The 144,179-nt window shown below is 40.8% G+C and overlaps 3 long non-coding RNA genes across 3 annotated transcripts; 2 read left to right on the top strand and 1 right to left on the bottom strand.

Moving 5' to 3' along the window:
- Positions 1-8,230: 8,230 nt before the first annotated feature.
- Positions 8,231-61,255, bottom strand: LOC311608109. The gene is made up of 5 exons (XR_014782836.1): positions 60,807-61,255; positions 43,207-43,253; positions 26,269-26,603; positions 25,587-25,643; positions 8,231-10,319 (listed from the first exon to the last, which is right to left on the bottom strand). It is a non-coding gene; the product is annotated as an uncharacterized lncRNA (long non-coding RNA).
- LOC311608108 lies at positions 60,594-75,116 on the top strand. Its single transcript, XR_014782835.1, has 3 exons — positions 60,594-60,634; positions 70,345-70,415; positions 74,939-75,116. It is a non-coding gene; the product is annotated as an uncharacterized lncRNA (long non-coding RNA).
- Positions 75,117-110,321: 35,205 nt separating this feature from the next.
- LOC311608110 lies at positions 110,322-112,922 on the top strand. Its single transcript, XR_014782837.1, has 2 exons — positions 110,322-110,456; positions 112,783-112,922. It is a non-coding gene; the product is annotated as an uncharacterized lncRNA (long non-coding RNA).
- Positions 112,923-144,179: the final 31,257 nt, after the last annotated feature.

Consider the following 144,179-nt stretch of genomic DNA (forward strand, 5'->3'; position numbering starts at 1 on the left):
AAGCCAACTGCATTGTTTCTTTATGGGGCTGGAGAGATGGCTCTGCAATTTAGAGTGCTGGATGCTCTTCCAGAGGACCTGGGTTCAACTTCCAGCACCCACATGGCAGCTCACATCTGTCTGTAACTCCAGTTTCAGGGGATCTGACACCCTCACACAGACATACAGGATGGCAAAGCACCAATGCACATAAAATATAATATAGTAAAAAAATATTAAAAGAATACATGTTGCAATCTGGAGTGGGGAAAAAAGGTAGATTGGTAGATGGTTTCTAGGAGAAGTCAGATTAAACAAATCTTTTTAAAAACAAGTTGGGACATCTAAAGCAAAAAATATATTTTGAACAAAAGTGATACGCCATTTTGGCTTGCCTGGGAATGTGGGTGACAGAGGAGACATGCAAGGCTAAAGCAGGAATGTGCCAGGAACACTGGAAGGGTTGTTCATCCTATTCTTATTAGAAATGCTTACTAGGAGAGTAAAAGAAGACATGGATACTGGGGGCCTAATGGATTCCAATAGGCTGGACATGCACATAAAAGACACAACCAGTCAACGAAACTGCAGATGCCAATCATTGGGGGGTGTGGGGAGTTACATGCCACAGAAGTTTGGAACATAGCCCCGAGTCAATGAAGAGCCAGGAATGGATCTTACTCACAGGAATGAAACATCCAGATCTCGGTTTGGAAAGATCAGCTGACTGTCTTGTGGAAGATAAGTCAAAAAGGTAAAGTAGGAGGGATGGGAATTGGATAGAGGACGGCATTATTAATTTCTGAAGAAAAATGAGTGGCAGGCAACACAACTGTATTAAAAGTATATTAAAGTATCATTATTATTCTTATATCTCTAATTTAATAGCTTAATGGACAGAGTTCTCATTCACCAAGAATCAAAATACCAAACCAAAGCCAGGCTGTGAGCTGAGAATTTGAGGGAAAGGAAGATGACAATACGTATTGGTAGATTATACTCAACAGAGTGGAAAGTGAATATTTTCAGTACAGTTCTTGTGCCCATGATTGAGCTTTAAAGATGAAAGCAAATATTCATAGTCATTAGTATAAAGTTTTATAATGACAATGATATTAACTGATATTTAAGTGAAGAACCCAAGGTTACAGCTAAGAGGTCTCTGTTGAGAAGGAAATTCTTCTAGCCCTACAACAGCCAAAGAACAGCAGGGAAGGGTTTCAAGAAAGAAATGATTAGTCGGTGTATCACTCATAAAATACCAACACCAAAAGCAACTTAAGGGGGAAAAGGTTGATTTCAGCTTACAGTTAATAGTCCATCATGAAGAGAAGTCAGTAGGAGCCAGAGCCCATGGAAAAATGCTATACTTACTGGCTTATTCTCTATGACTTGCTCAGTTTGCTTTCTTACACTAATACAGTACCACCCGGCCAGGAGAGACATATTGCACAGTGGTCCTTCCACATCATTCTCATTGGGATTCCAGGTGAGAGAAGTATGGGAAAATGGGAAAATAGAAGGATCCAGAGGGTCCTAGAAACCTACCAGAAGACCATCAAGGTTGGTGGATCTGGACCCAGGGGGTCTGCTCAAACTACTGTACCAACCAAGGACAATGCATACAGTAACCCTAGACCCCCTATTCAGATCTATCCAATAGACAGCACATTCTCTCCAGTTGTGTGGAGAGTGGGGACTGACTCTAACATGAACTCTGGTGCCCCCTATTTGACAACTTATCCTTGGTAGGGAGGCCTGGTGGCAGTCAGAAGAAGGGTAAGCAGGCTACCAAGATAAGACCTGATGGGCTGTGATCATATCTTAGGGGAGGAAGTCCCCTTCTATCACAGACCTAGGGGAGGGGAATAAGGTGAAAAAGGGAGGGAGGGGGGAAACCTGAAGATACCAGTGAGGGGATAACAACTGAGATGTAATCGGAATAAATCACTTAAATTTAAAAAAAAGAAAAAATATTTTTAAAAAAGAAAGAAATTACCTGGGGCTGCAGAGTTGGGTCAATGGTTAAGAGAATGTGTTGCTGTTGTAGACACCCTGCAATCAGTTCCCAGGACCCACTCAGTGAATCACAACCAGCCTTAATTCCAGTGTTAGAGATCTGATGCCCTCGTCTGACCTCCAAATGTACCATGCACACACATAACATTCATATAAGCAAAACAGTCATATGCATAAAATTTTAAACTCTTTATCAAAAGAAAAGAAAGGAAAGGAAAATGTCTTTCAGGCTGGCCTACAGGAAGTCTAATGGAAGTATTTTCTCAATTTGGATTTCTATGCCCAGATAACTCTAACTTGTATCAAGTTGAAAAACAATACTGGGTCCTCTGGGAAAATAGAGTAATAGGAAGAGATGGACTTGGGGTGTGGCTAATAGTTTCCTGAGCATATAGAGGATGATAAGCCCCACAGTCTGTCATCTCCAGGTTGCTGACCTTTGGAAGTCATGATATAATTCTAGTGTAAGAAAGACTAAAGACCTAAGAACCAAAAGGGGCTCCTGAGTAAATCCTGGTACAAAGACATGGGTCAACCAAGTTCCGTCAGCCAAAGTAAATTTCTGTCTTTTTTTTTTTTTTTTTTTTACCACACTGAGGAAGGCAATTCTCTTAAGTCAGTCTCCAAATCAGATGCTAATCTCATGCCTATGAACAAAAATCAATTTCCCCAAGTGATTTGGTCAGCTTAAGTTTCTTAGCAGTTGTACCGTACAACAAACTCCTTGGGATCCTCATCAAAAAACCAAATGGGAATCTATAAGAATCTACAATGTTTTCTAGAGATAGAAGAGGTTCCAGTGTCAAATGGTTTGTTTGTTAGTTTGTTTAACTCAACCTGAGCATCACAATTGTGCTTTGAGTAAACCTGTGCCCAGACAGCTCAAGTTAGAATGGGTTTAGGGTGTGCTGCAGTAACAAGCTATGTTTGTATTCATGTTACCTGTCCATGCTAGGTCAAGGGGAGTTCTGTTTATCTAAAACAGGCTCCTAGAGCAGCTGCCACTGTGAAGACCATAGAGTAAAAGCTACAGCAAGAGATACAATCATCCTGCAAGTTATAGCTATTGCCTTTGCTAGCAGATGTTTGGACAGAACTAGTATGATGATCCCACCTAGATTTTAAAAACAAACAGACAAAAACAAACAAACCAAAAACTCCAGGAAGTATAAGAGTTCAATTCTATCAGGAGCTCAAAAGATAAAGAGACAAATATTTGAGGAGCATTTTGCTAAAGGCTCACAAACAGAGACTGCAGTGATAAAAACTGTAGTTTCCTATAGGTGTGTGCGTAGGCATGTTTCCGTGAGAGAAGTACATATCTGGATGTATTCAGTTCTTGTGTTAAACTAGTAACACCATTACTGTAGGTGCAGACTGGAATAACCTCATTAACATGACACCTTAAAGGCATCACAGGCAGTCTCTCTCTCTCTCTCTCTCTCTCTCTCTCTCTCTCTCTCCCTCTCTCTCTCTCTCCCTCTCTCTCTCTCTCCCTCTCTCTCTCTCTCCCTCTCTCTCTCTCCCTCTCTCTCTCTCTCTCTCTCCCTCTCTCTCTCTCCCTCTCTCTCTCTCCCTCTCTCTCTCCCTCCCTCTCTCTCTCTCCCTCTCTCTCTCTCCCTCTCTCTCTCCCTCCCTCTCTCTCTCTCTCTCTCTCTCTCTCTCTCTGATGAATAATATCAGGCAACAAGCATCACTCCCTCCACTTCAATTCCTGGCCCATTTCCACCACTACTATTCTTTCCCAATTTACTGTGCTTTTTTTTTTTTTTTAAACCCACTGAGTTCACTTAATACTTCCCGTTTGAGCACGGGTATAGGAGCATCTACAGAACATGAGTAAGCTGCATGATCTGTATCCCTAAAGAAAACTGATTCACTCTCTCACAGCAGCCAGAAATTGACAGTAACTCCTCAGCTGGGGGGCAGTGGTGGGACTTCTCTATCCTTTTCCCCTCTCTGGACTGGGATTTTGTCTGGCTTGATCTTAAGTATGTCTTGTGCCTGCAGCCTCGGCCACTGTCAGTTCATAGGTACAACGGCCTGGTTTCATCCTAAAAACACTGCTTTACTGTGGTCATCTCTGGCTCTTACAGCCTTACTAACCTCTCTTCTGCGGGGTTCCCCCAGCCATAGGAGGAGGGGTATGATGTATGTCCCATCAATGGCTAAGTACTCTGAAATCTCTTATTCTCGGAGGAGGAGGGTTGGATTGTATTTTACATAAGGTTATCTGCACAGGCACACAAACAAGCATCACATACAGCGAGATGTCATGTCCTCTTAAATCTGTAGCAGAGAACAGCTGGGTGTTGTGCTGTTCAAGAGGTGTAGCTCTGTGGTTCACTAGCAATAAATGGAAGAGAGGAAGACAACTGCCCGTCCCACAAAGTGCGCCTGGCGAGAGCTCTCCCAGAAGAAATCCCTGTAGCTGACCTTAGTGGATTGGCTCCTTTCCAGGCATCTTCCTCCTTTTTTATGCAGCAAGGAAAAAAAAACAATGCTGTGTTTTGACCTTGATCTTACACTAAGGATGCCCTTAATTTTTTTTTCTCCCACACTTGTTTCTCAAAGCCAGGTTGAGTATTCTTGTGCTCAAACCAGGAATTAATTTGACCAATCTGGAATCCTTAGCTGCTTATAACTTATGAAATCAAATTATTAGCAGTGCGTCTGGAAGTTGTATTTGTGCACTCACACAAGGAGTTACAGGTAACCTTCATTTCCCCAGCTAGCTCCTCCCACTCCCTTTTGTTCACTCATTTCTGCTCTTCACTCACGATTGTTTTTGAAACTTCTGCATCAGTTGATCATTTGATAATTTTATGATAACACTTGTTTCTACTGGAAATATTTTCAGAGTCAACAATTGTGAAGTAACCATCCTCCTAAGGAAAAAGAAACCTCCACGTGAGAGCAAGGCTTCTGTTCTGTTTCCCCCTCCTAAGCCAGGACACTTCTGAGATTAGCTCACATTTCTAGACTCTGCTTCCCTCTTCGCTGAACTTGTAAACCAGATGGACTTTCCTACGGTGCACCTTGCTACTGAATCCTATAAGGACACAAATACTTCAGAGACGTACTGGATGAACTTTTTGGCGAGGTAGGACTCAGAGAGGTGAGAGTAATTCCAAACTAAAGTCAAATGGACAACGTTCACACCTGATGCCAAAATTTCAAACTTAGGCAAGCCTTTCATCTTGTGAATCAGGTCTTTATGGGGTATATGACACGTGTAGCTAAAGCCTGGGGTCCTCATGTGCTCAAGGCCTTGAAAAGGTCCCAAACGTGACTGTGTTCGCAAAGTTTAATCTTTTTCTTAAATAGATATTCTAAATTATATAAGCCTCAGGCCCTAAAATATTTCAATCTACCTTTGAATATAATATTAGTATAGATATAAACTCTTCTTTGGTAGTTTCAGCACAGACAAGGAAGAAATAGAGTTGGTTTTTCACTCTGAATAACTCCTGTCAAAAAAGAACAAGTGTTTTCACCCTGACCTTACACTAAAGATGCCCTTAATTATTTTCTCTCAGGCTTGCCATCTCCCAATGACAACATCCGGGAGCAAGGCAATCAAATCAACAAACTTAAGGTTTAAAAGAGTAAGATAACTTAAACAATTGGTTGTCATGGAAACCAGTACACCATAAAGTATTGCATGCACATGCACACAGAAAGAAATACATAATTTATACTGCTTTCAATGCAACTATTCAGTACATTTCTTCTTCCTAGGTCTCCACCCTTACCTATTCTTTAAGATTGGCCTTCAGGATTGGCTGAAGGGCAAGGAGCTTCCATGGATGCACACTAGCACGAGCAGAAAAAGGAAGGCTTTAAGGGAATCACTAGGACAAAGTTCCCACAGGGAGCTCAATGCTTGTACGTGTGGAGGACATCTTGGGACAGCCAGTTAGAACACTGAAAAACAGCTTCCCATGAGAGTCTATTGAGCACTATGGCCTCTCCTTCCAGAAAATAAAAATACACCTTGACATTTCATTGTATATGATTTCAGAATTTTCTTGGAAACCCGTGCTTGGCATTGGAATCTGATTACTCTCTAATTTTGTGGGGATCATAATGTATTATATAGCATGCTGTATTCCTCAGTCACAGTGGAGTGATACCTAATAGCCATTATATCAACTGTCACTTATTGTAGATGAAAGCCTTCCTTCCTTCCAAAGAAGTGCCGTACAAGCAACACTGACACTTAGGTAAAGCCTAGACTTTCAGTTGTATTTATCTAATATCTATTTTGTCTTTAGCCATAAGAGATTAGTTCTATAGCCTAAATATGTCAGGAAAAAAAAGTAATTCTGGGATGGGAAGTCTGAAGAATGCTCAAGTGCGTAGCCCAGGAAGACAAAGGAGGAAGAAGGATTGAAAACCCGGTCCGTCTCAACAAATCTCCTGACGTGTGTGAGCAGTGAAACGCATCATGGTGCTTTTATGGATTTTTGGCAAGGAGAAAAGAAACAATTAGTAGTTCTAGGAACAACACAAATTAAGTCTTTTGTCATGATGACAGAGGCCTCTCAGTGGCCTTTCACTGAGCACTGAGGGATCCATATGCTGGAATTAGCCAATGTTGTAACAGGAAACGTCTGAAAAGGTTTCTCCTTTGTCACTAGAATGTCACATCTGCCACCCTGGGAACTGCTTGGTTCTGATCCTTGTAGAGCCCAAGAGCTTGATGAAGTGATCCCCAAAATGTACCATTCCACTTCTTCCCTTGGTGCTTAAGAAAATGTAACAAAGACTGGGCGTGGGTGACCCTTCAAGCTTTGATTTTTCATAGGTAGCCTTTAATCTCAAAAAACTCATTCAGGACCTTCTACAGATTCCGTTATCTTCTAGACAGACTAAGACTAGAGAATGCTCAATTGTTGCACTCTGTGTTTGTGAGTCTGCCCTCTGCAGTTCATCTTGAGGGAGTGAAGATTCCTTTCATTATTAAAATGTGTTTTCCAGGAGGAAGATGTAATTATTCTTTGGGCTTATACACTCACATTTATCTTTGCATAAACAAGTACAAACACATATTAGTAGCTTCCGAAGAGAACATCCTTTCCTTCAAATACTCTCAGAGCCATCGAAAAAGAGAACATCAGAGGCAAAAATGATAAGTAAATGAAAAGTTATCAGCACTCTAAATGAAGGAGGGGAAATTTTCTTTGAAGAAAGGGTACTGAGACCATCCCCCCAAAAGCCTAAGAAATAATAAGAAACATTGTAGGGGGTGGAAAGAATCTAACGTGAAGTAAAAGCCCTTAGACAGAAATAAGCTTGACATGGTACAGTCAAGGTATGACTGAGAGCCACAGTCGGGACAATTCCTCAAATTGTGTGGGCACCTTCATGTGCCATGTGAGAGCATGGGGGCAGTGCTAGCATTTCACAGATAAAAGGCAGGAGTGCTAAATATCTAGTTCTATTCAAAAACACTCCCACGCCAAGAATGTCCCAGGCCAAAACACAAATATACCTTTTAAGTAACCCTGGCAACAAACAACGAATGAGAAATTGACAGAATGAGGGGTCAGGGAACACATTAGACAGGGTTCTGGGGCCACGGGGGGGGGGGGGGGGGAGTTTAGATCGTCATTAGGCACGTGGCAGGCAGCACTGAATGCCTTTTAAGCAAAGATACGTTTTTTTCTAAGTCTTAGGGACAGGGGAGCAGGATGCCTACGCGTGGCATTGTGACCCGTTTGGAGTCCTGATTCCTGGAGGGTCCCTTTCACACTCGCCTTAAGTTGGATTCACTGAAATTGCACTCTGCTTTCCAGCAATTATAACGGAAGCTCTGGAGAATTCCACCGCTTCCTTATTTTCTTCATATGCCATCACACCCCCGTCTCTGGGGCCAGGTCGATGCTCTTTGGAGAAAATCCCATGAGTCAGCACAATTCACAGCACTATCACCCAAGGGAAATGAGATCATAGACAGGTTTCCTCCACTTCCTCACTTTTAAGCTTTTGGTCCTAATTCTTAGTAACCAGCTGCTAGGTCTCAGCCAGTGAGTTTTATTCCAGGCGATCACGTCTGCCTGAATTGAGGGTGTACAAATGGTACAAATGGTAACTATTCAGAATCTTTTTTTAAATTTTATTTTATTAATTTATTCATATTACATCTCAATGGTTATCCCCTCCCTTGTATCCTCCCATTCCTCCCTCCCTCCCATTTTCCCCTTACTCCCCTCCCCTATGACTGTGACTGAGGGGGACCTCCTCCCCCTGTATATGCCCACAGGGTAGCAAATCTCTTCTTGATAACCTGCTCTCCTTCCTCTGAGTGCCACCAGGCCTTCCCATCCAGGGGATTTGGTCGAATATGAGGCACCAGAGTACGTGTGAAAGTCAGTCCCCACTCTCCATTCAATTGTGGAGAATGCCTGTCCATCGGCTAGATCTGGGTAGGGGTTTGAAGTTTACGGCCTGTATTGTCCTTGAGTGGTGCCATAGTTTGAGCGGGACCCCTGGGCCCAAGTCTGCCTATCATAATGTTCAGAATCTTAATTCTCCTTATCCTGGATCATATTTGGTTTCTGCCCATACTTTCAGCATTCTGCCCCTCAACTCTAAGCCCACTGCAGAAATTTCGTTACTTCCAGGCCGACTTTCCTAATGCCACACTGTGCTACCTGGCTACAACACCCACACCTCATTGTGGCCAGACAGGCTGGCATTCATGCTGTGCTCATCTGATGCGTCACCAGAAGGAAAACAGGCTGTTGTATCAAGAGCAGTGATTTGAGATTCAAACACATGTGTGAATTCTGATACAATAGTTTAACTGTGGAAATCGTTTTGAGTCTCTTAAACCAAGCCTTCATCCTGCGATGTAATCATGACTATATTGATAAGTATGACACTTTATGCTATGATTCATAACAGTAGCAATATTACAGTTCTGAAGTAGCAACAAAATAATTTTATGGCTGGGGGCGGCACCACAACATGAGTTGCTACAGTTAAAGGGTTGCAGCATTAAGAAGGTTGAGAACCACTTCTTTAAAGGGTCACAACCCTCACACACAGAACCACCGAGCATCTTTCCTCTCTGCTCCCAACCCTTTTGGCAGTGTACTATTTCTTAATAAATTGTTTTTCTTCTCCTATTTAATTCATCACTCCAGAGGCATAAGCACCCGGAAATCCTGATGCCTGCTCCTAGTCTCTGGAATCTGCCAATACCACACCTATCATCAAACGTGTCTATGATCTCACGACCCCAGTCCCCAAACCTCTGTTCCATGCTACTGCGCATGCCTGTGTGTGCATTCCGGGGTGGGTGGGGGGAGGGGAAGGAGAAGGGCTGTCATCAAAGGAATGGGCTGTAGGCCCGGATTCTGAATCAAGTCCAGTGACTGAATTAATCAAGGAACAAAAGACTGTGGAGCAGGAAAGGGTGGGTGCACAGAATGAAGTAGAGGGTCAGAAGCATTCTTGGAATGCTAAAAAGGTAGCGCAATGGGGGAGGGGAGGCCGACTGGGGAAGTGAGATGGGAGAAAATAGCAAGGAGTGGGAAGGTGGAACAAAGCCCGGCTTATCCTCAGTTATCCTGGCAGCGCTGGGCCTGGCCTACATGGCAAGATCTTTCTTCTTCACTTCCTCCATTTGCTTTGGCTACAGAGGTCTCCCCTAGTGGGTCACGGGAAATTTTTTGTGAATCGCCCTCCCAACCCTCTCGCTCCTGTGGTCTTAACTGGTGTGGAGGAAGGAAAAGACTCCCGATTAGTTCCACCCCACACCACAGCTGCTTTCCTTCATAGAGATTTACTCTTGACGTGTAATTGTTGTTGCTTTCAATTAGCCTCGGCTTTAACTAGGGCCGAAGGGGGGAGGAAAGAACTGAAGAGAAGATTGTTTGGGAGTGTCCCAACGGAGCGTGTGGTAACAGGTGGCCCAAAGAACTGCTGACTTGAAGCTACGGCACAGCTGTGCTGCAAAGGTTTGACTAAAGCTGACGCCTGACAGCTCGGACAAGGTCAAGGCGTAGTTCAGGTAGGCCCCGGGAGCAGCTGTCTACTTTTTAATTAGAGGAAGAAATGGGAGCAAATTTGGAAAACATGACACAATTACAGTGCAAAGGAATGATTTGCTTTCGCCCCATGCTCTATGTTACAAACAGTTTACAAAAGCACAGGCACTGAGTCTCCTGAGTTTCTAGAGGCTTTTGCTCCAGTGCGGTTGGCCAGGGCTTCGCTCGGTTTCCTGGGAATTCCGGAAAGGTCCAGATTCTGGTGTGGAATGTTTGTGGTGAGCTGAGATGCAGCATACCAAGCTCCAGGTGATGCCAACTCTACGGGGCCAGGAAGAAACAGAACAGCAAGACTGTCAGCCACGAGGCACTGCAGAACACAAGCACTGTAAAAACAATGTCAAGCTGTCAAGCGACAGAAATGGTCTATTAGTAGGGAGTGAAAGAAAACTACATGCTGATGAGATTTTAGAGGAAATTGAATGACTAAAGAAGTCATTAATATTAATGATTTTAAATTACTCTAGTGACCTCTTAGACTACTGATCATACACCATGGGCTTAAAAGTACCCATTACAATTATATCAGAAATGACTCCGTGTATGAATATTTCAATTTCTGAGACATTTAACTACAGAAAAAGGTTTTTTTTTTATTACTTCAAACAACGGGGAAGAAAAATAAGAGATCCTTTAAATTATTAAATCCTGCAATTTACTCGCAGAGTTGAAGAAAGGCTCTCCCTCCTTTTCCCTCAGTAAAATGTTTCATTCAGAGGCACTCTAAGTCAGGAGAAATTAAGTTTAAAAAAATCATGGGAATGCATTGCATAGAGAAAATGGGGAATAGAGGGAATGTGCAAGCCTGTCAGGTATGCCATTGCTGGTAGAAAAGGAACATTTGAGAATACTAAACCGCTGTGTTTTCAGTTCTCCCCTTCTAGAAAGGACAAAGTGGAAAGCCTTGGGAAGGAGGCTCTGTACATGGTGGAAGGCGGAACCTGGGAGCCTGGCCCTGGGAAGTCTGAGAGAGGAAGAAATGGATAATAGCAAACAGCGTGTTCTTCTTCAACCAACCTCCGCAAAGGCCTGTAAAAAAAATGGGACGCAAGCCCACCTGCATGCTCTGGCTCCATTTCTAACCGATAATTTTAAAATCTGTCATCATATGAGCCTTGGAGTGGCAGAATAGAAGGGACAGTGCTGTATCACTGTTATTTACAGGCAGGAGGCTCGAACCTTCCTGGGTACCCCTCAGCTTCTCAGAAGCATGGACGATGGGTAGATGCATCCTATGGCCCGATATTGCTGCTGTCAATGGAAATACCTATTGTAGGGGTGAAAGAGCAGACGCTAGAGACTCTGGCCAAGGCCAGAGTGGGCATAAAATCCATTATGAGTGGATTTGGGGGAGACTCATGGAGTCAAAGGCCAAGTAAGGCCTTCAGGTCTTCAGGAAGATCTTCTTGGTATGAGCAGACAGATCTCCATTTGACCTGAACAGACAGAAGAAGAAATTAGTGACTGAAGAAGAGAGGTTAGTACCAGGACCTGCCTCTGCCCTCTGAAGCCTCCACAAAATAAATTGATATTACCCTAAAGGCTTATATAAGTATGGCTCAGTCATTTCTAAACTGGAGTATTTTATTTCCCCTTTCAATAATAAGACAGTGATTCTCAAAAAAAAAAAAAAAAGAATCAAATATTTTAGAGAAAATGAGGCTTTAAGTTTCAGATTTTCAGATCTTAAATATAAATCTTTAATCCATGTTGAGTTGATTCATTTATATCGTAGTATAAATGTCTAATTTCATCTTTCTGTATATGAAAGTTCTTTATTTTGAAAAATACTATAATTTTTCTATTGTGTATTTATCAAAGATTAGTTGTATATACTGTGTGGATTTATTTCTCTCTATTCTGTTTGTCTTATCTGTTCTTAGGTTGTTTTAGTTACTATAGCTTTGTAATATATTTTTTAAGTCATATATTGTAATGGCTTCAGTTTTGTTCTTTCTTTAGTGAAGATTGTATTAGGATTTTTTCTTACAATTTTACCCAAGTAATTTTTTTTTTTATTTCTATGAAGAATGCTCTATCTGTTTCAATGGGAACTGTTTTGAATCTCTAGGTGTTTTGTGTAACGTAGTTAGGGAGAAATCTTCACAAGTGAAACACATCATGATAAAGGATTAGTACTTTCTAATTGTCAAAGGTATAGGTTATAAAAGCAAAAATAAAAGGGTGAAACTATAGCATTCATTTTATATAGCATATAAAAACCCAAGCAACAAAAGAAACAATCAGGAGACTGAAAAAAAACAAACAAACAAACAAAAACAGACTACAGAACTGAAAAAAATGCTTGCAAATCGAACATTGTATGTGGGATTAATACCCATAATACATAATATCTCAAACTACTTGATAAAAAAGAAATCAAACAACCTTATTAATAAGTGGCCAAAGACTTGAATGGACATTACTCAAAAGAAAACAAACAAACAAATAATTGGTCAAATTCAGGCTTTCTTCTGACCTCCGTGTGCTAAGTGCGATTGCATGTGTGCTGGATAGATTTTTGTCACCTTGACAAAAGCTAGAGTCATCAGGGAAAAGCCACCTCTAAACTGAGAAGACACCTCTATTAGACTGGCCTGTAGGCAAGCCTGAGGTACATTACCTTGATTTATGACTGATGTGAGAGATCCCAGCCCACTGTGAGCAATGACCCAACCTTGGGCAGGTAGCCTAGATTGTCTTTAAGAAGCAAGCTGGTAATCAACATTCCACCATGGTCCTGGCTTCAGTTCTGCTTCCAAGTTCCTGCTCTGCTTGGGGACCTGCCCTGTCTTCCCTTGACGATGGACTGTGACATGAAAGTACAAGCCAAATAAACCCTCTCTTCCCCAAGTTACTTTTGGTCACGGTGTTTACACTGCAACAGAGACCACATTAGGACAACACGCAGGCACCCACATTCAGACACATGAACATGAACATGCACGCACAAGGGTTTTTGTTTTTAATGCAAGTAAAGATGAGCATGTTGAGGTATCACTGTTGGTGTTGTAAATTAGTATATCCACTTTGAGACGTTTATAAGACTCCTAATTCTTTAAGAATGCCTTACAATGTATTTTGATCATATTCACCCTCCCCCATTCCTCCCAGATCTAGCCCCGTCTCCCTACTTCCCCCAACTTCATATCCTCTTTTTAAATTTTCATTTAACCACCCATCCATTTTAATTTGTGCTACCAGTATACTCCTGGGTGAGGCGCCTTCTGCTGGGGTATAATCAACTACCAGGAAACATATCCTTAGAGAAATCCGATTCTCCCTCTCCCAGAGCCATCACCTGTCCATAGCCCTGACGTGAAGGGTGAAAGTTCATGAAGTACCTCCCACTCGAAGCAACAATGTTCACTGGCTTGATCGTGTGAATGTCTCATTAAGTCACCACAACTGCTGTGAGTTCACAAGTGCAATGGACATGCCACATCCAGGTTTTGTTCCAAACCTTCCAGGCCCCTGGATCTTCCACACTTTTCTCCCTCTCTTATAAGATGGTCCTTGAGCCTTGGGTAAGGAGTGTGATATACACGTCCCAATCATGGCTGATTTTCATTCTCCGCGTATTGACCAGTATTGAGTTTCTGAAATCACCATATACCGCAATCGAGTTGACTTTCTATGGTCTGTCGTCACTCCTCCCAGCTCTGCCATGTGTGGGCTGATAGTGGCCCCTCTGTCAACTGTTATAAATGATCACCACCTTTCAATACGCAATTGAGCCTATGCGCCTGTGGTTTAAGATCACTGCAGGATGTGTACTTGTTTGGGAATCTATGTAGTTATGTTTCCTAGATGTATTCAAGGAAGAGCAAGAGTGGGAGATTTGAAGAGGGACGCTACAGCCATTTATCTTCTGTCTCTATATACATATGTGCCATTTTTCCATGTATATCCCTGCTGGTGCTATTTCTATAAAATGGTGTTTGTTTCTCTTAGTTTCTCTCTTAACCCGGCTATCACACACAAATGATTGAGACTCCTTTATATGTGTTTATAAGGCTTTACAACACAATCCTGAGCAATTTAAGTCTATTCTTAATCCTCTATGTTATCCTAACTCCATTGCTGCCAAAAATCCCCAAGCTACTTGCTTTTTAGTTCTTTCTTTGCTCCAGCTGAATCTTCTTCATCTCTGTTGCACTGCTTCCCCTGGCTCAATCTCCTACTTCCTCTTCTAACTCCTCCTCCCCTGGCTGCCAGGGAGTCCAGCCCTATCCTCTCCCTTGCTCATCAATTGGATGTAAGCTGCTTCATTGACATATCAGGGGGACAATTGGGGAACAGAGTTTATACAACATTTAGACAGGAAGTCCTCAGAACAAGGCTTGCAACCAGATTATGAGGGGGTGGGGGGAAAGCATGGTACTGAAATTGGCATTTGAATCGCACAATAACCTTCTGCCAACATCTTCCCTGTAAAACGGAACCACTGCTTGTATTGGGGGTTATTAAACAGATGAACAATACTGTGCATGAGTTGACATTCACAATGATGAAATACAAATCAGCACTCCCCACAGGCCTGGCTGAGACAAGCGTTTCAGCGTCTGCATCCCCATTCACCTTCTCTCCTCAGCCCAGTCCTGCTTCCTTAGCTCTGCCCTACAGATGTTTTGCTGCATGCTTGTCTACGCATGCTGTCTTGACTGGGCTCAGGGATGACCGTGACAGTGGCTATGGAAGATATGAGTGACTAAAATAAGGAAAGGAGACTCCTCCTCACAGTGTGAGTGGGTACCATCCAATCCATCCAAGTCTGAGGAGGACAACAACGCAGGGAGAAGTGCTGTCTTGTGTGTGTGTGTTCCTGAGCTAAGACATCCATCTTCTCCTGTCCAAAAACACCTATGCTCTTGAGTTAGAGTCCTTTGAAGTCAGACTGAGTTATACCACCCACTTTTCAGGTCCTCAGTTTGCCATAGACCATGGTCTGTGATGCCTTTCATAGTTACATGTGCCAATTCCTCTCATATAATATCCTGTTCATAAACCTGTGTGCCTCCTTTTGGTTCTGTTTTTCTAGGGAAGCCTGAATAATGCCTATTTTTGATCCTAAAAGTCTTTTCTCATAAACATCCTGATCCCTGGCTTGAAGTCACCTTCTGAAGGTTGCATTTGGTTAAAACCAGTCACCACATTGTCCACTCAGAACCACTCAGCTTGTTCTCACTGCTGACACTGTTGTCAACACAACACTTTGATGAAATGAACACTCACACCTGCTTGGCTACTATTTCTAGGCTGCTAATTCTTGCCATAGATGGTGTAATGGCCTTCTCCTGGTCCTTCCTGTCTAAAGGTTCTCTTTAACTTGCCAGCAAGGAGAAGTGCCACACGACAGCTTGAAGGTGCTTACCACACTACAGTGTTGGCTAACTGGACAGAGGATTTGCCTTCCTTTGATCTTCAGCAAGGATGTACAAGTGGCACAAAGTTCTGACGTCACTGGCTCCACCCCATATGAATAAACAATGTCAGTCAGGAAGTGTCAGTTCCACTACTGCTCAAGTCATTGTCACACTGTAAACAACCAGGATATTTAAGGAAATACGTTGATTATGCTTTGGAAACTGCAGAACAGGCAGTTCGTTCCCAGTTTGCAGAAAGGTGTTTTCCTTGAGTTGATTAATAAATTAACTAATTGGGAACTCAAAGTTTATTGTCCCAAGAAACAGTGTCATAAATGATGGCCCCCTTCACAAGTCTCCATGAAGCCCTGTAAAATCACAACATGATTAAAATGACACTGTCTGAGACAATGGATTTTATTTATGAGGAAATGTCCTGTACAGTGCATAAGAAAGAGCCTCCATGGGCCCAGGGTTGTGTGGCTTCCTCTCAGCTGTCTGCCACATTTGCTGCTGTCACTCATTTTCAAGATGCAAACACTCAAGCAATTCCTCTTGTCTCCCCTGCAGTGCTAGGACACAAATATAATGCAGATTTAGATACTAAATGGGAGGGGAAAAACCTTGAGGCTTCCAGGTTACAAGGGTTCCTTCCCCAGAATAACATTATACTTTTGTGATTTGAGAATGGACACATTTAAAAGAAAAGGGAAATCCCATAGGTGCATAGTGATTGTTGATATTCTAAAAGAAAAATGGTTGAAGAAGTCTCCCAGATTCTACTTTGTTAAACACATGCACAAAATGCTTCCCTGAAATCATATTTTCACAAGCACTTCTAATGAAAAGTATTTATATGGGTATCCTAATGCTGCTCCTTTCAAAAACGCAAGCCCTTTGTTATCATCATGCAGTCAAATGCAACCCTACTAGAATGGCTAGAAACTCCCTGAACCTTCAGAATCAGAGACTCAGCTTTGGAGCTAAGGCATGTATGTTGTAACACACACTTTATTTATTTTTATTTTTTATTTTTTTTAAAGATTTATTTATTTATTATTATGTATACAGAGCACTGCCTGCATGTACACCTGCAGGCCAGAGGAGGACATCAGATCACATTATAGATGGTTGTGAGCCACCATGTGGTTGCTGGGAATTGAACTCATGACCTCTGGAAGAGCAGTCAGTGCTCTTAACCGCTGAGCCATCTCTCCAGCCCCGTAACACACTTTATGTAAGTCTATGCACACTAAATAATTTTAAAATATGAGATGAAAACTAAGCTTAATTTTATTTTTTAAGAAAAGTTACTAGAAGCACTCTGCCTAATTGTTCTCTGTGTATAGCATAAAACAATACTTTTTCACTTTTTTTATTTAAGTAATTTATTCAAGTTACAGCTCAGTTCTTATCCCCTCACTTGTATCTTCCCATTCTTCTTTCCCTCCCTCTTTCTTCCTATTCCCCTCCCCTAGGCCTGTGACAAAAGGGAACCTCCTCCCCCACCATATGACCACAGCCTGTCAGGTCTCATCCTGGTAGCCTGCTTGCTCTTCCTGAGTGTCACCAGGTCTCCCCACCAAGGGGAAGTGGTCAAATAGAGGACACCAGAGTTCATGTCTGAGTCAGTCCCTGCTCTCCACACAGCTGTGGAAAATGTGCTGTCTATTGGCTAGATCTGGAAAGGGGTTCTAGGTTTACTGCATGCATTGTCCTTGGTTGGTACAGTAGTTTGGGCAGACCCACCTGGGTCCAGATCTGCATTACCTTTATAAAACACAGAGAAGTTCAACTTTTAAAAGTTAATTCTGTGTCTATGTCTGCAAGCTACTATCAAGTCTACTAAAGAAAATTAAAAGTGAGTAAACAGTAAGTAGAATGCAAATTCAAATTTTACTGCTTCCGGGGCAATATCGATGGTTCAGTGGGTGTTGTCCTTGTCAGGCTAACACCAGGCCTTGAGTTCACATCTCCAACAAGCCACACAAAGCCAGACTTAGAAGCACACACATCTGATATCCCAGAGCTCTCACAGGAAGATGGGAGGTAGGGAAGAGACAGGAGAATATCTGGAAGCTCATCATCCAGCTAGCCTGGAAAACACAGTGGAAAAAATAACAGGAGACTCTGTTTCCAATAATGCTGAAGGCATGGATTGACACCTGAGTTCATCCCCAGGCCTCCACTCATGCTCCATGGCATGTGTGTACCCGACACACACACACACACACACACACACACACACACACACACACACACGCACACACACACACACACAATTTACCAAATTTTGGTGCTAAAATAAAGGAAAAATAATAAGGCTATCACTAATACTACAGAAGTTATTTATACTTTTATGAAGAAATGTATAAATAAGGTAGCATGGCAAAGACAGAAGGAAGTTGGGTAAGGTTTTGAGATTGTAATATCGAAGTCAGCTCTGGCAAACAGGCATGCGTTTTAAAAATAGGAGCAATGTGGTGGGAGGGAATCATGCGAAATTGGGCAAGGCTTATCTTGAAAGAAGATTCCTAGAGGAAAAAAAACAAAGTGCTGTAAGCACAGGTGTTTCCTAAATAGGTTATGGCTATAGTGAAATAAGTTCTCACCTCTGGGAGCATGGAGATGCCAGGGTGCTTAGGACAATTAGGCCTTCCTTAAGATGCTATGTGCAATCCCTCCAGTGTGATTTGTAATATTGTTCCTATGTGTCCTGTGACACCACAGGGCTTTCCCAAGGGCTCAAGACAAGTTATAGAGTTTAGGTTAGACCCTGGGTAAATAACATAAAGAGATGAAACAATCCTAGGTACCACATTTGCTAAACTCGACTTTATTTAGAATGCAACATTGTGGTTGAGGCAGGGGAAGAACTTTGATTTCTCTATGGTTGTAAAATTATCATCGTACAGTATGCAGATTGGTTTAGAGTGAAGACGGATCAGTTTGGGCAAATAAGTTAAGATGTGATGAAATTAGGACAGATGGGAGCACTAAGACCCCCCAAACCACTGTGAAACAGCAGCAAAGGAAAGGGAAGAGTTGTGTTGCAATCAGTTTGACCCACCAACATCAGATCACCTATAGTACACAATGATGTATTGTCACTTTGTAGGAAATAAACACGGCAAAGTCTGCACTCACTCCCAATAAAAATAACTTAAAATGTGTACTGTAAATCTACAACATCACTATAAACTTTGAGTGGTGAAGTAATTGATGTAAGGGATGATGAAGTATTATAAAGGTTTGACTTTTTTTTTCTATATAAGAATCCAGAATAATTGTATAAATCATTGGTTTTCAAGGATGAAAAATATCCCGTTAGGAGAGTGAAAAATGAGGCTATACTTTGGGAGAAGTTTTTCCAAGCCACATTCCAACCAAGGCAAGCATCAAGTAGGCAAAGAACTTCAAAGGTAGAATAAGAGCTATGCATTTAGAAAAGTGGGGAAGTATTACACGGACTAAAAAGATACACAAAGTATGACTAATATCAGCCAGTGTTTAAATCATTAGCAAATAAGGAAATACAAATTAAAACTACATTAAAATATCATTACGTACTTATTAAAGGGGCTGAAATTTAAAAAATCAGTCATGACATCGAATGCAGGCAGAGATATGGAGAAATTAGACCATCTGTACTTTGCTAGAAGGAAACTCTGGCAAAGGGATGGTGGTTTCCTAAAAACTAAATATGTAATTTCCCCATAACTGCATAAGTGTGTCCTCATCATAGATTGTGAAGGGAGAAATAGGAAGTGGATGCCTTCTCTATGTGAGGTAAGTATGACAACAAGGATTCTAGGAGGAATAGAATATTCTGCAAAGGGTGGCACATAAACATACACATGTGATAAAATTCCATGGGAGTCAATACACAAGCTAGTTGTGGTGTGCATTGTGTAATCCCAGCATTTCAGCTGTTGGAGCAGGAAAATCACAAGTTTGAGGCCAGCCTAAGTTACATGGCGAGTCTTAAGTCAGCCTGAATTACACAGCAAGACATGTCTGTAAAATATAATCAATACCCAAATGCCCAGGCATACAAACAAAACAAGAAATCTGAATAAGATCGATAGTTGACATGTAGGAGGCATCTTGGGTGTGATGATAACATATCTCAGTTTTATAAGATGCTATTTGGTAGAAGTGGGGGAAACTAAGTGAAGGGTGCCTGGGATACATTTCTTATAACACCTAATTTAAAAGGTTAATATTCAGAAAATACATAGTATATAAAAACTTCTTAACACCATGCCTCGCCTTGAAAAATACTAATGTTTTGATCTGCATCTTCAATTTGACTATGAACGTCAAAAAAATATCTTAATTGGCACAACCCACTTAACCTCTCAAAATCATTTTAATAATTTGAGATAGGAGAAATTAGAAATGTCTCCCATGGAATATGGAAGTGTCAGTCACTATAAGTGCCAAACTAATAGAAACCTCATATTCCATTAATTCCAAGTGTCATGTTATGGTGGAGAAATTTTATCCTGGTACAAAAAGTAATGTTAATGTTTAGGCTGCCCCTTATCAAACTTTTATAGCTTTGTAGAGGAAGACACCCATCAGGGGTTTCTTACCGCAAATTGCACAAAGCACACTTGTGATCCTGGCCAGGGCGCATCTTTCAGAGACTCCAAAAGGCAAACAAGCACGGAGTCAGAACCTGACACCGCCAGTAAAGGTCACATCCCAACTTGACTGTGAGGCTCTGCATAATAACCCTGGCAACGCTGGACTTACCGTTTTAAAAGAAAGAGAAGAGTGCACAAGGTGAAAAACAAAACTTTTGATAAAAACACATTATCTTTTAAAATGGTGGTCAGTGACCTTTAAAGTGTTAAAAACCCAGCCCAGGCTCAGACTTGTGAGTTATGCATCACTGCGGCTGAACCAGATTGATTGAAATGGCAACCTCTTGAAAAGCGAAGACATACTGAAAAAACAATAAGTACAGAACAGCTATTTAGGCCATAAAGGGGTTGTGGTGATCAATTAGTGAGTGAGCATGTAGCTTTTCACAGTCTTGTAATGGAAGAAGCTATATATACACAAAACACCATTATGATGGGCTTTAAAGGCCATGGTATCACATCGGACTATCTAATGGGGATATTTATAAGATATCTAAGGCAACTGATGGGATTCTCAGGAGTTTAAAGTCATGTTTCAACACCCAAGCCTGCAAATTCATATCCTAATAATTCACCACGATGAACTAAGTAGGAATTCTCCCTCTTTAAACAATGGAATATATTAGAAGCTTTTAATATTTCATACACAAGCATGTGTATTACCGAATCCTAGAGCTAATAAAGATGATCTTAATGCTTCCAACTAATGTTTTCAATACCCAGTAAAATAATCAATTTGTCCAATTTTAAGCAGCATGGCTCCATAAATGAGGTATTTGGCATGGAACCTGATTTAAAATGCATTCCTTTCTCGAGTGATTGAACCATTGTAATGAGAATTTATAATTTGTAGTATATTACAGAAGGAAATGAATTGAACTTCTCTATCAAAATTATTCATGGATCAAAATCTTTCTTTGCTCTAACACACAGAAACTGGCAGACAAATGCAATTACATTAGATAGGCTGCCATCCAGAACAAGCGAAGAATGCTATTTATCTGATCTTAGCAATTTAAGCTTACCCTGCTACCATAGCTGAGTACAAATACCAGGCCGTGACCATCACATTAGTACTGCAAGGCTATCCCAAATGTCATTGCTGGAAATCAATAGAGAGAGTTTTATTGGGTCCAGGCTATTTCATTTGAACACAATTGTCAAAATCAATCCGTGTCTAACTTAATTTGTAACTTGATTTGTACCTACAATGCTTTTGTAGATTAGACAACTGATTAAGAAGCCACCCATTTATTCTTGGAAGAAAAAAAATGAAGCTTTCAGACAACTACCATTATTACTTGTCACATACATTAGCACCTAGTACTTCCAAAATATGTAAATTATTCATTAAAAGTAATAAAGGAGAGCACCGTTTTGTGAAAAGTGGCTCGAATAAATATATTGCCTATGACAACTTTGTGACATCTAAAAATTTCTCAACTTATGAGAACATGCAGGTTATAAATTTAAATTAAGATTTCACCTTGCATGTGGGGCTGGGTTTATGTAGAAACAGATACCATTCACAAAATGTCATGATAGTTGATCTTTAAAATTGTCCCTAATGTAAGTGAAGTTGACTGCTTAAAAAAAAAAAAAAAGACAAATACAGCTCATTTCACCTGTCATTACAAGTTACACTGTTATAAAATAAGCTTCCTTGAACTAAGGTCTTCATGTATTCAGCCCTAAATTATAAAAACTAATGTTCCCCTGAATCTTAAATCAGGAGCTCTGGAATCTATGATTATTTTTTTTTAATGAAAATCTGAAAAACCTTAGATGAAGGAAGTTCTTACTAGCCCAAATTTCACATTTTTCTCACAAAATTTAATATGCACTGGATAGCTATCTATGCATTGATTTTTTTAACTGCCTTTACACTCAAAGGATAGCATTAGGATTCCCTGACATGTTTAATGACAGAAAAGGTAAAGTGCTAGAACATTGGACCAAAGTTTATTAAAAAAAATGCTACATCTTCTCAAAAATAATATTCTCCATTCTTCCAACTTGATCAAGTGACCATTTCTTCTCCTGCGTATCAGTATACACATCAGGGGATTAAAGACAAGCTGTCAGCCCTATCCCAAGTCGGCTTCATCCCCACATCCTGAAGCTTGGATGATGCTTAGTCATTCCTTGTTGAATAGCACCCACCTTCTGAGCTATTTATTAAAACCATAGTCTAAAGTTCTTTCAGCACACCAACCGCTCACCATTACTCTCAGAGCCATAAAGCCTGACAAGCCACAGGCCAGACAACTGGGCTACCACAGTAAAAAAAACAAAAAATAAAAAACAAAAAACCCAAAGTTTAGTGTCTGTTATCAATAAGTCTTCAGAAAGGGGAGTGACATTATTTGACCCATCCTGATAACAATGAATCAGAGACTGGGAGAATTTAGTCAATTGTTTTAAGTCACAGAGCTACTACAAGGCAAGGATGAGATTCACCAAGTCTGTTGTCTCTGCAGCCCACGACATTAGCTACGAAGCATTCTGCCTTCTTTTATGTGCCAGACCCTCACTCGCTGCTCTAACCCAGCCAGCTCTTCTACAAGCCATCGTCATGCGTGTCCAGGCTCCATCTGGAAGGCTTTGTCTTGCACGTAACCTTCTAAAAGAAATGATGGCTCGTCTCAAGCATTCAACAGGTTATGGTTTACAAATCTACTTAGAAGACAGCTCCTTCTGCACGTGTCAAGCAGCAGTAGGTCTTCTACTGTTCATAGTTTCCGAAGGTGTGTGACACTAGCGGACAGCTCTTATTTAGCACAGATAGAGAGAGTATTAATTTTAAAGAAGCCTCAGCAACTTATTTCTTATAAAGTAGTTAGTGGTTTGGGCCAACATCTTCACCAGAAGGTAACGAGGTAAGTATATTGCCTCCAAAGAGAGAACGTTTGCAGTTATACTTCCAAAAGTAGATGTGAGCTGATCTTGGGAACCAGATACATTCCCATGGGAGATCACGGACTATAGAGTCAGGCCCACCTAGATATGAGACTGTTCATATTGCTTCCAAAATATAAGTCCTAGGATATGATACTTAATCAGATGGGCCTCTCTTTCTCTACGTTTAACACAGGAGGAAAGCGGCCTGCCTAAATATGAAAACTGAAGTTTAGATCTCCAGGAGCCTTTTTTTAACAGCCAGGCATGGTAGGCGCATCCCTGATGCTCAGCAGCCATCCAGTTTACCCAAAGCAGCCAGCTCTTGGCTCAGTGTGAGACCCTGCCTCAAATCCTAGAGTGCAGAGCTGTATTTGCAAGTTACTCATCCATCCTAAGAGTGAATACTGAACAAGTCTGCTCTGAATTTGGAACTCTTCTTCGGACTTACACAGCCCTGTCTCTCTCTCTCTCTCTCTCTCTCTCTCTCTCTCTCTGGCCTCCACATAAATATGAACGCCCAAAATGACAGAAACAAAATAACTAGATAAATGAGCTTTTCCCAGATTAAACAAGAAAGTAAGTATGACAACGTAAAGATGAGAATGGGAGAGTAACACTGGCGCTGCCTTCCAAACCCCTCCCTCCATCCTTTGAGTCAGTGCTACAGACTCAAAACCCTCAGAATAAACTTCATTATGAAATCCTTAAAGAGGCTTCATGAGACCAATTGAATTACTTGTCACTCTGTTACTTTAGCCTGACAAGCCGAAAGCCAATTTTTTAAAAATTTATTTATTTATTCACTTTACATCCTGGTAGTAACTCCATCCCTCCTCACCTCCCAGTTCCACCCTTCTTTCCTCTCCCGCTTCCCCCCCTCCCCTATTCCTCAGGAAAAAAGGGAACCCCGCTTCCCATCCACCCCAGCTCATTAAGTTGTATCAGGACTGAACATGTCCTCTTCCCCTGTGGCTTGGCAAGGCAGTCCCTCCAGCAGGGAGTAATAGAAAGGCTGGCAAAAGAATCTATGTCAGAGACAGCCCCCCTCCCAGCCCCCGCTATCCTTACTAGGGGACCCACATGAAAGCTGAGCTGTCCATCAGCTACATCTTTGTAAGGGGCCCTCTGGGTCCTGGTGAGTTGACTCTGTTGGTCTTCTTGTGAAGATCTCCAGGTCTTTTCCTCCTTACCCCACTTTTCCACAAGACTTCCTACTCATTGCTCAATGCTTGGCTGTTGAGTCTTAGAATCTGATCAGCAGAGTATCATGAATACTGTCAGGGATTGGTTCTCTCCTATGGGGTGAGTCTTGGGTTGGGCCAGGCATTGGTTGGACCTTCCCTCAATCTCTGCTATATCTTTATCCCTGCACCTCTTATAGGCAGGGTGAATTTTGGGTCAAACTTTTTGTGTGTGGCTTGGTGTTCCCCTCCCTCTATTAGGAGACTTGTCTGGTTAGATAGGTGTCCTGTTTAGTCTCTTTGGCCCCTGCTAGAGTCTGCTAGAGTCCACTTATATCTTTCCAGGAACCTACCCTGACTTAGGTCTCCATCTTGCCACAGAGATGCCTCCACTCATAGTTTTTCTTTTCTCTACAGGCCTTCTGCCCTCCTGCTCCCTGCTGTCCCCACTCTCTTTTCTCTCTGTGTTCTCTCTCCTACTTTGTTCCCTATCTTTGACCACTATCTCTGTCTATTCTATTTCCCCTTCTGAGTGATATTTAAGCATCCTCTGGTGGATCCTCTTTATTCCTTATCTTCTTTGGGTCTGTGCATTGTAGTGTGTTTATCCTGTGCTATATGACTAAAATCCACTTATAAGTGAGAACATATCACTTATGTCTTTCTGGGTCTTGGTTACCTAATTCAGGGTGGGTGGATTTAGCACAGAATTCTACCAGACATTCAAAGAACAGTTAATACCAATACTGTGGAAGGATGGTGGGCTTTGCCCCAGGTGAAAGCAGTCTTGGCAGCAGGCTATGCCCCTGGGAGACACCAGGGATACCCCACTGATATGGACATTGTGATAGACTGAGAGGAGCCATCCTGGGTCCGGAATTTAGGAAACAGACCAGGGACTCCAGCTGGGCTATTGTGTTTTCAATCAGAACATCAATGGGAGGAAGGAACCAGAGGAAAGACTAGAGATTGCAGACCTATAGAGAGGGAGGCAGGCAGAAAGGTGAGAGAGAAGGCTGCAAGTTAGGACCAAGAAGGTGTGGATTGCTTCTAACTGGGAGAGGATCAGCCTGCAGGGAGAGGGTCAGCCTGCAGGAAGAGGGTCATCCTGCAGGCCTGGAGATGCCTAGGGATTCGTCCCATGGAACTGATAGCCAGAAGGTTTATTCTTGTTACCCTTAACCTCTTTCCCTTCCCGTATAGGATAGTTGGGTTGTATAATAAAGTCTAATTGTTAAGAAACAGAGCCACTACAATACTCCTCAAACTGTTCCACAAAATAGAAACAGAAGAAACATTTCCAAACTCATTCATGAAGCCACAGTCACCCTGATACCTAAACCACACAGAGACTCAACAAAGAAAGAGAATTTTCAGACCAACTTTACTCATGACCACTGATGCAAAAATACTCAATAAAATACTTACAAACGAATCCAAGAAAGCATCAAATATATCATCCACCATGATCAAATAGGCTTCATCCTGGCAATGCAGAGATGGTTCAGTATATGAAAATCCATCAATGTAATCCACTATATAAAATAAACAGGGACACAATTTTTAAAAATAAAGTGGCAGGAAACTGAACAATGTATACAAACATGGTAGACGTCGTTTGAAAAAGTGTCAGAGGCAAACACCATAACTGATCTACTCACAATCAACTCAAACTTACGCTGCTTTGTAATTCAGATTCCTCAGCTTAAAAGGAAAATTGAAGTTACCCCAAGGAGCCCTTATAGGCAGAACCAGTAAAGGGCAGTAGAAAAATATCAGCGAGTCACCCAAAGTGCTTCTCTACACGGATTCCCCTATGGTAGCCAAAGTACTTTTCTACACAAATTCCCCCATGGTGGCCATCTCATAAGGAGATAATAAAGCTGCCTTTCATGAATTTACAGTATATAATTGAGAGAGAGAGAGAGAACCCATCTTTGCCTCTGAACATGGAAGTAATCCAAATGGTTAAAATGGGACTGCTGGCAGAAAGGACGGAGTCCTCTGGAGCTCAGAAACTGTAAATCAAAGCCAGTGTGCCTGCAGATGCTGCAAGCCCACACATTTAGATTGTTGGCAAGTCTGGTGGAAATGGAGCCAGGAACAATACCGTGTTTCAATGGAGCCTCTAAACCTGATGGTCCCTCCGCATGTTTCAAGCATATGTTTGGGCCAGCAGGGTCTGTGATGACAGCTGAAGATCCTCTCCAGAAGCTGTCAGGGATGGCGTTGTAAAAGACCCTTAGGACTATCACATGCCAGTAAGGGTGTATGCCTCGTGTTAGCATGAGATGTGCCTATGTGAACACAGCATGTGCCTGGAGATGACGACGCTTCTCTGAAGAGGCTAGACTGCTTCCCATTGGCTAGTCCTGCTGCCAGGGTCTATGGAGCTGAGGGCCTTGCTCTGCCATCACTGCACCATCTCATTTCCTCACAAGTCACCTAGGAAAGATCCAATCATCATTAGACATCTTAGTTTGCAGGTCTCTAAACAAAGCAGCACACCATTTTCTTCAAGTGGCTCATCGCCACGAAGAGTATTTGGAACAGGTAACTTGTAACTTGGTATTTCTAAGTCATATGAATGAAAATTCCTATTATTGTCTAAAGAGAAAAAATAGCCTAGAAATGATTCATTGAGAGTTCTTGCCATGGGTTCCTATTTGCTAACCAGATGATCACATTTATTACTTGACACTTTAGTTTGCCGTATTATTCTACAAAATAGCAACAAACCATTGCTCTGGTTCCAGAACTATCCTATTTTTAATACTGCATTGCTTTTTAAAAGATTTAAAAACTTGGTAAAAGAAAATAAAGCAAAAAAAAAGGCTGAAAAAGCTTAAAACTTGAAAAACAGAAAAGAGACAAGCATTTCTTCTAAACAACTTGAAATATGGTAGCTGTGTAATTTAAAAAAAAAAACCTCTTACCTATAAATGATAGTGTCACTGATACCCATATTTCCTAATATAGCATTCAGAAACAAGTTAGGACAGGACAGTGTTTGCCAAGACTGATTTAAGATTCTAAGACTCTATCATGGTCACTTCGTTATGAAAATTTTCTCTTCAAGGAACAAGAAAGCCAAGACTGTCGCCCTCTTGCCAACTATAAGACCACTGTTCTGTTCATTCGGTCTCTAAAAGGAGAAGGGTTTAATTTTTTAAAAAAAAATCTTGTTGAGACATTTTGAAAATGAAGAGGGAGGGCAGCTTCCTGCAGATGTGTCCCGCGGACTTGAGAAAAAAGTCCAGCAGACAGAGAAAGAGAACTTAGCTTTATAGCCAACGAATGGGTCAGTGGGACAACTTGTTTCCCTGCACTGTCATCCGTCATGGACAACTGAAACACAGTCAGCAACCAGTGTCACACGGCCCAAAACTAAGAGAAAATTCAGTAATTTACTCCAAAATAGGACTAAAACTTTGAGGATGTTTCTACAGAGCAAAGGCTGTCAATGCACCCGACGTCAGTGGAGATTTGGAGCAGACGGGTCAGGATGACTCATCTCCTGAGCTACAAAATTGTACAACTTTCTCAGACACATTTTCAGTTATGGGCCAAGCAGTTTTTCTTTTGTTACTAATTTACCTTTATTCTCGAGAACTCCACACATTTACATGAGGAAATATGATAATATCTACCCTCCATTCCTCCCCCGACCCCAAAATCCCCTGTGTGTTCCCTAACAAACTTCCATCCCAACTTCTTTTCTCTGGTTTTTGTTCAATAACCCACTAAGTCCAGTTTGTGCTGTTCATATGCGCATGGGTATGGGGCCATCCTCTGGAGCACAGGAAATCTTCCATTGTACACATCCTCAAGAAAGTGATTCTCCCTCCCTGAGTGTCTGTCACCTTCCAATAGCTCCTCAGTAACAAGTAAGGTCTGGAGTGTCCTCCTGCCCCATCCTGTTACAGGATCTTTGATCCCATTGTGATTCCTGAGATTGAACTGTAAATCCCTGTTTTTTCATGGTTGAGCCCTAACACATCGTTAATGCAAGAACTCTCTGTTTATTGTAAACAGGGGATTAAGATTCAGCCAGCCTTACACACACCTTTAATCCAAGAGCTTCTGTACATAGGATTTAATAAAGTTAACCCCAGGCCAACAAGCAGAGCAGAAACCAGCTGACAGGGATTAAAAAGTAGGAGGAACTTTGAGTTGAGGTGTATTTAAGACAACGTGTAAAAGGGGTCTTTGGTCTTAGCTTGGCTCTTAGCTCTCTAGCTCTTGAGCTCCTCAGCTCCTCGGCGTTTGGCTTTTCAGGCTTTGAGCTAGCAAGCCTTTGGCCTTGGATCATTTGGGGCTTTTCCTCCAGGGTGGCCAGCTGAGCTAGTGAAGCTTTTGGGCCTTTTTCATCTGGACGTGAGCTGAGTAGGAAGGTGAGCTGGGTGCTTTCTCAGCCTCTCTTAGCTAGCTGGTTTTTCACCATAGCATCTGGCTCTTGAGTCTTTATTGGTAAAATAGAACAACGAGGCATTTTCAATGAAAACAATACCATGTATTTAGAACTTTTGGCTGCCTTGATATTGTGAGGGTACATGGAACACAGCGGCTGTGGCTCCATGAAGTGCCCTATTACGTCCTGACAGCAGCATTCATGGCACTTCCCTCAACCCTTTGGCTCTTACTTTCTGCTTCTTCTTTCAAGATCTTCCCTAGAGTGGAGAGATGATAAAGATGACCTGCTGAACCCTAAGCACTCAGTCCCTTATAGTCAAGAGTTTGACCTGTGTTCCTGCCTATTCCACACATTCTAAATCTAAACATCACCATTCCCAGGACTTTGATAAATTGGTTGGCTTCCATTTTAGGATTCTTCTGTAAGTCTACCACTATGAAAACTGATCTATCCTTACGGATGCACTGTGTGGCTCCATATACAGACCTGCTCCCAATGAAATGTAGCTCTGCAACAGGAGGCTTTGTTGCTGCCCCTCACTGCAAAACCCCCTTTAAAAAAAAATAAAAAAAATAAAAAAAAACTAAACTTTTAAGCTAGTATATAAAGAAGTACATTATGACATTATGCATATATTTAAATATGCTTTGTTCTTATTCATCCTCTTCCAGCATCCTCCCCCATCATCAGAGCAATTTCATATCACATGTATTCTATTCCCCTCCCTTTTCCCCATCTTCCACCCTATAAGATCTTTATCCCCCTCTCAAGGTCACTGTTATACTTCTCTCTCTCTCTCTCTCTCTCTCTCTCTCTCTCTCTCTCTCTCTCTCTCTCTCTCTCTCACACACACACACACACACACACACACACACACACATGCCTTCTGATATAAATTTAAATCTAGATCCCACATATGAGAGAAAGCATAGGGTATTTTGTCTTTCTGAGTCTGTCTTATTTCTCTTAACAGTGATTTCCGGCTCTATCCATTTTCCTTCATTGCTGAATAACATTCCACTGTGTATATGTAACACATTTGTTTATCCATTCAGCCAGCCATGGACATCTAGGCTGCTTCTGCTTCCTAGATGTAGTAAGCCATAAAGCCATAAACACGGACGCGTACTGTAGTACTGTTGACTTAGATTCTGTTGGCTATACACCAAAAGCAATATAGCTGGGTCGTAAGGTAGTTCTATTTTTAGTTTTCTGAGGAGCTGGTTTCTAAAGCGGCTGCTCCAGTTTCAATTCCCACCAGTTTCAAACCCTTCAGCTTTCATACTGGGCAGTGGTAGCAAGAAGCCACACAGTCTGGGAAGGCTAAGCTACTGAAGCCATGTCCACTTAAAGAATGATGAGAGCCACAGCAACAAAGTCACTTTTGCTGTTGAGCTCAGTTTTTCCCATCTGTTCTCAGTAGCCTTGAGACCTGGGGGCTAAATTCTTGCCATTTCGTCACCTCCACCAACTATTATCACAATTTCAGTTAATGATTTTAAAGAAAACCCTTAACCATCACCAATCATTTGGAGGCCAAATGAAACAGAAAGCTGAGCGCCATGGGCAGGATCTTCCGCTCCAACCAGACTGCAGACAGGCAGAGGGGAAGGCAAAATGCACTAAAAATAGCCAGTCAGTTGAAGAGAAGGACACTAAAAGTCTGGAAATGAATAAAAGTGGGTGGGTGAGCATGGAAGTCAACATCTGTAATCTCAGAACTGAAGAGACAGAGGCAAGAGGACTGTGCGTACAAGGTTATATGGCTAAGACAAAAACCAACTGGTTGATTTACATAGTTTTAATTTATTTTCATTCTATTTTACCCACATTACATCTTGATTGTAATCCCCTCACTCTTATCTACCTGTTCCCTCCCCCCCACCATCCTCACCCTATTCCCCTCCTCTAGACCTCTGACAGGTGGGGTCTGCAGGAAAGAGCCCTATTTTCTTGTGTCCTTCCAAATAAACAACTGAAGTAAGTCATTTTGGGGTTTCATTTGGTTTTCCCACCTTCAAGAAAAAAACCATGAATCTCTTAGAAACATGTCACATTTCATAGTGTTATGGCATTGTTTCCTAAGCTGATTCCTAGTGGAGGCCTCAATAATATGATATGCTAACAGGACAAGCCTCTCCTCAGAGCTACAAAATTCCCCTCCTGCTGTGATGATCCACAAAAGTTTCAATTATTTGTGAGAACTTTCTTTTTCCTTTTCTCTTTCCTGTGTGATGTGGCTCACCGTTTTCCCTGCATCTTATTGGGATAACGCAAACAGCAACCCCTGGAAATCTTGCTTGGAAATACTCAAAGACATAATGACCTCCATATGCAACCCCTTTACAGCTGCCAAACAGTCTTCACTCATCCCATATAATCTTTACGACATCTCAGTAGGTCGGGGAGATGTAGCACTCTAATAAAAACATGGACGCCCAGGCACATCATATATCTACCTTAGGACAAAGCTGCTTCTCCGAGTACAATGCACTCCTAATATAGGCCACCAGGTCTCACTGGCCAACTACACCCACATACTTCAGTGTGTTAATACACTTCACACATGTTCAAACTCTTTATTTTTTTCTTGGTGAAATATTTTCCCGGCCTGGGTATCTCACTAAACTTTAACTCGGGGCCATAGTTCTAACACTGGATTATCAGGAAGCCTTTAACCCCAGGCTTCTTCCATTTATTGAAAATTATGTCTATCCTTTCTCCTAGTAGACGATGAGGCCAGAAACTAAAATAACAACAACAAGAAGAACACAGTAAATCATATACATACACACACACACACACACACACACACACACACACACACACACACACACACACCCCTTATTGACAGGAGATATGCTCTGAGACCCACAGAAGGTGCCTAAAACTTTAGATAGTACCAACCCCTATGTGTGAACTGGGCGATACCACACACCTAATCTAATAACCCAGAAGATGCAAATGAGTAGTGGGGAAGATAACGTATACAGAGCAGATACACTGACTTAAAGGACAACTCCTGTCCTGGGTGGACAGAATGAGATGGCACAAGATTTTATCACGCTACTCTGACTGGTGCATAATTTAAAACTTAGGAATCTTGTATTGATTGTTCTGTTTTGTTTTTTTAACTACAATTGATCCAGTTAATGGAAACTGAGGGAAGATAAAACACAGCAAGACAGGACCTTTGTAATGGCAACTACTAGTCAACATAGCAGACCTTACAATAGGCATCATAGTCTATCCTTATAAGGGCTCTGTATATGGTAAGGTATTCAAAATTCTTATATGGTATTGGGGGGGGGGGGCGCTGGGAGGGGAAGTGAGGCTCAGCAAAGTTGAAAAGCTTTGTAGGGCTCCAGGTCACGTGACCACGCCATGGGTGTCAATGCCGATTCCAGCCCTACTCAAAACCCATCTACTTTTCGTGACTGGCACATTGTTTTTAGGTTCTTGATTCCCACAACCAGTGTGACATTTCTCTTGTCATTTTCACTCCTTAAGGGTGTGATATTAATTTTAAAGGGACCAAAAACAAAAAACAAAACACCATGACTTTCCCCTGCTCATATTGGAGATGTGTTTTCCTATTTGATGCTTAGTCCCCTCTTCCCTCCAACAGAGGTTTTCCTCTCCACTTCTCTTAGTTCAGTGGCCTGGAAGAAAGGACACTGCATACTCTGCTGCTGGCAAACAATTGTCCCTCACGGGCCTCAGTATCCTCCTCCAAAGCAAGTTCATTCCTGCACTTCCCCACAGTCTGCTGGTCTCCTGGACACATTCTCAAAGCCTTTAATAGCTTTCACACCTGAGATGAACATCTTCCATTTTGACTTGCTCAAGGTGAAGGACCTACAATAGTTACTCACTCCAGCCCTTGTCGGCCTTCGTCTCTGAGAGCACTGTCACTTTCAAGGGAGAAGTGTTCCCTCCGTATTTCTCACTTCTGAGTTCCTCATTCTTGTTTTCACTCCTCATCTATTCTTCAGGCAACCCAATCTTTCTCAATCCCACCCTTTCTTCAACAAGCTAATGCCTCAGGGGTGGCCTCCTGTCCCTCTTCGACTTCCATTTTGTCCCCTCATGCCTGTTTTCTCTACTACAAATTGGCTCAGTCTTCATAAGCTACAAACTCTTTCTCACCAGATCACTAAAGTGATCAAATCCTCCTTTACTTCTTGTTTACATACTTGAAACTTATAATTTGGATAAACTCTTACTGTACAACTTTATAAAGACACACACAGATGACGTAGGCCGGTGATAAACACATAGATTTAAAGTACTTAATGACAGATACAAGTTCTGCTTGTTTCTGTGACACCGCTTAAAGCATTGGGAATAAAATGATGACTCCGAATACATCTTCGGCTCAGCAAGCTATTATGCAAATGTCAAGCCACTGTCTTTGAGTTCAGAGTGGCCCTAAGTCCACTTCATTCTGCCTCTGGCGTGTCCTGGCTGCCTTGGCAGTGTCCAGAACTAAGCCTTCTGCCATGCTCACTCAAACGAGACAGCATCTTCAAGTTTAGGATATGTGAGAAGAGGGCTTTTTGCCATCTCAGAGAACTATTTCTCTGAACTGTGTTTTTATTCGGCTCTGATATAATTCACCTTTGAAACTGTATAACTTTTCTGGGCCAGGAGAGATGGCTCAGCAGTTAACAGCACTGGGTGCTGTTCAATTCCCAGCACCTACATAGTAGCTCACAACCATCTCTAAGTCCAGTTTCAGAATCGCTAATGCCTTCTTCTGCTATGTGGTAACTGAGCACACAGGTGTACAGACATATAGGAAGGCAAAATACACATACACATAAAATAAAGGGCTTCTCTTTTTTTGGATTTGGTTTGTTTGGGGTTATTTATTTATTTATTTATTTATCCATTCATTCATTCATTCACTTTAGATCCTGATTGCATACCTGCTTCTCCCCTCAGTCCCCCTTCTCATATTCTTCCCACCACTCCCCCTCTCCTTCTCCTCAGGGGAGGAAGAGGTCCCCTTGGGTACCAACCTGCCCTGGCACATTAAATTGCTAAAGGACTAGGTGCATCCTCTCCCACTGAGGCCAAACAAGGCAGCCCAGTTAGAGGAACAAGATCCAAATGCAGGCCTCAGAGTCAGAGAGGGCCCCCCGCTCCAGCTGTTGGGGGTCCACCTGAAGATCAAGCTGCACATCTGCCACATATGTGCTGAGGGCCTAGGACAGATCCATGCGTGCTCTTTGGCTGGTGGTTCAGGCTCTGTGAGTCCCCATGGGCCAGGACAGTTGACTCTGTAGGTCTTCTTGTGGAGTCCTTGACCCCTCAGCTCCCTCAGCCCTTCCCCCAACTCTTCCATTGGCCTCCCTGAGCTCTGTCTAATGTTGGGCTGTGGGTCTCTGCTCATTGGCTGAAGCCTCTCAGATGAGTTATGCTAAGCTCCTTTCTACAAGCATGTCTCTCTGTGTAATAGCACTGGCTGTCCCAGAACCCACATTGTAGACTAGGCTGTCTGTGAACTAACAGTATCCACCTGCCTCTGTCTCTCAAGCACTGGGATTAAAGGTATGTGTCACCACGCCCTGCCCAATATAAAGTTTTAATAAGTGTATATATGTGCAGGGAATGTTAGTTAACAGTTAACACCTGTGATCTCAGTGAAAAGGATGATTCCGACTCGTCCAAAGCCAGCCTAGGTTACAGACAAAAGACCTGTCAAAAACAAACAAACAAAACCCCCAAAACAAACAAAAAAACAGGGCCCAAAGATGGCACAGGGTATGCAGGTGCTTCCTGCTAAGCCTGGTGACCTGAGTTCAGTTCCTGGGATCCACAAGACAAAAGGAGAGAACTGATTGCTGCAAGTCATCCTTTGAGTCCTACATGCAAACTGTTCCTATGCGCAAACACACACACACACACACACACACACACACACACACACGCCCACACACATGCACACACATGAGCACACACACATGCCCATGCTTACACACACACATCCCCATGCACAAATAAATAATGTGCAATAAAACAAAAGTTATATATTTGTGCCCATAAAATATGTAGATGACTGCTATTTTGTATAAAGCTTACCCAGATTTAAGCAAGAATTCTTTTTGAGTCAGAAATTCTAATAATGCATCTTTGGTGAGAAAGAAAAGGATATTCTAATTATTAAGGGTTAGAGTAAACTAGCAAGGTCCACTTTATGACTTTTGCTAGTCAAATAGGAAAAATATATAATTTTGTGTGAGACACAATGGTTCTTTTTATATGTACTGTTGTGAATTTATACGTATTTATTCTATTTGTTTACATTAAAAAGCTCACATGTTGCTAAGAATAGCATGAATGGGGAAACCCTACTGTAAAGTACCAGCCCTTCAGAAAAAAACTAAATCTAAAAGGAGATTTAATTTTTATGAGTCAACCTAAAATTCTTCCTTAGTCAATCAAGCACCAAACAAGTATCTTACTCTGGGTGAGTGTCTCAGAACACAGAATGGGTAACTTGCAATCTTTCGGAGACTGGGCTCCTTTCCTACTTTCTGTGATCCTCCGCAAGGGGGCAGTACAGCTCTGAAGATCAGTCTGGCTTCCGTTGCCCTAGCTGGAATCCTTGCCCTATCTGTGTCTCTTACAGAAGGATTCTTCTTTAAGCTGAGCCTTAGTTTCTTACACAAAACAAAACAAAACAACAAACAAACAAAAAACCAGAGCCAACAGGAGTGCATGTTCTGTTAATATTAAGCTCCTATTTTCTTTATCAGCATTATGCTAACTTTCCATATGCTAGTTTCACTGGGCATAATTTATTAACCTTACATATTTTTAAATATATATAATATAATGTACACATAAGGCATATAGGTAAAGACACTAGAAACACAACATATCTATCCCTTATCTTCATAAATCCACTCAGGAGGAAAAAAAACTTAGACCCATGGAGTATAGGTAGAATAATATCTAAAGTACAGGGCAAAGAGAGAAATATTTTGAACAGATTTCGAGGACGGAGTCATCTTGCCATTGTGAAGGTAAATAGATGGATTAAAATTAAGCTGGAAATGAAAAACCATCACCTCCCAATGTCATGTTAATCCTATGTCAGGTACCTCTAAGGGTAATCCTTAGAGGGTTAGCCAAAGACACGTGACCAGGGTTCAGCCACTTAATGGTCTTTCCTAGTTCTGGGTTCCTGGGAGAAAAGGGATCCCCTGAGGAGTGTTCTGAGAGTCGAATGGAGGGTTACTGATGCTGAGGCTGCTCCCAGGAGGCTACGGTGACAGCACTGCACCGCTGCTAGCTGCTTATGGTCCCTCTGATTGCCCCCAACTGCTTCTGAATCTGCTCTGGAAACCCCTAGGCAATGTCTAAGACCCCTCTTCTTAGATCAGTGGCTCTCAGCCCTCTCAAAGCTGAGATCCTCATGTTATGGTGACACCCACCTCCACCTCAACCATAAAATGATTCCGTTGCTACTTCAGGACTGTAATTTTGCTGATGTTGTGATTGAAATGCAAATATCTGAACTGCAGGATAGCTGATGTGATGGATGGTGGGGGGCGGTGTCACGACCCACAGGTTGAGAACCTCTCTGCCTTAGCTAGTTACCCTGCTAGTTATTTCTCTGTGTATTTTAGAGGCGTTTCTATTCTTTCCAACTTTTCACCTCACCTGGCCTGATGCATCTCACAAAGGGAAACCCGAGACGTGTCATAGGAATTGTGCCCCTGAGTTCCCAACGGGCGCCTGACTGCTGCTTGCATTTACGCTGTGATTCTACGTTCTTGCCTTCCTCAGTACGGAGTGTCTTGTGACACTACTTCATCTTCGCAAACTACACGTCAAGGAAAGCATCGTCTAAATGTGAATTTCCTAAAAGAACCAAATGTTTCTACTTCCTTTGTGACTCGTTCCTTACAAGCAGGACTCCCTTACTCTTTTTCTCGTGTTCAGGGTACGGAAGAGCTACGCTGGGAGGAAGGACCCGAGGAAACAAAGAAATGACTGCTTCTTTTCTAGTTTCCCGCAGAGGTCCATGACCCATTGCTATCACTGTTTTCTTCTTAATATTAGGTTCATCAAACTGACCTTCTTGTAGGTCAAATATCAGCAATCAGGTACTCAATGTGGCGGTCTCAGACACGGGCCTAGCCTCGGCGCCAGACCACTGCCGTTGCTGGTGGATCAACAGTGAGGGAGCCGAAGCTGAAGACAGCCACCCTCTAAGAAGCCATCTAGGACCCTTAAGGCCCCTAGGAAGGGAAATAACACTCCGAAAATCACCCACGTGAATCCAGCGAGAACAGAGGAAGAGGAGAAAAATAGTGACTTGCCTCCCCTACTTAAGCGGTAGGGTACACAGGCAACAAAAGCTAGACCTTGGCACTTCCGTAGCCCCACATGCCTCCCTGGCACCCCTTATCACTTCCCAGCTGTCTCCAGATTTTATTTTGTATCCACTTGAGCTATGAGGTCACAGTTAATCCTCAAAGAATGTGTCTCGCTATAGGCAGAAACCTGACTCTTTCTTTGGGACACACACACACACACACACAAACAAAAAACAAAAAGAAACAAAAACAACTTGGTAGACCTTGGGAAAACTGCAGTTGCTTTCACATGTACAGAGCGAGCTTTTGTAGTCATCGGACTTTAAAAGCTCTGTTTGTGAGACTGCCAAAAGGTTACTGCTCCCAGAGGACAGAGCCTAAGCCCCTCCCACTGACTCATGTCAGGACTGCAGCTGCTCAAAAAGGATGGGAATTTAAAAGCTGCGGCACAAGTGGGAGAGCTGTCGCCAAAACAGCCTTGAGATTGAGGAAGGGCCGTCAATGGGAAAGTAGTGGAATGCAGGCTTGATAAAGATGAAGAGAAGCAGGAAGGAAGTCGCAAGTTCTCACAGCTGCAAACTATTCCGCCCTTTGACCTTGAAGAAGAAAATCTTAGAACTTCAGCTTCCCTCTTTTGGAGAGGTTTTCTTTGACCTAGACTTTACCCTAGAAGTCAGTACCGATAAGAGGTTTCCTATCCTACCATTGGTCTAATAGTTTTCATCGATGCTCAAAAGAAACTTCAACAGAAGTTTTACTTTTGTTTCATTGTTATTACTTCCAGGCTAATAATGTCCTAGCATTTCCCAGGGAAAGTATGTCTTAGCTCTCCTGGCTGGAAGAACCTAGAACCCAGGGGAAAACAAAACAAAAGAAAAACCATGGTAAACAGCACACTGTCATGATGCGCAGAGTTCTACGTGCCCCTTTCCAAATCCGCGGGGTCCTGCAGCTTTTCCTTCTGGCTCATCAAACAGGAAAAGTGATTTCACAAGCCTCCATCGAAGGTGTAAAGGGGAGTGTGACTATTCCTGTCAGTTATTCCACCCTCAGGGCTACAAGAAGGGGAGTGGCACACGGGACTGGAGAAATGCTCTCTGGTTGTGAGCCCCTGCCGAGGACAGGCGTTCTGGTCCCAGCACTCACTTGGCAGCTAACAACCCTCTGTAATTCCGGTTCCAAGGGAATCTCATGCCTTCTTTTGGACTCGCCGGTCACAGACAATATGTGCAAACAAAACACCCACACACATAAAATTAAAAGTTAAACATACAAAGTAAGCCAAGGCGTAGTGGTGCACACCTTTAATCCCAGCACTCAGGAGGCACAGGCCAGCAGATCTCTGTGAGTTTGAGGCTAGCCTGGTCTATATAATAAGCTCGAGGGCAGCCAGGACTGCTACACAGAAAAGACCAAAAACAAAAACAGCAGAGACAAAAAAAAGATACAAAGGAAGCCATATGCATTGTACTGAAATCTCCATGACATACTTTATGGGGATTTGGCGTTCTTCCGTGAAACTCATCAAATCACAGAGTGGGACATATTGGAGATGGAAGTGTATAAAATACTGGAAATTTCCCAGGATGCCTTTGTTTACAAAAGGAAAAACAAAACAAACAAACAAACAAAAAGCCTGCAATGGTGTTCATTATACCAACGTCCCTACTCTGAAGCCTTTACATCAGACAGAAGCACCATCAGCGTCTACGACAGAGTGCCTTGCTTTGCTAGAAAGTGCATCTTCGTGCTGTCCTTCCCAGTTGATGCAGCCTCAGAGCACTTCAGACTGTCACTAAACGCGTCTCTTTCTCATGCCTGGACCCTGTCACTACCAGCCCTAGACACATCAATCCCAACCCCCGCGCCCCCACCCCCTCCCCTAGACATTGCTTTGCAGCCTCACTTAGGTGGGTCTTGGGGGAAGCCCGACCGATTCATTTTCTGCCAGTTTCCCAGTACATTTCCACAACGATCTGAAACTATTTATAACTGCTTCACTTCCTGGAATGTTTTTGCTGCGCCAAGGAAACTTCTAAAGTTTAAGGACGTCACTTTAGAACTGGCTGCTTTTGGCTCGGGTCCTAGTTTCTTTTTAAATTCTGAAGGAAGAAAAAAAAAAGTTTCCGAAACTGATGTTTAAACTATCTCTATTAAATTGCCTTTCGTTTATTTATTTATTTTTGATAAAATTGTGCCTCCTCAGCAAAACCCCTAACTTTTAGAGGACAAAAACTATGCCAGCTATTTGCCTGCTGGTTTGCTTGCTTGTTCATTCACTGCATAGCACCCCACTCTCCTCCTGAGGCCCGCCCATAGCACCCTACACACCGTGGACAGACAGCAGCTTGTGGGTGTATCAGCATCAACTATGTATTTCACCAGTCATGCCTGTGTGTTCGCTGTGGCCAATGCTTTTTGCTCCACAGAAATATGAAAACGAGGAGACTGAGTTCTGGCCTGTGAAATACAAACTGACCTTTCTCACATAGTTAACAAGTGTAAAGCTGGGAAGGAGGGAGTCCATTACTCCCGTTCTAGAACACAGGCTAATACCACACTTATTTGCCATTGAACAGTTATTCGTACCAATCTAGCTCCCGATCCCTTTAACCTCACATCCACATTCTTTTTTCAGCTGTGTGCAATGTGTCCAGATGTTTGACCCTGTACCACACAGCTCTCATGTGCAAAGGTGTACGTAGACCTCACTCTGGGGTGTAAGCTGACTGTGGGAGAGAAATGAACAAACATGCCTGTAACTGCATTCTGTGTCTTCCTAATCTATAACTCCCTTTGTGTCCTCTGCCATCGTTACAATAGTGAGTATGGTGCCTTGTTATAACTATTAAGTATCATTTGTGTACACATTCGCGGGGTTTTTGGATTTTTAGAACTAGGCAGGTGGCTTAGAGGGTACAAGTGCTTGCTGCCAAGCCTGGTGACCTGATTAAATCTCCAGAACTTACAAGGTAGAAGGAAGCTACCCACCACTGCTGCGTGGCACACACTAAATAAATGGAATGCTTTTGTTTAAATGTCTTAATTTAAAATTAACCATGTCGGAGGTACATATGTATCAATAGTCCATAAAATTTTGTTTCTGAACTTATGGCTTTGCTTTATTAAAATAGAAAACCATCATTAGAAAGTATATATATATAGGATGGTTTAAATCAGTTTCTACGTCATAAGCACTCTAACACATAGATTGGATTATAAATTTGAGCCGTAATATTTAGAATGATGTTGGGGAGGTTTAATCTTGATTGTCACTTTGATTGAATATGGAATCAACGGAGAGACAAGGTTTATGATGCTACTTTCTGGAAGGATGAACTGAGGTAGGCAGATGATCCTCTTGAGTGGACTACACTTTCTGTGTGCAGCCCAGCTATAAGGAGCTCCTAGGGAAAAGCTTTTGCTTTTTGCCTGCTTACTCTTCACCCTTTGCTGGTAAGTGCACCTATTCTGTTGTTGTTGTTGTTGCTGCTGCTGATGGTGCTGCTGATGACCACATTGCTGCCATCCTTCTGGCATATAGAATTCTAGTTTCTTTGGCCTTCCAGTCTGTGGACTGAAGACATATTGCTTTCCAGGATTCCTTCTGGCTTTCAGCAATATATTAGGGTTGCAGAGGCATCCAGCCTTGTGGATTGAGTAGCTACCATATTTTTGGCCTCTCTCATGGGAAGACAGCTATTGTTGGACTATCAAGCCTGTATTGTGTAAGACAATCTATCAGATATCCGTTTATCCTATTGGTTACTTTCCTCCAAAGAATCATCCAATTGTGCTGGCTAGTCTTATGCTAACTTCACACAAGCTAGAGTTATCTGAAGGCAGCAGGTTGGGGGATCTCAACTGAGACAAAGCCTCCAAAAGATCCAGCTGTAAGGCATCTTCTTAATTAGTGACTGATCAGGGAGAGCCCAGCCCATTTTCAGTGGTGCCATCCCTGGGCTGGCGGTCTTGGGTTCTATAAGAAAGCAGGCCGTGCAAGCCATGGAGAGCAAGCCAGTAAGCAGCACCCCCTCCATGGCTCTGTATCAGCTCCTGCCACCAGGTTTCTGCCTTGTTTGAGTTTCTGCCTTGACTTCCCTCAGTGATTGGCATTTACCTGGAAGTTGAATGCAAACTGAAACAAACATTGCCCCCTACCCAGCTGCCTTGGCCATGGTGTTTGATCACAGCAATAGAAACCCTAACTAAGACACCAGTACAGGAATATGAACAGAGATTATCCAATTGTCTACAATATGCTATGTTTATATTCAGATGTTTGCATACAGTACTGTTAAAGTATATGTTTTTATCTGCATCCCAATCTGGACCTGATCGCCTTGATTTAAGAACAGTAGAAGGCACACTGCTTACAGAAATAAAAAAGCATCTGTTGAGCACAGATTACCTAATAATATGCTCCCATCCTTCAATAACCCCTCAGGGTGGCTGTAGTTTCTCATATCTTATAAATGGAGAAACTGTTACTGAAGTGTCATCTTCTCCAGCTCTCTGACCAGGCACTGAAAGAGCAACTGCCTGACCACAAAGTCAGTACACTTTCCATGGCTCCAGACATAACCAAGGACACAATTGAGGCTCTCAGCTGAGGCTCGCACAAAACTCTGACTGTAGCACATTCGCATATGATTATCTGTGATAGTTTTCTTGGAAAAGCAAAATCCAGTCCTCCCCCCACAAATATACCATTAATGTTTTTGTCATCAGCTAACATACAAAGTACGTTATAGAAACCCAAAGGTGTTTTTATCATTGAACTTTTAGTATTTATATTGATATTAGCATATATATTGATTTTATTAAATAATGGGTTTGTTATTACACACACACACACACACACACACACACACACACACACACACGGAGCACATATTTACTTCCTAATCTCTCCTGCCCCTCCTACTGGCTCCCCTCTCTCTTCCCTTCCTCTTCTTTCGAATCTTTTCATTTTAAGTCTAGGTTTACACATGAGAAAAAACCTGGTCTTTGTCTTTCTGAGTCTAGCCTGTTTATTCTAAGTGATCTCTAGTTCTAGCCATCTTCCTCCACATGATATATCTTCCTAGTGATTGACTACTCCATTATATGTATGTGTGTAATAAAGAGTATATACATACAGTATGCATATAGAAAGATAAACTGAAGTTTGTTTTAAAAACAGAGAACTCCAGTAATATTGTTAGCACTGGAGAGAAAAACCTGTTTCCCAAGTGTAGGACGGGGAGCGGTCTTGTGAGAGAACAGGCGAGGTTAATCCACTAGAAGACCAACCACTTCATGTGGGAGTTTGATTTTTGCCAGCTGAAAAGATCCTGTGAACAGACTCTGGGAAGAGATATGTAAATGAGCCGAAAACTGGAGGTGGGGCCTTTGGAGACTTGGGATAGTTTTGGCTGTTCATTGCTCCACTTCAAGGTGCTCCTAGAGAGAACTGCTTGAGGGAAGGCTTTGGGGCTCCAGCTCCTGCTGAGGTTCTGGGTTCTGGTTACTCCAGGTTCCAGCAGAAAAAATCCTGCTGATTACTCCAGGAGAATCATTCTTATATTTATGGTTGTGAGCCTAGCCTTTAACGGCTGAGCCATCTCGGAACTGATATCCTTACGCTTTTGTTATTGTGTGTGTGTGTTTTTTTTAAATTAATTATTTATTATTCATACAGTATTCTGCCCGCAATTGTGCCAGTAGGCCAGAAGAGGGCACCAGACCTCATAGATGGTTATGAGCCACCATGTGGTTTCTGGGAATTGAACTCAGGACCTTTGGAAGAACAGCCAGTACTCTTAACCTCCGAGCCATCTCCTCAGCTCCCTGTTATTGTGTTCTTTAATCCTCTTTTCCTATTGTTTTGGTTAGTTGGGTTATAAGTTACATATGCTCGGTTAATAAGTTGTAATAAAAAATATTGGTTAAGAAAATTGGCCCTACATACCACCATTCAGTCTCGATGTCTTAGACGCATCAAACACTTCAAACATTCTCTCCTGATGTGTACTGTCAGTGCTCAGTTTTCACAGGCATTTGAGGGTGCCCAGAATAAGGGATTTGAAGGTTTGCAATCAGGGCTGAAACTGAGAAAGGATCGGGCAAACCAAGAGACGTTGGCCACTCTCCAGACTATCTCCCTAAGTCATTCACTTCACTGGTGAAGACATCAACATTCACAGAAAAGACACCAAGACAAGCAATTACTGACCCAAGCCACGTCTATGCTGTGCTAATGAGACTTCTCAGCACGATGACAAATAACTGATGGAAATAGTTTAAAGGAGAGACTTACTTCAGGCTCCTTGTGTTCAGAGGTTTTGTTCCACAGCCTGTCAGGGCCTGTGTTGAGGCAGAACAGAATGGCACCTGGGGACAACCAGGATACAGAGCTAGCATGGAGTGAGCCTGAACTGACCGGCCTTTCTCTTCTTCCCTCTGCTGGCTTTCCAGCTGGACCCTCGCTTGGTGGACAGGGTGCTATCCACCACGTTCAGGGAAGGTGAATTGTCTCTGGAGTGGTCATAATAGATGCTCCTAAAAACGTGCTTTAGAAATGTCAGAGGTCCCAGACCTAACCAAGGGACAGAATATTCTACACAGTTAAGTGGAGAATGGGGACTGACTTTCACACGAACCCTGGTGCCCCTTATTTGGCCATGTCCTCTTGATGGGGAGGCCCGATGGCACTGGAGGAAGGATAGCAGACTACCAAGAAGAAACTTGATACCCTAGCATCATATTCAAGGGGAGGAGGTCCCCATCAGTCACAGTCATAGGGAAGGGGAATAGGGTGAAAGGGAGAGGGAGGGAGGAATGGGAGGATGCATGGGATGGGATTGCAATTGAGATGTAATATGAATGATTTTATTTTTCCATTAAAAATTTTTTTTAAAAAAAGAAAGAAATGTCAGAGGTATTTCCCAATCCAATCGAGTTGCCAGGAAAGAGTAACTATCATAGATGTTGTTTCTCTTTGGGCTTCTGTATGGAACATCAAGTTTTGCGATATGCTGCAAATTCACAAACGTAATCTGCATATTAATTCCTCATCATTCCTACATACTGTGAAAATTTGTCATGAGGCAGATTCATGAACTTCTGTATTTTCAGTACTTTAATCAGCCTCGGATCAAGTAAATACATGTGATATGTGCTTTTTGGTCTGTTTGTTTGTTTGTTTGTTTTCCCTGTTCACTTTCTTTGAAGAACTAGAAGAATTGATGTATTTATTCAAATTGTGTATAATAAGAGGGATTGTTTTATAGTAAAGGTGGCTGTTCAGGGCAATAACTAACATGTTGTCACATATCGATTTTATTTCATATGATGAGTAGTATTAAGTTACAACTGAAATGAAAAGCACTCTTGAATTCCTATCAGTGACTCCAATTCTTTTGATTAACTAGAGGGATGGTGGTGGGGAGGTGACTATTCTAACATAGGACTGATCAGTACCATCGCTCTCCTGGGTGCCTCGGCCAGTAAACAAGATAAGAGCACATTCCTTCCCTCCCTTATTGTCCCTCACATTGTGCCTTAAATTATTCATAGAGAGTGTGAAATGGTTAAGAGCACTTGCTGCTCTTGCATAGGACCCAGGTTCCAGTTCCGGTTCATGTGTTGACTCACATCCATCTGTAACTGCAGATCCTGAGAGGTGTACTTCCCTCTTTCAGCCTCTAGGGGGAGTAGGTATCTATGTGGTACACAGGCACGTATGCAGATAAGGTATTCATACACATAGAGTAAAAAATGTTTTTTTTAAAATAACATTTTTTTAAAAAGGTATTCATAGAGGAAAAATAAGTTAAAATGATGAAGAGATTCTAATCTTTGAATCCTTATTACTGGAGGAGCTTCTCTGTGTCCTCACTCTTTAGACCAGGCTGACCTCAAACTCAGAAATCCACCTGCCTCTGTCCCCCAAGTGCTGGAGTTGAAAGCCTGCTTTACCACACACAGCCTGTCTTATTCCTCCTTGTAGTTTATATACAAAATGTCCCCAAAGACTGATGTGTTTAAAAACTTAGTATTCAGTATACTAAAAAATAGTATTCAGAGGTAATCGTATCATGGAAGCTTAAACCTCATCAATGGGTTAATCCACTGATACATTCATAGCTGAACAGATAGTTGGGAGGTAGGGCCCAGTGGGAAGAGGAAAGCCACAGGGAATATGCTCTTGCCTATGGGTATAAACAAAGATATTCAGAAAGCATCTTGGTGTAATGACAAGTAAGCTAAATGGGAGAAGTAAGTTCCTCTAGGGCTTAGGTACTGTTTGGGGGCTCCTGGGGGACTCAGTCACCAACAACTCATAAGGAGGTGTCCTGCATCTGACACTGGCATTCTAGCTTCCTTGTTTAATAACTCATAGCTTCTAGAAGCTGAACTATCCAACCCTAGAAAGCAGTGGTTCTCAACTAGGGATTTGCATATCATATCTCCCATGATTTTACAGCCTCTGTTTTTCCCTGTCTCTACTCTCTTATGCATCAGGCCAAGAGGCCTTCTCTACTTTGCTGGATTTTGCAGGCACTCCAAGGTAAACATACAAATCTAAACATTTGATACTCAGTTCCACATATGAGAGAGAATATTTAGTGCCTGTCTGTTCTTGTGTTACTCCACTCAGTGGTATTTTTTCCAGTTGCACATATTTACCTGACTATCTCATGAATTCAGTTTTTAGTATTGAATAAAGTCCAGTTCTTTTCTTTGGTTCTTTTCCTCATGACAATTTTGAATCCCCCACACCTTGATCTGATAGGGAAATGGCCAAGCTCATAATGAATGCTGGTGTGTCATTCCTACTTGTGCTTTGTTGAGCTGGTTCTGTGGTGAGACATGTTGGGGAGGGGGGGTCTTTAGTGACTCGCCAGCTTCTACTGGAAAAGCCACTGTTCATTTTAATTATATCAATACTGTCATTGTTGTTTTCATTCTGTTATTGCTATCACTTGTCCAATAATATATTCTTGAATACATGTGTATGCAACAAGAGCTGTTATACATGCAGCTCAGCACCTACTATAGCAAGCACGTGGAAATGTGTTAGAAGGTCAGAGCATATGTAGCATTGTGTCGTGAGGGAGAAATCACTGGCAATTGTTGCTTTAAAAAAACAAACCCTACTGATGTGATAAAAATTAAAGTATGCATTGGATGCTCGCTACAGGCAAAACATTGTGTCAGGTACTTTTGTATCAACCTACACAAACTATTTGAGGAATGTTCTTGAGTTTCCGGTCAAAAAGTGGGGAAGTCATTTCAGGGCTGTCACCACAAGGTCGTGAGCTCAACTATTCTGCTTGGTTTTGTTTTAAGGTGAAGTTATAAGATTATAAATAATTAAAATATAAAGAACCAGCTTCTGTCTTTCATATAGGATGTGCCTTTTTCAATGACTAAAATTTTAATAGCTGCTTTCTGAGGCACTGATTTTTTTTAAGTATCAAGGTATTTGGATAATTTGATGACTAATCACAGTGTTATCTTCAAAGCATATTAAGGCAATGAAATTATTAATTATAAAGACTGTTATATAAAATCTTGAACTACATCTGCTCTCAAATTGTCTACAAAGAAAATCTACTCAGGCTCTTTTTGTTTATTTGTTTTATTTGTTTGTTTTGAGACAGGGTTTCTCTGTGTAGCCTTGGCTGTCCTGGACTCCCTTTGTAGACCAGGCTGGCCTCAAACTCACAGCGATCCGCCTGCCTCTGCCTCCCGATTGCTGGGATTAAAGGCGTGCGCCACCATGCCCGGCTACTCAGGCTCTTTATACATAGGACTTGTCACTCTTGCATATAGATTACAGCTCCTTGTGTCCAAAGATCTATTGTTAAAAAGCAACCACAAATAGCACTGTATCATACAAATTATGCTGCAGAATAATTAACTATAAGTTTCATTATTACTGCCATTTTTTTCCTCACTGAGATGATACTCTGTTACATCACTGAACTTATATATTGCCCAACTTAAGAGCCAAAATAACCCTGCCTTCATTGGTGTTGATTTTTTTTTAACTCGGGTACTTTGTCATAGCAACAGAAAGTTGACATTACACACTGGAAAGTATGTGAGAAATATTGTTGAGCTTGAAGACCTCAAGCAAGAGTGTTGCTAGGGAGCCAAACACTGCACATAAATGCAGTTCGGTTGGGGCTGCCATTCAAACATCTGCCTCACAATTGCACCCGTGATGCATACATAAACAGTCATGCTTTCCTCGTCTTGAAGAAACAGCATGGAAGGAGCAGTTGAAAACTGCACCATAGGAAAAGAAAAAGTTTCCATTCCACGGGCAATCTTTTCTAACTTTGACCTTCATAAACAGTTCCCAAGGGTAATACTGCGAAGAGTACAATCCCTCTTCATTGATGGACCTATAATCTAATCAGGGCAATAAATATACACAGCCAATGATGCTCTTTCATCAGAAAACTTGATATACAAACTTGGATCTGTTACCTAACAGTTGTGTGATTTAAAACAAGTTGCACATCGAGGCCTGAAGTCCAGCATCTGTGTAATGCATAATTAATAATAGTAATGATGATGATGATGATGATGATATAGCATGTGAGTTTGCTCTAAAGAGGAAATGAAACAGTACATATAACGCACTTTAGCTAAAGGGCTCAAAAGCTATTAGCCATTGCAAACATGTTCTCAGCATGATTAGCCAAACAGCAAGTACACAGACATTCACCATCACAAGCAACCATTTGCAAACACTTTTTGTTAAAGCATCAGCTGAGATGTTGTTGAAGCCACATGAAAACATTTACATGGGAGGGAACGAACAACAATGAGAAACCTTGGGAAAAAAATGTGATTTGTTCAGAGAATAACAAAAAGAATCTTTACTCAGGGTCAGAGTTCACCTAAGAAAGGGTAGCCAGGTTTAGAAGGTCAGCTACTGCCATTACAGAAGACCTCAGAGCAGACAAACAAGCCTGGTTTTGCTGCACATGTGGGAGGGAGCCACCGGAGTCCCTGTTAGGTAATGTACACCGATCAAAGCCGAGGTTCGCAGGAGAAACTGGAACGGAGGCACTAAGTCAAACAGAGCGGTTGGGATGTGAGTTCTGCAGTCCCACTGCTCAGCAGTAAGGCATGCTTTGGAGGCCTGGCAGAGCGGAAGTTAGCTACAGGAAGCATTTTGAGGATAAACAGGGCGTATTTACTAAATCCCAGCGCTCAGGGTCTTAATCTAAAAAATGTTGTCAGGCCACATTTTCCTGATGAGTGCTGAAGCCTGAATGAAGGTTATAAATTCCAGAGATTCCTGGAGTCTTACAGGAACCTGTTTTTTTTCTCTCTGTTTTGAGACAGGCCTTTCTATGTAATTCAAACCGGCATCATAGCCTTGGTCCTCCCAAGAGCTGGGATTATCAACATGTACCAACCACCAAAGGCAGCTCTCCTGGTATCTTATTAAAATTTTTAAAAGTTATGTTTTTTAAAAACAAATGAGCTATCACATTGCCTACCCTCTAACCTCTCCCCAGTGGCTCCTCACCACTATTCCCTCCCAAAGCTGTGTACTTTTTTTCTGGGCACTTTGTGCACAGTGAATATTAAATGGTTGTTCATTATATTATGGATCTGTATAGATCAATGGTCTATTGGTATCTTCCAAGGCCAAGGGTGACAACAATTTACCAAAGTTTACCTATAGATAAGTAGTTAAATAATAGTTTATATAGTGAGAGGTGGATTATAGATGACCCTTAAAGGGGCATATTTTTCTGGCATTTCTTACTATTTGGAAAACTTGTGATCATCATATCAAGTAAGATAAGCTGGACTAGAAAGGGAAAACACTGTGTGGCTAATAAAAATCAAGCTCGCAGACTAGTCAGTTCACAAAGCCAGAGAGACCTTGTGGGTGGGGAGCTAGAGAATTGTTTGAATGACACAGGGTTTCAGACAGAAATGACAAAAATTCTAGACATAAAAGGCAGTGATATTACAATAGTATGAATGTACCCAACAGCTAAGCTCTCTGCCGAAGAGTAGTTAAAATGGTATTTTTTATTTTGTGTTATGAATATTTCACCATAGTATAAGATGGTGGTTCTGAACTGTCCTAACACTGCGAACCTTCAGTACAGTTCCTCATGTTGCGGTGAGCCACCCCAACCATAAAATGATTTTCATTGCGACTTCATAACTGTATGTGTTGTACAGTTATGAATTGTAATGCAAATACCCATGTTTTCTGATGGTATTAGGTGACCCCTGTGAAGGAATCCTTTGACCCCCCCAAGGGGTCATGACCCACAGGTTGAGAACCACTAGTATGAGAAAATAAGAAAATGTGAATCTGATTCCCTGAGAAACATGTCCACTCAAAAGGAAGGAAAGGTAAGGTGTGCCAACCCATTTAGCCTCGCTGTTCAGCCAAGTGATGCCCCAGGGGTCAGACTCCATCAGATGGCTTGCCCAACTGAACAAATGAAGAGGAAAATGCCACTCATCATCTACATCAAAATGATAATGGTAGCACAGCAGGTCACGCCTTGCTCCGCCATCTGCCTGCCTTGGTCGGTCTAACATTAAAGGAAAAAGAAAGGGAATCACTTCTCCTGTCAAAACAATTCTTTGCCTTGGTTTCCCCTGTGATGACAAGCCTTTTGGGGAAGTGGAAACATTGCCTCTAGTGCCATGACTGGTACTCCACAAAAAGTGGAGGGATAGGATTGCTTAATAGATCTCTCCACCTCTTTGCCCATCCCTGCAGCAAGAGGTAAGGAGTCTCTTGGCCAGTTAAGATCACATAATCTACCTGAGGGGACAGAGTCTCATAATGACATAATAATGAGCAATATGAAACCTAATGTAACTAGGTGCTAAATTGTGTAGGACAGATTATAAGTACCCTGGGAGGTCATAAAATTGTCTGACATCTTATAGAAATGAATTATAGGTCAGGAAGTGTTCGCTTGACATGCATGAATAGAAACAGACAGAGAAACCATATTATAAAGCAGACAAGAGAATTTTAACATCATACACTATACTTTATAGTAATTCTTATTTTTGAAATTGCAATATAATTACACCATCTTCCCCTTCCCATTCCTCCTTCCAATCCCTCCCTTGCACCCGTACTCTCTTTCAAACTCATGGCCTTGTTTTCATTAGATGTTGGTATGTGTATATGTATGTGTGTGTGCGTGTGTGTGTGCATGTGTGTGTGTGCATGTATATGTCACATGTCAGGGGTCTTCACCTGGTGATCTCTGCTTTATCACAAAAAAAAAAAAATGAGAATTTGTGGTTATTTCTTAGCATCTTAAATCTATGTATTTCAGTTCCAGAGGTTGACACAAATGTTTAGGTAATTTGTTGTAGAACCACCAAGAAGATAACATACTTTCATCCAGTTCCACGTCCCTAGTCCTACTTTCCCACACTCATTGTTCAGGGTAAAAAATCTTTTCTCTGAATCCATATTCTGTTTAATGACTAGACCTGTTTTTGCCCTTCTGCTATAAAGAGCAAAACAAAGCAGTGTGCACACACAGAGCCTGTGACTGAGTTATAACCAGCACGTTCCAGTACTCCACTAGTCAATGCCACTGGGTCCACGAGCAGGCAGTACACAGACAATTTCCTGCAACTGTCAACTTAAACAAAATATAAGCAGATATATTAAGAGGCTTTTTTGTTGTTGAGTTTGTTTCTGTTTTGTGTTGTGTTGTGTTGTGTTGTGTTGGTAAGTGCTTGGCATTAGAAGTAGAATGACTCCCTGCCTCATTGTTCGTTTATCAAGGGGAGAAAATGTGAAGGGAGATAATTTCTACAAATCGATCATGCAAAACAATAAACAATGCATGGCCTTCTGTAGTCGCTTGTCCCGGCTTATTAGAAATCGATGAAACTACAGTGGCTGTAAAGAACTGACTCTAGAGTGGCATCCAGATGGTAATCCCATAGCCCAGGTTCTGGCAAAGTTCAATTACCTACAGCCTGGCCCTCCTTATCGTCCCCACTTGAACGCGATAAACAGTCTGTGAAAAGAATCCTAAAGGATTAACTGAGCGATCTGCTCTCAAAAAGACACATCCATATATGGTATCAAGTGCAAGACAGATGCATTCATAGATAACAGGAGGGCTGGTATCTTATGATACCTACTGATCAGACTGTAAGGACCCTGGTTATGACACAGATCTGGAGGCAGGAGGTGATGGTGCAGTGATATGACAGCTCCACTCTCGGATCCCTGAATCCCAGGGGGACCCATACCCTCAGAGGTAAGGGTGGCCTGGCCTGCATGCAGGGAGTGAACCAGACAGTGAGGGGCCAGGAGGGAAAGCAACAAAATACAGTGGCATTTAACTTGAATGAGAAAAGAAGCCGAAACATACTCAGTACCTTACTAGGTAATAAAGACTTTTCTAGTAAACTTAACAATAACAATTCTGTTTCCTTGTATATTCCAACACAGAGAAATCTAGATCCATAGATATAAAAGTATAGTACACACCAGCACATGGGAGGCAGAAGCAGGAGGAGCCTGAGTTTTAGGCCAGCCTAAGCTATGAAACAATGCTTTGTCTCAGAGAATAAAATCTCTGGTAGTGCAACAACATAAATATTGATTTCTTTCTTTAATTAGAGATGTCTTTGCATTGCTATAACACAAACCCAATGCAGCATACTCAAAAAGAGTTTTTTCAGCCCCCAGTTTGAGAAGTTGACAGTCTAACATCAGGTGACTCCATCCCCTCTCTTCCCCCTCCTTCCCTCCCTTCCCCTCCCTCCCCCCTCTTTCCCTCCCTTCCCCTCCCTCCCACCCCCTTCCCTCCTCCATCCCTCTTTTTATCCCTCAAGAGTTGAAGCCTCCTCAGCAGCTACTATCACTGTGAGCTGCTACCGCCCTCACAGAGGACCTGATCTTGGACTTTTAACCTCTTGAACTCTGAGCTGCATTGGGTTTGTATTGTAGTTATGCAAAGACAGAGGGCTCAAGTGACTTTTCCAGGTGCAAGCCAAGGCTAGCCCACATAGGACCTTGATCAAGATTCAAAAGCAAAAATCTTCCTCAAGACGTATCCTTCTGCACTGGCCTGTAATCCTAGCATTAGGGAGGCAGAGGCCAGCCAGATTGCTGTGAGTTCGAGGCCAGCCTGGTCTACAAAAAGAATTCAGGCCAGGACAGCCAAGGATACACACAGAAACCCTGTTTGAAAAAAAAAAAACAAAAAAGAAAGAGAGAGAGAGAGACAGAGAGAGCGGAAGAAAAGAAGAAGGAGAAGAAGGAAAAGGAGAAGAAGAAGAAGAAGAAGAGGAGGAGGAGGAGGAGGAGGAGGAGGAGGAAGAAGACATTATTCCATCTGCCAGAAAACATACACTAAAATGTTCTATAAAGCAAGCAAATTTATTTACCCATAAAATTATCGAGTACCCACAATTATCCATTAAATTAACCATAAAATTGAGTCAAATTTATGATTTCTAAGATATTTAACAGTCTCTCTCTCTCTCTCTCTCTCTCTCTCTGTCTGTGTGTGTGTGTGTGTGTGTGTGTGTGTGTGTGTGTGTGTGTGTGTGTTTTGAGACAGGGTTTCTCTGTGTAGCCTTGACTGTCCTGGACTCACTTTGTAGACCAGGCTGGCCTTGAACTCACAACGATCCGCCTGCCTCTGCTGAGATTAAAGGTGGCCACCACCTAGTCCAGCTTTAGATATGTTTCTCTTTTCATTTCATGCACAATCTAACCTCCCCGCCCCATTCTCTGATTTTTGTTCAGAGAATCAGTATTTGCTCCTAGTCTAAATGCGAATGATCAGAATTTCCCATGAACTAAAGCACCTCTACAAAAAGGTCTGTCTAATTTGAGCACTGTTTTACCCTTGGCACATTCATAAAGTACCTTCACATGGACAAAAGCCCACTGACATTTTAGAGATTGACTAGTGTGTCAGGCTGTGGAGGACTTCCCAGAGAGCCCATCCAGGTTCCCAAAGCTTCGTTCTCTTACCAGGAGAGCTGACTGACACTCTAAAGATTAGTATAAAATAGGTGTTCTCCAAATTACCCACCATTCATTTGGAATTTAGGGATGTAATTATCACACACACACACACACACACACACACACACACACACACACACGACTGGAATTACATTTCATTCTTGCATTAAGCTGCTTGGATCAACATTCATTCAAATTCTGAAAGAAAGATATTACAGAACAATAGGAGAAATTTCTTCTTTCAATTAATTTTTTTCAGGGCTGAGGATGAAACCCAGGGCCTTGTGTATATAAGGCACACATTCAACCACTGAGCTACCTCCCAGCACTAGGAGATTTTTTAATTTATTCAAGATTTTCATAAATGTACATAATATATTTTGATCATATCCGTCTCTCATTACTCACTCCTTACTTCTCTTGGACAAATGTCCCTGACAAATGTCCCTCCTCACTTCATGTCTTTTTTTAAAAAAAATAAGCCATTGAGTCCAGTTAGCTCTATTCATATGCACTGGAACATTAGGAACTGCCCAGTGCCCCACTCCTGAGGAAAGCTCCCTTCCCTTCCCCACGCTGCTGGCAACTACTAACAGCTCCTCAGCTAGAGGAGGAGGAAGCAGGATTTTGTTTGTTTGGTTGGCTGGTTTGGTTTTGAGAGTGATTCTAACTGTGTAGCCTTGGTTGCCCTGGATCTCACTGTGCAGACCAGACTGGCCTTGGTCTCAGAAACCAGCAGGCTTTGGCCTCCAGGATACAGGTATTAAAGGCATGCTGCACCACACTGGGCACAACAAAATGGTGGTGGTGGTGGTGGTGGTTAGTTGTTTCGGTGTTTGGTTGGTTATTTGTTGTTTCTTTTTAAAAAATTTTTAAGTATTAAGCTTTATGTGTTTATGTACTTACTTTATGCATTTATTTATTTATTTATTTATTTATTTGTGTGCATGTGTCTGTTTGAGGATGTCAGATCTACTGGAACTGGAGTTAGAAACAATTGTGAGCTGCCAAGTGGATGCTGGGAATTGAACCCAGGATTTCTGGAAGAGCAGTCAATGCTCTTAACCATTGAGCCATCTCTCCAGTCCATGTTGTTTCTTTCTTTTAAGAAAAGATTTTTGCTTTGTCACAAGAGGAGACAGGCCAATGTGTAATATGTCCCAACAAATGAAGAGCATGCTGATGTCCTTAGGAAGAGCAGCCCAGCCTCTTGCATCTCTGCTTGTAGCCGGCTCGGTGTCTGTAGACTGCTGGAGACACAGACAAGTAAGCCTAGACTGTGCCCCGCCTCCATTTCAGCTGGCAACATTAATGTCAAGAGAACAATTGATCAATTAAGACCTCAGCAAAGTGTGAGGGGCCCAATGGCAGATACCTGATTTTTTCTGCAGGTGAGATTTCCTGGGACCTCAGCAAATGCATTCACAACAGTGTGAGTAGGCTTTAGAACTAGCCTTGAACCCAACCCCTTGAACGGTCATAAGGACTGACAGTAAATATGTAATAGATGTAACATCATGAATAAATAAGCCTTCCAGTTTACAGTTTAGATCTGGATTATATACAAACCTCTGCATCAATTATAAAAACTGATTTTATGAATACAATGTATTTTTAAACGCCTAGAATCCCCAGGCAATTTGAATTGAGAGAGGATGCTATTTAAAAATAAGCGTCATAAAGATGATTTTAAAAAATATTTTCTGGGGCTGGGGAGGTGGTGTAGTGGTTAAGGGTGTGCATTGCTCTTGCAGAGGACCTGGGTTCAATTCTCAGTACCCACATGGTGATTCACAGCTATCCAGTTGGAGCCTGATCTCCATGGGCCCCAATATGCACATGGTACACATAGATATACAAGTGTACACATATACAATTACATAATATCTTCATTTATTTTACATGTATGGGCATTGTACATGCATATCTATGCATGGGGGTTATTTAATGACAGAATTTCAGCTTCTTGGTGTTACAGTTTTGTTTTGTTTTGTTTTGATCCTGTGAACTAGTTTCCATTACTACTATAGCCAAGTCAGAGGAGCTTCAGAAGGAAAAACAGAATCAAACTTGAACTCAACAGTACATCCCGTGGAGCATTTAGAGAGATTTGAGGTGCAGTAACTTATGGGAAACTTGGGGCTGTTTAATGCTTACGGTTTTGTTTTTTATTTGTTTTTAGATATTAAGAGGTAATGACAAAGTACATAAGGCAGTTCATTGGGAACAACCTGGGTTGTAGACAGCTGAGAAGACAAGCAAATGCCAGTAAACCATGAACTTTGTACAATACAGCCACGGTAAACTAGATATTTATTCTGAAATCCTAAGTGTTAACTCTCTTTTGAACATGGGCCTCAGGTCCACCAGGTCTGTGGAAAGGAAGCAAACTTGCAGGTTCCCACCGCGCCTTCGTTATCGGCCCTACACAGATGTGATAAATGTGTAAATGTGCAAAAATGCAAATGCAGTATAAGAAAACCAGTGAGAAGCCTGGAGCGTTCGCTCTAACTCGGTGGCCCACAGAGAAAGACCAAGAACACGATTCAAATGCTGAGTAAGGCTCTAGCTTCCACTTAGGCGGATCCTGGCACTTGCTGCTTGATCTCACCGGGGCGCTGGTTTGCAGGAGCCCACGGAAGTCAGAGCTCTCACCCCTGGAACCCATAACACACAACTCCTGTGCTCACTCAGGTCCGCACAGGTGCACACTGCTGACTTCTGGGAGACAGACCCTGACCTAATTGGATGTCTAAGAATCACTCAATTACTCGGGCGTGGTGGCGCACGCCTTTAATCCCAGCACTTGGGAGGCAGAGGCCGGAGGATCGCTGTGAGTTCGAGGCCAGCCTGGCCTAAAAAGTGAGTCCAAGACAGCCAGGGATACACAGAGAAACCCTGTCTCAAAAAGCAACAAACAAACAAACAAACAAACAAACAAAAAGAATCACGCAATTAAACCAGTCCATGAATTGTGTGGCCCGGCCCTGTTGTAGAGGTCCTCATCCAGATCCTAATAGCTTTGAGAAACCCCTGTGACCAAATCCAGAAATAAGCAGCAAACTTGAAGTTCAGAAAGGGCTCACCCACTCAGGCTCCTCCAGGTAGTGAGTTTCTGGCTAGTCTCCCCGGGGAAGACAAAAAGGGCTGCTCAGGACTGACTATCCTGGCAGTGTGGACACCGCTGTTAGCCACTCCTTTTGCACGCTTTGCCTCCACTTTGTTTTTCAATCGACTCCCCGATGATGTCTTTATGCTACCCCAATGCCTTGGACTTTGCCTCCCTCACAAACTCGAAAAGGGAACTGAATTCATCAGGAGGAAAAAAACACCCGAAACAAAACCAAACCTAGACTCTGTTGCTTTCCTCCTATCATGGAGCGAGGAAAGACGTTTTTGAAATTTATTTTATACTTTGCCTCTGGAACTGGTCTGTTCAAAACTTCATTTTTTTTTTTTTTGTTGTTGTTGTTGTTTGTTTTGTTTTTGTTTTTGTGTTTTTTTTGTTTTTTGTTTTGTTTTGTTTTTTGAGCGCAAGCTGTAAACACACCCTGTATCCGAAGGCTTCCTTGCTGGAGTCAGTGCTAGCAGGAGAACAGCAGGGGGCAATAGCACACCAAGAATACAGGGACTGTCCCAGCCTGTGAGAATCGAAGGGTTGCGCTGATCTGTGCAAGAGCGATGATCTCAGCCCTGATGAAGTCTTTTGTTTTGTGTCCTATTTTACAATGCACGGTTCAGTTTTCTATATGAGTTGAGACTTAGGCAGATTTCACTGTGGCAGCTGGGCTTATGAAAATGAAAGGTAAAGGGAAAAGAGAAAGTTAAAGTGATTCCGAATAGACTACGTGGGGAAGGCAGAATAATTCCCCATAGAGAGATAAAGTTTGTCCCTTCTCTGTTACCATCCCTAACTCTGCCTTTCTGTTTACAGATTTAACTTATCCCTCACACATATTCCCATTTCTTGTTGGTTTCTTTGCCATACATTTTTCTGTTTTGCTTTGTATCTATGTTTTTAAAAGATAAAACTGTTTTTTTAAACCAAATAGTTGGCTTCTAGTGAACTCTAAAAATCCTGTACAGAAGGTGGGTGGTGTTGTTTTGAACATTTGTTAGTCAAGGTATTTTTCACTTACGTGTATGTTGCAACAACAAAAAAAAAAATTGTCCCCCATAGCCGCAAAGCTTCAGATAAATAGCCCAAAGCTATCTCTGAGATCTTTATCTGGCAGCTGGAGGTAGACTACAAAGTTCACACTGAGACAGGAGAGACGTGAAGACCATAATATTCAAGGGTCACTGCAATGGAATGGGGCTTAGAAGCATAAAAGGTGCTTAGGAATCCAAGTGTGGGTACTCTGCGGCTGCAGGGCCTCTGCCCACGCTGTTCTCTGTCAGGAACATTCTCGCCTCATTTATCCAAAGATCATTCCTTCACCATCTCAAGTATTTGTGCAAAAATCACCTTCTAAGTAACTTTCCCAAGCACATAAAAGGGAAGATCCACCTCCACCCCTCGGCCTTAGTTATCCGGCCTTTGCTCACCCTTCTCAGCAACCCTAATCACCATCAACTCATGTTACAAACGTAAATATTATAAGTTAGATGACGGAGACAGCATGCGTCAGTCACTTAAAGGACTTCGCTCATGAGAAAAGGGGAAAACGTGGATTGATTCCAATAAAACCCCAACTCTGCCTCACATAAAAGACAACAACAAACCTAAAAGTCGTTCAGGAATGATGAGGATTTCAGAAATCAAAATGATGAATAAATGTCAGGCAAAGTATAGCAAGGAAATGCTTATAAAAAAGAACCGAGATTTTTTAAAACCAAAAACCGAGATATTAAGATCCAAAACCATCTAAACAAAACATATCTTATTTTCCCACAATTTGTATTTTGTGGTAAAATAAATTATTTATGAAAATGTATGTAGCCAATAACCTAGCAACTATGTTCATACAGAAGGAATTACAATTAATTTCAAATATTGAAATACATAAATAATATCTCAATATATAAAATCTCCTAATCCAGTGTAAATTTAACAAAAGTATTCAATAAAATTGCCTAGAATTTACATTCATAGGCATACTTTCATAAAGTACATGAAGAAATAGAACACAAACAATATTTTCTATAAAATATTATAAAACCAGAAATCACAGCATCGAAATGTAATAAAAAACCTCTGGCCTTGAAATTTTCAATGCTTCTATTAAGTGAAGCTTAAAAAAAGGAAATGTCAGTTGATATTGAGAATTTCTAGAAAAAACACAACAGCCATTAAGGTGGAGCTGAATCGTGTTCAGAATAAAAATGAGAGGTGTAGATATCTACATCAATAAAAACTAGAGCTTGAAATAAATAAGTTAGATATTCCACTCAAAAGAACACACTTAAAGATGATAGTGGGTTTTCCCATAGCTTGCATTTAATTTTATTTTGAATTAAACAATGTGAACTAAAAATAATCCTGATATATTAACTACATTTGGCATTTTACTAGTAGTTATAATATTGTAGGGAAAGGCAAGTAATCATAAGATTCAAGAATTCATCATTTTCAGCATGAAGTGCAACATAATGTCAAGTAAGTAATTATCCTATAATCTTTCACCATAAATTTACTATTAACTACAGCTTTATGCTTTTTTGTTTTGTTTTGTTTTTGTTTTTTAGAATGAGAAGCAATGTCAAGCCATGAACATCCTGAAGTGCACCGACTGCACTACCCTGACAACATTTTCTTCAGAAGTGGTAGTGGATGGTTTTCACTCTGGAGCAGCACAGTACAGACCACAGTGGAATGAGATGAGGACTCTTAAACACACTATTAGCAGATGTAAACTTGCATCAGATAAGTAGAAGTGCCAAGGACAGGCAATTTGGACCTCAGTGAATGATGACCACAATTAAATAAAAGAATAAAGACGCTTTCAATGAAAAGCTCCCGAATCAATAAGAAATTAAATGAAATAGCAAGATGTAAAATTACATATAGAAATCATTATGTTCATTGTTTGGGGCAACAAGCAATTACAGGGAAAAAGAGAAGGGATGATACTATTTTACAGTATAAACATAAAAGGAATTATTGTAGGGATAAATTGAACAAGGCATGTAAGCATCCTGGAGAACATTAGAAAGTCTTGCTGAACGTCACAAAACTGGGTCTTAAGTAAAAGGAAAAATAACCCTGTTCTCTAATAGGAAAACACATCAAATTATTGTGAATTTCTTTAGAAGTATTTTAGTGGGGCTATATTCTGTAGTTTATATGGAAAATAACAAGAATTTAAAAAGCAAACAGCAATGAGGCGGGCCTAACCCTTTCACACACTGCAATAGATTGCACAGACTATAATTAAAACAGGATAAATTTAGAATATGACAATATCTAATCAATGTGGAAAATAAAAACCCATACAAGCAAGCACAATGTAGAAGTTGACATAGTTAGTATCCCTCCCACATGGCTGGAGGTAAGGAGGAAAAGCAGCTTTGTAAAAGTAACGCGTTACAATAGAGTGACAGTCATTTGAAAGCAGGAAAGTTGGATATATCATCATCTGGGTAGGATTTCCACCAGCCTTATTAATATGCAGAAACAACCATATACAGAGAGTGAAGGACATTCTGAATCAAGAAATAAGAGAGGACGGAGAACTGCCCTAAATGGGAAGAAGGCAAAGATAATTGACATCCAAACGCGTTGTGTGATCGACTCAACCCTAGACTTAAATGGTACCAACAAACAATACAGTAAGAAAAAAATAATAACATTTTGGAACAACTGAGGAAATTAAAGCATATTAACTCTTATCAGATTGAATTTACTAAGCTTGTTACATTTCCTGTCCCCTCTATTTTGAGCCTGTGGGAGAGTAGTCAAGAAGGGCGATTTTTGCTACATCCCAAGTACTTAGCAGAATTCGGGGACATTTTTATTAGAATCTGGGAGGGGCAAGAGTTGAAGCCGGCATCTAGTGATTAGAAACCAGGGATGATGCAAAATACTAACTCACTATAGTTTATCGACACAGGCCAAAATCACCCAACCCGAATGGCCACCACCGCGGCTGTCTGAGAAACCCTGGTGGAGAAAAATCGATTATCCTGAGGTTAACTGCTTAAACTGGGTTGAATCGTAGAATCTTTCCGTTCGCATGGGTCCAGTATGGGCGTTGTTTGGGGGTGAAGGCAGACAGTGTTCACAAACAATTCAAAATTCTGTTTGTGTCCTTCCGCCCTCAAGCACCAGGGAAACTTGTTCTTTCCCGCAGCTCAGCGAGCCGCCCGGGCTAAGCGGTGGGCGGGGCCTGCGCTGTGGGCGGGGCCTGGGCCGGAACTGAGCACGCGCAGCGCTGTCAGCCACACCCACGCCGCGCTTCTACCGAAGTTGCCCAGTGCTAGGCGGGCCAGTCTAAGCAGAACGACGAAGATGCCGCCCACCGAAGGAAGAGACGACCACTCCGCGTGGGCTTCCCGGAGTGGCAACACCCTTGCTCCAGTCGGAAGCGGCCTCCCACTGCTCTAAACCGGCTGAAGTGATGCGAGTATCCTCCTCCTGTCCCGCCCGGGCCGCGTCCTGACACCAAGTGGACTCCGCCCTCGCAGTCCGAGCATCCTGAACATCCAGGGCATCCTACCCCATGGCAGGCATCTGGCCAAACCCGGCTCCACGCCCTTCCCTCGTCCGTCCACGCCAGCTCAGGTAAAAACAAAAAACTTTACGTTCCTTAAGATTCGTCTGGAGAGTCGCCGATTAGAGAGTTACCAGTTCTGTGGGTCCCCCCGCACCCCCTCCCGCCCGTCCCGAGAAAAGCCAAATCTGTCACCTACTCATCTTTCACAGCCTTGTAAAGGAGGAGGAAACACCTACTTACGGCCTTACACATTTGCAGATTGCAATGGCAGGTTAAATCTTCACTTTATGGGAGCCTCGCTGAGCCCTGCGCAGCTTCCTGGGTGCTAGATGACCCAGGCTCTGCCCACCGCCCCGGAAATCCCACGCACCTGTTTGCTCCTCCTCCCAGGTCCAGTTACCAGTCAAAACCGTCAGGAACACCTCTGAACAATAACCACACTAGAGCCTATTATTCTGAAATAGGAGCTTCCCATAGGTAGCACAAGTCCTACATGTTGGATAAACTGACTTAGTGTAAAAATTATACAAGATAAACTATTGTTTATTTTTTGTTATATTGTTATCCTTTGTTGTGATATGTCCAGTATGGTCTTAAAAAAAATACTGGGAAGTATGTAGCAGAATGTGGAAATTCTACATAATCCGAACAAACTCAAAACAACTTGAAAATATTTGTATATTCTTTTAGTCTCTTCTCCCCCCCCCCCTTTTTTTTCAGTGTTTACTTGGTAAGATCACTTACTGAATAACTAGGTTGTTAAAGCTGTTTAACACTTGCTGGAATACAATACAGAAAATAGTACACCAATTGCAAATACAGTTCTGTTCCTGAACAAGCATGCACTGGCAAACACATATCTAGATAAACTATCACAAGTGCCCTTCATCCAAATCTATAATAAAGATAGCATGTTCTCCCTAAATATAGACATTGCCTCAGCCTGAAGTATTCTAGACATTTTTCCTTCTGTCATAATAGCTAGTCATCAAATGGTAATACTCTGGTCCTTTCATTACTGTATTTGAATTTGTGCATGTTGTTTCACATGATGGGTCTTTTAAAAATGTTATTTTACTCTTATGTTGTGTGTCTCCCAGTGTTTTGACTATACACAAAATATTGTATTAGTAATGGTACTGATGAGATAGAATCCAAGCTATACAATTCATCTATTTAAAATATGTGGGTTTTTAAAAATTCACTTTGTGGGATTGTTACTATAGTCACATTTTAGATAATTTTTACCACCTAAAAAGCAACTCCGTGTCCTTTGCTTATTACCCTCCAAAGATACCCCCATCCTTTCAGCCCCAAACAACCAACAATCTTGCCTATAGACTTGCCTATTGTGATCATTTCATAAAAGTTGAATGATGTAGTAAGGAAGTGTTTTGTGGCTGGTTGCCCATCATGATACCGTACGTTTATTTCCAAGTTTAGTGTTCTTACAAATAATACTCACATGAATAAGTATTAATCAATCGCATCTGTCTTCACATAGGTACATCTCTCTTGATGTGTGTGTGCCTGCATAGCTCACACATGGCATGTGCTTACAGTTATATGGACAGTACGTGCTTTTAAAATTTACCGTCCCACCAGCCTTCTCTGATAAAAATTCTCAGTGCACCTTCGCCAACATTTGGTAGTTGTATGGTGTTAATTTACAAATCTCTGCTGACTGGTGACAGAAACTGTCATTGATGCAATTATTAGCCACTTACATATCCTCTTTTGTAATGGCCTTTTAGTTATGTCTTTAGATTGTCAGTTACACTTGACTTCCCACTCATGAATTCTAGATGTGCTCCACAACCAAATGTACTTTTCTCTTCTACAGCTTGTGTTTTAACTCTATCATTGTTAGATTTTTATAAATATATAGTTTTCCCACTAAGGGAGATACCTTGGCTAACCTATAAATAATCATCTCTCACCCAAGGTCACAAGGACATTTACCTATATTACCATCTTATGTGTGAGTGTTTGATGTGCTGCCTAAAATTAGTTTTGTAGTCTTGTGTGAGATATTTTTTAATTCAATTAGCAAATTGACCTTGGACAAAATTAACCTCCTTCTCTCACAATTCTACACTAGCACCTTGGTCACAAATCGAAAGAAGCAGAGTTATAGAGGTTGGCATTAGTAGGAAAAGAATGCAGACTAGCATGACAGGTGTATTAAAGGGTTTTTTACTAAGGGTTGATTTCACATAGGGAATGTTAAGAGAAATACAAATAATATAAAAAGAGTGAATGGAAACCCTAGAACTGGAAACAGAGCTGAAACCATTGGAGATTATCAGTAGCATTGGCACAAGGAACATACTGTACTAAACTTAAACAGTCGATAGACTTTTTCTGAATTTAAAATATGATGAGAAAAATGTTGTTGCTGCTGTTGTTGTTGTTTTTGAACAGCCAGAGTTCTGGTAATATAGAATTAGGCAACCTAACCCACATGAAATTCCCTGAAGAGAAGGAGAAAGACTGAGGAGCAGAAAGCGACTTGAGAAGATAAAAGCTGATTTTTAAGTGTTACTAAATCTGACTTATCCAGAATGTTAACCTGTTTACAACTGAAAACTGATCCAGATACCAAGTTTGCCGTTAGTGGAATTAACTGTTCTCATGAATAAGTTAAAATTTTATATCTACTTAAGTGAGTTAAGAGATCATTTTAAAGTAACATTGTAAATGGAAACCTACCTTGCCGAGTAGAATTGTGCTGGGTGTGGCTGTACTTTAGTGTCAGCTGTTCTGACCCACCAGGCCCCACATTGTCACACCAGCCTGGACAGTGTCCAGATGTCTTCCCAGGTCTTCATAGTGCACATAGTGTGACCCTGCTTGAATAAGATCCGTTCTTGTCTGCCTCCGCCTCCTATTCATGCCCTGTCTATGATGATCATCGTTTAATGCTTAAGTCTCAAACCACATTGGCGCAAACCTTCTAACTCAGGGCTCCCAGGATGATGTCTCCCTTTCCTGGATGCTCCTGCCCCAAATATCCCCTGGCTGACTTTTTCCTTCTTCTAGTCTTTATTGAAATATTATTTTCTCTGTGAGGCCTGAGAGTAAAAGAAACAAACAAACAACAACAAAAATACCCAAATCTTGCATATTCTCCCCCCCACCCCTCTCTCCCTCTCTCTCTCTCTCTCTCTCTCTCTCTCTCTCTCTCTCTCTCTCTCTCTCTCTCTCCTCTCTCTCCATGTGTGTGTGTCTGTGTGTGTGTGTGTATTAACTAGTTTGCTGGGCCTGCCACAGCTAATACTACATACATTAAATGACCTGTGTAGGAGAAGCTTCTTAGTTCTGGGGGTTAAAAGTTAGCAGTCAGGTGTTGATAAGTTTGGTTTCTCCTGAGGCTTTTTAACCCTGTGTTCTTGAGCAACCCCATGAGCTGAGTCCAAATTTCCTCTTGGCAAGGATGTGAACTGAGGTCCACCCTAAGGTCCTCATTTTAATCATTTCTTAAGTCTCACCTCCAGAGTCTAGACAGATGCACAGGAGTTCAGAGCACTTGCAGCTCTTACAGAGAACCAAAGTTTTGTTCGCACCCATATCAGGCAGCTCACACCTTCCTGTAACTCCTGCTTCAAGAGGCCTGGCACTCTTTTCTGGTCTCCATGGGTACCTCCATACACCTACCCACAGACACATGATCATAAAAAAAAAAAAAAAAAGAGCAAATCTCCAGACAGACATAAGTTAAAAGATCTCTGGTTGTAAGGACTTCAAAAGAAGAATTTTTGTAGCGGGAACATAATTTTGTCCATACTGCTATCCATAGATTATTTTTGTCTGTAGTTCTAATTTCAGATATGTTTTAATCGGCAATTTATTTGTTTTCTCATCGTCTGTCCTACTAGAAATTTTATGAGGGACAGACTGTAACCAGAGTTGTTCTCTATATATCTTTAGAAGCTCAGATGAGTTTAAGCAACAACAACAACAACAGCAACAAAAAGAAGACTTAACACCCTTACTGAGGGCTAACACATGGCAATCTTAATTCTAGAGGCTCACAAATATCTCTCTTGGCCTTCTTTGATATTTTTCATGACCGAAGAAAACCCTGTAAGTATTTCAGTAAAGCAGACATTTTAAAAGTTATGTTCAATTTTCCTAACTGAAAGAATCATAGCAGTAAAAAAAAAAAAAAAAAAAAAAAAAAAAAGCAGCTTTTCACCAAGGAGTCTTGAGAACGTGTTGTGCTTGTTTCCCGAGCAACCGAGAGCTTTTCATGGTTGATTAGAATGAGGACTTATCCATGTTACTCTGGAGCAGCCATCCAAATTGCCAAGGACCCTCTTACTTTGGAAAACTGCTCAGAGCCATCATCCCAGAGAATATTGCCTATTCAATCACAAGCTAACCTGTTAACACCTCTTTGTTTTCCTTCAGGTAGTCAGGCTCAGAATGGACTGTGAGCTTTCAGGAAGGAAAAAGATGGAAGCCAACAGCTCTGCTACCAACTGAATGAACTGTGGCTCTGTGGGTTGCACAAAGTCAGGCAAATTATATCCCCTTGTTGTGTAATATCTCAAGAGCCTGCTTACCTGCTGCTTTAATCTAGGTTATTCTTGAATGTCGCTACTGAAACAAAAAATAGATACATTCTACTTGGGAATGTAATCCCAGGGTGCAGAAAAGAAAAACAGAGGGGTTGAATCTGAACCCATGGGGGGAAATCAGGACGGCATTGCTAAGCGCTCACTGTTGCTAATGCTCTGTAAGGCAAAGACACCTCATGATTCTTAATAAATTTTGAGAGAGAGAGAGACAGACAGACAGACAGACTGACTGACTGACAGACTGACAGAGACAGAGACATAAGAGAAGCCTCAGATTGGGAGGGCGGATGCATGGAATTCTTTTTGAAGTACTGCTAAAGAGCAATGTCAAGTCTTCCAGAACTATGACCCAAATCCAAAGTTGAAAAGATGTGAGCAGTGTATAAGCCACCTGTCAAAGTCTGCATAGTACATTTTTTAGGCCCGAATAAATCGATTCCCACTTTTTTCTATAATCATACTTACGTAGACAGAGTTGGCAGGAGGAATATTAAATATATTAGAACTGGTATGTTTATAATAGTTTTAATCTCTCTCGAGTAGTGTCTGTTCATGAGAGAACATGACAGTGCAATTTGGAAAATTAAAAAATGATTCTTGCCTGATGGTGGTGGTACACACCTTCAGTCCCAGCACTTGGAAGGCAGAGCCTCTGAGTTTGAGGCCATCCTTGTCTACAGGGTAAGTTCCAGGACAGCCAGAACTACACCTGAAACCAGCCAGGAAACTCTGTCTTGAAATATTAAAAAACATGAAGAAGAGAAAGAATGATTCTACTTGAAATGTTTGAGCACTAGGGAGAAGTGTCAGTTATCCTTTCTCGTGCCGTTTCATGATCAGTCATGAATTGTTTTGTGAGAAAGGCTGAAGAAAGAAAACTATTTCTTGTTTCTCTGAGAACTTTATAAATTATTGTCACAGGCTTTTCTTAAGATACTGGCTTCTAGTCTCATGAGACCCTGCCTCAAAAACAAAACAAAACAAAACAAAAAAACAAAAAACAAAAAACACACACAAAAAAACCCTCTCAATGGAAATTCGTATCTCTCAACCTATCATAAGTATTTATGTAGAAATACTGTGAAGGGATTGTTAATGTTTTTTAAAAGCCATGGGAGATGGGAGAGGCTTAGAATCTGGTGGCCTCTACAAAGGCCGAAAGAGGGTGTTGGGTTTTGTTGTTGTTGTTTGTTTGTTTTTTTTGAGACAGGGTTTCTCTGTGTAACCATGGCTGTCCTGGACTCGCTTTGTAGACCAGGTTGGCCTTGAACTCACAGTGATCTGCCTGCCACTGCCTCCTGAGTGCTGCTGGGATTAAAGGCGTGCACCACCACTCTCAGCTTAAAGAGGGTGTTGTAACCCCAGTAACTGGGTTAAGGTTATGAACTACCCTGTGAGGCTACTATAAATGAAACCCCATTCTCTTCAGGGGCAGCAAGAACCCTTACCACGGAGCCATCTCTTTAGCCTGTGGTTTTTCATTCTTTCTTTCTTTTTAGTATATTTTATTAATTTATTCATATTACATCTCAATTGTTAGCCCATCCCTTATATCCTCCCATTCCTTCCTCCCTCCCATTTTCCCCTTACTCCCCTCCCCTATGACTGTGACTGAGGGGAGCCTCCTCTCCCTGTATATGCTCATAGGGTATCAAGTCTCTTCTTGGTAGCCTGCTATCCTTCCTCTGAATGCCACCAGGTCTCCCCATTCAGGGGACGTGGTCAAATATGGGGCACCAGAGTTCTGTAGCCTTCTGGGTGTCTGAAGAGAACAATTTGCTGAGCAGAGAGAAAGACTTAAGTTAGAATGGGTGGCTTGAATTTTCATGACAAAGTACCAGTTATGAGGGAAGATATGCAGATTGAAACTTCCAGAATTCTACAAAGGGATCACTGTGTACCTTTTGTTCAATACTCAGCTCCCAATTCTCAAAACTGGCATGAGACGGGGACCATTTCACTTCCATCCAGCCACAGCTGACAGTCCACAATGAGAACAGGATCCTTGAGAGGTTATGCATAACGCCAGTGGGGCTCAACTGGCCAGATTGAAACTAACCCCCCCCAAAGCAGAACTTTAGAACAAGCTTGAATAGAATCCTACTGATCCAATATAAATTCCTTCCAGAACAAAGTACAAGTTTGTTAGTCCAGCCCTCCCAACAAGCACTTACAAAGACTTGATTATATTTACAGGAGTCTCATTTGGAGAAATGCCTGTGAGAGTTGAAAGCGAGAGGAAGCCAGAGGAGGGAGAATGTTTAGACCATATCATCTACTTTGCCCTATGCATGTATGACTGGGTAGGCCTGCCCACTGCACTAGGCCTGGTTAAGCATAGTTCCTAATCAATAGAGGATTTGAGTAAAGCCAAAATGTAGAAGAAAGGTCGAATTCTTCCTCTACCTGACTGCTTGAGACATCCATCTTCAGACCTTGGGCTGGGTCTGACACCATCAGTACTCCTCGGTCTCAGACCTTCAGGGAGCAGATCCTAGGACTTTGCCTCTATAATGGTATAAGGCAATTCTTTATAATGGATATCCGAGTGGATAGATGGATGGATCCCGTTAATCCCGTGTCTATGGGAGACCCCAGTAGAGAAAGATGATTTGCTACAACACAATTCCAATCAAGTTTAAGAGTGGCTTATAAGCCAAAGTTTCCCAGTGGAGACATCCCCTATTTCACAGTAAGCCTACAGTAATATACCTGCTTTACTTTTTATCATTCTCAGGGACTGAGCCTGTGGGAACTGTACCCTTAGCAGGAAAATAACAGGCTTCCCTTGAGCAGTGAGGGCCTCTTGAACTTCCTTCAAGCAAAAGGTCCAAGTGGTGGGGTGTCAGCCCCAGCTCAGTCTACCCCTTGTTCTCCCCGTCTACTATGTAGTGACTGATAACTTGACCTGACTTCTAGAAAGATGTCTAGGTTCTAAAATCAACACAGAGCTTAGGCTAACGAATTGAATATTCTCCTTTCCCAATGAATAATCTCCTTAACTAGTAACTATAATAGTAACCCTAATAATTGGCCAGAAGTTTATTTGTGGGAAGAGTCATCACAATATGCACATGTCATTATATAATAGAGTCTTTATTTGTTACGGCTGAGCCACTTTCCCTGTCTCTGTATTCCTTACAGCTTTCTTCATGTCTGGAAACTGGAGCAAGAGAGTGTAAAGATTCATCGGGGACAGTACCATTAACATCCTGCTTTTCCATTCTTGCTGTAATTAGTTATAGAAGTTAAGCCACATCCTTGCTACTTGCTCATCTGTTTTTCCTATAGGGGTGTTATCTTCAATTAATCATCTCCCTAACACCCTATGAGTCAAGCCCACTTAACTACCCCTCCAATTTCACTAGTTGTTACAGTAATTATGGCCTCTTGGCTTTTGGTAGCTAAGCACCAGTCCTGCAGGGCTCTTTATTACTTCAGGGTCCATTACCCTGAGTGATATTAAGAAGCCCAGCTCCGTGACCACCTCATCTTCAGCCCTATCAAAATACAGGCACCACCACTTATCTCAGGGATACTGGTACCCTCTCATAGGAGTGCTCTTGGTGGCCTCGGTGAATTGTGTGTCCTCTGGTTCTTGCCTTGGAACAAGCCACATGAGTTTTCTGCCATCACAATAAATCCATCCCAGCATGATCAGTTCCCTCAGACTTTATATCTTCTCTGTTTGCCAGAGAAATGTAAGCATCACTACTTTGCTCATAAAGGACCCTTTCTCTTTTCAGGCTTTTAAGAGCAATCTATCAGGGAATGTGTTTCATTCCCTGGTGTTCCTCCTGCGATAACAGTCCATTTTTTGCATCTATAACAAAATATCCAAGGCAGACTAATTTACAAAGAACATAAATTTATTTCTCACCGATCTTGAGGATGGAAATACAAAATTAAAATGTCAACAAGCTTGGTGTCTAGTGAGGGCGTGGTGTGTGCTTCTTTCTGAGTTATGTACTCCAGCGGGAAATGTACACCACTTCATCATGGTACAATGGAAGGCTAGGAGAGATCTACACAGCGCTCCTATAAACCTCCTCAGAGGTCATGAGTCCCATTTACTTTCATCAGTTAACCTCTAAAAGGTACCATCTGTTAATATGCTCACATGAGCAATTACGTTTTACCATGCAAGTTTCAGGGGGCAGTCAGACCACACCAGATTATAAACACTTCGTACCAATGAAATACTCCTAAAGAAACAAATTCTTACATTTCTACCCTTATATTCTAGCCCCCTCAGAAAAACCACTGAAAAGCTTTACTCCCAGGAATCTCCCCTAGCTCCTACAGGTGTTTCCTCCAGCTTCTTTGGGATGCAGTATTTTTCCTCCCTTGTCAGACCCGGCATACCTTGACTCACTTTGTGCAAAACCTTTAACTAGTCATCTTCCTAGCAATTAGGAAAGAAGACAGGCAGTCTTTGAGTGCACGCCTACCATTTACCTCTCTAGAATTGTCCTTTAGTTCTCAATGTAGCATTCCACAAAGTACAGTTTGGGCCAGTTCAACCTCATTGTTAAACACTTCTAAATCCCTTAACAGGAAAGTAGTACCAAGCTTGCAGGATTTGTCAGCTGCATAGTAAAATACAAATGCTTTCGACTTAAACAGAAAACAAATACTTGCTACTCTTTGTAGATGATAAACAGAACTTTGGAACCAAAACCTAACAAAACATAAAAAATTTAAAAAAAAAAAAAAGGAAATTATAGACCCAACCTTAAAGATAAGATCCCTGATTCAACCTGAAAAACTCACAGAATTAAGGCACTTTGTTCATTATACATTTGTCAATCCGTTATTTTTAAATTTATAATCAATTGTGCACAAGCAAAGCAAACAGAAGTCTTGAGTAGTTTCTGGATCCCAGGGTCCTTCATTCTTGCCTTGGATGAGCCGTTTAACTACACTGTGAAAATAAGAATCTCATCATCTTTCAGGACATACAGCCTGTTAGGCTATGTCTCTCCATATGCTTGGATAATTGTAACATTTATACAACATTTTATGGGCAATATCCTTCATAACTTTATAGTTTCAGACTATATCATAATCCTAAAATGAATAGCCTGTGGAAATGTAATAAACGTCACCTTCCAGGAATTACCACTATTAGGCGAAGTCTGTTGCCACAGTGTAAACAAGGAACCTCACCTCCATTCCTCATCTTTCTTTCCTAGAAACAATCCCCAAGATTCCTCCACAGAGAAAGTAATGGGAGTCAGCTGCCTAATTTTCTGCTCGGAAGCCAGTAAGTCTCACAAATGACAGTGCTCAGCTACTAACCAAAAGATCATCAAATGAAAGCTGCAACATACCAAAAGACCAATACATCATGAGATGGTTTAACTTTTGAAAATTAATTAATGCAGTTCATCATATAATGGAATGAGACAAACCATATGTCAGTAGCTACAGAGAAAGCTAACAAATCAACATGCCTTAACAATGTAAGCAAAACTAGGCGCAGAAGGGATATTGATAGTTACCTATTAAGAAAACCTACAGTTAGCAGCCTACTTAGTAATAAAACATGCATCTTACCCACAATTGTGCTCTGTCCTTGTCATGCAGATCAGGCATACCACGCGTGACTGTGTATATAAAAACCAGGGACGGGCTATGAGAATGACTGAACTTAATGTCAAAATACCAGAAACTATATCCTTACATTTAATCAACTGAACAAATTAAAATGTTTAAGATGAATTAAGAATAAACAACACGTTTCAGATACATAAGAACACACCAGTTGTGTGAGATTTACAATTTTCTACCCTGGAAACTGAAAAGCATTACTAAGAAATTAAAAACTTAAATAAGTGGGGGTATAAACTGTGGAGGCATGGAAGACTTGATGTTTTAAAGATCAATATTTTGAATGTACTCAATATTTATTGTCTGTGTAATCTCCACCAAGCTCCCAGGAGATCTGTTTATTTTGATGAAATTGATAAACTGAGTGAAATGTGTTTAGAAATTGACTGTATTCATGACAGCCAGAATAGTCATGGAGGATATCTTCTGGGCCATCAATAACCAAACAAGCTACAGAACTTGGGCTAGTTCAGTGTCTGTATAATAATGACTGCTAAGCTAATGGAATAAATACTGAGATGAAGCAATGGGTAATTTTTCCTCTGAAGGCCAATGCTTTGTTTCACACAGCACACAGTACATGCCCAAATTTATTTCTACCCTTAAACCAGACTGTAAGTTTAGTGTTTAGGAGGAAAGAAACCATAGAAGACCCATCCAAAGAAATATACAAATGGAAACTTAGTGACATTTGCTTTTCCCAAGGACCAAAGTCATGCTTTCAGAGTTAAGCCTGGAACAGTACCTAGCCCTCCATGTTATACCCTACGTCCTCAAAACTCATCCAAAGCAAGGAATTGGAAAAAAAAAATCTCATCCGTGATGGTGCACAGAGTTGGTCTACATACAATTTTATTGAATTAGCAGGTGCCTAAGAGATCCCACACTGCCATACAGTCATTATGGTATCAGGATCCAAGAAAATATCCTTTTGGTGCAGAGAAGGGTATTAGGAAAATAGTCCCAGCGGCTCACAGCTCGGAATAACTCTCTGCAGAAATAGTGTGAACTCTGAAAAAGCTTTGCATTTCATTGGCTACCAACATGAGGATTCATGTCCATGATTTACCAAAAGGGCAGTATTCACCAACAGGCATCAATCAAGAATCAACAGCTAAGATACCACCTAACCATCCTAGAGCTTGAATGAGACCCTGAGTGGAAAGGGAGTGCTGTGGACCTCATACGCCCCCATGAAAGCCATATGTTGAAATGTTTTGTGTGTTTCCATGAAAATCATATGTTGAAATCATACTCCCCGAAGGTGAAGCTGTGAGCGGACTGGGACTTCAGGAAGTGGACAGAATGTATTCCCCTATAAAAGACGCTCAAGAGAGCTCATTCACCCTTCTGCCAAGTGACAACAGACAGCTGCCATGAGCAATTAAGTGTGTTCTCACCACAAACTCTGCCAGCACCTTGATCTTGAATTTTCTAGCCTCCAGGAGTATGAGACGTTTCTGTTATTTATAATCTACCCAATACATAGTGGGTGTTCTGTTACACTAACTGCAACAAACTGAGAGAAAAATGTTACATTAACCTATTTTAAAATGCTATGCCCGTATCAAATAAAGGATTTGAGGGGTGCATGATATGTGTGTGCATGTGTGTGTGTGTGTGTGTGTGTAGAGCCAGGTTTCCATACACCTGAGCAAGTCTGTGTGTAGTTGTCTTTGTGTTTTGTTTTTGCTGTGTGTGTGTATTACATATTCTGCGAGGCTCTGTACAATTAAGGAGATACTGAATTGTGTTCTGTGTAACCTAGTTCATAACAGAAGAATTGATGCAAGAAGATGAACAAAGTTGAAAGGTTTCTTTGGTGCCAGACTCTCAGAGTCATTCTTGTGCAGTATTTGGGGCACCTTTCCAAAGGAAGCGATGGGGTGTGCGGAAGCACCACCGTGCCTGTGGCCCTGGTCTCCCTTCCCAGAAGGACTCACTCCCATTTGCTGTGTGAACTGTTAACAAGCAGCCTACAGTTGTCAGGTCACTTCTGCCATCGGGTCTCTTCTGGACTTGTCTCAGCAACACACAAGCACGCGCCTTCACAGGATGTCACACCGCAGCGACTGATCATTGCACAGATGCAATCTCTCTGTGGTGCTGGTGGAAGCTGCTGGTGAGTCCGTGTGGCATCTCAGCTTGCTCTGTCTTTCTCTTCTCTGCAAATGCTCGTCCAAAGCATTCTTCTTTTTTCTTTGAAAGATTTATTTATTTATTATACAGTGTTCTGTCTCCATGTACACTTACAGGCCAGAAGAGGACATCAGATCACATTACAGATGGTTGTGAGCCACCATGAAGTTGCTTGGAATTGAACTCAGGACCTTTGGAAGAGCAGGCAGTGCTCCTAACCTCTGAGCCATCTCTCAAGCCCCAAAGCATTCCTCCTAATAAACAGCCATGATTTCAACTGTGCTTGAGAGTCTCAAGAGCCGCAACCCACAGAACACAGAGGATGAGACCTGCCCTCCCACTCTCAGATTCTCTTTGCCCAGGAAAGAAAACACAGGGGCCCTAACAGGCACTGAGTCTAAATGACACATCTGGCGGCTGCTAAGTACAGATGTGAGAACTGAGAAAGTACACTCTGTTTTTGTCAAATACAAATATTTTATATTTAAATACAGCTGACTTTGGACATGTTTAGTAGGGAAAGCCTTTGAGAATCTGTTTTCAAGAAATAAAATCTGCATAACAGAAACCCCAGAAAACTAAAGAAAAAAAAAAGAAGAAAGAATGAAGAGAAAAAAGAAAGAGAACCAACAACAAAACTGTAATAGCTAAAAAAGGAGAGTTGATCACAATAGACTTGTTAAAATGTTTGTGCTCGGCAATACAGTGGCTGGTATCATTTCAAGACATGACTTTATTACCACTGCACCCAAAAATCCCTGGAATGAATATCTGACACTATCACATTTGTATTTCAATGCTACCCTGAGAAGATACCTTGAAAAACTAACACCGAGATAATCAGTGACAATGAGCCATCGGGCTGCACGGTCAGCATAGACTGCATGATCAGCGCAGAGCAGTTCCCAAGGAGCGAGAGATACATGGAGCCTCTACAAATTTGGCTTGGGGAGGCGTTCGCTTCAGCTCACTTGAATAAGCTACTGTCTATGGCTCACAAGGGTCCCGTTCTTAATGAGGTGGTGCATGGCAGCAACACACTGTGAGTCCAAATAGCAGATGGCAACGCTGTTGAGTAGGCTGGCAGGCTGATGTCTAGCCACCAACTGGCAGCAATCATTATTAAACTGATTCATGTGCCCAGGGAAAATCTTCATAAGAACCTTAGCAAATGTGAGCAGCAAGAGGCAAATGGTCTGTTCCTCATAGTCACTATGGATGCTACCTATATTTTTAAAATTACTATCCTCCAGGGCTGTCTACATGAAGAATGGCAGGATGCGGGAACTGGAGGCCCTGCTCCTTTTCTGTATACTCACATGCTTTTAAATGTGATGGCCGTAATTTCTGCTTGGTGAATAGCTTTGGCTTGAAGGAAATAGCTTCATAGCTCTCACCCTGTGGACACGTGGCAAATGTATTCAGTGGCAGGCAAGCATTTTCAGGCTCTCCAAACAAAGGCTCTGTGTGAATGTTGGACAAATAGAATACTGAACAATATTTGTCTTAAATTATGAAGTGATGGCTGGGGCTACCCTGGCCCCATCCATGTGAGACAGATAACTTATCCTGAATAGGGAGATTAATACAACTAAGGATGTTGCAAAACTATTCTCTTTTAAGGACCTTTACATGAGAAAAATCTCAGAAGCACTCATTTTGAAAGCTATATCTTTATAAATCAAAATAATAAACAAGTAGCACACTTTTCTTTTCAAATTAATGGCTTTGTGTTTGTAACCAGTAAAGCCAATTTATATATTTGTATATACATATTTTATTGAAAAACAAAATCCTGTTTCATTTACTTACAAAACACATTCTCTTTAATACTCAAAAATGCTACTTGTTTTTATGAGTCTCCACTAAATTATCTTTCTAAAATTAAGATAACAAACTATCATGCTTACAGTTGCAAGAAGAAAACACTACAGACAAAGTTCAGATGTTTTATATGTTGTTATCATTGACTTCTACTATGTTTTTATAAGGCTTTTTTGTTCAAAGTAATTTTTTGTCTTCTTTTCAATGTATTAGAGGCCAAGCAAGATGACTCAGTGGATAAGGGAGCCTGTCATCCAACCTGGTAACCTGAGTTCAGTCCTCGGTAGGAGAAAACCAACTTGCACAAGTTGACCTCTGATGTCTACACATGTACCACAGCATGTAACTCCCTCACACAAACCAAAAATAAAGTAAAATTTTAGACTCTTAAGTGTTAAAAAAATCACTTAAAATGTATTATCTGTGACTTATCAATGTGACAAACTTGTCCAAGCTGAGAGATCATTTACACACTCTATAGAGTGTGCTCTCCTTGTGCGCTTGTGCCGAACTTGATAACGATTCTCTTTCACAGACAACCTAGCCCTCCTGACAGTAAACTTCAAAGCAAAACTCACACAGCCCTCGCTTCTGATCTCTCACCCTTCTCCCCAAACAAGAAATTAAATTCCAGACCTGATCACATGCTTTAATACTTGAAAACAAAAATGTCACATCAACAAGTGATCTGTATCTTCCTTGAGTCCTGGTTACTCAAGAAATAAATTAAACCAGTGTCAAAAAGTAAAAGGCCCATGCCTTGCTCTGCATGAGAAAATAAGTGTATTGTGAATCAACTAAAATACTGCACAACCTATCATAACATCAATGGCTGCTTTTCAGTCATCACAAAATGCTAGTTATTATGCCAATAAGCTACAGTGGTGAATATTCAGTTATAAGTACTGAAGACAGCCAGCAATGAGCAGGATAGCTGCATGCTTCCATGTGTTGTAATTTGGAAATTTGAGGGGAATAGGTATATTGCAGTAGTGTGGGTGCCAGTCAGCCCTGTTACCAAGAGGTGCTTGCTCTTTTTTAGATGAGGTGTACTTCAGGGGAAATTCTTCCTGAAAATGTCTGTTCTAAATAGTTCCTTTCTGTCCTCTGACCCTTCACAAGAAATGTTCTTTTCAAAGGCATCCATGATAGGCATCTTGCCAAGATCAAAGCCTTACTTGCGGGCTCTCATTTACGCTCATTCTCAGAGGCATTCGATCAGCTGGGCACCACCGCCACCATCTTGAAATACTGCCTGGTACAGGTTCTAGGAGAGTGTGTATGTGTTTGTCTTCTTCTTCCTTCCTTCCTCACAGTCCCACATTTAGATCCCCATCAAAATCTTAGTGACTGACATCTGAATGCCCCTAGGGGTTCTGGTACACTTAGGCTTTTGGCTGGACATGGATATTTAGTTTTGTATACTCCGTGTGTGTGTGTGTGTGTGTGTGTGTGTGTGTGTGTGTGTGTGTGTGTTTGAAAATGTTAGAACATAGTGGGCACTTAATTATACATGTTCAGTGAGATAGTAGTAGGTGTAGGAATAGTAGGAGTAGTGACCACCTGGAGGTTAAATAGTCCTGACATCCTATTGAAGGAGATGTAGATATCACTATTCTTATCTCTTTAGGGTGAGAAATTGAGGTTTAGGTAAGTCACTTGCTCAATAACACACAGCCACTGAGTGTCATAGCAGGAACTTGTTTTAATTGAAAATTCCTGGTTATTCTATTTTACCAGTAAAGACTCAGGAGCCAGATGTTGTGAAAAACCTGCCAGCTCAGAAAGGCAGAGAAAGCACCCAGCTAAACTTCCTACTCAGCTCATGCCCCAATGGAGAAGGCCCAAAAGACTCACTAGCACAGCTGACAGCCCAGAAGGGAAAAAACAAAACAAAACAAAACAAAAACCAACGTCAAAGGCTTGCTTGCGCAATGTCCAAAAAAGCCAAGGAGCTGAGAAACTAAAATCCCAAAAGTAAAGCCCAAGAGCTAAAAGTACCAAAGAGCCCCTTCTACTTCTACAGGCTGTCTTAAATACCCCTCAACTCAAAGTCCCTCCTACTCTTTAATTCTTGTCAGCTGGTTTTTTGCTCCACCTCTTGACCTGGGGTTAACTATATTAAATCCTGTGTACAGATAGCTCTTGGATTAAAGATGTGTGTTAGGGCTCAATCCTGCTGAACAAAAGACTCATTTTTACAGTTCACAATCTCAGGGATCACATTGGAAATCAAATATCCTGCGACAACTTGTATTCCTTATGTCTTCTCTATAGGCTGGCTCCTGACTTAATGCTATACTTTCATAGCTGTGGTTGTAGAACTGCAAAATGCTATTTTTGATACATTTAAAAAGAAAAAGTGATATAATCTGAAAAACAGAAATGAAAATATCTGCCTTCCACAGTCATTAATTTAGATTAAAATAATAATGGATATGAGAAATAAAAATTACTACCATGAACAATTTCCATTCGTTATTACCAGAACATACTAAAAGAAATGAAATAGAGCAGCAGAAAATCTTACAGACTGAATATAGGAAGAAAAGGAGACAAGAAAGATCTAAACACGCATCTCTAACTTACCTGTTAATCGGGAAATAGAAGGAAAGAGTAGCAACATTTAATCTAAACAGTAGTGAACACCAACTTTATAATTATGGAAGTAAAGTTCATTAGCTTTATCACATTTTCTTTTGAAAAGAAAAACAGAATGACAAAGTCTGAGAATGTTATGAAATATAATTGGCGATTTTACCATTAATTCGTCTTGTACCTGTGTGGTTTACCTCTCATTGATCCCAGAGACATTACAATTAGCACATCCCAGGGATGACTGGAGATGGGGGAGGCAGGGCAAAGTGGGTTAATGGGGAAGCATGAAGCAGGCAGTGCAAGAGCCTCTTATCCCTCACTCAGAACATGCTTTACTTTGTGCGGAAATCAAGCAGCTCCCTTAGGAGCCCTCAAGTTCAGTTTCACGGTGAGATTCCAGGTTTAACACACTTTCTCTCTCTCTCATAAGTTCACTTTTTACAGACCTTGTTGATCAGGATCAACTTTAATTCTGAGACATGAAAGTTTTTTACTATGGGCACTATTTTGTTTGTTCTAATTTATTTACTCATTTTACATTCTGACTGTAGCCCCCTCCCTCTTCTCCTCCTGGCCCACCCCCTCTCCCCTACTCCTCAGAAAAGGGGACCCCCCTCTCTTGTCAACCCACCCTAGCTCATCAAGTCGCATCAGGGCTGAGCATGTCCTTTTCTCCAGTGGCCTAGCAAGGCAGCCCCACCTAGGGGGAAGTGATCATAAACAGGCAACAGAGTCCATGTCAGAGAAAGCCCCACCCCGACCCCGTCACAACCAAAAATATGGACACTGTTTTTCTTTCACAGCAATGAAATCATCACATCCCTCAGAAGGGCAAGGAGTGGGAGTTCTTGGTGGTGTTGGGGTCCATTGTGAAGATTGCATCATACAAGACATGGAATGAAAAATATTTTTTTAATCTAAAGAACTTACACAGCCTTTACAGATAGCTTTGGAGCCCATCAAGGCAGTGTCTCGGTCTCGGTCCAGTTTCTAATGAATGAAAGATGCAGCTCACTATGCTCATTTTTAAAAAATTATGTGTATGTGGGTTTTGCCTACCTATAAGTTTATGTACACTGTGCACGCCTGGTGCCCAGAAAAACCATGAGAGGGTTCACATTCTCCTGAAACTGGAGTTCCAGGTGGCTGTGAGCTATGACGGAGGTGCTGGGACTGGAAATTGGGTTCTCTGAAAGAGCAGTCAGTAGCCTTAAATGCTGAGCTGTCTCTCCACTCTCAACCACCATCAGTTTTATAAAACAGATATGGGCCTCGCAAGATAGCTTTGATTGCCTGAGGGCACTTAAAGGTGCTCGATAGTTTGGCACAGTTTCAACTGCCAAAGTTTTTAATCACTGTGATTTTGATACCAAAATCAGGTGTAAATTTATTGCTGCTAATTTCTGAGAGAGCCATGAGTGTTTGAAAAGAACCTATTCTACAGATTTTTAAATCTTCCCTCCGACCTCTTTCTCTTGGTATGCTTTAGTACTGCTATAGCATAGTACCTGGGACTGGGCAAAGTATAATGAACAGGAAGACATTTCTCACAGCCTGAAAGCTGCAGAGGCCAGAGTCACAGTGCAAGAGTCTGGGGAGAGCCTTCCTGTTACATCAGTACATTGCAAGAGACATCTCTGTAAGAGAGTGCAAGAGGAGGCTAAACTTGGTACCAACTCAATCCTTGAGGGTAGGGGCCTCTCATGGCACAATCACCTTTTAAAGGTTTCTCCTTTCAGTATTATAATGGCAATTAAAAATTTAACGTGAGCCTTTAAGGGACAACCCTCCAAACCACAGCACACGTTCATTGCTCTTTTTACGACTTTATTAGTTAATGAATCCAAGGAACAGTTAGTTACTAAGTGTAGACTGTGAGTCTAGAACCCAGGTACTACAGTTTGGCTATTGAATGCCCCTTTGCAATCCATACACATGTATTGATGGCTGAGTCTTCAGCCCAAGGTGCTACTTGAAAGTGGTAAAAATCTATGGGAGGTTGGACCTCGTAGAAGTAAATTAGGACTCTGCAGGTGTGTTCCTTTGAAGGTGTCCTAGTCATGCTGGCCATTGATGTGACGAAGCACCATGACCAGAAGCAACTCAGGGAGAACATATCCATTGAAGGAAGTCAAGGCAGAAACTCACACAGGGCAGGAACCTGGAGGCAGGTGCTGATGCAGAGGCCACAGAGGGGTGCTGCTTACTGGCTTATTCAGCCAGCTTTCTTACAGAACCAGAACTAGGAATAGTAAACCACGGGATGCCCCACCAACAAACGGCTGGGCCCTCCCCCCATCAATCACTAATTAAGAAAATGCCCTACAGGCTTGCCTATAGCCCACTTTTATGGAGGCATTTTTCTCAACTGAGGTTTCCTCCTCTCCAAAATTAACTAGAGTTATCTAAGAAGAGGGGACCTCAACTTAGAAAATGCCTCCATCAAACTACCCTGCAGGCAAGTCTGTTCGTAGTTAATGATTGATGTGGTAGGGCCCAGCCCTCTGTGGGCAGTGTGGTCCTGAGAGGTATAAAAATGTAGTTGAATGTGATCCTGGACAGCGAGTCAGTAGCAGGAGGCCTCACTCCTCTAAAGGTCCACTTCAGTTCCTGCCCCCAAGTCTCTGCCTTGACTTGTCTTTATGATAGACCATGACATAGAACTGTAAAGCCATATAAATCCTTTCTTCCCCATGCTGCTTTTGGTCATGGTGTTTTTTGTTTGTTTGTTTTGTTTTTGTTTTTGTTTTTAAATCATCAATAGAAAGCAAACTAAGACATCAATGTTTGCCTTCACAGGGCTATAAACATTTTGATTTTAAAACTGTACATGACAATAATGTCAAGATAACCATCCTGACAGACTCCTATACCAATCAAAAATGCATGATATCAGTCTCCTATGCTGCCAGCTCTTTTCCAGCGTTATCCTGCATGGCTGCAGCAATACTGCCTTTGTCTTCCTCAAGGATGTGCTGTTTGCTCTTCCCTAATGCTTCAGATTAGTTAGCAAGTACTGAAATCCCACTCAGAGTTGCAACCGAGAAGACATCCTCTTCTTACGTTAGGTCAGCCCCACTTCTGCGTGAGGATGCTCTCTAGAAGAGACTGCTATTATCTCGGTGACAAACAGCTCTATGTGTGTGTTTTCATTATAAAAATATCCACCAAGAGCAAGACATTACTCAAGGAGACGTGAAAGGCCGCAGAACAAGTAAACAGTGAAAGGGCAGCAAGACGAGACAGATGTTTCCCTCCTAAAAACATGGGGATGCATTTCACTGTCTGTTTGCAGTAGGGAGGTTAGCCAATGAGATAACTAAGGTTAAAACAGACACTTGCCAGACACAGTCACGTATAACTCCAGTTAGATATATGGAGATAAACAGATGCTGCGTTCATCATATTCACCACCCCCAAGTGCTTATGGCCTCACCCGAATGCCACTCTGTTATTCATCCACTTATTAAAGTCAGTGACATGGGTAACTGCTTGGGCTTTCCCTCAATATCCTATACGAAAATTTTGTTCTGCTCTAGCTAAGTTTCTGTAGGTTTTCTATGATATCATTAACTGTTTTCCCTGGTTCTGGTACAAAGCAAAGGACAGGTCCCTTATCACGGCCAGTTTGTCAGAGCACTGGTTCGGTTTGTCCTCTGCCCTTCTCTCCTTACACCCTTGCATTACTCATTCACGCTGGTTAGAATGATCGCGCTGCGGTGAACTCTGAGCTTAAGGGAGCACACAGAATACCAGGACAGCTCAATAGGAGGACGTAATGTCTCTGAGGCCCATATAGCCGTTCCTAAAGGAGTTCTCGCTTTTCCCAAACAGTTTCTGTAGCTTATCTGTCTCCACCACTAGACTTAAAAACATTGTGGAGGTTACAGGCATTAACATTAGCACAGTAGACTCAAAACCATCTACCACACACAGACACACACACACAGTTACTGTTACTGGTAGCATTGCTAAGCTCCTCAGATGACTCAAAACTTTATCACACAAATAACTCTGGTCTAGAAAGATTACATTATAAATCATAGTCGTGTTTGTCCCTGGAATTTCTTTAAAAACTTCCAACTCTCTCTTAGAAAAGATTAACCAATAGCTTACTCCCTAAGCCTCTGATAAATGCATATTAAATAATTATATTTAAACATAATATGAATGTAAAATAGTAAATAGAATTTCTCTACAAATCTACCAGTTCTTCTACAGAAAATACTACCCAACAGCTTATTCTCTAGGCTTCTTATAAATGTTATTAAATAAATATATATGAATATATGATTAAAATAGCAAGTAGAGATTTGTAATGTAGAGAACACTCTGCTTAGCATTTTTGTATAGCTTATCCCACTACTCAAAGTACAGGAAATACATTATGAAGACAACTCAAGAGACAGGAGAGGCTTCATTTTCTAAGCCCTGTAAAGAAATATTTTTCCAGGAAAACTTTACTCAAAATAAAGTATGCTCAACACATACATTTTAAAATTCCTATGCTTGAGTCTATGTAATTGCTAATGACATCAGGTTGTTTTTATGGTGATTTCTTGATATGCTGGAATGTTTAAAAACAATTTTTAAAAACCCACAATATACTATTTTGATTAAGATATAATGTGCTACTGTCACAACATAAAATCATAGTCAAACATAGTGGCACATGGCCTGGAGTGGCCTGGAAGGCCAGCACTTGGCAGGCAGAAGTGAGAAAGTTGTAAGCCAGGGCTGTGAAGAGAGGCCCTGACTCAAACCAAACAAATAAACAAAACAGAACAAAAAGTGACAAGATTAGATTTCATGGAGGGAAGAAAAAAAGCATTGGGGCTGAAGAAATGCCTCAACAGCTCAGAAAGCAAGTACCTGAGTTTGGCTCCAAGAAACCAAGGCAGCTCACAGCTGCTTGTAACCCCAGCTCTGGGGTCTCAGGAACCTTTTCTGTTCTCAGTGGGCAACTGCATGCATGTGTACATACCCCCCTACAAATACACATGGATATGTGTGTGTGTGTGTGTGTGTGTGTGTGTGTGTCTGTGAGAGAGAGAGAGAGAGAGAGAGAGAGAGAGAGAGAGAGAGAGAGAGAGAGAGATTCAATTGATTTTGTTAACTAAATAAAAGTCTTAAGAAAACAATAACAAGAAATGCTAGAAACAGATACCGGGATAAGGGAACTCTTATTCACTGACTGAAAACTTGATTAGAAAAGAAAGTATTATAGAAGCCTACACTGAAAAACACAATAAGTGCCTATAAAACATAATCTGTTCATGCCAGATGAAATATGTGTTGTGTATAGACTTCTCTCAGGGAATGGGGAAACATTCACATTCTCAGACATTTCTGTAGGTTTGTTTTCAAAATGGCCTGAGAAGTGTCACATCTAGTATGTATGTGACTACATCAGGTCATAGGGTATATGTGTAAAACTGAGGAAAAGATTACCACAACATTTCAAGGTTTTAATTTCTGATTTTAGAATTGGTGAATGTCTCATGTTTGTAAACTAGAAAGAGTGCCTGGCAGGCTGACCAGAAGAGGTTAATTTTATAGACAGGAAGCCTAGAAAAGCAGAAACAAAGAGCAAAAATGGCATTTGTAATCTCAAAGCTGGAGATGGTGTGACAGAGCTAGAGAAAACCAGTGAGTAGCTGGCAACGTACTCCAGGGCTCGTATGCATTGCACATGCTGTGAACGTCACTGTACACATTAAAACTGGCCTCTTCAGGAAGTATGTCTCCCCCGAAACTCCCTCGTGATGTACGAGAAGCTGGAGTTGGGTGAGATGGACCTTCAAAATGAATGGCATCATTTGCTCCAGTGTGTGCCCAAAGCAACATCTTAGTTCACAGCAATGAACTCCTCTAATGCTTATTTGGTCACAGCTTTCATTCTTGGTTTGTTTTCTTCTTTACCTGTATTAATTTACTCATGTTTGCCATTTTCCGTGAATACTTCTCTGACCTGTAGAAACAATGACGGCTCATTGCCTTCATCCTCAACATCCTCTAGGCACTTTGCTTTCAATGGAATGGAATGCTGCCCTGAAAATATAATTTACCTTTGATCCTCTTCTCACACTCTACCTTGGGTCCCTAAATCCATATCTGATGCCGGGTATGCAGAAGAGAAATATGCAAGACTATTCAACAGAAAAGAGTACCAAACAGGGCTACACTTGTGGCAAAAGAGTCAGATGCTAACATAAAAAGGCACTCAGTAGCTAATGGCAGGAACAACATTAAAAATAATACCTAAGATTCATTGAAATACAAGTTTACTTCAATTTGTAAGTTCATATTTGTGCTGGAAATAGTTACCAGAAAACACCAGGGAATGCAAGAAAATAATTTTATGATTGTAAAAACATGATTCTGCAAATAAACTCACGCATTTAAGGGAGCTGTATTAAAGATGTACCAAATAGCAGATGACAGGAAATTTCTGTTTAAAAAAAAATGTTCTCCCATACTTCCAACCTCAGCTATGCATGATAAAGTAGCTGGTATTGAAATAACCCTTCTACCGGAAAGGAAAAAAAAAAAAAAGAAAAGAAAAAACTGTAAAGTATATAAATCAGCTGGTTGAAGTCATTGGCAAGAAACCAGTTCGGGCAGGACCGTCCCAGCTCTGGGAGAGAGAAGCGCATATGGTGCACTCTACCATCATGTTGTGGCTTTGCTGAGGGCGTTTTTCAAACTGTGATGAAAGGGGATATAGCAGCTCTGAAAGGGATGCTCTTACCGGACCGAGGAAAAGCTGGCCTCAGTACAGAACTGCCAAGACAGCTTGGAATTGAGCCTTGAAATCTCAGACAGGAGAGGAATTGAAAGAAGGATTCAAAAGCTACATTCAAATGCCTCTCAACTCATACCAGTGTCTCATGATGATAAAATGTAAGATGAAACCAGCATAAATAGTGGCAGGTAGATAAACGGAGTTCAACTGTTGAGAGCTCTTATGTTGGTAACTAGTATGTCTTAATATGAGTTCAATAAGATATGGACATTTATATTGTAATTAAATGAAAATCATTATTTTTTTACGTGTATTGAGTTAGTTAAAGGCATGGTATGCAAATGTCAGAGAATAAAATCTTAGGCAAAGCAGAGCACACTGGTCATCCTTTACACACAGGGTTTGCATCACAGCCGAGACACCCTGAGTTTAAGAATCACCAAACTTTTCAAGGAAAATGCTTTCAAAGCTGCCTATGTTTGGGTCTGGGAAAAGATCTTATCTTTACTCTGCTGGACAGCAGACCCATCTCCCCTTTATCTGGTACCCAGACCCGGCTTTTATCTTCTGAGTCTGTTTACCATGTAAACATACTTGAAAAGATACTCCAGGGCAAAGCTGTAAACGTGTCTGCAAAGAAGATGTGCAGAAGTGTTTCCCACAGCACTTCAGTAAAGCTATAGTACAAAACCCAACACAGAAATAAAATTATAGAGCAGTTGTCATGGGGTCATCTCAGTACTAATCTGTGTCCTGGCTTTGAAGATAGTGATTCCGCACTCTTCCAAACTTCACCACCTTTGCACTCTTCCAAACTTCACCACCTTTCTCTAGTTAAAAAGGTCAATATAAAATGTTTGTTCATTATTCTTTAGTAGGAAGTGTATGCTAAAGACACATAATTCAACTGGAAGAAGTGACCTGTCTTTCAAAAGTGAGTTGCTATTTTATCTCAGTAACAAAGATTTATTAATAAAGAAGATAGATTTTTCTGCTATCTAGACCATCAAGTATAAACCTACTAAATCATTTTCTTGTTAAAAAAAAAAAAAAAGAAACTAGGGGTCAGGATCCATGAAGAATTCATGAGAGAATTTTAAAATGGAAAGTGGGGGCAGGGGAGTCAGCAAACATACTGCATTCCTTGGGTAGATAAAGTGTATGCTAGAAGATTAAACTGATTTAGACTTTATGAAAATGGGCCAGTTGATTTTTCTGGATTTCAATGCCTGCAGATTCAAGTGACTCATATTAACTTCAATAACCTATGTCTCCCTGGTTTTCCCAAGGATGTTCTGACTGATGGCTGCTCTAAGCTGGGCACCCACCACAGGCTCTCTGGGTCCCTAGGCCTCCCGTCCCACTTGGGACCTGAGGTCCATAGTGTACAAACCTACATCATATTACGTTACAACATTAGATTTCTACTGACACACAGCAAAGGACCGCGCATGAATGCCTCACAAATTAGTCATCCTTTACTTCTGTAGGTCAAGGTTGTAAGTCGGATGAGTTCTCTGCATAGGGTCGCTCAAGGCTGAAAGCAAGATGCTACAAGGCTGGACTTTATATGGAGCTCCTAGAAAGAATCTACTTATTCAGCTTGTTGCCAAATATCAACAGAGGTCCATATTTCCTTTCTGGCTGTCATCCAGGGACCACTCTCAGCTCTTTAGGCCACCTGCAGTCTTTGGCACAAGACCTCTTCCTCTACCATCCAAGAAGCAGTGTGGCAAATCACCCTAAGCTTTGACTCTCTAATTTCCTCTTCTGTTCCATCCGCAGACAACTCCCCTCCACTTCACAGGGTTTGTCTGATTGGGTTATGATTACCCAAATAATCACTGTATTTTATGGCCACTAAACCTGAAGCTCTAATTGCATCTGAAAAATCCCTTCAAAACAGTGTCTAGATTAGTTTTCAATAGAGAACTATTGAAAGGCCAAAAGCCTTGGGGTGGAAAGAGGGGCATTTTTAGACTCTTCACCATAATCATTATTGGGATATAGTCTGCCTCCCATTTTCCCCACGGTAGTAAAGCATTGTTTGTATAATTATATTTGAGACGTTTTAGAAAACCAGGTGGGTGTGAGTGTGCGCGTGCGCACAGACCCTTTGCTTCCCATAGGACTTAAGCCCAAATGTAATGGCACCCTGAGTACAAGGCAATTGAAAGTGCAAATTTTGAGCAATTGTCAAGTCATATCCACATAGATATAAATAAGGTTTTGACCCTGTAGGGTCAAACCATTTAGAAATATCAGTTCGCAGAATGGTCTTTGGGGAGGTGGCCTTACAAGTATAGCAGGCATGTCCCAGCATGTCTAAGTTCTAGTTTTCTGTTGAATCTGTTTTCTTATCACATTTACACACTCTTGCTGTGGGAAGTGCAGGCTTGTGTCCGTTTGAACACTGTGTACATTTAACTACTGCTCTCGGAGCAAGTCTGCTTCCTGCTTGTGGCTAAATGTCTGAGCTGTAGTTGGAAACGAACGGGGATCTATGCATCCCTGGTTTGTGTGTTTCCTCAAAGGATAAGCCTCAAGTTTTGTGCTAGGAAAGGGTAACAACAAATCACCACTCCATCCAACACATTTCCTCCAAAAAAGACAACTAGGAAAACAATCCATATTCAGTCTACAAAATGGTCTGCAGGTCCCAAGACCAGGAACACATGAGGGTTCATTTATTTCGGTGTAGAATAGAAAGTCGCATGATAAAAGCAGGACTGTCAGTGTGATTGGATTAGGAAACATCTAAGTGATTGGTAAATCACTCCTCCAGGCATTTCCCAAAAAGGATGAGCAAAGTGGGAAGGAGGCTAGCCCTGAATGTTCTGGTACCATAATGGTCTAAATGTCATAAAAGGACATAGTGTTCAACCTCTGTCTTCCCTCTCTTTCTCCCGCCTTCCCTCTCACCCACTCCCTCCCTCCCTTCTTCTGCCTACCATGAGGCATTCTGCTCTGCTCCACCATGCCACCTCAACAGTGATAGAATAAAACCATATATTAAAATAAATAATTCTCTGAGAGATTTCTCTCAATTATTTGTTACAGTGATGGAAATATGGCTAACACAGTTATGCAGTTGGCTATGGATGCATAGATAGTCCAACTGTGTACTATGACTGAACTGTGGGAAAAAAAAAACCCAACATGAATGTAAGGGCAAAAGCTGAACTACTCCAACCAATCTTTACTGTCTGAAATTTTGATTGCCACATATGACGTGTGAAATTACCCTTATAAGTAGCTCCAAGGGGAGTGGGGCTTAGCTCTAGTAACCAAGTAGAGAAAAACAGATTGAAAACTTCTGCCTAAGATCTGTAGTTCTATAGTCTGTCTGTGAAAAGGCTGTATCTTTTGTTTTGTTTTGACTTCTGATTAAAAATAAACTTCTAATAAGCGATTTACTTAATGTATTATATTTTGAGAGAGTTTCCCCATGTGCTAGGTAGTTTTACATTAACTTGATACAAGCTAGAGTTATCAGAAAGGAAGGAACCTCAATTAAGAAAATGCCTAGATGAGATCTGGCTGTAAGGATGTTCTTAACTAGTGATTGATGGGGAAGGTCAGAGCCCATTGTGCGTGGTACCATCCCTGGGCTGGTGGTCCTGAGTTCTATAAGAAAGCAGGCTGAGCAAACTATAAGGAACAAACCAGTAAGCAGCACCCCTCTGTGCTCATGCCTGCAGGTTCCTACCTTGCTTGAGCTTTTGTCTTGACTTCCTTCAATGATGATCAGCGCGATATGGAAGTATAAGCCAAACAAACCCTTTCCTCCCCAACTTGCTTTTTGATCATGGTGTTTCATTGCAGCAATAGAAACTCTAACTAAGACATCCCATTAAACCAAACATTTGATGAACAGTTGATAAAATAAACCAACAAAAGCAATGAGGAATTTAATTTCAGGTTTTTACTTTTCTCTTATGAGTCTCACATTACTTACATGGGAGAAAATTATAGGGATATAAATCTTCCAGGTTTATAGCATTTTATCCCTGAAGGATCCTAAGAACTAGGCTATATGTTCAACCAAGGAAAGATGATATAATGTCTTATATAGTTATGTTTCCTGCCTAACATGGAGGAGAGGGAGACTGAGGGAAAGGATGAAGGAATGAAGGGAGGGAAGGAGGAAGGAAGGGAGGGAGGGAGGAAGGGAGAGAGGGTGGGAGCAAAGGAGTGAGGGAAGAAGAGAGAGAGATGGAGGGAGGGAGAAAAACCATGGACCTTTGAGAAAAAAAAAAGACTATTTCTTTCTGTAAATAACTAAGGTAATAAAATGAACTTTCATAAGAAGAAAATCAAATATAAATTATTGGCAGACAAGCATATAAATCCTTTTCATATATTTACTCAGTCATGACTTCTCAAAAGTGTACGAATATATTATGATTTGGTTAAAGTAAGAGACAACATCCCATCACATAAACCTTAGCGTCTATTAACCACAAAGATACAAATGAGCTGCAAGTGTGATTTCAGAGAGCCATTAAGAACATTGGGGTGCAATTGTGACTGTAGGGACTTGAAGTTAAGTGGAGTCATATTTGGTGCTTAATTATATACTTTTAACCACAGGTGATTTTCTCTTTTCAAAATTAATTCAGTTAATATATTTATTATTGCACATGGAGATGTCAAAAGAGAGTGTGTTTTCTCCTCCCACCAATTGGGACCAAGAGAGCTCTAACTCAGGTCAGCAGGCATGGTAGCAAGCACCTTGACTCATTGAACCATTTCTCCAGCCTGGCCATAGTGTTCCCAGGTTATCTAAACTTCCATTTCTTTAACAATAAAGTAGAAATAACACCTTTCTTAATTTTTCACTAGATATACATCTCATTGACTCCCTTAATTCCTCTTTTCTTTTTTTCTAGATCAGTATAGCAGAGACTGACTGGGTATTCCTGTAGCTTAGCAGCTGAGAGGTGAGAGTAGGAATTCACTAATAATGATTCTCTGCTATGCTTGTACACAGGAGCCTAGCATGACTTCTCTGAGAGCCTTTACCCAGCAGCCTACAGAAACATATGCAGAGACCCACAACCAAACATTAGACAGATCTTGGAGGTTCCTATGGAAGAGTGAGGGAACAACTGGGGGAGCCAGAAAAGTCGCAGACTCCACAAGAAGACCTACAGAGTCAACTAACCTGGGCCCTGGGTGCTCACAGAGACTGAACCACCAACAAAAGAGCATGCATAGGCCCCCTGCATATATGTAGCAGATGTGCATCTTGATCTTCATGTGAGTTCCCCACCAACTGGAGCATGCGGCAGGGCGTGGGGGAGGCTCTCTGACTCTGATGACTTCCTTTGGATCCACTTCTTCTAACTGGGCTGCATTGTCTGGCCTCAGTGGGAGGGGATGAAGCTAGTACTGCAGCAACTTTATGTGCCAAGGGGGTTGGTACTCATGGGGGACCTCACCCTTCTTTGAGGAGAAGGACAGGGGAGATTGAGGGAAGAATATGTAAGAGGGGAGGCTGGGAGGAGGGGCGGGGGCTACGATCAGGATGTAAAGTGAGTAAATAAATAAATTAATGGAGGAAAATGTACAAGATTAAACTTTAATTCATTTTATACACAGGGGGAAAAAAGAATTGAGCTTTGAGAAGCAAAGTCTCATCTACACTGACATAGTACCTGAGAAGCCTTCATTACCTATGAAACAGAAATCTTGTACCATACTTGTACAATATTTAGACTTAAAGGAAGAGTTAGGAAAGAAAGGACAGGCTGTATTTATTGGTGGTTGCTGAGATTAAAATGTGGCAATTCAAAAGTTTCAGAAAAGAAAATGAAACAGGACAAGAAAGTAAAGAAAACCCTGGGTTTGCTGGATGGAAAAAGTCAACTGGTTTTGTCTTCTAAATCATAAGAAGATTAGATGTCAACAGAGATGAAGCCTAGAGTCCTGTCGGACCGAATGACTCAGACTTTGAGTAGACAGTCATATCTAGGATGTGGTTTTCCTGGTCTAGCCTGACAGCTCCAGGGTTGATACCACTAAGCTGAGTTAAAGAAGAATGGAGTTGAAAAGAGAACCATTCAAAATAAGGTGGGGGGTTCTTTGTATTTTATTAGACATGTGGAAATGACAGAAAATGAGTAAGTAGGAAGATGCTCATTTTTTAAGAGAAGTATGCTATCAAGTACCAAGAGTCTGCAGCAGAAAAAGCTTTGAGTTTTGAAACTTACACAGAGCTTGGGTTTTCAACTTCCATGAGCAGGTAATATTCGGAAAGGTGTTTTCTAGCTAGGGAGGGCTTTCTCCTAATATCCAGGTCAGAGGGATCCACGGAGAACAATAAACTGGGAAGAATCAGCTAGCAGGAGCCACCAAAAGCAATAGACAAGGAAAATACACAAACAATAAAAATTGGCTTCATCTGATGACTTGTCTCACACGAGCACAGCGTGGCTTCAGCAGGAGACTATAAATGCCACAGTTGAACAATTGTCTAGTGTCTCCCGTTATGCCTTAAAAAAAAAAAACAAGCATTGGGTTGTCTTATTATCCTTCTGAGTTTGGGAAGTGAATAGCAACAAACTAACAACCTGTTTCTTTTTGATCACTGTCTACTGGCCCATGAGGAAACACATCCAGGACTAAAGGAGAGAACCATCCATCAGTTAGACATCCTAGAGTTTAGACTAGATAGTAATAAACTGGGTGGAATCTTGGAATTTCCTCCTGAGAAAAGGTTGATTATATGATATGCGCAAAGGGGAGCATGGGATTGGAGGACAATCAAAGGCGTAGTTGATAAAAACTGGCTAAAGACTTAGGAATACTTTTCTCACTTTCTGAGCAGAGCTAAAATATGCTTCCCAGACTTTTTTTTTCTTTTTAGAACAGGACATATGACTAGTTTTTGCCTGTGTAAAAATGAATACAAGTCTCTCTGCAAGCCAAAGGCAGTTCTTGATGCTATCTATGCATCTGGGTGATGTTGGAGATCCTTAGTGAATCTATCAGTGCCATGAGGGACAGAAGGAAGGGGAAGAAAGCCATCCAGGGATGCAGATGAAAATCTGCATTGGAGTTCATAAATAAAACAACATATTGTGTTGGACTGCAGAGATTAGCAGATTAGGCTAGCAAACTATCCATTCCTCCATTAGGAACCTTTGGAAATGGTAGTTATTTCCTTATCAATGATAGTGGAGATGTGATTACTGCACTGTGGTGGTAGTGAGAATGACCCCATATGTTTGAATACTTGGTCCCCTGTTTGTGGAACTGTTTGGGAAGGATGAGGGAGGTAGTCTTATTGAAGGAGATGTGTTACTGAGCCAAACCTGCGGGTTTCAAAAGTCTCATGTCATCCCCAGTCTGTTCTTCATTTTCTGTGTGTGGTTTAAAATGCGAGCTTTAAGCTTCTCTTTTCTTTCTCCTCCTCCTCCTCCTCTTCCTCCTCCTCCTCCTCCTCCTCCTTCTCCTCCTCCTCTTCTTCTTCAACAGTGTTTCTCTGTGTAGCCCTGGTTGCTCTGGACTCACTTTGTAGACCAGGCTAGCCTCAAACTCACAGAGATCCACCTGCCTCTGCCTCCCTGAGTGACGCACTCAGCTAAGCTTTAAGCTTCAAGCTTCTTTAAACTATGTCTGCCACATCCTCTATTCCGTCCCTCTGGAACTGTAAGCCTCATTAAATGCTTTCTTTTTAAAATTGCCTTGGTGATGGAGTTTTATCACAGCAATAAAAAAAATAACTAATCCAATCACAGAATTATCTTTCATAGGAATTTAGAGCTGCAACATGTAATAAGTGTAAGGAAATGTATGTGTTACCACAGGGCCTTAAATGACAAGTCAGTGCCATCCACAAGATTAAGTCATCAAGAGACAGAAATGCTATGAAAACCAAACCACCAGGCAAAACCATAAAATGGAAGGTAAGTATGGTGGTTTAGATGAAGAATCTCACGTATTGCACACATGACCATAACCCACAGTGACTGGTGCTGTTGGGGGATGTTACAGAACATCTAGAAGGGGGCACTGAATGGAGTACATCACTGGGAGCTGCCTCTGAGAGTTTACATCCCTACTTCTGCTTTGTTCTCTGCATCATGTGTGTGATTGAAGATGTGACTTCTAGCTTCCTGTCAGGCTGCTCCATGCATCCTCCACAAGGATGGGCGTAGATCTTTCTGGAACTGTAAGTCAAAATAAACTCTTTCATTAAGTTGCTTTTGTCCTTGGGTTTTCTTTCCTTGCTTTGTTCCCTCCTTCTTTTCTCCCTTTTCCCCTCCCTCTCCTCTCTCTCATTCTTTTCTTTTCTTTCTTTCTCCCTCCTTCCCTCTCTCCACCCCTCTCATTTTTATCACAGCAATATAATCGTAACTGATATAGTAAGTTTTCAGGAATGAACAGGTCAAACTTGAGAGAAGAGAATCATAAACATGGGGTCCTGTGAGGTGGCCATGAAGATGCACATCTCAGATATCCCACTTGAAAAAAATATCAAGCTGTTTCACCTCCATGAAACTACCTTAGCATTGTAACTACAGCCATGTTTTTAGCACCTTCAGTCAATGACTAAGCATGTTGTAGGTAGCCATTCATGCCTAAACAAGACTTCTCAAACGGAAGCTGAAGGCCCTTGTGTTGAATTGGCCAATACTCGTCAGATCTGCATCCGAGGTTGAGATTCTCTCTACCTTATCTGACTTCTTCGTTCCTTCATTCCAAGGGAGAGATCTGCACCAGGGTCAGAGGCTCTTCCTGCCCATTCCTGCTCGCCACATTTATCTTTCATGGTCATCTTCTCCCAATAAACACATAGCAATCTTAAATTTACTCCAGTATTGCTTTCTAGCATTTCTGAGCCTGAAGTCAACACTTTTAGAATCCCTAGGTATCAAAAAGATAGTACCCTCTCTATAATCACAAATATAAACACTTAATCATAAAAAATGAGGAATGTCTAAATCTATCTAATTTTTATGCCAGTGACTACCCTGAGAACTTTGTGTTTGTTGCTTTTTAAATATAAAATTTTAATTACCACCAACCAAAAGTCATCCTACTTTTCTTGAGCTTTAGATGCTTGATTTTTTTTGTCCTTTTTTATTTTAAATTTTCTATTTTTAACTTATTCTTTGATTTTTATACCTACTAGACAACTTAAGCCTCATTTTAGGGTTACTCTTCATCCTAATGAATTGGGATCATAGAGTTGGAGATAAGATGGGCTTAATATTATTTGTCTATTGCTATGCAATAAAGTATGTAAGACTAGTTGTTATAGAGCAACACAGGGAGGGCTCAAAACTGAGTCAGTGGTGAAGAGCATTTCCTGCTCTTACAGAGGACATGGGTTCAATTCCCAGTACCCACATGACAGTTCGTATCCAGTTCCCGAGGACCTGGTGTCCTCCTCTGTCTTCCCATGGCGACAGGCCTGCATGTGATACACACATATTAAGGCAAAATGCTCAACACAAACAATAAATAAACCCAAAATTTTTTAATTAAAAAAAGAACAAAATGTATTTCTGTTATCTGACAGTCTCTGCATGCCAAGAATGACTGTGGTTGTCTGAGTCCTCCAGCATAAATAAGGCTTCTCCTTGGCTATGTCCATATATAGCTTGGCAATTTTCACTGTAATAACTTAACAAGATATGAAGTAAATAGGAAATATATTAATGTATCAACACGACCAGGTCATATTAAATTGGAAGTTTGGATCACCATCTATAATGCAGGCTCATTTCTTGGGTTTCGAGCATTGGCAGCCTTTAAGACAGCCCCAGTGGTTCCTGCCACTGATAGTCCTGTGCAGTTCCTACTTCTTCTCAGTGTCACTGACTTGAGTATGAAAACACTGAGCTCACAGCACTTCTGTGGTTAAATATAAAATTAACAACAGCAACAACAATTTTTGCCTTCACCTTGCCGGTTAATTCTGTTGATTTCTCAGCTCACCTGCTGACGTGGTTTGGTTTTTTGTAGTAGTAGAGATGGAATCTGCTGCCTCACACATAGTCAGAAAATGTCATATCACAGAGCCCTCAACCTTTATATATCTACTGTAAAAAACAAAACCAAAAACCAAAAACCAAGCTGCTAGAGTGTAAGGATCTCTATGGCAAAGACATGGCAGTTTTCTTATAAGAGTCAAGGAGGGGACTGGAGAGATGGCTCAGTGGTTAATCACACTGTCTGCTCTTCCAGAGGACCTGAGTCTAATTCCCAGAAATCACATGGTGGCTCACACCCATCTATACTGGGATCTGATGTCCTCTTCTGACCTGCAAGTGTAAGTGCAGATAGAGCACTCATATACATTAAATAATAAGTCTTTAAAAAAAAAGAAGTCAAGGAGAAACTGAGACCCTTCAGTCTATCAACTAATTATCCCATGATCCAACTGGGCCCCCTCCCCCACTGACACTGTAGCTTCTTTACAGGCCATACATGCTATAATTTTGCCTAAAGGCTAATTTCACTATTATTGAGGACCAGGGAAATAGCCCACCACTTCTGTGGCCTAACAACTCTTAACTGCCAAAGTAAAGAAAGGTTCTGAAAGTAGAGGGAAGACTGGGATGTTTAAGAGTAACTAAAAGCTACATAAGCAGTAATGCACAAAATTGCCTTCATAGTAGCGGATGCCACTACCACAGAAACTACCACAACGAGGCATTAGTTCCAGGTCCATGGGCATCCCCTCCCTTGGCCAAACAGGGAGATGGAGTGGGGTGGTTTTATAGGCTGGTTTTCAAATTCCATTGCTTTTTAAATTGTCTGTGGGAGTAGGTGGACTAACAGGAATGGGGAAAGGTAAAATACAGGAGACTAAGTGGCATAGAGGAGTAGAATATACTAAAAGCACATTATATACATGTATGAAAACAACCCATTTAACTCAGTACCATGTATAATGAACAAGGAAAAATTAATGAGAAAAAATTAAAATGAATTTTTAAAAATTCCATTGTTTTTATTTTTATTATTCCTCAGCTTGGCAGGACATGGAGTCATAATGGGCTCTAGTTTACAATATCACACTCAGTACAATGTGGTCTAGAATCCACTTTACAATGTCAGGAAAGCCAGTAAGATCAGAGAACACAAGGCTCCTAATAGAGCAAAGAAGAAAAGTGTCTTGCTTTTCAATTTGAGTAGGAAAAGAAAGTGGTAAGTATTGCGATTTCCCACCTTTTGATTTAGTGTGTGTGCCTCTGTGTGTGTACATGTGCCTGTACTTGGGACTCCCCACAGAGGCCAGAAGTGGACATCAGATCCCTTGGAGCTAGAACTACAGACAGATGTGAGCTTCCAGATGTGAGTGCTGAAAGCCAAACTGCTGTCTTCCACAAAAGCAGCAAATAGTGGATGTGGATAGAGCTACTTGCTGTCCAGAAGTTATTTTTCTGGTATAACATTTCTGAGCTTGAACTCAAATGTCAGGAGGCTGGAGAAATGGCTCAGCAATTCAAGACACTTGCTTCTTCAAGCCTTCCCCCTGCAGGATTAGTTGATAGGGTTCAAAACCTGCATTGTCAGCTCCTCCCTCTATGTCTTCTTGGAGCCTCCTGCCTCTGTGCATCTGGGGAACCCGATACTATAGGAGGTTTTGATTCAGGGCTTCCCAGGCCCTAGAAGTGAAGTGATGATGGTAGATGGCTAAGGCTCTGTCAAAATAGATGGAGATGCAGATATTCAATAAAAGCAATCATGCTGTGGACCAATTAGCATCAATTTAAGAGGAATGTTTAAAATCATGAGCCATATATTTAAATTATGGATTTATTAAACAGAGGTAGGATTATTTGAATCCAAATAAAATAACCGTAGTAAAGCTGTATAAAAAGTAAATTGCTTTTTGTTCGTTTGTTTTGTTTTTTGTTTTTCAATATAGGGTTTCTCTATGTAGCCTTGGCTGTACTAGACTTGCTCTGTAGACCAGACTGGCCTGGAATTCACAGAGATGCACCTGCCTTTTCCTCCCCAAGTGTTGGGATTATGGGCATGCACCACCACATCCAGCTGTAAAATGCATTCTTAAAACAAAACATGATTAAACAAAAAATTCTTCAACATTTATATTTATTAGTGAACATCATTCCATAAAAATAAGTTGCCTCTTTTTGGTTCATCTTCATGTACTTTAATCAGTCTCTTTGCTTCCAATAATACATCACAGGTATTTTCTTTTAAGAATGTAGTGTCTTCTATAAAATATTTAAGTATTTTCAGTAAATTGCCTCTAGTGTTCATAATTCTGTATTTTTTGGATGACGAAATTAAAAATATTAAAGTCTCCATTGACACAAGGTAAAAACAACAGATTTTAAACCAACCAGGTCACTGAGATGGCGGAATATACCAAGGCTTTTCTGGTCCAACCAGAACAACATGTACATCCTAACTAGAAAACAAGAGAGAGTAAGCCAGATTGGGAGATACATTGATTCCCACACTGAGTTCAACCCTTGGGGCGACGGGAGATCACATCTCTAAGATGAAACAATGAAAGAAAAGAGGCAAGGGACAAGGGACGTCAGCCATAGGAAAAGACACCACAGCCTCACACAGGGAGCCACCACTGACGTTGGTTAAGTAGTGTCATCTGGTGGCAGTGTCATCATATTTCCCCACCCACCCTTTGAGGAAAACAAAGCTGAAAAGTGATGTCCCAATGGGCAATGCAAAGCACGTGCATGGGATAAATACACCACACAACCCAGGGGAAAATGGCAAGGAGTGTGATGCATCAACTAACAGCGATTACACTCCTCTGAAGTCACACCAGCTCCACAAGCAAGAGGTGGCAACGCTGATGACCCAGGTGCAACCGAAAAGAAGAAATCAGGTGACAAAACCTTTTTCTTTTTACCCTTCAGGGAGAGTTTTTTGTTGTTGTTGTTGTTGTTGTTGTTGTTTTTGTTTTTGTTTTTTATCAAAGTAAGGAGCAGCCTTTTGCAACTGGATTGAAGAGCCCTCTGCTCCTGTGACATTCTTTGTTCCTCCCAGGAGTCACACTCCCCTCAGGCCCCACGGTGAAATGGTAACTTAGACTCAGAAAACCAGGTGAGAGAGAAACTCATACACTGCAATTACCCACTGACGTTATCTTGAATCGGCATTTCTGTTTTCTTGGTATGTTCACATAACCGGGATTATTTTCCCCAAGAACCACAAGAGGGAGTATTCTCACTTCTGTGTCACTCTGCCTGACTGCTGCTGAAGAGATATTATCCTTGTGCTTTAAAAAAAAAAAATGATAAGGCATATTATTAAACTAGGCAAGCTCCTTTATATCCATCTAAAATCTGAGCTATGATCTGCTTGTCTCTCACTGATTTGTATTTACTACATCCTAGATATTTTCTTGACCACCGGTGATGAAAAAGAAAGCAGACAACCGACGTTTCTTTTCCTGGTTCTTCCCCCCTGTGTATCATCTGGGCTTGTGATGAGGGATTTCTCCATCAATCTGTGTTCAGCAAGTGCAAGAGCCATGGGCAGGGATCATGAACCAGAAGCAAGGAACTTGGTTATATAGAAGCAAATGGCTGCTGGCCAACCTGGCAGCTTGCTTTGTCTCCAAAAGAGTAACAGTGAACTGCAAACCTGATTCTAACCGTTCTCACACAGGGTAGTAACAAGTACCATTTTTCAGAGTCCAAATTGGGCTGATTGTACACACCAACTCTTTTAACCCAGTACATTAACAGTTGCTAAAGCAAACAATTGGAAATATCCAGGGAGAGACAGGCATGCACACAGACACACTGAGAGAGAGAAAAAGGGGGGGGGGGGAGTGAGGGGCAAAGAAAGAGAGATGAAGGGAGGGAGAGATAAAGTGTTCAGGTCACACTGTCTCATGACAGTTGGGTGGACCAGCATAGGTTTCTTTATTCCAACCCAAAACAGAGAGCTGTTGTAAAACAAAACAAAACAAAACAAACAAACAAACAAACTAATGGTGTTTACTTAGGGCAGATGGAACATAGCAAACTATGGCGTATTGGAGGAGGTTGAACCAGTGGAGAGTTTTCAAAGACAAAACAGATGACCTTCACATCAGACATTTTGAAATAGTAGCCCATGGCCACAGTGATAAGTACATTGGCCTTGGTCCTGGACTGAACAGACAGTTTGGACAGATGTCCTTGTACAAGTGCTTTTTATGTAAAGTTGTGGTGGGCTTTTTGTGGCTGCATTATGGTGCAATGTAGGCTACAAGTCTTTGGTGTCTTTTGTGCTTACCAGGCAATTTTACACATAACCTCTGGGCTCTGTTTACAGTTGTTGTTGTTATTATTATTGGCAAAGTGAGTCTATTTTGACTTTGAAAACTTTCACATTTCTTTTACACAGAGACGACTCAAGGATTCAGGTGTCTTCCATAATTCTGTTCTGCATCTTCCTACTGAGTTCGCTCTTGGCTTATGCACAGACCTAGATAACTTTAGGAGTTAGAGTGGGAAGCGGTCTGTTTTACTTCTTTCTATAAGACTTCCACAGTCCCATGACCCACTTGGATGGAAAGTTAGACTTTATGAATGCCCAGATAGAGAATACAAAACTACTGAGCTTACAGACCACAGGTACTTAATGTAAGGCTCACTGTTTTCTAGAACGTCTAGTCAGTTGGACTGAAAAGAAATGACATCCTTTAACCAAACTTTAGCACATCTTCCAATTAAATGTAGATATGGTGAATGCTGCGGGACTCAATGTCTCGTGCTATGAGTTTGTCTGAATTCAGTTCAGGCAAGCAATTCCACATGTGATATCCGTGTCCCTCCTAGGAGATGATGTGACTGTGCCTTTCTGCATTCATGTCTTCTCCAGAGTTTTAGAAGGTCACTCACTGGGTGCACAGGTGCCACTTAAAAGTACTCACTGGCTAATAACTGAAGGACACTTAAACAGGGCTCAGTAAGGGTTCACATGGAAATAGACGAGCAGTTCTTTACTGCAACAATTCTGAGGAACACTCTGAAACTTTTTCAAAGTTTTGCAAGTAGACTCGAGTTCCATTTGTTCTTAGCAAATATCAATACAATAATAGAATATTCACTGACTTTTCTCTCTGCTATCTCACTTTCTGCAGTTGTTGGCTCTTTCCTGAGATAATCACCAAAGTGAACTACCTATATCAAGGCATTATAGCAGCCAGTTTAACAGTTGGTATGGAAACAGGCTCTAGCCAAACATACTTCATTGTGGTGCTTTCAATCTAAATTGCCATATTATCTCTACCTTCTTGAGAAGCAGCCTTCTATACACAAAGACCCTGTGTTAGCCCAGCTAAAGGAGCCGCTCATCGCCCACATCTATAGTCTTCGTGCTCCATACTTCCTTCACTATCTGCATGGTTGTGCCAAATGCAGGGCAGAATAATTCTTGCAGATAATAACACAAATTGCAAGATTGGACCAATATATACTGAAAAGAGCTAGACATGAGCCTAGGGTTAGGAGGCATTCCATGACCCTGGATGATGAAGCATTTATTAATGTGACTATCCTCACTCAGATCTTAAGTATCCTAGGGCCATTTATTCCACGTTGCAACAGTGACTCCATCATGCTTGGATGTGACATTGTGCTGTGTTAAACAAGGCTGAGATGACAGACTGTGTTTGGTAAATTGATGGAAGGAACAAAAGGATTAGATAAGTGGGCACTTCGGATGGATTATTTGAGACTGAAGAACCTGCTACCTGACTCTGTTCAGTAGAAGATATTATGCATCCTTCTCCGGGGACAAAGGTGTGCCCTAGTGATATCAATCCCAGTGCCACTGAAAAGTTTGGTCCAGGGTGGCAGGAGTATAATTCTCTTAACTTTATGGGCTTTTTGAGAATTTTACTGGGACTCATTTCATTTCAAAAAAGCTATACCTACCAATCTCAAAACGATCAACCCTTTCCTACTTTTAAAATTATGTTTTAATTAAAAGTAAATGTTGTATATCTATAGCATACAACATGGTGTTTTGACCTATGTATGCTTTCTGGAACAGCTAAATCCAGCTGTTTAAAATGTGTTATATATTACTTTGTGTACTTTTCTATTTCTTGTTAGACTGAAGTAAGGAAATACTTTTCCTCTACTGACCTTAAGTCACATTTTGAGAACCTTCCGGAAATCAATCTCTCTCTCTCTCTCTCTCTCTCTCTCTCTCTCTCTCTCTCTCTCTCTCTCTCTTTGATTGCTGAGCCACCTTAAGATGTCCTGAGACAGAAACAAAGGCAGCACACTCTTGCCCTTTGATCTATGCTTTGCTCTGTACCAAAGTTTTTGCCTGGGACCTATTTTATTTTCCAAATGATGGCCTGGAAAAAAATAGAGTATTTGTGTTTGTTATTTGTCAATTTAATACATGTAAGCAATGTGTGTGTGTGACCCACTGAGTCTAATTAGCCCTGCCTATTGAAGTATTGACTAGCAGTGAGGTCTTGTGTGGGTAGCCATGAACAGCTGCAGTGACTTTAGGAGTCCAATGGCCACACTGTGTCCAGAAGACAGAATTTCACAGCACTCTTCTTCAACTTCTCCCTCTTGCATTCTTTCCGCCTCCTCTTCCACAATGTTCCAAGAGCCTTGACGTAGGAGTGTTGAAGTGGATGGCCCATTTAAAGCTGAGCACTCAATTGTCCCATATTCTCAGCGCTTTGATCAGTTATTCTCAGCACTAACTGGTTACCCCACACCCCATAAGAGAAGCTTCTCTGGCCAAGGTTGAGGATAGTGCCAATTGCTGATCCATGAATATAAATATATCTACTTGAAGGCAATTTGTTAAAATGTCTATTTAGCAAGATAACTTGTAAATAGTAATAGTCTCCCCACTATGACCTATGACCTCCCAAGTGATGGGCCTTTGCCTGGGTTTACAGTGCTTCACTCCTGTGAAATGGGCCTCAAATCTAACCTAAACATGTTTGGCTGCTGCCATAACCCTTGTACAAAATAGCAACTTTCTGTGTGACTATTATATTTCTTTACCTTCCTTGTCTCTCTTTACATTTGACTATTTGTCTTGTCAAATATGCTGACTGTTGTTGGTAGAGAACACAAAGTGGCGACATTGGCACAAACCCTGAAACTTTGGGTAGCGTGTCAGTTTGTTAGACAAATTTCCTGTTTTCCATATTGCTGTCTTATGTATCAAATACCACATCTCTACATAACAAGTGTCCCCTTTTTTCCAACTTCTACCACATTTTTCTCAGCTCAAGTCCTCACTGAAAGCCTTTTGAGGGCCATCAGGTGTCTATTAAACACTCTCTTTAAAAACACCAGGCTTTCATTGGCATTTTTCTTGAGACTGTAACAATCACTACATTTTTAGGTTTTTACTACAACTTCTCAGAAGCTCCTTAAGGCGCCAAATACTAAAATATATTCTGTTTATCTCGTGCTAGATAACAAACTAACCAAAGTACATAACCATATAACAACAGCAACATAGAATTTACCTAAAATCAACAGCTTAACCAGGCTTGGTAGCGCAGGTCTTTAATTTCAGCTATTGAGGAAGCTGAGGCAGGAAGATTGCAAGACAAAGGCCTCCCGAGCATGCAGAATAGGGGGACTTCAAGTCAAATAATAAGACTGTCTCAAAATGTTATTTTAAACAAGAAAGAGTTATCACTTGGTAGCAAAGCACTGACCTGTGTGCACATAGACGCTACTGGGTTTATTTGCAGCACCACAGAAAACAAAGTTTAAAAAAATCTTGAGCAGGGCTCAGTTGAGACAGGTTATATATACTCTCCCACTCTCCTTAGCTTTGGCTTTCCAACTTAAAGGTTGGAAGCTTATATGTCTGGTGATTACTGCTGGAGACCTGGAACGTTAGCTTTGTGTGTCAGCTCACACATTATTTTTAATCTGCACAATGTGGTGGCTGATTCACAAGAGTATGTTTCTCAGGAACAATAGGCACAGGGAAGCTGTACTGCCTTGGCTGGTATATTGTTGATACTGACCTAGCTTCGTATTTCAGTTCATTCAATGAAATTAAATAACACTGGGCATTATGGAAGGAGACAGTGGCTCAAATGAACTTAATGAAAAGCATGTTAGAAAATGTGTGGAAGTTTCACAAACTACACCCATACACAGGTACTTAAAACTAATTTATAATTTCCCTTTGGCCTGGCTACAGGCATAAATAGTCCAACTACTAATAAAAATACTTCATTGAAAATATAAAATCTGAGATAAATATAAGACTTGGCAGGAAACCACTTGGTAAGCTTAATAATAGAATGGAGATGGCAGGAAAGAGTACCTTAGGGAAATTATCAAAAGATCTAATATTTGTGTAATTGGAAATCCATAAGGGAAGAGAGAAAGAATATCATAATACCATCAGAAGAAAGGATATCTAAAAATGTCCAGTATTAGTGGTTGTCATACATTAACAGACAAAAGAAACCCCAGCAACATCATAAACACAAAAGTGCCTATGCCAATACACATTATGAGAAAACTTTTAAGAATGAAATACATAAGGAAAAAAGCTTTAAACATCATTAAGAACTAACAAGAATTTTACAAGGAGGGATAGCATTTCATCTGGCTGAGGGTTTCTCCTGTTGACTCAGAGGCCAGAAAGGACTGTCACATTTTCAAGTGAACACTTTGCCCTTTAAAAATACTTAGGAGCCAGGAATAGTGGTGGATGCCTTTAATCCTAACATAGGCAGAGACAGGTGGATCACTGAAGTCAAGGCCAGCCTGGCCTACAAGAGTGACAGGACAGCCGAGGCTGTTAACACAGAGAAACCTTGACCCAAAAAAAGAAAGAGAGAGAGAGAGAGAGAGAGAGAGAGAGAGAGAGAGAAAAGAAGAAGAAGAAGAAGAAGAAGAAGAAGAAGAAGAAGAGAAAAACAAAAACAACGATGAAATAAACACTTTCTGGAATAAAGAAGACCAGGAAAATATTGCTCTAAAAATTGCTGAGGAGAAATTTTTGTTGATTTTTATTTCAATTTTTAAGTTTTTGAGATTGTAATACATTTCTCCCTTCCCTTTCTATCATACAAACCTTCCTATATACTCCTCAGACACAAAAAGAAAATCAGAATATCAGGAATGAAAGAAAAGCAACAAAGATGATAGAAATGTGAGTAAGTATAACTTCTCTTGAGCTGTTGAGGATATATTTATGGGATCCATGAAATGACTGGGCAGGTAAAGGCAATGGCTTCAATGGCAATCTGAGTTTACTCCCCAGAAACTACTTGCTCTAAGAAAAGAATCCCCCAGATTATCTTCTGATGTAAATGTTATTTTTATTTCCTTAGCTGGGGGAATGAGATGAAAGCTGTACCCAAGCTTTATGAATAAATGGCTTGGGCTAGCCCTGAGTGTTTCTTTCTCTGTCCTAACTATCCCTAGGTCTAGGCCTGGAAGCTTCTAACTTCCAAACAATTCAATTTTTTGCAAACCTGAGCCCTGGAAGGCTTCAGCTTCCAGCCTCTATCTGCTAACCTAGGTCTAGAATGTTTCAGCCTCCAAGACTTACTGCTGAATACATTCACCATTTTTAGCTCTTTCTGAACTCTTGATAGCTGGTTCAATTCAACTATTCTGGCCCAAACTCCTCTCCAAGCTGACAGTTCAATCTGGTGTCTCTCTAGGCTTCTGATTGAATTGTTCTTCTTGGCCTCAAACTAACTCTGGAAATATGTTCTAAAATCTTCTGGCTCATTCTGTCTTCACTTGTGTCTAGCTTGTTCCCTTTACAACCTATCTCTGTAAAACTGCCCTGGTAAAACTGTCATACTCACTACTCACACTACACTACTACTGTGACTGCTACTCTTCCTCTCTACGCTGCTCTTAAGTAGCCTCTCTTTCCTATCTGTTCTCGTGAGAGTTAGGTGTATCCTATCTCTGACTCATTCTGTCAGATTTCCTCTATTTGTCTCTTTCTCTGCCCCTCAGTAAACATCACTTCCAAACATCTCAGCTTCCTTCTACAAACTAATCTTACTTTCATTGTTTGGGATTAAAAGTATGTACTAAGGGCATGTCTACATTCCAGCCAGATCACATAGTCCTAGAAGATCTTTAGATGTGATCTCTTGCCAGAGCGCATGCACGCGCGTGCACACGCGCGCGCGCGTGCACACACACACACAACACACACACACACACACACACACTCATGCTCACTCACAAAATAAATGAATGCAACAAAAATACATTTTCTAGATGAAAACAAAACTATTGCATTGTCTGATAACTTTTTAGTGAACAGTGATGTAATAGCTTGAACAAAACTTCTGAAAAGAAGTGCCTATAGAGTAGTACACTTACTTTATTCTAGTGCAAATGGCAAAATAATGTGTCTAAATAGACTGTGAAAAGTTAGTTACTCCTTATGGCTTGATACATAAACTAGACTTAAGGACATAGTGATACATACAATAGCTAAGATAGCACTCTAGAAACATATAGACCACAAAGGATAATGGTTTAAAAAAATACAATAAAGATGTAAAAAGAAAACAGCAAACAGTAAAGTGCAGGCTTAAATTCATAAGCACCAGTTACTCAACACACATATCAACACACACAAATGAAAAGACAAAGACCACCAGAAGAGATTTTAAACTGAAAACTGGGGGCAAATTAAAAGTAAAAGAATGACCTGGGGCAAAGACAGCAAAGGTGAGCTGCACTCTGTCCTCTGAGCTCCATTGCCTGACTTCAGCCAGGAACATCAAGCTTAGACACATTCTCCACAACCCACACCCTGCCAATCCCTGCTGCCAGGTCCACATAGGACACAGCCAGCAGAGGTGAGCTGCTTACTGTCTCCTGAGCATCATCATCAGCCCCATAGCTCTGACTCTTTTCCTGAGGAGGCTTGAGGGAGCCCAGGGAAATTCAGGTCCACTTGAGTCATAATCAGCAGAGGTGAGCAACTTGCTGTTCCCTGAGCTTCAGTGTAAGGCCCAAGGATCTGCCTGCCTCCCTGAGGAAGCCTGCTGTGGCCTCAGGGGTATCTGGCTAACAGCAAGGACACATAGATGGCTAAAGGCCAACATTAAAATACCGTCAATAAAATTCAGGCCACTATGATGCAGATATCTTACTACAAAAAGCTGTGGATATCCTAACACAGCTGAAGTACAAGAAGATGACCTTAAATCCAATTTTATAAAGATGATAGAGGTCTTCAAAGAGGAAATGTATAAGCACCTTAAGGAAATACAACCAAACAGGTGAAGAAAATGAATAAAATTGTTGTTCAAAACCTGAAAATGGAAATGGAAGCAATGAAGAAAACACAAACTGAAGGAATCTGGGATATGGAAAACCTAGGAAAGAGGTTAGAAACTACAGATGCAAACATTGTCAACAGAATATAAGAAATAGAAGAAAGAATCTTAGACCTAAAAGATTTGGTTGAAGAAATTGATACATGAGTCAAAGGAAAAAGCTCCTGATACAAAAAATCCAAGAAATCTGGAACATTATGAAAAGACTAAATAGGAATAATAGGAATAAAAGAAGACTCCCAGCTCCAAGGACTAAAAAATATTTTCAACAAAATCATAGAAGAAAACTCTCCCAACCTAAGAGAGAGAGAGAGAGAGAGAGAGAGAGAGAGAGAGAGAGAGAGAGAGACAGAGAGAGAGAGAGAGAGAGAGAGAGAGAGAGAGAGAGACAGAGAGAGAGAGGCCTATAAATATACAAGAAGCTTACTGAACACTAAATAGATTGGGCCAAAAAAGAAATCAAAACACTTAATGTACAGAACAAAGAAAGTATATTAAAAGCTGCAAAAGAAAAAGGCCAAGTAGCCTACAAAGGTAGACCTAACAGAACTACACCAGACTTCTCAACACACTCTAAAAGTCAGAAAGGACTGATCAGATATCTTGCAGACTCTAAGAGACCACAGATGTCAGTCCAGACTACTATACCCAGCAAAATTTTTAATTACCATAGATAGAAAAACAAGATGTCCTATGAAAAAATTAAATTTAAACAATATTTATCCACATGTTCAACCCTAAGGAAGATACTAGAAAGAAAAGTCCAACCAAAGGAGGCTAAATACACCCAGGAAAACACAGGAAATAAATAAACCCATGCCAGCAAAACCACAAGAAGTGAAGTGTTCTCTCTCTCTCTCTCTCTCTCTCTCTCTCTCTCTCTCTCTCTCTCTCTCTCTCTCTCTCTCTCTCTCTCTCCCACCAACATCAAAATAAAAGGAATAAACAGTCATTGGTCATTAATATCTCTCTGTGTCAATGGACTCAATTCCCCAATAAAAAGACATAGGCTAACAGAATGTATGCAAAACGGGATCCATCATTCTGCTGCATACAAAGAACACACTTCAGCAACAAAGATAGACATTAAAATGTATAAAGAACTCAAGAAATTAAACACAAACAAACCAAGTAGTCCAATTGAAAATGAGGTATAGAGCTGAACAGAGAATTCTCAACAAAGGAATCTCTAATGGCACAGAAGAAATGCTCAGAATCTTTGATCATCAGGGAAATGCAAATCAAAATGACTCGGAGATTCTATCTTACACCTATCAGAATGGGTAAGATAAAAAACTCAAGTGACAGCACATGATGGTGAGGATGTGGAGCAAGGAGAACATTCCTTCATTGGTGGTGGGAGTGGAAATCAATCTGGCAGTTTCTCAGAAAATTGGGAATAGTTCTACCTCAAGACCTAGCTATACCACTCCTGGGCATATACCCGGAAGATGCTCTATCATACAACAAGGACATTTTCTGAACTATATACATAGCAGCTTTATTTGTAATAGCCAGAAACTAGAAAAAAACCTAGATATCCCTCAACTGAAGAGTGGATATGAAACTGTGGTACATTTAAGAAATGGAATACTACTCAGCTATGAAAAACAAGGACATCATGAAATTTGTCGGCAAATGGATAGATCTAAGAAATACCATCTAGAATGAGGTAACTCAGGGTGTACTCACTTATAAGTGGATATTAGCCGTAAAGTACAGGATAACCATGCTACAATCCACAGATCCAAAGAAGCTAAGTAGCAAAGACAGTCCAAGAGAGGATGCTTGAATCTCACGTAGAAGGGGAAATAAAATAGACATTAAAGCTAGGTGGGAATGGGGAGGGGAACAGGAGTGAGGATCAGATGTGGGGAGAGCAGGGAGGAGAGAGCTGGGACAGAGAACAGAAATCAGTGTGGGGGCCATCTCTGGGACAAGTGAAGACCTGGGATAGGGAAGACTCCATCAAGTATATAGGGGTGACCTGGCTGAGACTTCCAACAGCAGGAGAGGCTTCATCGAAAAGTTGATGGAAACATGCAGAGACCCACAGCCAAACAAAAGGCGGAGCTCCAGGAGTCCCGTGGAAGAGTTGAGGGAAGAACTGAGGGAGCCAGAGGGGCCAAGGACTCCACAAGAAGACCTACAGAGTAAATTAACCTGGGTTCCTGGTGGCTAACCAAAGAGTATGCATGGGCTGGACCTAGGCCCCCTACACATACGTAGCAGATGTGCAGCTTGTTTTTCATGTGAGTTCCCTAACAATTAGAATGAGGCTGTCTCTGACTCTGTTGCCCGTCTTTCAATCTCTTTCCCCTAGCAGGACTGCCTTGTATGGCCTCAGTGGGAGAGGATATCTTTAGTCCTATTGTGACTAGATGTGTCAGGGTGGGTTGGTACCCATGGAGAGTCTCCTCAGAGAAGAGGAGTGGGAAATGGGGGTAGACGGGTATGAAGATGGGATTGGGAGAAGAGGAGGGAGGTAGGGCTGTGATCAGGCTATAAAGTGAATAAATAAATAGGAAAAAAAGGTAAAAGGCTAAAAAAAAAGAATGCATCATTCAAACACTTACCAAAAGAAAATCCAGCAAAAACAAAACAAAACAAAACAAAACAAAACAAAACAGGTTGTCACATAATAATAGATGTTTCAAATTATCAAGAAGGAAAAACAACCCTAAAGGAGAATGGACCAACAATAGAGCTTCAAAGATAAAGGAAGCAAAAACTAGCAAGAAAAAAAAAATCAAAAGAGGAGTAAACAAATGTGTAACTACACGATGCAGCCTCAACTTCTCCCAATGTTCCATCGAGCAATCAGAACAGAGAACCGAGCTACACTATCAACTAAGGTGTAATTTAAATCTGTAAAACACTGTATCTGATAAGAGCAGAGGATGGGCGGGCTGGAGAGATTTATTGGTCAGGAGATGCTGCTCTTATAGAAGACCTGGGTTTGGGTTCCAGCACCCACCTCAGGCAGCTCATGACCAACTCCAGGGTATCCAGCCAGTACCTTCTTCATCGACCCATTCTTGGTAGGTGCACATAATATAATGCATGCATTGGGTTTCCAATAGAAGCTTAACAAATTTAAATTTTTTAATATTGTCTAAGATATGTTATCTGAGAGTAAAAGAATGAACTAAATATAAATGTCAAAGACCATGGGTCAGCTAAGAAATCTCAAAAAAACTGGAAAAGTATATTGTTTTAATTATTTTTTACATCCAATATTTTAAAAAATAAATGGCTGGAATTGTAGCACAGTGATAGGCATATTATCTAAAAAATGCCAACCCCTAGGATCCATCCCTAGCACAGAAAATAAAATAAGATAAAATTTGAAGTGTGCTTCTAAAGCTGCCTTTGAGGGACAATGGTAGCATTAAAGGCTTGTGCTAAAAACAGGGAGGACCTCAGGTACATAGTTTAAGCTGTTCCTTTAAGAAACTAAACCCAACGCATAAAAAAATAGAAATGAGATAAAATATTGAGAAGATTAAAAACTCTAGAGAGGAGAAAATCATTTTTACTGATCATTAAAATGATTAATAACATTGACAAAAAGCTCAGGCAAAACCAAAGAGGAAAATCTAGGAAAAGACAGAAGTTATCACTCTTGGGACTGAAGGAGTATATCCCTTAGGCCTTCTAAATGAGGAGCACTGTGGATGAGCACTTACACACTAACTCAACAGCGTAGAGCTCACCTGTGCCCCCAGCCTCACCCACCACGCACTGAAGACAAAGCACATATTCTAGGTACGCTCACCACTTTGTTAAAAAATTGAATTCGTAATTGTCGAAATATGGCTCAGAGAGTTTCCTGGTGTATTTTAAGAAAAAAAAATACTACTGATGTTCCACCCTCTTTCTCAAAACAGAAGAGCAAAACACCTCCCCAAAAATGTTCATGAGACCAACATGCTTATTGGACCAATGTTAGACAAAGTCGACAAGAAATTCCTTTAAGTCACTGAATCCTAAACACAAACACAAAAATCTTAAATAAATGATCAACCAATAAAGTTCATTGTGGTGGTGTATTAAGTAATTCCAGCACTTAGGATACTTAGGCCAGTCAATTGTGTGTTTAAATTCTGCCTACACTGTAAAGTAAGTTTATTGCCACCCTGGCTTGTACAAAGCCCTGTCTCAGAAACCAAAACGTTAGCAAATTATCTGCAGTAATGTATAAATAATGTCTAAGAGCCATCATGAAAAATGAATATATCTACCATGCTAGTTCTCTAAGCCCAGACACTGCATGATATCAGTAGATTCAGGAAAAAAAATATTTAATAGACATCACTTCATGATGAAAGAAAGAAAGAAAGAAAGAAAGAAAGAAAGAAAGAAAGAAAAGAAATACTTCCATTATACTAGGAATAAATGAAAATTCTCTTAATATGTTAAAAAAAATCATCTGTGAAACAACAAAACCTAAAGATTCCAGCTGACATCATACTTATTAATGAAAGACAATGCTTTAAATACAGCACAACAGAAAAAAACCACTTCCGTCACTCCTGCTCAGCACAATGAAGCCCAGAGTAGCAATTCAGTTGTCCCAATCTCTAAGAGGTAAAACTGTCCAGTTAGGAAATCCAAAGTGATTGACAAAAAAAGCACCCAGAACTAATAGGTGCATTTTACTATGTCTTGAGAAATATCGTTAACACAACAAAATCCATCGTTCCTACCTGCTCACCATGAATAGTTGGAAACCGAAGCTGTTTTTGTAAAGAAATGTAGCTCCTGTAGAGTGAAATGCTCAGACATCAATAAAACAAATATCTGCTGAAAGAAGTCATCTCAAAATACACGGGAACACTGTGTTCCTAGATTAGACGATTCGACATAATAAAAGTGTCAATTCAAATGTATTTCCCACCAAATTCCCACAGGGTTTTGTGTACACGTACAGTACAAACCGATTCTACACGTTACAGGGGGCCTGCAAGATGGATCAGACGGAGGTAAAAAGCACTTGCCACACAACCCATACCGGAGTTTCAGCCTCAGAATTGACAGAAAGCCAGATGCGGTGCCTCAGAGTCTGTAATCTCAGCACTCCTACTGGGAGATGGAAGGTGGGTACAGGAGAATCACTGAGAAGCCTTCGTTCAGGGAGCCTGGAGTACACAGAGCCACAGACTCAAGTAAGACTTTGCTGCAGTTAGATGATGGAAAGAGAGAAAGAACCAAGTCCCGCGTGTAGTCTTCGCATCCCTACACACATGCCACGGTACAGGTGTACAGGTACACACATGCACATGAGTAACAATTAGGAAATCAAAAGTTAAGTGGACAGGGGGAAACCAAGGAACTAGAGTAGTACAGACAATTTTAAAAGAGCAGAAAACCTGGAGGTGTTCTAGAAATTTATAAAGCTATAAGAATCAAAGCAGTATACTATTGATGAAGAGATCTAGAAAAGGACTAACTGAATGAAATGGGGAGTACAAGAGAAACCCACACAAACATTACTGATTGATAATTCCTTTACAAAGATAGAGTAGATATTCAATGGGAAATTATCAAGTCAACAATGGGACAATTGAAATATATACACAAATATGACACTCAGGATTTACACCTTATACAAAACTTAATTCAATATGAAATTTGGATCAACATATAAAAATACAAAACAATAAAAGTTTTGTAGAAAACAGGAGTTCTTTTTTTTTTTAATTGTATGTGAGTGATCTATTTGCATGTACACCTGTATGCCAGAAGAGGGCATTATATCACATTATAAATGGTTGCGAGCCATCATGTGGTTTTTAGGAATTGAACTCAGGACCTTTGGAAGAGCAGACAGTGCTCCTAACCACTGAGCCATCTCTCTAGGCCCAGGGAATTCTTCATGATGTGAAGTTAAGCAAAGAATTCTTAGCTTTGATAATAGAGGTATACTTCAGTGTGTGTGTGGGGGGGGGAAGAACCCACATATGATATATGGGATTTAATCAAACTATAAAACCTTTTAAAGATGGGAGAAATGCACGTCAGTCCTCTATTGGATGTCTTGGGGGGGGGGAGGGCAAAACACAAGGAGCTTCCAACTCATCAATATGACAAACAACTAGTTTTTGAATGGGCAAAACATTTATATAATCAATTAACCAAACAAATGATTTTAAAATAAGTCCATGAAAATATGTTCAATATTATAAAAATTATGGTGATGTGCCACTTCATCCATACCAAAAAAAAAAAAAAAAAGCTAAAATTCAAAAGCAAAGATTGACAATGGTGTCTTTTCTCTAATGTGGATTGTTGCCTCACTGTCAAAAATCAGGTAGATCCTCGATTCCAGCCATATTTTGTCGGTACCATACTGCTTTTATTACTAGGGCTCTAGAATATAACCTAAGATCTGAGATCATGATACCTCCAGCAGTTAAAGTTAAGGGTTACTTTGGCTATCCTGGGGGCTTTTATATTTCCCTATCGTTTGATTTTTTTTTCAATTTTTGTGAAGATTTGCATTGCAGTTTGAATATGTAGATTGCTTTTGGTAAACTGGTCATTTTCAGAATCTTAACCCTGCCCATCCATAAGCATGGAAGTTGTTCCTATCTTCATTATCTTCTTAGTTTATTTTTTCTGTCTATTAAAGTTTGTGTTGTGCAAGTCTTCTATTCCCTTAGATAAATTTATTCCAAGATATTTTAAAAGGCTATTGTGAATAATATTATTTCCCTGATTTCTCTCTGAATAATAGGAAAGCTACCGATACTTGTGTGCTACTTTTTTATCCTGATGCCTTGATGAATATGTTTAGCCGCTGTAGGAATTTTCCAGTGGAGACTTTAGCGTCTTTTATATAGAGAATCATACCATCTGCCAATAATAAAACTTTGACTTATTCCTTTTTTATTTGTATCCCCTTGATCCCCTTTGCTTGTCTTACTGCTCTGGCTAAGATGGCAAATACTATATTGAACAAGAGAGGGGAAGTAGACATCTTTGTCCTGTTCTTGGTCTGGTTGGAAATGCTTTGAGCTTTTCTCTGTTGGTTTGATTTGGGCTATACGCATCCTGAATATTGCCTTTATTATGTTGAGATATGTCCCCTGTACTTCTTGATATGTAGGAAGTTCAGCCATTCTAGAAAATAGTTTGGCAGTGTCTGATACACTGCACATTGCCTTGCCATAGGACCTGGTTCTTGATATTTACTCTAGAGAAGTGAAGCGTTCGTTCAACAGCTGTGTCAAATAAAACTTTCATGGTGGGGATCTTTATATCCCTAAAAGCTCATGTGTTGAAGACTTGGTCCCCACTGGCTCTAAAACCAGGCACTGTTGGAAACTCTGAAAGATGCCTAGTTGGAGCTGTATTTCATTGGGCATGTGCCTTGAAGAAAGCACGGGAACTCTAGCCCCCCTTCTCTCTTTCCCTTCCCAGGTACCAGGAGGTGCTCAGATTTGCTTCACCCTCAAGCATGATGTTCAGCCTCATCACAGATCCAGAAGAACAAGACCAAGCAACCATGGACTGAAATTTCTGACACAGTGAAATAAATTACTCCTTTCATCCTGTGAGGCTGTTTTTGTTTTTGTTTTTGTTTTTATTTTTTTCGGGTATTTTGTCACAGTGAGAAACACCTAACATACAACCCAACCATCTGTCCTTTGAGGAATATATGAACTGTGATCCCTTGTGGCTCTTGAACTGTGATCAGAAAGATCGTTCAATGAGCTACAAAATCCCATCTCTTAATGCCAATCAAGAGCAGTTTGTGTTGTCACACTATCTAAAAAATTGAATCTGAAGAGGCAAGTAACTGGGAATTGAACTCAGGGTTCTACCAGTGAGTTTCTTGTTTAACTCTTCCTTTATTTTTATTTTGAAACAGGAACTTATCCAGGCTGGCCTTGACCTGGCTCAGACACCCCAGCATTGGCATTGCAGGCACCAGCCACCATGCCTGTCTCATCAGAAAAAGGAATGCTATCTTTTAAAAATACATTTCATTGTCATTGACTGTTCTGTCTGATCAAGTCACATCACAGGTTTTCAATTCTTGTCCTTTTTCGGGTTTTAAAAATAATAATTAATTAGCTTGCAATTGGTTATTGTTATTATTATTCTTAATTCAAGGTGCTATGAGGGCAGATGCATTCTTACCCTTGTTTCGTATACTTCATGCAATCTTTTTGCTTTGGGGGCACTGAAAGACTCTGCCCAATTTAATTTAGCATGAGTCTTACGCCCTCAAGTTCCTCAGCAACAAACGGGAAACACAAGCCCTTAAAAATAATTGCTGCCAAAAATAGCCTTATCTCTTGAGTCAAGAAAGACATGAAAGAAGGAGAGGCCTTGCTTGGATGGGTAAGCAGGCAGGTCAGCATGCAAAACCACTGAGGAGTTCCTTAGCCAGTGGTAAGGAACTGGCTGGCTTCTTCCCTCAGGACAGACCGCATGCTCATCCATAAAGAAACCTGGGAAACCCTTGAGAAAGGCTACGAAAACATGAACTAATCCAGAGCCAGCAAATATTTTTTAGTAAAGGATCAAAATGGTAATTATTTTGTGCTTTCTATTCCACGGATGATCTAATTTACAAAAACAGGTGCAGGCTACCTGTGACCCGGGGTCATGAGTTGCTCACTCCTGTATTTGTCAAACCAATATACCTATACATTTGAGTTGTGGATGAAATCGCAAAAGATTTATACCTATGAAAAAAAGTGACTTATATATAAATCTAATAAAGACCCAATACTTCCTGGTGCCCTTGACTTCATACACCTAATCCTTCTTTTTATAAGAAAGCTGAAGAGCTTACCCAGGAGCACTGTTTCTGGCCCAAAATGTTGCTGTCTTTCCTATTGGAAGTTGTAGGATGTTTTGAGAGTGTCCACAACTACAGAGGAAGGGTTCACTCATCACACACCTCCTCTTACCTTGCAGTTTCTCTGTGGGTTCTACAATGTGCACGTGGATGGAAACGTGTGTCAACCACGTCCAGAAGTTTGTCTGTGTGTCTGATGGGTTCCCTTCATCAGCTAGCAACTGACAATGGCCTCCTTTATGACGTGCCCACTCAGAGATTTTCAGCAAGTCTTAACTGAGCCAGGAGAACTCTAAGCAAATGCTTTGAGCTGGATACAAGGTTATTAGTGAGGCAAGGGCTCTTTTTAAAAATTTTTAAAAATAGTTCATTCATTTTACATCTCAATAGTTATCCCATCCCTTATATCCTCCCATTCCCCCCTCCCTCCCACTTTCTCCCCTACTCCTCTCTCCTATGACTGTGACTGAGGGGGGCTTCCTCCCCCTTTATATAATGTCTCTTCTTGGTAGCCTGCTATCCTTCCTCTGAGTGCCACCAGGCCTCCCCATCCAGGGGACATGGTCAAGGGCTACCTCTTGATGCATAATCCCAAACTTGTTTCATGACTACATCAAAGGACCAGTAAGAAGAAGGTGGGAGACCATTATACTTAGGTGACAGTGACTGAGGTGATGTAAGAAGTTATGAGGGCTATGACTAGATCGCCTTAATTTGTGTCTAAATCTGGGATGTTCTCTTTCAGAAAAGGAAATTCGACATTATCTAGGGGTCAGGAATAAGCTGAACAAGTTGTTTTTTTCCTCCAACTGCTGTTTTAAGAACACATAGTAATTACTACAGAATACAAAGTGTATCCTGCTCTGAAAAAAAAATATTCTAATGCTTTAGCAGTAGTAATGCTTTTATTTTATTATGAGCTGCCCACGGGCACTTCTTAGGTTGTGAGTCACTTGAACAGGTTGGTTGGTTTTGGTTTCTGGCTTTTTCTTTCCCCAGTTAAAGAACATTTTATTCTCAAATGAGAAGGGGGTAAGGAGGGATAGAGAATGAGAAATGCTGGTCTGCGCACCACCCCCCCAGAATGGAGTGGGGTTAGCACAAATATGGAATGACAGGCAGTTTAATCATAGACCAGAATCAGGACCTGATCTGATGTCACACCGAAGCTGGTATGTGATGTCTTATGTCTAGTATTTGTTTCTCACGACTATATTTTTGGGAGCCGTATTGTCATGAGTCATCATTCTGTTTACAATGCTCACATTTTGTTCTCTCCTGTAACTGTGATGAGAGTCTGAAGAGATATTCGCTTCATTCTAATTTTCTCTCCTGGAGCTGCTAGTTTTGTCTGCAGCTGATACTCTGAGAGGAAAAAAAAAAGCATCATAAATTGCTCTGGGGTTCAAAACCTTAAAGGACAGCTTCTAAGAAGAGTGCAAAGACCTAAAATCCCTTAATCAAGTTTCCAATCGCACACAAGATGGCCTCATATTAAGAGCCATTTGAGAGCAGCAGTAGCGTCATGTCTTCACCATATTAAACAGGATTCCTATTTTAGCACCGAAGGCAGCTCTTTACTTGTAGAAGGAAGCAAACCCCTGAACAGGCTGTTCAATAACAGAAGACAGTAGCCACCTCACTCTTCCTCCCACATGGTTCCAGAGGCTACTGGTTCTTAGCTAATGAACAACTAGTATTTCATGGATTCTATTTTTGGTCCTTTAATTCTCCTATTAACCTTGTTACATGGCTGCTACTGCTATCTATAAATTACAGAGCAGAAAAGCAAGTGGGATACAAGGGCCTGCTCCTGTCCCATGGCCAGTAGGTGGCAGAGCCCAGACTCACATATAAGCTACTCACACTGGTGATTAGGATTTAGAACCACTACAAAATAAAACTCTAGGGATATCTTTGAAGGAGCAATTTCTAGATTTGATTAATTGAGGTGGGAAAGGCACTCTGTGTTCATCTCTTTGCTTCCTGACTGCAGAGGAGATATGACCAACAATCTCAAGTTCTTGCCGTCTTGGCTTTCTCGTCTTGATGGACTGTAACCGTGAACTGTGATCTGCCTTCCTTAAGTCGCTTTTGCTGGGCATTTTTGTATCAACAAGGAAAAAAGTAACTAATAGAGCCTTGCAGGCTCCAGGCTGTGAGAGGGTTTCTTGCCTAAGCTTCAGACTGCACAGCCAAGATGCTTCTGCCTACCCATGCTCCATCTTAAATGTCTCCAGCAGGTTAAGTAGGACCTGATTGAGAAACACCCCACATAAGCAACATAAAGTCATTATCTTGGATATGCTTACAAAGTCTGAAGTCTCTCTGTCTTGAGTTCCTTCTGTCTGTATGGAATCTATGATTCAATAGACAAGAACTCCATTTTTGGATGTGAGCTATCCTGATACATAACTGGTTGACCTCCATAGTTCATTTGTATATTTGTCCTTGATATAGTTTGTCATATACTTTAGAAGTTCCATTTTTATCCTAATATTACTAGTGGCTAGTGTGTACTAAACCTGGATGACCTACTTGTTCAAATTTAATCTGGCCTAAGATTGGAGAAATTGAGATATTTGTGCAGTGAGAGCTTTCCATCTTAACACATGGTTAAACTGATGGGTGTCCAAACCTGTCTAGACACAGACTATTATGGTTTTAATGTCCCACACAAAGTTTATGTCCTGGGAACATAATCATCAAATATATTTGTTAATGATTTTTAAAGGTGATTAGGATTAAATAAAGTCACAAAGGAAGAGTTTCTCTGGTGACATTAATAGGGCACAGTACCTTATGGCCTGGGGGAAAATCCTTCATTATTATTATTATTATTATTATTATTATTATTATTATTATTATTATCATCATCATCATCATCATCATCATCATCATCATTATTATTGTGTTTTCCAATTTTTATTAGTATTTATTAATTGTTGAGACAAATGGCTTTCACTGTGACATTTCATACATGTATATAGCAGCACACTTTGATCATTTTCAATTCCCTATTGCCATCGTCTACTGCCCTCCTCCCACTGGGTGTCTTCTTCTATCTCCAAAGCCCACTTTAACTTTCTTGTATTATCTTAATCATAATCCTTTTCTCTTGAATTGTTACATCTGTACATACATAAAAATGCATAAATGCAACCTGCTGAGTCTGTTTAGTATTGCTCATATGCATATGTGTTTATGGGTAACCACTCGGCATTGGGTAGCCAATCTGGTTCTCTAGAGAAGGCTGATTCTTTCTCTCTCTGAAGCCACCACTTGCTTGTACCTCTTTGTCTAGAGATAGGGCCTTTTGAGACTTCTCCCGTCCATGTTGTCATGACAGTTGGTGTTGACATTTTGCTGGTCCTGTGTAGGCAGTCATATCCTTGAGAGTTCATGGGTTCAGCTTCCCTGCTATATACAGAACATACAGTCTTGCAGCAGACATCCCGACCCTCTGGCTCTTACACTTTTCCTGCCCCCTCTACCGTGCTGCTCCTCGAGTCTTATGTGCAGCCCTCGTGTTGTAGATGTATCTACTGGGCCTGAACTTCCCAGTCAGTTGTTCTCTGCATTTAAATGTTTTCATTTATTTTTTGAAATTAAAATTACATCATTTCCCACTTCCTTTTCTTCCCTCCTGTGGCTGTTTGGATGAAAATGACCTTCACTGGCTCACAGAGAGTGGCGTTATTTGAAAAGATTAGGACCTGTGGCCTTGTTGGGGTCAGCATGGCCTAATTGGAAGAACTGTGTAATTGGAAGGTGGGCTTTGAAGTTTCAGAAGTTCAAGCCAGAACCAGTGGCTCTCTCTTCCTGTTGCCTGCTGATCCAGATGTAGGACTCTCAGCTCCTTCACCAGCATCATGTCTGCCTGCACACTGCCACGCTTCCCGCCATGATGATAATGGACCAAACCTCTGAAACTGTAAACAAGCCCCAATTAAGTGTTTCCCTTTATGAGAGTTGTCATGGTAATAGAAACCCTAACTGAGGCATCTCCAAACCCTGCCATAAACCCCTCTTTGCTCTCTTTCAAATTCATGGCCTACTTTATAATTAATTGTTGTAACATATGGCGTGTAACACACACACACACACATATAATTACTAAATACAATCTTCTCAGTCTACAATATTACTTGTACGTTTTCTGCATTTCTATCTTCTGGAAAAAGAAGCTTGTTTAATGAGGGGAGAGAGGTACACTTACCTGTGCATACAAAGATAAGGTTTTAGAATGCAAGTAGAAATAATCCCAGCTTAGGAAAGTGGCAGTAGTAGCTTCTCTTCTAGGTTCCATGGTCTCCCAGCCATGGGTCATCTTACAGATTTACAGGACCAGGTATGAATTCCCTCCTATTGACCAGGCTTGAAGTCCAATTAGACAGCTGCTGGTTACGGACACAATATACATGTTGCTATTTCATTGTTGTTTTTTAACCATCATAGCTGGATAGAACAGAGAATTGCTTTTCCCTCTTTGCATCTTCCATAGTACTTTCCAGAACTATAAACGCTTGTCTTCAGGGAGGTCTTTTCAGGTCAGTTCTAGCCGATTCCTCCAATGCCTGTGTCTGAAGTGTCTGGCGTCTTCAGTGCTGGGGACGTTACCTTCAAATTCTGGGAGGCAACCAAGGGGAGTGGTGACAGCCTATGTTGTTTGGGCATCCCTTTGACTCCTTGGACCAACAGCTTGAAAGGTTGCTTCTTGTGCCTGAATAGGATTTTTGTTGAAGAGTTTATAGCTTTGAGGGAAAGAATTGCTACCCCTAACAGTTAATATTCATTTAAACTATACATAACTGTATACACATACACTTACATACACTGTTATTTTTACAGAAACATAAAATAATATAATTCTCTATGGCCTTTTCCCAATGTGCCTAGTGCTATTTATCTCTTCTCCTTGCTCCTCACTCCCAGTGAAAGCCCTCTGCCCTTTCTTATGCCCTTCTTCATAGCACCTGTGTCCCGTATTCCCTTCTCCAGAGCTCCTGACCCTTTACCGTGGTCCCCTTTTACTTTCCTAGTCACTGCAGTTTTATACTCACATCTGAAGGTTTTGAGTCTAGGGATCACAGATAAGAGAAAACAAGCAGCATTTGTCTCTCTGGGTCTCAGGAAATATTCTCCAGTTCTCACTGCACACACCCGCAAATGTCATGCTTTTGTTTTTTCTTTGGGGCTGAATAGTATTCCATAGTGGCACCACATTTCCATTATCCATTCATCAGGTAAAGGACATCTGGGTTAGTTCCACTTCCTAGCTATTGTGTATAGGGGGGCAATGAACATGGCTGAACAAGCATCTGGGGAGTAGAGTGTTGAGTGTTTTGGGCATATGTCAAGGAGTAGTATAACTGGGTCATATGTTTATTTTTAGCTTCTTGAGAGTTGTCCACACTGATTTTCGGAGTGACTGCAGCACTTTGCAACCCCACCAATAGAGAATGAGGGTTCCCTTTCCCTTCATCCTCCTCAGCCTTTGTTGTCAGGTGTTCTCTTGATTTTAGCCACTATGACTGGGGTGAGATTATATCTAAAAGTTGTTTTAATTCGCAGTTACATAATTTCTAAGGATGATGAACACTTTTGGAAGGATTTCTTATCCATTTTTATTGCATCTTTTGGAAACTCTTCATTCAGCTCCATAGCCAGTTTTTACTTTTTACTTTTATTTTTATTTTTTTATTAAAAGTAAATTTTTCTCTCATACAACACGTCCCATCCGTGGCCACAGTTTCCCCTCCCTCTACTCCTCTCGGCTTCCTCCCACCTCTTATTCACCCCTCTCCACTTCCTCTCCATTTCCTCTTCAGAAAAGAGCAGGCCTCTAAGAGATGACAGCCAGATAGAATAAAACAAGACATAACAAGGCAAGGAAAAAGCCCTCATATGGGCTGGACAAATTAACCCAATAAGAGGAAATTTATCTAGGACACATAGCCCCTTTTCAATTGGATTATTTGTTTTCTTGACTCTCCTTTTTGAGTTCTGGTATGTTATTAAGTAAAGAATAGAAATATTCTTCAGCAAAAAATACGTATAAGATACAAAGATGCAAATTCCAATACACTAGCTATTTTAAAACTTCCATGTCAGTTTAGCTATACATCATATGGTTACTTGAAGGTTAATTTTTTTTTAAACAGAAAAGCACAGAATAAGTTGAAAGTACAAATACACAAGTTTACATATCTGACAGAAATTAGATATAATTGTAACAATTCATCCTTTTAGATATTGCTTTCTGCATTGCCTCCTTATCATGAAATAAAAAAGGAAAATAAAAAACCATAAACTATTATAAGCATAAGGAAACACCCACACAGATAAATCTTTTAAAATTTAAAAAACCACAAAGCAGCCACTTTAACAGCAAGTGTAGAAGCCAAACATACTGAGAACTGGAAAAACAGAACTCACTGATGTGACTCAGAGGAAGGTAGTAAATCTGGAAGATTCTTAGAGCCACACAACAGGAAGCAGAAGAAGCTATGAATGTCTGCCCGCTGTAGTGGCTGCCCCACCCCCACCCCTGGGACCAGAGCTCTGGATAGAAGCATTCAGTACATTTATGTGAGGTTACTGACTGAATCAAGCTTTTGAGGGAAAAAAAAAAAAGTAGAAACATTTTCATCCAAAAATGCACTAGGATGAGATGATTAAAGTCTCTACCAGAGTGGAGGACAGCAGGGGGTCAGGGACTCATGTGTTTTAACCCTCCAAGGAGAACATGAACTTCTCAGGGAATTGAATGCAACCAGTGTAAGGCCCCTAAGCCAGACGGCCCAGGAGGCTCTCATATGGGAAAAACTATGGAGATGATCTGGGGTGGGGAGTGGGGGGTGGAGGGGTCAGGGTGGGCAGTTACCAGGGGCCTAAGCAGGGACCACAGGTTCTTCCCAGAGGTGCAGGATGGTGGGGACAGAGGCGGTTTGGACCCTGGCAAGATGGACTCCAGGGGTGAGCACAGGCTCTTGTTCTCAAATATTTCTGAGACAAGGCTATGCACTCTCTAAGTATATCCCTAGCTATAATTAATCTGGCCTAATGGAACAGAGATAGCAACTCTGAACGCATATGCCAATGTCCTAAATAATATGTTGTAAGACTATTTCGGAAATCTAATAAAAATCTATGAAAGCGAGTGTGTTTCATATAAGGAATAAAGAAAAATCCAATATTGAGACATTTATTAAAGTAGAAAAATCACATGATTATATCAATAGATGCAGAAAGAACTCCAGATAAAATTCAACCACATTCCTGATAGAAATCTCCTAGAAAATAATGTGGTGTGGTTTTTAAAGAGTATTCATTATAAATAGTAGTACCTACAACTTTAAATGCTGGAATGCAGGCTCTTACAGTTGGTATAAGAGAAGGATGGTCTCTACATGATACATGATTACTCATCTTTTCTCTTCATTTGAAAACCCCTGAACATTAGGGCCAGACCATACTGCCGTTATACCACCACATTTATTACCACATTTAGGGTATTTTACACACCCGTATCCTCATGCCTCATAATTTTTAGTGGATGTAACCCCTAAATTATCCCATAGTTCAATTGATTGAAATTAATCAATAAAAACAGTTATCGCACACCTGTAATCCCAGCACTTGGGAGACAGAAGCAGGTGGATCGCTGTGAGTTCGAGGCCAGCCTTGTCTACAGAGCGACTCCAGGACAGCCAAGGCTAACACAGAGAGACCCTGTCTCAAAAAAGCAAAAACAAACAGACAAACAAACAAACAAACAAAGTTATCTCCAGTTGAGTTCACAAGTAAGAAACGCCAGCAATTCCTGTCTGGAGTAAAATGGTTCCTTCCATAATTTCAACAGCCATGCAACACACAAAGTCTGTCATTCATTCTGCCTTGTGCTGAAAAGGAGAAAGAAAAGGAATGACTAAAGAGAAAAAGTGGAAGGAAGGGAGAAAGGGAGGGAAGGAGGAAGGGAGGGGAACAGAAGGCTCCTGCATTCCTACACACAGAGTTAGTTGTCAACAGGCTTTTCCTGACCACAAATTCTCATCCATGATGGAAGCCTGCTTCAGTCTGATTTCTATATTCTTTTACCACTTTTTACTCAACTCTGTAAGATGAAGGTACCAGAAAAAGCACAGACATGAAGATGTACCTCTCAGTCAGAGCTAAAAGCTGACTGGTCCAGATGTTTTGGTCAAGTCCTCTGGGTAAAGTTTTCCCTGCTACCTCTCGGCACCTTGTTAGGATTTTCCTCAGTCCTGTCTGTGTGTCCTTGGGAACCACTTCCAATGGCTTTTTACGTGCAGAGATGGAGAGCTCACTGGATCCATTAATGACAAGCATGCCTTGCTCAGTTTCTAGGGACCAGAGGTTTCTATCCATCCCTGTTTTGCTAAAAGGACCTTCTCATTATTTTACCCTCTATCAGAATTCCTGCTCCCTTCCTCTTGAATTTCATCTCATCTGTCTCTAAAGAGCATAATTCCCCCAGGGACACTACTCAGTGGCCACTTGGGAAAACTTAGACAAGAATGATGTGAATCATCTGAAATGTGAGTTCAAAGGAAAGAGTCCCTGTTTTCTAAATCTAAATCAGAGATCGCTTGCTGTGATGACCAAAATCAACCTCTGCTGCCGGCTCTGGTGGTGCACATCTTTAGTCCCAGCGATTGAGAGTCAGAGGCAGGGGCACCTCTGTGAGTTCAAGGGCAGCCTGGTCTACAAACAGAGTTCCAGGACAGCCAAGGCTACACAGAGAAGCTGTCAAGAAGAAGAAAGAAGCAAGAGGGAGAGGAGAAAGAATCCCTTTCTCATCGCATTTGTAAGTCAGAGATTAGAAGTATCATTTTTTGTTTACATTTGATGGACTTGTCAGAGGCCTGATAATTGGTTAAAATAGCATAGCCTCCCTTATTTTTTTCTCTGTCTGTCTACGTCTGTCTCTGTCCACCCATGTGAACAACAGGGGACAGTTTGGAGAGAGCAGGAATGTCCCATCTTGTTTGGAGCAGAGTCTCTCATGTTTCTTTTACTGCCTTATGTACTCCAGGCCACCTGGCTTACACACTTCCAGGTAATTCTCCTGTCTCTACCTTCCAATTCGCGGTAGGGGCACTGTGATTACAGATGTCTCCCATAATATCCTACCTTTGGCATAGGTTCTGGAAATCCAACTGGGAGGACTGAACTCAAGTCATTAGACTTGCATGCCTAGCACCTTTATAGACTGAGGCATCTTCCCAGTCTTCAGTGCATGTTGTTGTAGTATGGTGGCCCAGATGGACCAAAACACCCTTCCTGAAAAGGACAAGTGATCAACTTTTATACCAAGATATTTTATATTATTTGGAGCTATTGTAAAAGGTGTTTCCCCCCTGATTTATTTCTTAGTACATTTGAAATTTGTATGTTGGTGGACTACTGATTCTTGTTTTTTCAGTTAATCTTGTACCCAGCTACTTTGCTGAAAGTGTTTACTAGCTGTAGGAGTCCCCTGGTGCAGTTCGTAGGGTCATTTATGTATTCTATTGTGCCACAGGCTAATAATAATACTTTGACTTCTTCCTTTCCAATTTTTATCCCATTGGTCTCCGTCTTATTGCTCTACCTAAAACTTCAAGTATGGTATTGAATAGGTATGGAAAGAGTGGACACACTTGCCTTGTTCCTGATTTTAGTGGAATTGCTTTGAATTTCTTCCCCATTTAATTTGATGGTGGCTCTAGGCTTTCTGTAAACTGTCTTTATAACATTTAGGTATATCTTTTGTATCCCTAATCTCTCCAGGACTTTTATCATGAAGGGTGTTGGATTTTTTCAAAGGCTTTTTTTTTTTAACCATCTAATGAAATGATCACATGTTTTCTTTTCTCTTTTAGTATATTTATGTGGTATATTACATGTATTTATTTCATATGTTGACCCATCCCTGCTTCTGTCTTTGTTGAGTCTTATGTGATTTGGGTATCAAGGTAACTGTAACCTCATAACAGGATTGGGCAATGTTTCTTTTGTTTCTGTTTTGTAGAATAATTTTCAGAGTATTGGCATTAGTCTTCTTTGAAAGTCTGGTAGAATTCTGTGCTAAAAGTATCTAGCCCTGGGTTTTTTTGGGGGTGGGGCAGGAAACTTATATTAACTGCTTCTGTTTCACTAGAGGTTATGGTTTTATTTAAATTGTTTATCTGATATTGATTTAACTTTGCTAAGTGGTACCTATCTAGAAAATTATCCATTTCTTTTAGATTTTCCAATTTGGTAGAATTCAGGTTTTTAAAGTATGTTCTTATGATTCTCTGGATATCCTCAGTGTCTTTTGTTATGTCCCCCAATTTATTTTTTATTTTTTATTTTATTAATTTGGCGCTCTCTCTCTCTCTCTCTCTCTCTCTCTCTCTCTCTCTCTCTCTCTCTCTCTCTCTCTCTCTCTCTGTCTGTCTGTCTTTTAGCAAGTTTGGATAAGGTTTTGTCTGTCTTATTGATTTTTTCAAGAACTCTATTTCTTTGATTCTTTGTGTTATTCTCTTTGTTTATGTTTTATTGATTTGGCCCTCAGTTTGATTATTTCTTGCCATTTACTCCTCTTGGGTGTGCTTACATCTTTTCCCCAGAACATTCAGGTGGGCTGTTAAATTACTAGTATGAGACCTCTCCAATTTTTTTTTTAATGCAGTCACTTTGTGCTATGAACTTTCCTCTTAACACAGCTTTCCTTGTGTCCCATAAGTTTAGGTACGTTGTACATTCATTCATTGAGTTCTAGAAAGTCTTTAATTTCTTTCTTATTTCTGTCTCAACCAAGTTTTCATTAAGTTTAGAGTTGTTTAGTTTCTGTGAATTTGTAACCTTTCTGCAGTTTCTGTTGTTATTAATATCTGCCTTTATTAATTTGTGGTGGTCTGATAGGATGCATGGAGTTATTTCAATTTTCTTGTATCTGTCGAGACTTTCTTTGTGTCCGAACATATGGTCAATTTTGGAGAAAGTTTGTGATTTGCAGAAAAGAAAGTGTATTCTTTTGTGTTTGGGTGAAATATTCTGCAAATATTTGTTAGGTTCATTTGGTTTATAATGTCTGTTAGCTCCAGTATTTTTCTGTGCAGTTTTTGTCTAGATGACCTGTCCATTGGTGAGAGTGGGATATTGAAGTCCTATCAGTGTGTGGGGTATGGGGCCAATATGTGATTTCTGTGATAGTAGCGTTTCTCTTACCAATTCGTCGCCCTTGTGTTTGGGGCATAGATTCTAAGAATTTAAACGTCTTCTTGAGTGTTGATTCCAGATATTTTGTTGCTGCTATTGTTCATGGTGGTGATGGTGATGGTGATGGTGATGGTGTGTGTGTGTGTGTGTGTGTGTGTGTGTGTGTGTGTATGTGTGTAGGGGAGCGGACGTGTTTGCCCATGTCTGTGGAGGATAATAGGCTGTCCTTCTTCACATGCTAACCACCTTGGTGAAGTGTTCCTCTGTAGTTCCCGTTCAAATTCCTAAATTTTTCCTTTCAAGAATTTCCTGTGTTTGTGTTTTCTCTATTGCTTCTCTTTCCATTTTATGGTTCTGAACAATTTTATTCATTTCCTTCAGCTGTTTGTTGCTGTTGTTGTTTTCATGAATTTCTTGAAGGGATTTATTAGTTTCCTCTTCAAGGACTCCTATCATCTTCATATAGTTGGTTTTAAGGTCTTTTTTTTATGCTTCAGCTATGTTGGAATGTCCAGGGCCTGTTGTGGGAGGATAGCTGGGCTCTAGTGGAAACATATTGGCTGTTATTGGTTGTGTTCTTACTATGGCATCTAGCCATCTTACTTTGTTATAATTATAGGTGCTGATGTCTAGGTTTGCCTTCGTTGGATGGGTGTTTTGTTCCTTGGATTTTGTTTCTTCCCTGGATTCTCAGAGTGTGATGGCTGTGTACTGCCTTTTTTTCCTGGCCTGCTCATCTAGTATGCTCACAGAGAGTGCCTGTTGGTGTTGGGGGCTGGGATGCCAGGATGAGTCGGAGAAAGGAAGCTTGGAGAAAAAGATCTTTGTGATCCCTTGGGGATGGGGTCAAAGAAGAGAGGGAAACCATGACAGATTTTCTGCTACAGAGCTGGGACTGAGACTGGGGTATTGAATCTCAGGAGCAGTAGGAGAGGTGTGGATTTACCTTTAGCCTATTTGTTGGTTTGAGAGGAGGAGCCCTTGAGATATCAGGAAGTGCCTGCTGGAGTTGGGGTCTGGGAGGAGTTGGAGGAGGAAGGTTATAAGGAGGAAGATCTGTGGGAGATGAAGGCGGGGGAGGGAGCTACCAAAAGTGATCTGCACAGAGCTGGGGATGAGACTTGGGCATTGGATCTGGGTAAACAGAAAGAGTGATTAACAATTTCTTGTAAAGGAATGAGTTTAGTATTATGACCTTAACTATAAAACAATATTTTGATTTAGCCCTAATCCAGAAGCTATCTCCAATTGATAATCACTCACAAAGGAAAGATTTTCTTCCAACAGAGTCTCACTAGGTAAACAAAACAAACAAAACAAACAAACAAACAAACACGCCCTTAAGTACAGATCCCACACAGTAGTAGATGGCTCATACGAAACAAACTCAATGGCATTTTTGGAGGTTTCTAATCTCACAATGGTTTATACGGGCATTATTTTTCTTCCCTCCTTCTCTTCTTTTTCCTTCCTTTCTTCCTTCTTTCTACCTTCTTTTCTCACAAGTCTTTTGCATATATATTATGGCTTCTTGTGTTGTGTTTTTTTTTTCTGAGATTTCTGTGTATGTGAATGTGTGTGTCTCTGTGTCTCTATCTGTTTCTTGTGCTTTTTGTTTGGCTTTTTTCTTTTTTTATTTGTTTGTTTTGTCCTATTTTTATTTGCTTATATCTTATCTTAATTTTTAGATGCTTCTTTGTATTCTAATGACATTGAGACAGAAAGGGGTGGGATTAGGTGAACTGGAAGCTGAGGGGTAACTGAGAGGAGTGGAGGGAGAAGAAATCATAATCAGAACATATTATGTGAAAAAACCCAATTTTTAATAGAAAATGAGTTTACTATTATGAAACATTCTAACTGTAAGGCAATATTCTGATTTAATTTTATTTCCAAATCTTTAGAAGTTAAAGTAATATTAAATTTTGTTACTTATTAATCTGTTAAATTTCCTTTGTTATGCATCTTCCAGTACATATAATAACTACCAATTAAAGAAATGTCATTTTTCAATATACTAAACATTCTTTGCCATCTTAAAATGTACTTAAATAAAAACAACAATCTCAAAGATATTATCCTTTGTGATCTTGATTTCCTATCTTCTAGTTTTCTCTTTTGTCTGGAAAAAAAACCCAATACTTAACTTTGTTAATGGATTTAGTTAATAAAACTATGTATGTGAAGCAGTCAATATGCCTTAGAAATATATGTTTATGTTTATATATGTAAAGTGGATGTTTTTTATGTAATTTTATATCTACATTTATCTTTTCATTTTATATATTTTTGTGTACAGTTCTTTAATTTTTTGAGGCATAACAATTCATTCAGGCTTTATCACAAGTAGGTTATACAACAGGCTAAAAACTCTTCTCCATAAATTCCCTTTATTGCCAAAATGATGCCCAAACTCTCCCTCACACCTAAGCCTTCCAAAGCACTGGACCCTGTTAGTACCGTTGCATATTTTTCAGAATGTCACTCACACTGAACTTTTTGAGTGGTTTATTTAACTTAATCTAACATAGTTTATATCCAGCCATGCTGTCAAACATATTAAAGATTCAACTTTCAATTGCTGAAAATATTCCAGAGTTGTTCTCCATTGATCCAACTGAGGAACACTAAGTTGATTCTCGCTAACACAATATAAAAAAATGATTTTCTGTTTTAAACATTTGGCCTCAATATTTTGTGTGAGTGTAAGTTTTTATTTTCCTACTGTAAATAGGAGTCATATTCCTGGATCATATGACAAACATATGTTTATCTTCACAGGAAACTTTCAGGCTTTTGCCAACATCAATCAGTTTATGCATCGCCTTGCAAGGATGAGTGTGGTGGTTTGAATGAAAATGGTCCACACCCCCCCCACAGGGAGTGGCACTATTGGGAGGTGTGGCCTTGTTGGAGTAGGTGGGGCTTTGTTGGAGGAAGTGCATCACTAGGGTTGGGCTTTTAGGTCTCAGATGGTCAAGTCAGGCCTGGTATATCTCTCTTCTTACTGCTTGCCAATTTGAATGTGAAATTCCCAGCTACCTCTCCAGCAACATGTCTGCCTATGTGTTACCATGCTTCCCACCATGACAATAATAGACTAAACCTCTGAACTGTAAGCCAGTCCCAATGAAATGTTTTTTTATAAAAGTTGCCGTGTTCATGGTGACTCTTTGCTACAATACAAACCCTAACTAAGACAACGGGTATTGTCATTATTTTTTAAATTTTTGTCATTTAAGCAGATGTGTGGGGTATAGCACACCAACTTTCATTTAAACACCCTCACTAGCTAATATTGAACATCTTTGACATACTTATCTGGAAATCATATTTTTAATAAAGTATCTCTCAATTTACATTACCTCACTGTATTTCAAATTGTGTTTTGTTCTTATGGTTGGATTCTGGGAGTTATTGTTGTATTGTGAACAGAATTTATTTGGTGGAAATAAGATTTTCAAATATTTTCTGAGTCTAAGGTTGGCCTTTCTACTTTTCTAATGAAGTTTATGTGGCCCAATGTGCTGATTTTACTTCAGGGAATCTAGTTTTTTACCTAGAGTCTAAGAACTCCAGGCAGAAGTAGTCTCACATAACTGTAATCCTAGTACTTGGGACAGGAATCACTTGAGCACAAGAGTTTGAGACTAGCAAGACCATGTTAAACATAACACACATACACTTTGCTTAAACTTGGGTCCTCAGAGTTTCATATATGATTTCATGAATTACTTTTCAGGCATGGTGTTGGAGGCACTTGGAGTAATTGTCTTCTCTGGATTCCCTGTCCTGATGCACTTGCTGTGGTCCCACTAACCCTTCTCGGTGCCTCATGGGGCCAGGATGGGAGCTATAAAGTAAGCCGTGACACTGGGTAGTATGCATTTCCAATTCTGTTTCTATCTAATACAATTTTATCTAACATAACACAAAATATTCTATTTTCTTTTGCATTTCCATATACATGTTTAAAAGAGATTGCCTATTTCTACCAAAGAAATGAATAAATCCTTTCTGATTTTGATTGGCAATGCGTTGAACCTCTCTATAAATTTGGAAGGAATTTGCATCTTGAATTTTTGCATCTTCTAACCATAAGCATACTTTACTTCTGCATTTATTCCCATCACCATTAATATCTTTCATCAATGTTTTAAAATTTTCAAGAGACAGAATTTGAAAATAATTTATTAGTCTTATACCTAAGCAAATTATCAATATATTGAAAAACCATCCCAAATTTTAAGAAAAGTTCCCAATTGCTACTCAGTAGTGTATTAGTTTTCGACTATCTTAAAAATGGTTCTTTGGGCCTGATGTGATGGTGCTGACTTTTAATCCCTGCATTAAGGAGGTAGAGGCAGCCAGGTCTACACAGTAATCTCCAGGCCAGGCAATGTGACATAGTCAAGCCCTGTCTCAAAAAAGTAAATAAGAATAAGCTCCTTGGGGTTTACCATTGTACTTGTGAATAAGAAACATTCTGTTTTCTCTCTTCTGATTTTAATCTGACTCTTCTAATTTTATTTCCCAAACTGGAACTTCTAGTAGAATGCTGAGCAGGACCAATGAGAATGGATGTCTTTACCCTATCCCTGCTTTACAGGTGAACTATTTTTTTTTTCTTATAAAAGAAAGTATTTCATTGGGATTTGATTATAGTTTCCAGGTCTAGAACATTATCAGCGAAGTGGGAAGCATGGCAGCATGCAGACAGACATGAGCTTTTTCAGTGCTCCAGTTCCGAATAAAACACAGAGGTTTAACATTATTTACAAACACTTAGGCCATAAGCTTTGGTTCATTCCTTGACTTGTTTATAACTTATTTTACCCATTTATTCTATTCTATGTGTGCCATATGGCTGGTTATCTTTCCTCAGTTTCATGTGTCAGTCTTCTTCAGAGTCCAGGGCAAATCTCCTGCCTCTGAATCTATCACAGAGTTCATCTCTCTCTCTGTCTCTCTGTCTCTGTCTCTCTGTCTCTGTCTCTGTCTCTCTCTCTCTCTCTCTCTCTCTCTCTCTCTCTCTCTCTCTCTCTCTCTCTCTCTCTCTCTCTCTCAAAACTTCTACCTCCTATTTCCTGCTTCAGCTAACAGACCTAGGGGAGGGGAATAGGGAGGGAGGGGGATGAGAGGAGACAAAGGGATAACAATTGAGATGTAATCTGAATAAAGTAATAATAAACAAGAGAAAAAGAAAGTGATGCTCCTTGAGGGGGATTAGGAGGTGTGGCCTTGTAGGAGGAAGTGTTCTCTGGAGGTGGACTTTAAGGCTTCAAAAGCCCAAGCCAATCACAGAATCTCTCTCTTCCTGCTGCCTGCAGATCCTGATGTGGAACTCTCAGTTACTTCTCTACATCACTGTAGAGAGATTCTCTTGTGTACTGTATAGAAATATCACCTGTCAATAACAGGTGAACTATTTAGTCTTTGCTTTGAATATGGTGCCCATTCCAGAGTATGTTTATACATTTTGTTACAGAATCCCTTTTCTTCCAACCACTTGAGAACTTCTTTAAATGACATCTTTGAATCTATCAACATAGCTGTTTGGTTTTTCTATTGGCAAGGTGAATATGTTAATTGACTTTTGAATGCAGAACTAGCCTTGCATTCCCAAGAGAAACTCCACTTGATCACAATGGACTATTATGGACTTTTTGGCTCATCCTAGATTCCCTTTGCTACAGTTTTGTTGAGGATTGGGGTCTGTGCTTACAGAGGTCTGTTGTTTTCCTCCACGATTGTCTTCATCTGTTTTGTATATTGGTAAACACTGCATACTTAATGAATTGGTAAATTGTCTTGTTCCTAGTTAATCAAAGATATTATAAAAATTTGGTTTTATTTCTTCTGAAAGAAAACTGTTTGGTATGATTCATCTGAGAGTTTTCTTTTCAATACTATTTTATATGAATAAAATTTTATACAAATATGAGACCCTTTGGCTTCCTTTTTTTAAATTGTTTTTGTCTTTCAAGAAATCAGTCTACGTTATCTTAATTATAAAATGCATGTGCACAGAGTCACTCACACTAATCTCTAGTATGTTCGTAGTGTCTACAGAGTATAGAGTGATATCCCTCCTGTCATTACTAACTTTTGTCTCTTCTCTCTTTCTGCTTTCCAGTAGTTTCCTAGAGATATATCAACTGATTATACTTTTCAAGAAGCTATCATTTGGGTTTTATAGCCCCTATTCTTTTCATGTTTCAATTTCTTTTATTTCTGTTCTGATCTTTATCATTTCCTTTCCTCTGCTTGTTTATGGCAGAACCCGCCTTCTTCTCTAGTTTATTAAAGTGGAAGCTGACATTATCGATTCCAGACCGCTTTGTTTCCCAGTATTAGCATTTGGCTGATAGAACTTGCTCTCCAAGGACTACTTTAACTGTACCACAAAAGTTTTACTTTATTGTATTTTCATTTTGTTAAAAATATTTTATTTATTTAAGGCATCTTCAGAGTACATTCCTACTGACATGGTTATTATCTAGACAGCCTTATGAATGCATATTTTATCTCAAGAAAGAATTGTATTTTCCCACATTAAGCTAATACTCTGGAGGATAAAGACGCATTACAGAAAAGGAAAATCCTTTGAGGCATGAAGGAAAGGATGTTATCAGACTCGATTTGTAAAAGTAACTTTTATTTGTTGGTATAATTTTCATCTCATAAGCTTACTCCCTCCATTTGCTAACCTTGGCCTAGTCTTGAAAGCTTCTACCATTCGTACAATCTCATGCAGGCCTAGAATGTTCTCAGTATCTGAGACTCACTGCTGAATAAGGTTGTCCTTTCTAGCTCTTTCTGAACTGTGGCTGGCTGGTTCAACTCAGCTCCCAGAAGACTGATTCAATCTGGCTTCTCTCAACTTCTGACTGAATTGCTCTGCTTAGCCTTAAACTAATTCTATGAATCTGTTCTAATCTTCTGGCTCCTTCTCATTCTCTGGCTCATTCTATGTTCACCACTGACTAGCCTAGCTTATTCTCTTTCTCTGCAACCCATCTCTGTACAACTGTCCAAGTAAAAAACTCTCTCTCTCTCTCTCTCTCTCTCTCTCTCTCTCTCTCTCTCTGTCTCAACTCTACTATACTGCTATTAAGTTGGGTGTATCTTATCTCTGACTCATCCTGTCAAATCATTCTCTGATTGGTCACTTTGTCTATCTCTCAATTAAATGTCACTGTTTATTCCAGCCAGAATGATTAAAGGTGTGTGGCATGTCATAATTTCCTGAGGGCTCATGGGGACCTAGGTCTTTTGATGTGCTCCCTTGCCAGAGCAAGCATGTTGCTGAATTAAAATTCTAAATGCCCCACTTGATGAGATGAAATGCTATCTAGGCCAGGGGCTCCAAGCTAAGAACCTATGGGTATGCAGTGTGTTCCAGGTTTCCAGATTTTGTGGGCTGCCATCCATGCTGAAGTGGGCTTTGATGATGCAGCTGACATTTCTACCTATTGTATGGAACCCCTCACTCTTATTCCTATAAGTAACCTTAATAAAACTCATTGATTTACCAAGGTGAACTTTGTAGTACCCTTAGTTTGGTCTGTTTTGGACTCTCTATTTGGAGAGAGAGAGAGAGAGAGAGAGAGAGAGAGAGAGAGAATGTGTGTGTGTGTGTGTGTGTGTGTGTGTGTGTGTGTGTGTGTGTGTGTGTGTGTGTTAGTTATGTCTCCCCAGGACATATCTGTTACACAACAACAGGTAACAAAGTCCTTCAGCTATAGAAAGCAACTTTGACTAGCAGATCAGTTTCTCTTGAAGACCCACAAACAAGGTAGCTAGCTCTGCTTTATTCTACAGTATTCTGTTCTTGATTGCCTTCACTGTTTTCTTCCCCCTTTTTGATTCAAGCTTCCTTACTGTTAGCCAGTACATACTGCTTCCTGAATGTAGTGCCTGCAAAACAAATATCCTTAATAATTTGGGGTTTGCTTATATAACTCTAACCCTGTTTATAATTACATTGAGGTTTAGCCAAAGCATTCAATCAAACTGACTTTGGGGATTTCCCTGTTTTCCTTTTGGTGCTGCCCTTCTTACAAACAAGCTGGTTTCCTCACCAACTGAACCCAGTCAGCAAGTGATGCACATGGTTGCCAAAACCCAGTGACAGATGAGATAGAAACCTAATGTCTATACTGTGAAAATCCTAGAAAAGAGCATTTCTTTCTAGATAGAAAGAAAAATGCAAGGCAAGCTCACCATTGCAATCAAGATTTCACAGAGAGTCCAGAAAAAAAAAAAAAAAACAGAAATGGATGGGATATATTTAGATTTTTCTCCCTTTGACACACTTGTAAGAAAGGTACCTGAGCTAAAGTAAATCTTCATCTTCATCCAACTTACAAATTGCAGTTAATAGTTTTCATTTCTCAAATGCAATCCTAATTGTTACAGGCTTCTGTGATCTGCTTTCAGTGGAAATAGTGAGATGTGACTATCTGATAAAATCACACTGGCACTAGGCAATGGAATCTGTGCCAAGCTAATTCTGTGTGACATGACATCCACCTCTGGGTATTTAAAGTATCACTGATTATTAACTGCAATCTATAATCTGAGAATCATACAGGCATCTATGATGTCATTAATTGATGTCTGCTTTCAGGACAATTTCTTAATATCCTATAACCATTTTGACCTACAAATTTCCCTCCAGAGGAAAAGAAGACATTTAGATAATTCAATTCATAAAGGAAAAGCCTTACATTTCAATTTAATTTAAAAGTAACCAATGAAGGAAGGAGTATTTGAAACTGCTTTCTTCTACATTTCACACTTTATGTGAGATTGAGAAGTTGGTAGAATTCTACAGCTGATAGGTCAGAGGGACCCGTATAACTGCTATATTGCTAGAACCAGGCAAATACTCATCCAAAGAAGTCCGTAATCTTAGGCAGGCAGCAGTTAAATGAGAGGCCTTTTACAGAGGACTGCAAATCAAATTAAGGAATGAATGTTAAAACATCTTTTGAGCCTATACTATTACGATAATTATCAGAGTGGGAAATACAAAAGTCCTGAAACTGTGTAGTCTAGGTCATGCCCAGCTGTCTATGTGGCCTTTTCAAATTGGACATCAGATCTCCTCTTTTAATTTGTTCACCCTTGAAGGAAAGAACTTCAGTGGGTAACTTAAGAAAGTTGCACAAACACAAAGGAAGCTCGTCATCTGGAGGCAATGCTTCCTAAATCACACTTGTCACAAAAGTTTTCACCAAAAATGTAATGTGGTGAGAAAAATAAGTAAAATGGAGTGAATTTTCATAATGCGGCATAGTTTGCACTACATTTTATCCTACTCTCTTAGTATTAAAAAGCCCTCCGCTGCAATTTATAAAATGGTAGTATTACTAGGTAATAGTTTTCAGTGCTTGTGATTTTTAAATTGACATTATTTGAGAAATTTAAATTGGCTACTCTATCTTAGTCATCCAAGTTCATTTTGTTTTAATAGTGCTCCCCTTCATAAAGCCTAAGAGTCTGATTCCATTGAGCTAAGACATGTCAAACTACAATTTTCTAAATAATAAAACATGAGTCTAGTACAAATATACAGTGTACAGATGTCAGAATGTTTTGAACTCATTAATAAGAAAATGAACTAAAGTGTTAAACCTTTTCAAAGGCTATGAAATTTAAAGAGAAAGAAAGGAAACTGAAAAAAAGATTGTAATTTAGATAAAGGACAAAAAAATCTTAATTACTGGAGGTTACCATTTCCAAAGGACAAAAGTCATTGAATTTTTCACCAGGAAAACAACAATTTGAACTATGCCAACCTTCCCTAAGTTGATGTGTAACCTTAGAGAATTTGGACCCTCATCAATAGTAAATAGTAAACCAAGCACAATTGCTTCCTCTTAGTGTGACATGGGAGTTACATGCATTTATTAAGATAGTCTCCATCTGAATAAAAGGATCACACATAAATATTATTGTTTCATTTTCCAGTTTTAAATAATTTAAAGGAAAATTTCTTCAGTATCTAGGTTTAAATCTGTATATATATTTGTGTGTGTTTATGTGTGGGTTGTATATGTGTGTACATATTTGCATATAATATATATATATATTGAAAGTAGGAGTGAAAGAACCAGTTACTATGACTTGAAACTATTAATATGGATTCAGAAATTTCTCAAGAGTGTCATACACAGTGCTGCAGTAAGTGGCCCAGGGCACGGAGATAGACTGTCTTCCAGTTCTGGAGGCTGCAAGTCCAACATCAAGGTGCAAGCAGGACAAGGATTCTCCCAGGATGCTGTAGGAGCATCTGTTCCAGGTCTCTCTCCTAGCTCCTGTGGTTGCTTTGCTTACGGCAGCATAACTTGTTTGACTGTACACGTGGCATCTTTCTTGTGAAAGTAAGTAGTCACGTGATAGCCTCCTTATGTGAGTGTTCACATGGCATCCTCTTTGTGTAAGTGTAGAGAAACGTTAATTCAGGACATGGCTGCTCTGGCAAGAGATCACATCCAAAAATCCAGCTGGAATACAAACATGCCTTTAATCCAGGAGACAGACGGAGGCAAACAGAGCTAAGTTCAAGGCCTGCCTGGTATAGAACCAGCATCTGGTAAGGAAAAGCTTACGTCCAGGTGTGGCAGTACATGCCTTTAATCCCAAATGAAGGTAAAGTTAGTTTGTAGAAGGAAGCACTCATGTTTGAAAGTGATGTCTGAGTGGCAGGAAAGGTGACAAATCAGAAGATTTGACAGAATAGGATAAATTCCAACCCTCGCAAGAAGAGAGAGGACAGAGAGAGGACGGAGAAACTACTTAAGAGGCAGTTTTACAGATAGAGGAGGCAGTTTTACTAAGACAGGAATAGAGAGATAAGTTACAGAGAGAAAACTCAGGTGAAGATGGGACAAGCCGGGAAATAAGAAGAAGCCAGAAGATGAGAGCAGATTGCTGAGCTAGTTTGAGGCCAAGCAGAGCAATTCCGGGTGAGAGAGAAGCCAGATAAGTCAGCTTGGAGAAGAGGTTGAGCCAGAACAGCCACTCCACAGCTCAGAAAGAACAAGTAAGGGTGAGCTTATTAAACAGTAAGTCCAAGAGGCTGAAAACATTCTAGGCATAGGTTAGATTATAAGGAAGCTAGAAGCTTCCAAGTCTAGGCCTAGGTTAGCAGAAGGAGGCAGTAAGCCTCCCAGAAAACAGTTGAGGCAGGAGAATAAAGGTTACTTTTACATAGAAGTGTGCACATGAAGACCTCCTTGTGTGAGTGGTCACATGACACCCTCCTGTGTGAGTGATCATGTTCTATTTTCCAACTGTATTATATCCCACCCTAGTCCAGAGTGACTTGACTAAATACACCTGCAAGAACCTTATTTCTGAGAGAGCCCATTTGCAGATATTAGTGCTTAGAACCCAAATGTCTGAACTAGGGAGAGAGTGCAATTACATCTACAGTAACACCTAACTTCTCCTGGGAATTCTCTTCACTATCTCAATTTTCAGGGGAAATGATGCTAACAGTCATTTCCAAAAATACTTAGGAATTGCTCTAGAGTCTTTACTGGTTTCTTGGGACAGCCATAGCAAATAACCATGAACTGGAAGGTTTAAATAACAAGTCCGTTTTCATAGTCTAGAGAGCTAGGTACCAAATTCAGGAGCCATGCTCCAGGCAAAGGTCCCAGGGGAGCCATGCTGCTCCACCTCACCTGTGGCTGAGGGTCATGCTTGGTGTTCCCTGGCTTCCTTCTGCCTCTGTCTTTACATCTACTTATTTTTAACTCTGTTTTTGTGACCTAAGGTCTTAGGTAGCTACCTCCAACTCTCTATGTAGCTAAGGATGACCTTGAATTTCTGATCTTCCTGTTTCTACCTGAGTGCTAGAATCTGAGGAGTGGAGCCCCACCCCATACTTGATTTGTGTGCTGTTGGAGATCAACCCTAGGGCCTCGTGCATAGTAGGCAAGCACTCTACCAACTGACCTACAAATCCAGTCCCTTTTTGCTTTTAACATTTAAATTTGTTTCTTTTTAATTTTCCTAGGGCTTACCATAAATGTCATGACTTATCAGAATAAAATTAAGATTGATGCACATTTGATACCAGTAAGATTATAAATGGTACTACACAACATAAGTCCGTTGCCTTGGTGGGCCTGGTGACACATGCCTTTAATCTCAGCACTTAGGAGGCAGAGGCAGGTGGATCGCTGTAAGTTCAAGGCCAGCCTAGTCTACAAATCAAGTCCAGGACAGCCAAGGCTAACCCAGAAAAACCTTGTCTCTAAAAACAAAACAAAAACAAAACAAAACAAAAGTCCACTGTCTCCATGCCATTTTGGTGCCATTGTTTTATATGTGTGTTTCATACCTAAAAATACAAGGTCATAATCAAATTTTATGTATACTGAAGCAGTTACAAAAAGGAACAAAGTGAAAGTCTTTATAAACCTTGTCATAGTCACCATGCAATTTTCCATTTCTAGTCTCTTACTTGCTGGCCTGACTTTGAGTTACCATCTCCTTCCCCTTCATTCTCATCTGGAGCTTTGCTGTCACTCACTTTCTTCATGTTGTCATGAATAATGGCGTTGCATTTCTACGCCCATCTAACTGCTGTGTGTAGCTATTCTTAATCATATCAAAATAAGTTAAGAAAGGAAACAAAAAGAAATAGGAATTTATAGTTGGAAGGCTCTTCTTTGATTATCTTCTGTGTGTTTTTGCTGGCATACTACAGACCCATCGAGACTGCTACTCTTAACTCCCCACTTAACTCCTAAGGATGAAAATCTTGACCATTGTGGAGCAGAGCCCTTAGGATTGAACTTCAGCACATTCTGCTTCAAGGCAGCTTCATTCTACTGGGAAGGATTCTGGGGCTCTGAGTTCTTGGGAATGACCTCTCCCCACTAGGGAAAAATTAAATAGCCCTGAGCCAATAGTTACGGACAGAGAGCGGGAGCTGCCTTGGGTTCTCTCAGTTGAACTTCGCTGCCATGGACTCTCTCCTAGTTTTGAGTTGAGACAAAAGAAATCAGAGCGCCAGTAACTTTTTAGCTGCCGTAACTGGAGGCGGCTTCCTGCTTATAAATGGGGGCTGGGTGGACTAAAGGTTACCCCCAGCAACATGCCCAAGGAATTTAGATTCTGCAGCTCAGTAGTGGAGTGTGAGAGATGCTGGGGCTTTGTCTCCTCCTGTGAGGTGGTATATCCACTGATTGGAGTTTAGGAAAGGTACCATTCTGGCTATAGCCACCCATGTGGAGTACCAGGGCAGGGACATGGTATCACAGCAGTCTTGCCCTTTTCCATTTGGTTTTAAGTAAAATACTCTCTAATCAATGCTGCTTCTTTTACTGCAGTGGTTATCAACCATCCTAATGCTGTGATCCTTTAATACAGTTCCTCATGCTGTAGTGACCCTCAGCCAGAAAATTATTTCATTGCTACTTCATAGCTATAATTTTGCTGCTGGTGTGACTCGTACTATAACTATCTGATATGCAGGATATCTGATATGTGCCTCTAAAGGGCTCATGACCTTACAGGTTGAGAAGGGCTGCTTTGCTAAAAACTATTTCACTTGTTATACTAGTGATAAGAGAACAAGTCCACAAAATGTCTTTCTCCTGTTCCTAATATCATTCCATTGTAATAGGTTTGGTTATTTGGTTTTAATTACAAACTTTAACTAACACACACACAGTGGCTGCCAAAATTGGGGAATGCAAATATATTGCCAATGTTGGTTTTTTATGACATCTTGTGATTAGAAATATTTGGAAAGTACATAAGATGATACCTCAGACATATTTTTCTCTTACACCCTATGAGAGATTGCCAATGTTTGATTAAAAAAAAAGATGATTATAGTGAAATATTTGAGGATATTTATGGTATTTCTCATATTGTAAAACTGTTGGAACATCTACACTTAAAAGTCCAAAGCAGATACTTGTTGAAGTGAATAGTTAAAAATGAGAGCTGGGTGCAAACCAGGGTTACTTTCCGCATTAATTCAACCACAAAAACTGATCTAGGGACAAAATCTCTGTTAAAGGAACAGCTAGTCCTGATCATTGAAACTCTATATCAGCTTGGGAGATCTAGGCAAAAAGAAATGCCCCACTCATGCCACTCGTTAGTCTATTAAGTGCACTAGAAATTGTTTCAATTTCAAAATAAATCAATAAGTAATCTTTTGTATTTGGGATGTTTGCAGAGTATTTTGGGATGTTTCCCTGTTTGTGATTTCATGTATTAATATTCCCTGCGATGAGCCTTGAAAGTGATTGTCAGTTTACAAAATGTGGCATCTATAAATGTGCTTTAATTACTCATTCATTTCAATCATTTAGTCAACAAATGCTTATTGAGTAAATACCGAGCCAGGCTGCTCTGAATTCTGCAGACACTAGTGTATCTGGAAGATAATCAAGGTCCATGTCTCTCACAGCTTTCTTAGCATTGCCTTAGCCAGGGACGTGTAGGAGCACGCGATGTGTCATACTCGATGCAGTCATACACTGCTCAGGTGACCCTGTCAGGGGAAAAAAAAAAGCAGTCATTTGCATGAGCTGCTGGGAGTGGGGGCTGCTGCTGAATCTCCTAACTACATCTCTGTCTTGAGATTGTGCTCTGTCAAAGGGACCTTCCTTGTCCAAGGTTACAGCCCTTCCCCTAGGGCATCTTGTAGCCAATTACTGGTTAAAGTGAAGCATGAAGACCTGTTATGTTTGCATCCGTCTGGGAGTGACTCTGAAGAGCTACTACAGCTTCAGAACTCCCCAAAGGGCTAGGCGAGCCTTCAGTTGCGATTTCGTTACTGTGTGATTTATTTATTTTTTCTCACTGTCCACTTGTGCTCCTCCAGTGGTCTGCACACAGTCTCCACTTCATACTGCTTCTAGGAAACTAAAAGTAAGAAAACATGATGGGTACCGGAAATAGTCCTAGAAATTAGGAAATAAATAAAATGTTGGAACAAAATCACTTCCTGCTCAATGGGGGGAAAGCTAATTACAACTGTCACAGGCCTTCAGAGAAACTGCTAACAGCACAGCTCTGTTACAAGGGAACCAGGCTCCGATGAAGAAATGGTACCCTGAGTCTGGGGATGGGAATAGCTACTTGCATATACTTGGGACCCTTGGAATCCAAATATAGTCGAATCTGGTGGGCAGTGGAAGTGCTCTACTCCTCTCTGCCAAGCACAGATCTGTCCCTCTTGCATGTGGATGATGCAATGGTTGCTTCCTAAAAGACAGTATCTTGCTATCTCAGAAGCTACCGCCAACCCATCTTCCAGCCCTTGATTTAAACTATCTGAGCAATTTGGAGTCTGCTACTTAAGGGATGGGAGCAACACCCTAAGGAAACAGGCGACTCAACTGGTCCGGTGGAGACCCAAGAAGATCTATGAGACCAAAACACAGAGTTACTATACTATTAAATACAAAAGGTGAGATGGAGAGATTAGGCAGTGGTTATGAGAATCTATGACTCTTTCAAAACAACAACAACAACAACAACAACAACACCCCTTGAGTTTGATTCTCAGCACCCATGTCATGCAACTCACAACGCCCTGTTAACCACAGCTCCAGCACATCTGTCGCTCTCTTACGAACTCCTCAAGTGCGTGGCTCAAGGGCGCTTACCCACCTACAGGTTTGGCTTAGTTAAGATTACTGTTGCTGTGATGAAACACCATGACCAAAAGCAGCTTGGGGAGGAAAGGGATTACTTCACTCACAGCTCCATTAACAGTTCACCATCAAAAGCAGTAAGAGGAGGAACTCACGCAGGGCAGGAACCTGGAGGCAGGAGCTGATGCAGAGACCATGGAGGGGTGCCACTTACTGGCTTACTCCCCATGGCTTGCTCAACCTGATTTCTTATAGAACCCAGAACTAGCAGCCCAGAGGTGGATGGGCTGAGCTCTCTCCATGAATTGCTAATTGAGAAAATGCCCTACAGCCAGATCTTATGGAGACACTTTCACCATTGAGGCTTCCTCCTCTCTGATGTTTCTAGCATGTGTCAAGTTGACAAAAAAACCAGCCAGTACAAGACACATACAAGCTGGGCGTGGTGGCGCACGCCTTTAATCCCGGCCCTCGGGAGGCAGAGGCAGAAGAATCATTGTGAGTTCGAGGCCAGCCTGGTCTACAAAGTGACTCTAGGACAGCTAAGGCTACACAGAGAAACCTTGTCTCAGAAACAAACTAAAAACAAGACACATATACACACATTTATATAATTCAAAAAAATAGAAAATAAGTCTTAAAAAGCAATGCAAAACATACATGAACAAGAAAGAACTTGATATGTTGTAGGAGGAATGAGACCTGCCATGAGCAAGAACAGGGTCCTCTTGGCAATACGCATGCACAGAACGGGGCCTTTGTGTAGAGTCAGCCAGAGACCTAACTAAACATGCCCTGGCTGTCCTGGAACTCACTCTGTAGACCAGGCACGTACTACAGCTGCTCGATTACACCAGAACTTTTTTTATCTGCATGTAGGCACTGTGGAAAAAACTGGCAACAGTAGAAGATATACCTAAACACACAATGACCAAAAATTAATTTTTTAGAATCAAAGGTCTATTGAATCCGGGGAGCGTAGGCCAGTGCTGGCTCCTGTTGCATCACAGGCCATCATTGTAGTCTTGGTTCTGTGCTTGCAATATGCACTTTGCCCTGTGTGTGCTGTCACACCATGGAATGCCAGGAAGGGATGCCTGGTACAGGTTATGCTCGTGTTCCAAACTGTGGCACGATCTGAATTTCAGTGCTTTTTATCGTATTGCAAGGTTCTCAGCTCCTGCAGAAAAAAATGGTTTGGAGCAAAGATTTTCATTATTTTCCTATCATTCCTGAACAAAAGTATCAAATTCATTTATCTTTGGGTTTGGGTGTACAAAACATTTGATTTTTAAAACTCCTGTTTGAGTTGCTGACAGACTCATAAAAATTACTAAACGAATTTCAAGTTAGGATCAGGACAGAATTTCCAGCAATTTCTGAAACTGGCCATAAGCATATACATGTTTATACAAAATAGCTCTGTGAGCATTGACAATTTCCAAAACAGCAAAACCCTATCTACTCTGAAAACCATTGACAGTGTTCTGTGTCCTGCAGTATTATTAAATGTTTAGCTAGGATTTAATTCTTTATGTAAAAAATACATAAGCACATTCATCTTGTTAGCATGCAAATTTGCTTTCATTGTTAATAAACTGTGAAATTATATGTATATAGCAGAATTGTCTTGAAATTCATTTGCTTATGAGTTACTTGCAGCATATATTTGGTTTGCATGCTTATTTTCCATACCTGTGTTCCCAGAGTCATATAAAAATGTCTGGGGTAAAAGGAGGTGTGAATGGAGCTTGTTCAAGAAGGCTCTCCTGTGCTACATGAAGTGCAATGGCTAGATGCTTTCAGACAGTTGAGGAAAAAAACCAAAGGCCTAGAAAGACAGCATACAAGACGGATTGTATTCCACAAGGCCTAAGAATCATCCTCTGCCATCTCTGCTACATAAGAGGACCCAGAGAATACCACAGTTACCAAGCAACTAGAAAATGAACAACGCAGTGCTGAGGAGACCAGCCTCATTGTGAACTCAGAAGTAGCTGTTTTTCTGTGAGTCATGATCACCATCACTTACCATGCCTGCATTAGCAACTCTCAGCTCATGAGTGCACTACAGTGGGTGATGTGGCATCCTTGGGACCACAGATAGAGGGAAAAAAACTGTCGACCTTAGTTGATAGTGGAGTTAACTTGGCATGTGCTGGCAAGTGGCAAAAGGACTGCTGTTGTACCATTCAGGGATGGTCCTGTGAGTTAGCTCCTCAAGAATTGTAACAAAGTGCCATAGTTTGGGGCAACAGAGTTCTGAAGGCCCAACTCAAGGTGTTGTGAAGACCATACTCCTTTTAGGTGCTTCAGGGAAATATCCTCCTTGGAAACTCCAGCCACTGGTGATCGCTGGTAGTCATTGCCAGCCTTGGCTTGTGGCCATATAACTCTCTGCCTCTGACTTACGTAATCTTTTTTCCCCACATGTGTCTGTTTCTAAATTCTCTTTTCCTCTTTTTTTTTTATTTTGGTTGTGGTGTGCCTATGCATATATACAGGTGCTTACATGTGTCTGTACATGTGACCATATATGCGGAGGCCAGAAGACAAATTTGGTTGTAGTTACTCAAGCACATTCACCATTTTCTCTCTGTTTTTTAATATTTTTTTGTTGCTGTTGTTGTTGTTTGTTTGTTTGTTTGTTTGTTTGAGAAAGGTCTCTCACTGGTATGGAATCATGAAGTAGACTTGGCCAGCCCCAGGAATCTGCCTGTCTCAACCTCCTTGCTGCTGGAATTACAAATATGGGCTACTCCATCCACTTATTTTATTTTTAACATGGGTTCCAGAAACTGAACTCAGCCCTTCTTCTTATACGGGATGTCCTTTACTGTGTGTGTTAATATCCCAAGCATCCTTGCCACAGTTTTCATAGAATACTTGTTAATGGATATAGGGCCTACCATAACCCATATGAACTCATCTTAATGACCATCTCTCCAACTAGTCAATTTCCACATAAGGTAATATTCAGAAACACTAGGAGTTAAGACTTCTGCATTTCCTTTGGGGGACACAGTAATACACAGAATACCCCAAGTGTCAGAGCTGAGAAGAAGTTCTCATCGATGGTAACCTTTGACAGTGCACTAGGCTGTCTACTCGGGCACGTTGTATGTGGAGAGTCTTAGAGTGTGGGAAGAGAAGCA

The sequence above is a fragment of the Acomys minous genome, assembly GCF_964271855.1.
Source record: "Acomys minous genome assembly, chromosome: 11".
Classification (NCBI taxonomy): domain Eukaryota; kingdom Metazoa; phylum Chordata; class Mammalia; order Rodentia; family Muridae; genus Acomys; species Acomys minous.